Source organism: Neopelma chrysocephalum, unplaced genomic scaffold, assembly GCF_003984885.1.
Source record: "Neopelma chrysocephalum unplaced genomic scaffold, ASM398488v2 Primary Assembly neopelma1_25, whole genome shotgun sequence".
In the NCBI taxonomy this organism is placed as follows: Eukaryota; Metazoa; Chordata; class Aves; order Passeriformes; family Pipridae; genus Neopelma; species Neopelma chrysocephalum.
Genome location: NW_020897694.1, coordinates 24906648 through 25050826, shown reverse-complemented (window position 1 = coordinate 25050826; position 144179 = coordinate 24906648). Strand labels below are relative to the sequence as shown.

At 37.1% G+C, this 144179-nt stretch overlaps 3 protein-coding genes across 7 annotated transcripts in view; 1 reads left to right on the top strand and 2 right to left on the bottom strand.

The window, feature by feature from the left end:
• The window catches only part of HS6ST3 (heparan sulfate 6-O-sulfotransferase 3), a 307286-nt gene extending 300818 nt beyond the window's left edge, over positions 1-6468 (bottom strand). The window contains exon 1 of the mRNA XM_027674654.1: positions 5685-6468. Within this exon, the coding sequence (XP_027530455.1) occupies positions 5685-6217 (533 nt within the window). The 5' untranslated portion in view covers positions 6218-6468. The remainder of the gene's footprint in view (positions 1-5684) is intronic.
• Positions 6469-23753: 17285 nt separating this feature from the next.
• On the top strand, positions 23754-107151 carry UGGT2 (UDP-glucose glycoprotein glucosyltransferase 2). Of its 4 annotated transcripts, XM_027674648.1 has the most exons (39): positions 23754-23955; positions 25888-25970; positions 33535-33665; positions 34780-34892; positions 39150-39324; positions 41300-41396; positions 42452-42533; positions 44605-44705; positions 47649-47748; positions 51497-51557; positions 55351-55442; positions 56969-57119; positions 58086-58205; positions 60650-60735; positions 64274-64409; positions 65968-66099; positions 67462-67626; positions 68073-68196; positions 68280-68378; positions 70449-70543; positions 73037-73243; positions 74497-74628; positions 76575-76702; positions 78193-78288; positions 80003-80105; positions 84761-84840; positions 86191-86380; positions 87258-87416; positions 88547-88632; positions 92803-92887; positions 94519-94601; positions 97899-97997; positions 98645-98729; positions 99187-99369; positions 100604-100764; positions 101059-101173; positions 104136-104252; positions 105286-105430; positions 106322-107151. In XM_027674648.1, exons 1-39 carry the CDS (start codon positions 23792-23794, stop codon positions 106342-106344), a joined length of 4584 nt encoding a protein of 1527 aa, XP_027530449.1. In that variant the 5' UTR covers positions 23754-23791; the 3' UTR covers positions 106345-107151. The 4 variants fall into 4 exon arrangements, with proteins under 4 accessions (XP_027530449.1, XP_027530450.1, XP_027530452.1 ...); XM_027674649.1 differs by lacking the exons at positions 104136-104252; positions 105286-105430; positions 106322-107151 and adding an exon at positions 101516-101986; XM_027674650.1 differs by lacking the exons at positions 23754-23955; positions 25888-25970; positions 33535-33665; positions 34780-34892; positions 39150-39324 and adding an exon at positions 39394-40440.
• A 3655-nt stretch (positions 107152-110806) lies between these two features.
• DNAJC3 (DnaJ heat shock protein family (Hsp40) member C3) lies at positions 110807-143486 on the bottom strand. 2 transcript variants are annotated; one of them, XM_027674652.1, is made up of 12 exons: positions 143336-143486; positions 137435-137545; positions 134401-134525; positions 133213-133287; positions 124124-124276; positions 122631-122812; positions 120806-120925; positions 118965-119070; positions 118741-118861; positions 114765-114897; positions 113832-113980; positions 110807-113395 (listed from the first exon to the last, which is right to left on the bottom strand). In XM_027674652.1, the coding sequence occupies exons 1-12, from the start codon at positions 143415-143417 to the stop codon at positions 113238-113240; spliced, it is 1515 nt and encodes a 504-aa protein (XP_027530453.1). In that variant the 5' UTR covers positions 143418-143486; the 3' UTR covers positions 110807-113237. The 2 variants fall into 2 exon arrangements, with proteins under 2 accessions (XP_027530453.1, XP_027530454.1); XM_027674653.1 differs by lacking the exon at positions 143336-143486 and adding an exon at positions 142773-142800.
• Positions 143487-144179: the final 693 nt, after the last annotated feature.

Sequence of the window (144179 nt, the reverse complement as noted above, 5' to 3'; positions counted from 1 at the left end):
GAAAGCAATTCTGAGAGATATATTAAACAAAAAGTTTATTTCAAAGGGATTTCATTCTATTCAATGTTTGCATCAACAATGTGGATGCTGAATACAAAACACATTTATTAAATATGCAAATGATGAAAATCTAGGAAGGACAAAAAAATTAAATCAATTTTGCAAATTAAAGGCATTGACAGAAGACGAATGAAATCCATTGGGCAATGGAAATACAAGTAGTAGTCTTTAAAGAAAATTAATAATGTCTAAATCCCAAGCTGACGGTCAATGTCAGGCAGTTACAAAATGGCAAACATCAGTGAAGTGTACAGGCACAAACACAACTTTAAGAATAAGCAAATAATCTTTTTTGGTCCACTTGGTACTGTACTCCCAACGGAGCATCAGTTTTCAAGAAAACAACTGACACAAACCCAAAGAGGAGGAACACAAAGAATGGCCTATGATATAGAGTGAACTGAATTTGGTTACTATTTAAGCAGGGAAGGTTGAAAGGGGATTTCCTAAGAACCAAAGTTTCAAGTAGGCTACTGAAGAGAAAAGGAGATCGATTTGTTCCCAGTTTCTCAAAAGAGAGAAGATGCAATGGGTTTAAAATTGAAGTTAACAAGATTCACACTGAGCACTTGAGGGAAGCAACACCACTTTCCAGTTGTAAGGACAATGAAACCATTGAGCAGATTACCACTGTTCTTTTAAAGCATCCTGCACTAGAGACAGTTAAGGAAGAAAAAATCCCCACATTTAGTAGCAGGACCATAGGAAATTGTTTAATCCTTGTTGTTCCTTATATTAATAAAAATAAATTCTATAGAGTTTACTGGTTCCAACATTCATTTCATTAGAAGATACTAAGGTAAAGTAGAGAATTTGTGCTTTTTTCAATTTAAACATTTATGACATTTTATTCTCTTCTCCCCACTACCTTCAGCCTAATCCTAATTTTCAATTAGCACTCTTACATTTTTGTGATGATCATAGTTATCACAGCTGCAAAGATTAGAGTCCATCTTATGCTTTGTTATTGCCAGAGGTTTAAAAATACTCAATAGTCAAATAAAGGACTGCATAAGAAGAAAAAGGAATCCTACTGACAGTTTCTATTCAACTCTCTTCATTCCATAACTCATGGGTTTACTGTTGATTTACACTTCCACAGAATAATGGAGTACACAGTAAGTTAAACAGACACGAGGAAATGGAGAGTATAATGGAAGCAAATTAATGAAAATCAATAGTTTTGAAGACTAAACTGCATTGACAATAAAGCTTATGGGGTTTACACAATTTGAGTGATTTCTCTGTTTCATATCAGAAAATTAGACAACACTTTCAATACAGTGTTCTTTCAAGTGTTTAAAAGATTGCCTTCCTAGTTTAATCAAACTTGTAATAAATAATAATGAATAATTATTAATTATATTGCAGGTACATCAGCAAGGGAGAAAATGTGCCTTGATCAGGACTCCTCTCAATCCCTCATACATAGATCAGAGAGGCAAAGCAAGCCCTACCTCACACACCAAGTTTTACCAGGTAACCTAACAGAGGCAGACAATCAGTTCGGACAATGTCTCTGCAATATTAGATGTGGAACTCTTCTCATCTAGTTTTAGACATCAAGTCCAAATTCACAATTTTAGTCTTTCCTTGCTGTCAGTGAATGGAAGAACTGCCCCTCCAGAAGACAGGTCTCAGATATGTCTTAGACCCTCCAAAGAACTGCCTCCATAATTCTGTTCCTCCCCACTGTCTACAGAGGCAGCCTAATGTCACTCACTCAGAATTGACACCAACTCTTCCCTGGCATCCCAGGTTAGACATCTTAACAACATTTCTGTTCCCTTTCTTTCCTCAAGCAATGCTGGCTAAGACTCCACAGTCTCAGCTTCTCGGCACCGCTGAAGGAAAGACAAGTTCCGGAGGTTGAGCTGAACACAAGAATCACCAACTTCAGTGACTTCCAGAGAGGGGAGGGCAAAGCAAATACACAATAGACTGTTTTTCAAAAATAGGGGGGAAAAAAACCCAAAAACCAAAATGGATTCCATGCCAGTCTCAGTTACTTTCTGCTCTAACAGCCTTTCTGTTAAATGGCAAGGGGCAGGGAGGGGATGGACTATGCCACTGATGCAAGAACTTCCATATGGACGCAACTGCATCTACATGGGAAAAGTCCCACTGCTTTGATAATACTAATTATTTGCAATGTTGATCTAAAAACTACACTAAAAAAAATTAATTTAAAACTGCATCAGCTGCATATCCTTCTCAATATCATCACTATCCAGATAGCAACTTTCATAAAAGTGAAAGCTACACATTAGTATGAAAAACTAATAGCCTGACCCTATAAACACTTAAGCAGGTATTTCAGCAGAACATCTAACATGCTGAAAATGAAAACATATGCAAATCTTTGAAGAAGTAAAGTCTACGGTCGTTGTTTTGGTTTGGTAATTTTTTGAAGTAATGTCATTCAAAAGAATTACTTTGCTTTTAAACAAAAAAGATAGTTCTACAACTTCACAATAGCATTCAATACATTGACAACAGCCAACTTTTCATATTGAAGTGCCTAAGCTGGGACAAGTCACACCATACCATTAAGTCACACAAAAAGTCGATGCTGGCACATGGGCTTAGAGAAGTTCAAATTTTTGGGGCACAGCAGCAGTTTCTGCCCCATGTTCCTGCTTGGGTCCTGAGACTTCAACATTAGCAACAGGAAAAACTAAGACAAATTCTTTTCAAAAGCCTAATGAGATTTAAGAAGTAAACACCTTTAAACACACTGTTCATGAAAGACAAGGACCCAGGGTGAGGAGAGGTTGTGCTTCACATGTCTTCCTGGACCTTAAGGACCATTATCCACTCCCTCCTTTCCCTACCAGCTAGCCCCTTCCCCCATGAATTCTATTATAGTTTTCTCATGAAATCTTCTGAAGACCTGTGTTAAAAGGTAGGAATTAATCTAACTTATAATATTACTAGCCACCTCAGAAACAAATTTTCAGAATGAGGACATATACACTAGAAATTTCCTATTCCCTCTATGTAATGAAAGACAGACCACATACACAGAGATCTGAAAGAACAGATTATAATAACACTTGCTATGTGGAGAAACAAACAAAGTTCTAAAATACACTTAATATCTTCACTGCATCAAATACATGGCACAAAAAAAATCAAACATATTGGTATCAAATTGATAAAACGATTTGTCCCACTAGCCACAAATAAAAACCATTTTCAGGTATTTAACCAATTTAGCCTAATCTTCTGACACTATAGCTGGAAGGCAGAGGAGAAAAGTTGAGCTATTCAAGGAAGTGTAATGTCTCAAATACATTCAGAAGCTTTAAAGAATGACTTAAAAATAATCAGTATGCTTTATGTTAGACTCATATGCTAGTTTCTTGCCTATTTTAGGCATACAGTCTCCTCAATTCACCATTCAGACATTAAAAAAAGACTTAGATGCATGCCTCTAATAGTACAACAAAGTAGTTTGGGCTTGATTCCAACTTCACCAGAAGCAAAGACATTCACAGCAAAGACAATCCATACTTCAGGGCTATTTGATTCCTTTTACGGCTCCTTGAAAAGCTGAATTCAAGCTGCATGATCATCATGAGGAAACAAAGGGGAAATTGTAAAGGCGTTTGCCTAGTATTGGATATATTACAGGAATAAACAAGTATTAGAATGATGAAACAAATTATTATTCAGAGCACTTTCCTCACATAAGTAAAGACAAATCAAGAAGTGCAATGTTACACTAACCAAATCATTCACTAACTAAACAAACTAAACAAAAAACAGTAACCAAAAAAAATTAAGAAAACACTATTCACCTACAGTGGCGAAGTATCACTACATGTCTTTCTTAAATCAAAATAATTACTAACTATCCCCTGAATAACTAGTATGACCTGCTATGTAGTTCAACTCTAACTTTTAAATTTACTTAATACAGCCATGTTTTTATTTAATAGTACTGAAACCACTACTCTGATTTTAGTGCCCGCGTGTAATCTTTGCAATTGAATTCAGCACTCAATTGTTTACCTACTAATATTTGTCACGAGAGAGAAAAAGTGGACTTTAGTGACAGATTATGTGTTTTCAAGCATTTTTACAAGCATTACTCTTCCTCCCCCCCCGTTTACATTACAAGTTTCCTGAATATTCCTTTAAGCCATACAGCTACCAACAAGTTATTTTGTCCTTAAAGGCATTCACAGCATTTCTCTTCCATTAGCACACAAATACATACAACTTCATCTTCAGCTAAATTTTTCTCCCATAAAATTGTATGAATTACCTTAACAGTATTATGCAAGTACAGTCCAAGTCCACAACTATCCACAATAAATTCAAATTATCCTGACTGGAGTCTTTCCAAATGTGACTAGCTTTGCGGTATGGGAGGGCCCTTGATATTCACATCAAATAATCTTCAAATTTTTCAACAACAACAATAATCAACTCTACTGTCTCCATGAATAAGCCCTGTGAAAATGTGTCCACGTATTTCATGGACTGTACATGTATTTAAATTACAAGATACAAAACACAATGTGTGAGCTGTTCTACTGAAGATTTAAAGTTAGTGGACTTGTAAAATCAAGATGAATACTAAAATGAAAGAACATAAGGTACCTTCTTATTTCTTAAAAAAGTATTTTTCCTATATTTTCCTAAATATTTTATAGATGTTGAAGTTGCAATTATTAAAGTGCAGAGATTTAAGAGCAAATTCAGCTCATAACTCCTTAATACACATGTTCAAAATCTATCATACTAATAAAGACAGGATCTAATACTAGCCTGAAAAATCTGATTGAATGGCAAATAAATCAGAACAAAGACCAAAACTTACTGAATCACCTAGAGCTCTCTCTTATCTAGAAGAATCACCCATCTGAAGTTTTTCCACGTTTAAAACAGACAAGACCTTTCACAAGACTCAACAAAAACAATATAATATGGAGAGAGGTAGCATGCACACAAAATTCCGGTTTTTACTGCCTTCAGATCATCTAAGGGAACTAACAGTGAGATTTTTGCTAGGACTGCGTTCCCCGCACAGAGCCTGGCACACATGGTCTCCTTACTTTGAGCTTGCCCGTATTGCAAGCGGTCAGTACACCGCAGGAAAGAGAGAACCAGCCTATCTACCAACAAGAAACACGAGAGAAAGAAGAATTTAAGGGCTTCTGGATACTTCAAACTACCCTAGTTACATGATTCAGCAGCTGCAACGGTCTATCAGATTCTGCAGAGGCACGCTACTTACTGCAGAAGAGTATAGCGTTTTGTTTAAAACAACTTTCTAAAGAACAAATAGATAGGAGAAACTTGCAGGAAAATGAGAGGAGTTTTTCTTTCGCTGATCTGTACAACAGGCAGATGCACGCGCGCTACGTGGAATCCGCACAAATCTGAGGCGAAGCGACAGCACGACAGGTAACACAGGGCAACAACTCAAACCCCAAACTATAACCTCCGTCAAAACATAAGCCTTCGTCTCCCCACGGTTTGCTTCTGAATGACGAAGGCGGCGGACAATTCTCGCCCAACAAGCGGGGAGCCGGACCCGCTGACAGAGCACCTTCCCAGGGCACTGGGAAAGGCGGGATGTGATTTCGAGTACCTGGAAATCGGACACTGACCTGAGGGTGCGGTTACCGGCGCATCCGCGGCGCTCCATAGCGGCGGGCACGCAGCTGGTGAGCTCGGTCCAGTCGGCGTGCAGCCCGCAGCTCCAGCCGGTGGAGAAGCGGGAGAAGAGCCAGGTGTCCTTGTCGCCGCCCGGGCGGTGGCAGGCGCACTTCTTCTGCCCGGCCCGGCAGTAGCAGGGCTGTTCCAGGTGGATGTTGCGCACCAGGTGCCGCCCGAAGGTGGTGCCTCCCGTCTTCTGGATGTGGAGGAAGACGATCACGTCGCGGCCCCGCATATCGAACCGCACCCGCCGGCACAGCTCTCCCCGTGCGAACGGGAACTTGGCCGCCAGTCGTGGCAGCGCCGCCGCCTCCTCCTCCTCCTCCCGCTCCGCCGGGCCCCCCCCGCGGCGGGCGGCCGAGGCCGCCGGGCGGCGGGGGCAGGCGGCACCGGGGCAGGCGGGCGACACGTACTGGTAGACGATGAGCAGGAAGAGCAGCGCCAGCAGCGGCGGCAGCAGCCACCTGTTGGAGCGCTCGTCCATGGCGGGTCGCGGGGACGGCGCGACGTCGGCTCAGGCGCTGCCGGGCGCTGCCGGGGCGGCCGCCCCGCTCGGATCCCGCAGCCGAGGGGCGCCCGGCTCCCTCCCGGACGGCATGGTCCTGCCGGGCGGCCGCGGCTCGCCCCGCTCAGCCCAGCGCGGCGCGCCGCATCCCGCCCGAGGCGGCCATCACGCGCCCGCTCCCCGTGGGGGGAGGGAGGGGGCGAAGGCGCCGAGCGCCGTTCCCCGGGACGTGCTGCCGACTGCAGCGGCGAGAGCAGCAGCTCCCAACACCAATGCCGCTCTGCCGGCAACTCTGCAGCCCAAACACACCGCTCGGCTCCCGGCGGGGCGCGCCCCGCCCCCGCCCGCCGGCCAATCGGAGCATAGCCGGCCGCCACAACGGCCAATGGGCGGGCGCAGCACGCCGGCCCTGCCGCCAATGAGCGCGGGCGGCGCGTGCGGCGGAGGCGGTGGGAGTCGCTCTTCGCGCCCTTCCAGGTGCCGGACGGGACCGGCCGCGCGTGGGTGGGCGGGGAGAGGCGGGGCAGCCAATTAGGCGCCGGGGGCGGAGCGAAAGGCAGCCAATGGGATGGACCGGCGGCGCCTCCAGGTGAGCGAGGCTCTATTAAATCCCTTCGCGTCCTGTTGTTTTTTCTCAGCGAAAGGGTATCTTGTACGGTTCGCGGTTTCAAGCCTGCGTTTATAACCCCGACTGGTTCACACAAGCAGGTCGGACCACCCCGCAGGCTAACTAATTAATTGCAGATTATAACTGATCCATCTTGTTTCTGGTTCTTGCGGTCTTCAGAGCACGAAATCGCAAGTGCTGAACTGACTTTGGAGAAAACTTTTATCTCCCCGAGGCACTAATATTGGCTGGCCAACAGCTGTTCTGTTAACATTTCACAAGTCCGTTTTTCAATCCCTTTCGCATATTTACAACAATCCACTGCCTGAAACTGTGCTGCTTTCCCTATCGAAAACTATTTTTTTGAATGTCTATTCAAATCTTTAGCTCGCAGGTCCCACTTAGCTGAGTTTTGCCAAGAAAAACTCACTGTTTTGCCTGCAATGAGTTCTCCATAATTTTTAAAAGTCTATTACAACCACTTCATAACCAAAACCAAGCCTCGTACAGCTCCTCGATTATAATATTTTAATATGCAAAGCATTTTGTGTTAGAACTGATTGCACATCTCGGTTATTTAATTACAGAATGCCTTATTTACTGAGGGATTAATTAGATATCTGACAGTGCTAAAGCAATTTTTTGCTCCACTCTGAGGACAACTTCACCTCTGGAAGGCTAATAACAGAAGAGCAGCGCCTTCCCCTGGGACCATTTAACTTCAGAACTTATAAAAATAGACAAATTTATTTTAAGCTAAAGATTTTTATATGAAAAGCAAGAATACTTGTACTCTTGGAATGGAGTGTTGGCTTTCATTAAAGCTTGCCAGAAGTAATAGAAACTACCATAAAATTGTCTAAAACTTTAGTGTTGCAAGGTGTCCCCAAGAACAACAGCCTACGCTACCCAGCCTTCAAACAGACAAATATACCACACACACATGCACACTTCCAGTGCCACACAGCAGTGTTACAGTATTACGCTGGTAAAAGTCTAAGAATGGCATATTTTTGGGTCTTGCCAAAGCATGAAAAGAGATGATGCACTTCTATCTGCTGTGAAATTTTGTACAAAGAACACCATCTATCACCTGGTGAAATTCATCCTTGTACAGCCACACACCACAGTACTGGCAGCCCAGTCCCTTCATCCTTTGGAAGAAGAATGCCAAGTCTGGTGTCAAACCAACCTCTTCCGTCTTCTTCCTCTAATAACAAGAGGTGTGCACCCACTGACTCTTACCAAAGTATAAACCAGCAATTTTGCCTTGAAAAATTACCGTGTTCTTTGCCAGCACAAACAGCAGAGCACCTATCTTTTCTTTAGAGAGACCAGACTCTCTTCTCTGCTTTGACCACCACCATGCTCACTTGTTTTCAGACTCCGTGAGCCTCCCAAGTGTGGACTTAGTGAGGTTGCCTCTTAACCTCTCCCTTTTACTAGGTGACAGGAAGCCTGTCCCAGAGGAATTTAAATACTTATACATGTAAGATACAGTAGCATTTTGTTCTCACCTCAGCCTATTCATTACTTAACAAGCAATATGGGTAAATTCATATTTGAAATAAAACATGCTAAAAGATTGAGGTTGAATTATCTCTCATCATGCTTTTAGTAAGATACGGAAATGCTATTATAATTTAAGATTTTCTCAGATTGATGACACTGTACCTTCATCTCCATGAAAAGGAGCTCAAAGCTAAGGTTGCAAAACACAGAAATAATGAATTTCAGTTAAATTTTAAATTCTTTTTTATTTAAACTTAATACAGTTACTGATTCATGAAGACTGACAAAAAAAATTAATGGAAATGATGTAGAAGAGAAGTAAAAATATTTATAATGAGGTTTAGATGAAAAATTTTACTTTTAAAAAGCTCTCCTTTTTCTGAAACTAGCAAAAAATACTTGCAGTGCCACATGAATCAATGTGTTTATGCAGCTTTCAAAGACAGGCTTTTACTTAATGAATTTTATTGTCCTTAATGGCGGTCTGTGGACCATGATTTGTGTAGAGCCACAACCCAGAGAAGATCCAACCACCACCCAGGTCTTCCCAATTGCACACAGGGTGTGTAGTTACATCCCAAGTTATACTGAACGTGGTCCTAGTTTGGATAGCAGCTGGGGGTCTCGAGTGAACCTGGGTCTCATCATACTCATCAAAGGCTAAGTATCCCTACACAGAGAATGTAGTGTCTTCATTTGGTAGTAGTTTATATTCTCTTTGTAGAGGTCCACATTACTGCATAGGGCCCCGTTGTATTAGCACCAATAAACTAATGATACAGGTCATTTTAGAAACAGTCATGTTTCTGTAATTTTAATTGGAACACAACTGGATTCAAAATGAACACCTAAAAATTGTAAACACTGTTCAATACCAACATTTCCCCTTTCAAATATCACTCATCTATAAATCTCCAATGAGACTTTAATTACAAGAAAAATCCAAAGTCAGTTACCAGCTAGTTTTGAGATACTCTTGCAAAATGAATGTAGTTCCTGTAGATTTTCTGTGGATTTGGAGAGAGATTTTACAGGAGCATTTAAGGACAGGACAAGGGGAAATGGGTTCAAACTGAAAGAGACTAGGTTTAGATGGGATATGAGGCAGAAATTCTTTTCCGTGGTGGTGGTAAGGTACTGGAACAAGTTGCCCAGTTGTGGATGCCCCATTCCTGGAAGTGTTCCAGGCCAGGTTGGATGTGGCTCTGAGCAACCTGGTCTAGTGAAAGGTGTCTCTGGCCATGGCCAATGGGGTTAGAACTAGATGATCTTTAAAGTCCCATCCAACCCAGGCCATTCTATGATTATATTATTTAAAAATAGAACAATTACACATAAGACTTGAGATCCTTTTATTTCCAAGATAATAATTCTCCAAGATCCTATGCTGTCAGCAGATATCTCAGAGTTCACCAAGCATTCAAATAAAATAATTCTTAAACTACCTATTCTTCATGACAATTTCAGGCAGGATACCTTCACCTGTTAAAATTTACATACCAGCTCTACTGTCATTTCTACCAGAGACATGCTGACAAGTAAAAACGTGCATAGAAAATTAGTTTATAATTCCAACACAATATGTCCCTTCTTGTCATTTCCTAGGTAACACTCAATATATTTTCCAAGTTGCTAAAAACAAAAATTGGCATACTTACAATTTATTTTAAAGGATAATACAGTACTTGCTAGTCTGAAGCAATGGGTATGTGAAACAGTATCAGTGTTCAAGTTTCATCAAGGTTTGTACAAAATGCATGAGAAAGCAAATGATATTATGAAGCAAAGGTACAAAAGCATGATTTCATTTAGCAATTACCTGTCTGATAAGGTTAATATCTAATAGATCTGTTAATGTAAAATTAAAGTGACACCTACCTCACACTGGTTTCTTTAAATTATTTATCACTGCTTGACCTGAGCTGTTTCAATGCTTGTAGCCATTTAAGATTTCCAATAAACCAATTTTTCATTGTGCAGCAAGTCCCAGGTGTTTCTCTTGTCATGAGGATACAAATTGTTAAATTAATAAACGCACACTAACTGCAATCATCTCTCTGGGATTAATTTGTTTTAATGTTTAGAATATAAACCTCCGGTATTTGTTGTCGGATTAAATTTCAGTATGTGCACTTACCAAATCTTCATTTCAGTGGTACATTGAGGGCCGCATTCTTCCTCTTAAAACAGTTTATGCATCACACTGCCACCAGTCTTTCTTCTTGTAAATTGCATTTCATCATGAACCTTGTTACTTTTCACTTCTCTTGCTTGCCATTCTTTTTCTGAATGTAGTAATTTTATTAAACCTATGACCACCTTGAATTTCCTTTAATTATAACGCAGCCACTTTAGACAAAATATTGTCAGCCAATTTCTTGTATGTGCCAGTCCATGTGCAGGGACTTCTGCAAGTCACTCCTTACACCACATTGCTGCATGTTTTTCTTATGAGAGAAAGGATCAGCTATATTCTGCTTTGAATAGTCATAATTCTACCTGTGTAAGACAATGACCTTAGACAACTGGAACATCACAAATCACTTTCAACATTCTAGTATTTTTGTTTGTTCGTTTGTTTGTTTTTGTTTACAACCCTATAACTCCCCACAGAAATAATGCAATACCTTTCAATACCTTTCTTTAAGTTACAGTTGTTGGGAAGCTAGTTTCCCAAAAATGGAACATATCTGGAAACTTTGAGCTAGATCTTTTAGATCAATGCCAAAACAAGATATTTAAAGGTAGAGCTTCTTTCTACCATGTAAACTTGGTCATTTTTGCTCTTGCACCAGGGATCATTCCTGGGCTCTGCAATGTGGACATTTAGCAGAATAAAGAATGACAAAATGTTCTAACCGTGTTTGTGCATGTGCCAACTAGCATTCTCCCAAACAGCTCCTGGATGTAATTTGGGAGTCAAACCATTCCAGAAATCATTTCCAACCAGCACTCAGTGATGATGAAGATTACAGCTTCAGTGTAGGTCAGACCGTCATGCTATTTGGACTCAGTACCCAAGGCAGTTCCTAGACATGTTTAGTTTACTAATGTAGACACTACCACTGAGTATTTGCAGGTTTCAACTTAAGTAAGAAAAATTTATGTTCCCTCTCTTGCCTTTTGTACTGTGGCATAACCAAGCTACATTACAAAACTCAGGTTGAAGTTACAGTGTGTTAGCAAAAAAAATCACTGCCATGTAGGGCTGCATATGGGCTTACTGGAGTCCACTGCCTAGAGAATGGGGTGGCACTTGGGGAACCTTGCTGGTATCCAGCTATAATCAGAACTGTAGCAAGGATGATGCGAGGCATGACCAGCACCTGCAAATTAGCCAAACAGCCTCTAGCTGCTGTTGCCATTCAAAAGATGTGTGTGGCTTCACGATATAGCCAGATATAGTTGGTGAGTGTGAAGATACTGTGAGTGAAGTTAGAAATATTCCAATTAAAGGATGCAATATCAAGTGGCTGGCAGCAAATGCTGGTCCTGCACAAAGGGAGAAAGTATAAAGTCTGAAATGCAGGGTGGGGTTTTTTTGTAATCCCTAAACATAGGGTGTTTGTGTATGCTCTCTACAACTAGAATCTGCAACAAGACCAGAGGAAAGCATTTCACAGGACATAGCAAATCGCTCTCTAATTTCTGCTCTCTGCACAGAAGAACTTAGATATACTTAGACACGTTCCTTCCAGCTCTCAGCCTCCTGAATCCTGCAATATTTATGATGCAAAGTCTGGAACATAGAGAAAGTTTTGTGGACTTATTACAGATCAAAGCCATGTCACCTGCACCACATCCACATTTAGTTTTTCACATCTGGGTACTAGAAGAGATGCCTCAGACTGCAAATCATGTGAAGGATATTGTTACAGTATTTTTCACATGGCATTTCGGTTTTCCTAGTAAAGAACAGTCTAACAGCATGTGATAAACTCCATGTTTGAAGGTAAAGTTGTCAAAGTCAATGCCCAAGTTCCCATATTGCAGCTTCCTCCTAAGAATTGACTCTGATCAGAGAGATCAATGCACAGAGAGATCTGGCTCCTCTGAAATTGATACATGCTTCCTTCTGTCTAGCAAAAACTAACAAATATCCCTATCAGTATTCCCACCAAGACCCCAATACTACTCATATAGCAACGTATAGGAATTGCAAGACTGTGTAACACTGCCACCTGCTGATAAGTGTCACAGAAGTATTTTCTTATGCCTAGTGTCACACAAAAACATTTTGCTTTCTTTTGGGTGGTCTTAATCTGTAAGTCCCCATCAAACATAACTTATCTCACTATCACTTTATCTTGAGCACCTCTGCTTGTGTCTAGAAGTCAAGTTACTAAACTTTTCAAAGTTGTGCAGGTCGTATCTTGTCTTTTTCCTTCAGGACAGACATTTAGATATGCCTTGGACAGTCTATCTTGATACAAATCCTCATCACAACTTTATATAAAGTTTAGAAACTTTAGTGTCTCCTGAGAAATAAATATGAAGTAATATTAGAAATTATCCGCTAGGCCTCCTCCCTCTTTTTTTTTAATCTTTTCAGTCTTTAGGATGGGATGTAAAAATAATTTAAAAAAAACCCAAAAACACACAAACAAACCAACGAAGAAAAGAAAAAGCCCCAATAGCAACGACAGAATCTTCCAAAAAGTTGCCCTCTCCAAAATGGAAAAAATATTATTTCTATTGTACATGATTTCAGATTCTTTCATCTGATCTCTGTGGGATACAGGTGAAAAATGAAGAAAAAGCATTGCAAATGGCAAATCAGGCTCCACTTCTAGAACCCCTATCTGGCTTTCACAGCTGTCTGCAAGTCTGAACCTTTCTTTTATAACTGACCTCCACCTCCTTACTGAAAATCACAGCAAGTTGAGAACCGTTATCGCTTTCTGGCTTGCCACTATTTCTTACTAGACCTTTCCTGGATTCATTTCAGCAAGTCAACCTGGATACTTTGAATTCAAGAACTGCACTTTTTTATGTGCTGCTATGGGAGTTTTTAGAACACTTCAGCCCCTTTCTTCGGGGATTTTTCTTAACTCTTTCATATTTACCTAACTATAAGCTTCTATAAGCACCTAAAGGCATATAATCAGTGGTTCTTCCCTAATGTACAGCCATACAAAGACTTAATATTGTCTTTTTGTGTATTTATAATATATAGGAATGGTATTATTTATTCTTTAAATTATTCTACCAAGATCAGTGAAATACTGGTCCTGTCATCAGATAAAAGTCCAGCTGGACTTCTGGAAAATGCTGAGAGGAATTCAAGTTTAATGATGAAGGGATGTAAGTTATTTTATAGCTGGGGCAGCAGCAGAATACTCCTATTATCTCAAATCTGGCCAACCTACAAAAGTCACAGCACAGAGAAGTCACCAGTACTGTAGTTATGTATGTAGTATGAGTACATGTTAGGTAATCATACCAAGTTTGAAGTCTCGGTCTGAGACATCCATCTCCAGCACTAATTTATCCTATTATCTTGGATTAAAGGAACTATAATTACCATGAGAACTGGGAATTTTAACCTGTAACAGCAAACTGTGGCACCAAATGTCAAGATACAAATAGTTCCCCTAACCCTCAGCTGAGGGAAGCATCTGTTGGCCTTGCAGTCTGTCTGCAACAAATCAGTGACTAGGAAAGAAATATGAGAAGGAAGAAAAATTGTTCAACACTGTGACAGGTTTGAGATGAATAAACTGTAAATTCAGAGAGAGAGTTGAGGTGAAGATTGCTTGAGTGTTTGTTCAGATTAAGAATGGGCAAAAAATAAGGGAATAATTCTCTGGCTGGCAGAAAAAGGAGATCAAAATACAGATTGGTCAAAGCAGTTTGTTTGACCAATGGGTCTAAGGGCACCTGAAGTTAACGTGGTTTAGTGAGGAGAAGCATGTACCTACAAACTACCAACACTGTATGTCATCTTGTGGCAAAAGAAAAGCTGAAATAGAATGAGAATTGCACTGGTAAGAGAAGACATAGATGGTGCACAGCAGTGTAGTCACATTGTGGCTTGCAGACCAGTAATGGTGAGTGAAATATCAGAATTTGATCTGTAAAACAAATAGCAGCCCTGCACACTCATTTGTGCTTATGTGAAAGCATAACTGGGAATTAATATATTATAAAATATTTGAGTTGATGTTTATGATAATAACATAAAAATCCATATGCTGTAAATGTATTTTATTTGAATCCAAATGTTTTTAGCATAATTATCATTGTCTCTCCCACCTGCTAAGAAATAGAACCCCAAGTTTATAGCAAAATTGTGGGGAAAATAGGAGCTTACACTTTCTTTTGGAAGGAAGACTCTTAGAAAGACCCTTTCAGAAAAGTTTGCTGGGGCCTTCAGCAGGCAGGATCTCACTTTTCATTCTTTAGTATCAGAGTAAACCTATCATTTAACCTTAATGGTTTCAGAAAGCCTAAATTTATCAGCCTAATATAATTTAGTAAATTGTTTATGATAACTGTCAGTTATCAAAATTATAGTATGAATAGCAGTTAACAAATGTGAATAACCAGTACCAGCAGTGTATTTCTGATTTAACTTAATTTAATCTAGGAAACCACGATCAAAGAATAATGGAAAACCAAAATGAAGCCAAGGTTTCCAGACAGAAACCTATCTTTATTACAAACTAAAAGATAAACATAATTTTCCCTTAGTTTGAGATGTTAATTCTATGTGGTTATCATATATATACACACACTATATATGTATACACAATACCTCTGTATAATCTTAGAAGTTAGACAAATATCTGTCTAGATGCATGACCATTTTGTTTTAGCAATGAAGATATTCAAAAGAGGATGCATCGAGATAGAATGCACATAGTATTAATTCTTTTGCCTTCTTTTTTTTTCTTTTTTTTTCTGTGTACTCAGTGTCCCATAGTCTGGAACTGCACATTGGTCCTTCAGCAGCACTAGGGTGGGGTGAAAAAGCCCATCCCACTGCCCTTACCTCACCACTGCAGTAAGCCTGCAGGGCTGGGAATCCCTCTACCAGAAGAAGGATATACGAAATAGCATTAGCAGAAGGTAGCTCTTTAGGGGTTAAACGATTTACTTTCCTTTAATAACCCTTCATTTTTGCCCTCAAAGTTTATCTACATTAAAATATTCTAAATGTAGTGTGTTTCTGTAAGTCTAATTATATGCGGCATGCGAAAACATATTTGATAATCACATTGCTAATTATGTGCAATCACTTCAACACACAGGTGCACAGCTCCAGAAATATGCATATTTAAATCTCTTAATATATACATATAAACCACAAATTTGCAGTTATTTAAGTGTTTGGTGGCCCCTTATTTCCCTGGGACTGTACTTCCTTTGACTTTTGAGTGGTCAGTGCCATTTGAACCAAAGAAACATGCTGTGCTATTACAAACCTGGAATTTAATTTATCTGTGTACATTCCAGTGCTTAAAAACTGTAATTCCTGTCTTTTCTATGGTGTATGAACATTTTAAAGTACACATTTTATCATGTCTTCGTGGATACAGCATGCTGACTTCAAAGATACGGAAATCATAATTCTTAATTTTTTTCTGGGAGCTTTAATTCTCACAGTGTTCCTATAGTATATATTTGCCTGGAATATCATGTATATGTGCATGTGAATGTGTGTTTTCCAGATTAGATTTAACTTCAGGGACTTTCTTAATGTTTTAATAACAGAAGGTCATAAAAGACTTGAGTAATAAATTAATTTTCATTATATTTGTAAGAGCTTGTGGCTGCACTTTTTGCTTCTCTTTCATTTACATGTAACTGTTGTTTTTTACACTGATTTTTAAAGCTGCTTTCCAAAAATGGATTGTAATTAACTTTGTGTATAAGTCATAAAAATTGAAAATTTTATATAGTCAGATTAACTGAAAAGGACATAAACTATTAATATGCATAATTTAAAAGTAATACTCCTATGTTGCCTCTAAAGATATTCAGCATAAATCACTGGAAGAATAGCTTTAGATTATTTTTCCATAAGTATTCTTTTTCACATTTGGGAAATGAGCTGAAATGACCCCTGACAGGTGAGAAACCTATCTAGTAGTTTGCTTCTAACATTCCCAAAAGGAGAGATGGATAGAAGAGACACAGCAAAATCTGAAAAGCAGCATTGGAATTTGTCCCACTGGAAACAAATCCATTGTACTTCACACAATAAAGCAGCACGGCTTATTCTGTTTTGCTGTAGCTACACAAATCTTTAGTTAAAATAAATTACACTTAAGAGTCACAGAATAGTTGTTTAGGAAATTACTCATACCAACCACCATAACAGCATTCCACTAGCTTTTTGCTGAATCAGTAAGCCAAAAAGAGATTCTTCTATAAAGTCCTTCTTATAAATAGCACTACAGCTGAAGCTAGGTGCCCCCAAAGAGGGACCTCGCACAAAGAAATCACTGAGCAATTATACCCTTACAACTTAAGTTCCCCACCCCATCAGTTGTATCCCTGCAACTGATTGCACCAGTAGTAATATTAGGGTAACAGTGGGCAAAACCTGAAACACAGGAAATTCCATCTGAATATGAGGAAAAACTTCTTTACTTTGACAGTGACAGAAGAGTGGAACTGGCTGCCCAGAGGGGTTGTAGAATCTCCTTCTCTGGAGGTACACAAAACCTGCCTAGATGTGATCCTGTACAACCTGCTCTAGGTGAACCTGCTTTAGCAGGGGTTTGGACTAGATGATCTCTAGAAGTCCCTTCCAACTCCACGATTCTGTGATTCTGACTGGAGTCTTCCTGTTCTTCATTGGGTCCCTTCACTGTCTCTAGGCGAGACGTTTTCTCTTCTTTTCTCTAAGATTGCAGCTTCTGATGATGATTGTACTTCCCCCGTCTTCTGGTTTGAAATGGCTCTGGGGCCTTCCTTTACTTGACCAGGTAAAAGTTCAACATATCTAGGTGAAAGTTCACAGCTTGCAGCCTACAGCTTCAGCAAATTAAGCTAGTAACACCAAGGAAGTTATGCTAAGCAACTTCTATGCAAATAGCATACCAAATTGCACAACACAGTTTAGGTTGGGCAAGTGGACCAGAGGGCTTCTTATTCTACTTGTGCATAAAGCAGGATCGGCTTTAAAGTTACCTCAGGTTGCTTAGCACCTTTTCCAGTCAAGAGTCACAGGATCATAAAAGACAGGGTGTAATCCTAAGTGTCACCTCTCTCTGAAATTAGAACGGCACAATGCAGAGGGCTTTGGAAAGTCATCTGGTGAGATGCTGGAACAGGTTGGCCAGAGAGGTGGTGGATGCCCCATCACTGGAAACATTCAAAGTTTGTTTGGACAGGGATCTGAGCAACCTGATCTACTGGAAGGTGTCCCTGCCCATGGCAGGGGAGATTGGACTAGATGATTTTCAGTGGTCCCTTCCAACCCAAATTACTCTGTGATTCTATGATCCTTTTAAGAAGCGCATTATAGTTTTCATTCCTGCATTAGAGGTGCACTAGCAAGACATTCAGTGGGAAATGAGCAATAAACATAAGATTTCTCCTGCTGGGTGCTCAGCCACAAACAGACTTTGAGCCAGCTGGTCCTGGCACCCGGGCTTCTGATGTGACCCAAATGCTGCTCCGCGCAGAACCTGGAACAGAGGGTTACTGAAGAACTTACCTCTTCAGGAGCTCATGCTTCCTTGCAAGTCAGTGGTTTCTTGGTCCTGCCAAGTCTCTACTTCCTCCTGAGGCAGGAGCTGCTATGTCAAATAGCCCTGCCTCCCAGCATATGCTGTCACTGGAGAACCCTGGATGGTGAGGTCTGCATCCTGCACAGGTGAAAATACGACTGAAATTCTGAACCAGTTTACAAAGGATAGAAGAGTTTCTTCAAAGAAAAACTGCACTTGGCTTTATGGAGACAGTCTGCAGTCCTCACTTCTGTCAAAAGTTACTTGGTTAAGTGCACATTCAGGACCCACTGGCTAATTTTCCAACCTACTTTTTTTTAGGCATTCTGGAAAGCATTCAGAACTCGGCTCACTGATCTGACTAAAAAGGAAAAATCACTGATATACTTCATTGTACAGGTATTTAATATTTTCCACCTTGCATGTAGCAGTAGCACCTTTTGATTCTTACATGATAGGCTTACAAATCGAATCCTACCACCGTGTTCTGGGAAATATTGTATTTCCTCTGTGAATACACCTCTACCTTCACACTGAAGTCTTTTTTGATGCTTTTGGGGCACTATGTGGCCAGAATTGTTCTGAGGCACTTCATTGCACATATAAGCTTATGAACTAATGTAAAAATACACAACTTTGTACTTTTTGTTTATAAATTTTCTATCTCATGAAGTAATAATCTCCCAAGCATTCGCATGTGACAAACCTTGCTTAAAATACAAGTATGTGGTTGTTACTTGAATCATCAACAATGGTGATTTAATAGCCCTATAGTATATTTCAGACTATTTTTTGTATCACTGGTGTATCACCTGTGTTCCTCTCACTGAGCACATAGACAAATTCACAAGTTACAATTAGGGAAAGAAAGGAAAATATTCTTTTTTTTTCAACACCTGAAAACTTCACAGGGTGCTGTAAGTAAGAGGATAACTATGAGCTCACGCCAGTTAACAACCAGGATTGTTAGTTGGCATCAGAAGTGCCAACTCATTAGTACATGATGAACTTGAATCGGTAATAGTAAGCTAAGATTTAGCTTAGGCAAACTCAGAAAAACCTGCAATCTTAAAGATAAGCCCTATTTTTATCTACTGGTACAGTTAGTTGCTCAGATTTGGCAAGGTAGGAGCCAGTACAATCCATAAATCAATACAACCACGCTGTCTTGTTGGCACAGCGGGGCAGTGGCATTGCTTATGAACTTGAGCTGGTGTATCCAAATAGAGCTGCATTCCCCATTACAGCCACATTTTACTGTTGCCCACTACACAGTACAGATAGGCCCAGAGTTTCATAGGAAGTTTGTTGACCTGGCCCAGGAAGTATATTCTTTTAGATTTCTGAGGTGGATCATCTTAAATAAGAAGCTGTAATTCCTGTGTTTATTTTACAAAGCTTCAGTTGCTTTTCTTTGTTGCTTCAGTTGCTTTTCTTTTTTTCAGTAAAAGTTGGAAAGAGAAGCATCCTGGGAGGAGGATGTCACTGCAGCTGTATGTGTGGGCATAGCAAAGCAGCATAAATTCTGATTGCTAGAAAGTTGCCACAGCAGGTTCTGTGAGCTGTTGAAACTAGGCTTATGTTACTTCCACATCAAATTTTCTTTCACTGGCTCGTCCCTCTAAATAAAAATGAAAAGTTAACAGACTATGAAACATATTTTGCATTGTTTATTCCAAAATACCTCTATCTTGAGATATGCTAATCAAATAACCATGGCTGGTCTTTAATGGAATGGACAAAAAGTGATGCAGTATGGCATCCTTAATCTCTTCAGGGAAACACCTCAAATGCCTGTCATAGGAGTGACATTGACAGGTTCTGAAGAGATTGGCCTCCAATCTCACAGCAAGATAAAAGAGTGCCAGCAGTCACTGCTCAGGAGGCCGTCAATTAATAACCGGGTAACAGGTATATATTTTGACTAATATTTGACATTTACATTACCTCCAAGTTAGAGAGAAAGGGAGCCTTTCACCTCAAAAATTGTTTTCAACCTGTTAAAAAAAAAAAGTTTTATTTTCAGCTAACTGCATATGCTGATGAAGCTCAACTTATTTTCACTTATTGCTACTATTTCTATTAAATAGACATAGTTCACTGTGACTTATACTATAAAACATTTGCATCTTACCGAGAAACATTCATTAATCACTCTCTCTATTCACACTGAAACAGCTATGATAATCAATTCCTATTTGCACAGCTGTGATATGAATAATGTTAAAATTTTACTGTAATTGTTCTTCTGCTGAAAAATGGTTTCAGAGAACTCAGGGGTTTTTTCACATATATATATGGAATGTATGTACAAGAATGGCCAAGTATTATTTGGAATACTTAATTACATACAATTCTGCTGTTGAAACAAAGATTAAGTCTGCTCTCTATCTTCTATGTTTGCATACTGCTTCACAGATTAATATCTGCCTTTGTCAAATACACAGAAACAGATTTGTGGCTCTTTGTGGCTAGAATGTAGCTAAGGTACCACAGCAAAGGGAAAATGGATAAATATGCAAAAGCTTTTATAAGGAATGTAATGTTCTGTTACAACACTGTATTTCTTTCCGAGGAGCAATCCAAACTGCATCTTAAGCAATGGATCAGGTTGCCTAGAAAGGTTGCGCAGGTGCCAGCCTTGGATTTCTTCCAAGACTTGACTGGACCTCAGAGCTGACCATGGTCTGAGTAGGAGGCTGGACTAGAGACCTCCTAAGACTTCCAACTTCATTTCACCTATCTATGATCATAAATTTTAGGCACCTAATAGAACAATAATCCTAAATGCAAGAGAGAGATCTCAGCAGAGAGATTCTTTTCGTCTAACAGAGATCTCCGAATTTAAGCAGAAAGGATCTTTTCTCAAGAGAACTACTGGACTAGCTGTTTTCTTCAGTTCACCACAAACTAATGATATGACCTTTGATTCAGAGCTACCACTTTGTCTTGCCACTGAACTCAAAGATTCAGTATTTCCATAGCCAGTGCCAACAGATTTTATTTGTCTTCTTGTATGGCAAATTATAAATTGTCACAGATCAAGATGAAACAAGTGCAAGCTGTTAGGAGTTCACATTTAAACAACAATAGCAGCCTCTTCAATATCAATATAAACCAAAATGTAACAGAGCAACTTTATATAGAAAAGCAATTGATAGATGAGGGTAAGGTAGGTGCATCCATCATCACATTGTATTGCATGGAGTTATGAAAAATGCATGGCAAATGTATATACATGGTGAACGTGCTTAGTACATTTCAGTTTTGGCTGAAGAAAAAGCAAAAAAGCAACATGTCAGTAATTCTTTAACTATAGAAGGATTGATAGGGCTGGAATGTTTTTTGGTAGGTGGCCAATATAAACCAGCTATGGCCCATTCTGTGCAGAACAAGTGTAGCGTGAGTTCTACTGAGTCTATCAAATGCATTTTGAACTTTTCTAGGGAGTGGTGGAAATGTGTTTTATCAGTTCTTCGCATGTGGTTTTACTTTCTATGGGTGCAAGAGTTTGGCCACGTACACGGGTTATTAGCACAGAAACACAAGGGGCCCAAACTTATTCATCTATACAGCACTCCGGCTACGCCATTCCTGTTAGCAGCAGCAGCAACTTCTGAATCATCAATATGAAACAAAAAAAGCTGCTTTTACAGTTTACCACAACCTTTCTTTGTATAAAAGGTGCTGGATTTTGTTATTTCTAATGGCCTTGCATATGAACTCCTGTGGTTTTCATTATTTCTGCAGAGGTGTATGAAGGGTGCACTGCCAGTGTTAGGTCAGGTTTACTTAAATCAACCTATTTAGATTAAAGTTGGCATAACTGATATGTCACAGTGGTATGTGAAAGTTACCTGAGGCCTTATAAGAGCACAAATTTGTGAGAGCAGATCAACCACAAAGGCCCCAGACTGAACTTACATATGAATGACCCTTGGGGATGTATTTTTCATATTTTTGCATTACAAACACCCAGAAACATGTTAAGTACACACATCTTGCTAGGGCAGAGCTTTATACCTTTGAGATGAGCACTAACAAAACAAACTATACAATCCACAGCCTGCTCCCTCAAGTTGTGCCCTCACTGGCTCCCACAATCCACACAGCACAGCTTTAAGCAGTCAGGAGAGGACTGTGTGCAAAACAAAGTTTATGCAGCAGTAAGATGTTCCAGGTTTCAGCTTCAAGTTTCATGACTCATGTTATGGAAAAGGCAATACCTCGTATTTTTAATACAGCTGGAGGATTCTTCCTCCAGTAAACAACTATTGAGAGCTGCTCTGTATTCAAATCCCACAACACAGCTCCAGAAGCATCAGCCTCTTTTAGCTCTACTATGCAGCTGGGGAAAAACTGAGGAAGTGTAGCAGCTTTTTTGAGGAAATGGATTTAGCTACTGAGATTTCAGACACAGATAAAGAAATTGAAGACTATGAGCCTGAACACTGTTAGGTAGATGGTAGAGGCATGGTTCCTGTGAAGCTCGTGTTTATTGAGGAAAAAAACATGCAGTCAGGAAACAGAACACATTTCAAAATAGAGGTCAGTTTGGAAAACTTTTAGGGGGCAAAAATTAGGTACTTCCCCCTCATTGGAACAACTATATGATGAATATATGTATTATGTATGAAGTTGCTCACACTTGCTAAGATCTTGATTACCATTTTTGCATCATCTGGAGTACAGTGTCCAGTTCTGGGTTCCTCAGTACAAGAGAGTCAAGAAGCTAATGGAGAGGGTCCAGCAGAGAGCCACAAAGATGATTAGGGGTGTGGAGCATCTCTCTTACAAGAGACTGAGAGCTGGGCATGTTCAGCCTGGAGAAGACTGAGAGGGGATCTTATAAATGCATATACAAATCTCAAAGGCAGCTGCCAAGCTGATAGTGCCAGACTCTTTTCAGTGGTGCCCACCAACAGGACAAGGAGCAATGCCCATAAACTAAAACACAAGAAGCTCCACCTCAAAATGAGGAGGAACTTCTTTACATTGAGGGTGGCAGAGCACTGGAACAGGTTTCCCACCGAGGTCGTGGACTCTCCCTCTCTGGTGACATTCAAAACCCACCTGGATGCATTCCGGGTTAACCTTCTCTAGGGGACTCTGCCTTTGCGGGGGGTTGGACTAGATGATCTTCAGAGGTCCCTTCTAACCCCGTCAATTCAGTGATTCTGTGATTTGTTTTCAGCCTAGTGAAGGCTGAGGGAGAGTAGCCCTTTGGGACCCAGTCCAGGCAGCAGTACTAGGAGGTTTGGGGAGCACCAGGGCAGGCGGCTGCTGTTCCGCGGACAACACGGCCGTGTCCCTCCTCAGCTGCCTGCAGCCACCGCCGCTGTACCCCACGGTGCATACCGCAGTCAAACCTAAGTGCAACCCTCGCGAAGACCACACTTCCGTAAAACAACCCGAAAACTAAGGAAATAAGAACACTGCCGCGGGAACGGGTCGACAACAGCGTCCACCTCAGGGCGGGGGGAGGTAACGCTGCTCCCGCGCTTGCGCCCCCTCTCCGGCCCCGCCGAGCACTGCCCGCGCGCCACCCCCAGCGCCGCGTGTCACCGCGCCGGCCTGGGCAGCCCCGTTATCTATCGCCGTCAGCCGCTGATTGGCCTCGGGGCTGACCAATGGTCCAACAGCGAGGGCGCAGCGCAGCCGGTAGGAGCGCGGCACGGCCGTGTGGGCGGGGCGGAGGCGAGGGCTGTGTGGGACTTTGCTGTGGGCGCCGCTGAGTGGTTGCTGCTCTTCATGGCGGGCCGGGCGCTGTTGCTGCCGCTGCCGCTCTTGCTCCTGCTCGCCTTGTTGTGCGCCCGGCCGACTCTCTGCGGCACCGCTCCAGCCTCCTCCTCACAGCCCGTGACCGCTCGGCTGGCGGCGAAGTGGCCGGCGACCCCGCTGCTGCTGGAGGCGAGGTGCGTGCAGCCTCCTCCTCCTTCTCCTCCTCTTCCTCCCAGCTGCGGTTCCTGCCCCGGCCGTCTCCTGGGGGGCAGGACGAGGGAGGGACCCCGTTTTCCCTTCGCTGAGCGGGAAGGCCGGCTGTCAGAGGGGGATGGCCGCGTTTCTCCCAGTCGGAGGAGAGTACTCCTTGGGTGTAAGGCTGAACTGTTTTCTCCCCTCGTAAAACAGTGTGGATGGTGCGGGCAGAGTCCCACGCTTTGAGTGCGCTGTGCAAGCGGCCTCGTATTTAGCCTGCTCAGACGTTTTGCAGGTCTTTAGGTTGAGGAGATGTAATGAGCCAATCTACACAATCCCTGTCTTCCACTGAGTAACAGGATCTCTTCCATCTCACCCTAAGTAGCTTTTACACATTCATTAAATGATTTTAAAGGTACTGTGAACATGTGAAGCTGTAGTAGAAAAACATTTTTTTTTTAAAAAGGGTATTGTTAACTTGCAATAATAGTTTCAGCCTGGAGAAGAGAAGGGTTCGGGGTGAACTAATTGTGGCCTTCCAGTACCTGAAGGGAGCCTACAGGAAAGATGGAGAGGGAGTTTTTAGAAGTTGACACAACAAGGGATAATGAATTCAAACTGAAAGAAGATGTGTTTAGATTATATAGAAGCGAGGAGTTCTTTACTGTGAGGCATTGAAACAGGTTGTCCAGAGAGGTTGTGGATGCTCCATCCTTGGAAGTGTTCAAGGCCAGGCTGGATGGGGCTTTGAGCAACCTGGTCTAGCAGAAGGTGTTCTTGCCCACGGCAGCAGGGCTGGAACTAGATGATCTTTAAGGTCCCTTCCAAACCCAAATCGTTCTGTGATTCACAATAGGAAGTGAAAATGTTTTCCAGTCTTATGTGTTTGAGACTTCCCTGCCTGTTTGCCTTAAATTTGTTTTGGTTTTTAACTTATTTGCTGCTGTTCAGAGAACTCCCATAAAAGGGAGAACTGCAAGCTTCTGTAATCAAAGGAGAGGCAAACTTCCAAAGTAAAGATTAGAAAACAATTCAGTCATGCTAGCAAGTGGAAGTTTTTGGCAGACATAAGCAGAGGGAAAATAAGCAACTGATGTTACCTTAAGGAAAAAAACTTAAAAGGCATTAACAGTAAATTGTAGAATCACAGAATGGTTTGGGTTGGAAGGGACCTTTAGATAAAGATCATGTAGTTCCAGCCTCCCCGCCATGGGCAGGAACACCTTTCACTAAACCAGGTTGCTCAAAGCCCTGTCCAACCTGGCCTTAAGTACTTCCAGGAACGGGGCATCCACAGCTTCTCTGGGTAACTTGTTCCAGTGCCTTACCACCCTAAGAATAAAGAATTTCTTCCATATATCCCACCTAAATTTCACCTCTTTCCGTTTGAAATTAAAAAATGAAAGAATGGTGTTTGGAATAGAGCAAACTTTATCTTTTATGCTTTGTAAGAATTAAGCCATTTCAGAAATTGACGATCTCCCCTGCATAGCAAAGTAGACATTGCCATTGATGAAAGCCTGTAATGTAATGAAAAACTATAACCTGACAGAGTGTGTGTTCTTATTTGTGTATTTAGCCACTATTAAATAAAGTTTGCATAGTGAATTGATTTTATTTATAACTGTATATTAGAATAACTTTGGAAAAATAAAGTGAAAATTTTGGGGGTTTTCTGTATCAAGAGACTAGTCTGCCTGTTTTACAGCTCTCATTGTTGACTTTGGATGGTAGTACTTTGTTCAAAATCTCTTTTAACCAAAGTACACCTCTGTTCAGTGTTTTATGCTACAGAGATGTTAGAAGGTCATTGAATATGTAACACTTGTTTACTGCTGGATATTTATTATTTTAAACAACTGAAGGTTTTTACTGTGTTACATCTTTGGACAAAGTCAACCTATAGACAGTTCATTTTTATTTTTAAACAGTGAATTCATTGCAGAAGACGGTAATGAGAAGTTTTGGCAGTTCTTGGAAACTGTACGGGAATTAACAGTTTATAAGCAAGGAGGTAAGTTAAACAACATGCTAGTTTTTAATACATTATCTTGCACTGTATTTAATTTTGAGACAGAACACACTAACTGGTTCCAGGCAGGTCAAGCCTAACGCTTCCATTATTGCTTATTAGATAGTTTTCTTTCAGAGAGTTGTAGCATATCCTTGAGAGCAATACTTGTAGAGAAGTTTAAAAAAAAAAACAAACCACAAGATAAACTAAACTGCTCTTACAATATGGAACAGAAGTGTAAAGATTAAAGATACCTATCTGAGTATGTGACTCAGCAAGAGCTTATAGGATATTGAGAATTCCTGTTTTCTCTAAGGTGGATGCTTGTAGGGGAGAGAATCCCACAAATAACTGAAGGAAAAGATTAAAAGAGTTACCAGAAAAAGTGCAACATTTGTAGATGGTATAGAGACTTTTCTACCATCAATACGGGTGTTTTAGAATACAGTTTTATCACTGACAAAATAGGATTAAAAATACCTTGCATGATTAGACAAATGAATATTGTTTGAAATTTGGAGAGAAGAACGAAGCATAAAAGAAGCATAAAAAACCATCCAAGAAGATACCTTGGAAAGCGATTTACTAGAAATGTCCATGGTAATGAAAAATCGAGAAACCTAGCGGTGGCTTTACCCCAGGTTGGTCAGTATTAGACCTGCTTGGTAGGTCAACAGATGAACAAGGTGAAAAAAGTGTCAAAACAAGATAAGGCTGCTTCAGAATAGTACAACAATTCAAGCATGAGTGTGAGGACCTAACATCACCTGTGGAAGAGACTTCAGGGAAATTGAGTGTTAAATCAGTAGTCAAAAGCTAACAAATTGTAGAAATATCATGTAGAAAATGGCAGTGAGAAATGAAGGTACATGAAAAATGCTGTATAGGGGAGAGAGAACTTGAGAAACAATGTGTTTCAGCAATTGTGACCGACTGAATAAAAGTTAAAAAGTTTGTGATATCAATGTGAAAATGGTCTTTGAGTGCTCAGCACTGGGAGAAGTTGAGAAGCTGAAAGAAAAGGCTGTGTCATTAGGGGGGGTCTTTACAGGCTGGAGAGAGAGGAGAACAGAAACATCGGGAAATTCAGCAAAGGCACTTTACAGACTCAGCAACAGTGTAATCTTGGCACTTACTCTCAAAAAGCAGTTTCTTTGAGAAACAGACCTGGGGATCCTTGTAAACAGCTGCATTATGTTCTTATGCCTGAGAAGACTAACTACATGCCAGGCTGCAGCAGCAAGAGTGTAGCCTGCAGGTCAAGGAAAATGACCACTGTATGTGGCACTTGTAAATTACAAACTATGTCTGGAGTACTGGGCCCAGGTTGGGGCTCCCCTTTAAAAGTCAAGAGTTCAGTATTGGAGCAAGTATAGGAGTGGATCCCCGCAAGGGTTAGGGAGCTGGAGCAGACTTCTGAGAAAAGGCTGAGAGAACTGGGTTTTATTGAACCTGAGAAAGAGAACAGTAAGGAGAGACCTCATATCTCCAGCTTTCTAATAGAATTGTATAGAGAAGATAGAACTAAGGGTTTAGTATGAAGAAAAAGCAAAGGGCACAAGTTGCAACATGAAATTTGGCAGAAAATATTTCTGCCATGGGGTTGAGTAGGCACTGGAACAGCCTGCCCCAGGAGGCTGCAGAATCTACATTCTTGGAGGTACTCAAAACTCTGCTGCATTAGGCCTTGAACAGCCTAATCAAGCCTTGAATTAGATCTCTAAGTAACAGTTTGGATGAGGTGACCTCCAGAAATCTCTTTTGACTTGAATTATTCTTTTTTTTTTTCTATGAGTGGTTTAGATGCAGTTATTGCTTTGAGACAAGACTGCTGTATTAGAAGATCTGTCAGAGTTTTTTTTATCAGCCATCTCTTTTCTGCTTGCTTGGACACACTTCCCAAGGAATTTGAAATTTTAGTGGTGTTTATTGTTCGTGACACAGGTGTCTCTTGAAATCAGCTGTTAATTAAATACCTACTTCACCTGGATAAACTGTGATTAAGAATAAATAAATTACCAATAGGATGATCTCCATGACCAGTCATGCCAGTGAAGTGTTAGATGCTGGTAGTGGGGAACCTTGAGATGTACTAAAATATTACTTTAATTAAGCATATTGAGGAATTGATGTGTATATTTATCATTATGGCCAACACACATCTGTGTTGATAATGCAGAAAAATTGGAAGTTCTGGCACCCAGTGACTTTCTTAAAAGTCAGTTTGTAGTTGGAGTAGTCTTATATAAGCAAACCAATGCTCTTCATGAACAGGATGTGAAGGAAATATTCAGTTTTAGAGGAAAGCAAAGTGGTTACTTAATGACTAAATCACATCAATATTGATTCTTCCAACTTAAGACTGTCTTACTGAAGTCAACATGCAGAGTGTAAAGTGGAAATAATATGAGCATTATATGTATCCAGCAGTAGTGAAGTCATTTTTAGTAGGGAATTCTACATGTTTACAGTATGTTTACAATAAAATGGTCAGCTTGAGTGAAGAATCTGGTACTGCAATACTGGAGTGGCACAGTTACTGAGAGATGTGTAGTGGTTCACCTCTGAGGAGATGTTCTCTATATGGTATGGAATGGGTTCTGTCTTAGCTGTTGCATGTCAGGACACATTGACGTAGGGGGATGTTCATGATGCGTTAAAACTGATGTAACAACAGCTACCTGAGCAGATAAAAGGATCTGGCTTAAAAAGGGTTGGTTGGCCTGATGGCCTTTTCAGTTCTTCTCTGGGTGATACCAAGACCAGATAGGATGAATAAGCAGGAAATAAAACGTTTTTTTTAAATAGAAACATTTTCATAAAAGGTGAAGAGTTACTATATTTGAAGCTGAAAATCTGGGTTTATAGAAGAATTGGATGATAGATTTGTATCCCAGCATACTGTTGAATTTTAGAAGAGTCATGAAGTATTGAAGCTAAAAGGCAACTTCAAAAACTGAATATGGTGGCTTTTTTCTTTTAAATAATTCCTTGGATGATTTTCAGTCTGCTCTTTTTATCAGTTCTCAGAACTTATGGTTTTAAATTTAGAATAATCAAATGAACATCTGTTGTTAATTTGTTCATTTAAAATATTCAGCCTCAGCAAATTAGGTCTGTTAATGGTCTCTTTAGCTATCATATATGTAGCAATGTAAAGGATTTGGTAGGAATTACATACGTGGAATTTGGTAAAGCATTTAGTCTGGTGATGCATTTGGTGATTTTAACATTTTTTTTTAATATGAACTCGAATCAACTCGGGCATCATTTTGATTATACCCTATGGAAAACATCACTAACGAAAGTTAGTGATGGGATACACTGTATTAAATTAGAGTGAGTCTTCAGGTAGCATGGACAGCTTGTTTATGTCCTTTTAATATGCAACATAGTTTCTGCCAGGCTTGTGAAATACTTGAATATGCAGACGGTGGTATTTTGGGCTGCAGGTATGTTGTAAAGAAATCAAAGCTGCAAAAATTTCATATTAAAACCAGCAGTTACAAAACACTAAATGTGGCATTTTAAACTTGCTGCTGCTTTTATATCTCTAAACATTAATTTATGAACACAGAGTGAAGGTAAGTAGCCAGTTCCCTGCCGACTAATTATCACTTGAGTGTTTACTGTTTTCCCAAGTGCTTTATATATTGAATTTTCAGCATAAATATATATTACAAACCAAAACAAAACCAACAAACAAACATATTTTCTCTAGGGAAACTGTTTCTCTGAAAAAAATGTAGCAGTATATTACACATAAACAACAGTCCTGCAAATTATTTGTTGTAATCTAGAAGACTACACGTTATTCACATATCACTAAATCAGATAAATATTTTTATGTGCATATCAACCTTAAAGATTCTAGAGGAATCATTTTCACAAGCATAGCACTTCTATACTAATCATGCAATAAAACTAAGTATTTAGAATGTCATAGAGATTTGACTGGCCAGTGATTGCCTGAACTGCCATTACCTGGCATCTCTAATTCCCTAGCTGATCTATGGATACAGATATACATATCTATGCAGCTGGAACAACCACCATACTTCTATCCATCAAAATAATGATCCCAGCATACTGTGGTTTTTCTGATTGAAAAACCACAGTAGGTGGTTTTAGGTTTACTCTGTCTACCTCCTGTGCCTCAGTAGTTTGAATTCTCATATGGGTCACCAGCATATTCTGCCTAATTTTGTGCTGTGTGTGCATGAGGTCTGAGGAGCTGTGGTATAAACTTTTCCTTTCCTTTTGGTACTGCCCTGGTTGTCTGTTTTAAATTATTATTAACTTACTTGTGATGAAATATACTGCTGTAGATTGTGGATAGTAATATTCAACATTTAAATGTGAGTCTGCTTAGCTAGCTATTCAGTTTTTGCTGTAGTCAACTAATCAATTTGGCTACAAGAGTTGAGAGAGCTATTCAGATGACAAATTAAGGCATCTCTAGAGTGAGCTAAATAGCTTTTGAGGTTTTGTTGGCTTTATGTCTCGTGGCTGGAATGAAATTTTACAGATACGTAGCTCATACATGTGCATTCGGATGTCTGAAGTCTGGAGTTGTATCCTGTTAATGTGTTCTCATTTATTTTTAAATCCATTTTGTTAATGATTTATTGGTAATACGCTAAGATGCAAGATTTTGTAACCAAAAAAATCTGGTACTTTGTGATTCCCTGTAACAGCCTAAGTGTCTTCCACTCTTTGGCATAGAGTACAATGTTAAAAGGAGCTTGGAGGGCAAGTAATGATCAAGTTTCAAGGATCCAATACTATGTGAAAATAATTTGCAAAACTGAAACCACAGTTCTCATTAACTGAGATTGGCTCAGTTGGTTAGAGCATGGTACTAACAACATCAAGATCAGGGTTCAATCTCTGTATGGGCCATTCACTTAAGAGGTGGACTCAATGATCCGTGTGAGTCCCTTCCTACTCAGAATATTCTGTGTGATTCTGTGTATGTAATAAACTTTAAAAATTGTTTTTGCATTATGTGGATCATGTAGCGTTTCATGTGCTTTAATTTATCTTGCTGAGGTTTGAAGTACAGTTGTATTCTGGATGAAGCCAGCAGCATTAATAGAAGTTGAAGTAGTAGGAGTGGATGCATGATCTGATAAATGTATCCTTGTCAATGTTATACAATCATTTTTGAAGGCACATAACTATCTTTTTTTTTTTTTACTTATTAAAATCATTATGATAATCATCTTCCAGAAAAAAAAAGCTGTTTTAAATACAGCAGTGAAAGCACAGCTGGAATTTGTAAGCCAAAGAATTTAAAGGCTAGGTAAAAATATTTTATTGAAGAGGTATCTTTAGAATTGTGTATTTAATAGCTCTTCATTGTCTTCAGTAGGATGTTATTTGGGGCTGAGTGGAAAGGCAAAAATTTTGGATTTCATTTTTATTTTTGTGGAGATAATTTGAAGAAAATTTGAAAATATAGTTATTGAAAAAACGTTTCAATCTGGAAGGATTTGCCCCTTCCAAATTTTTACATTCATTGTTTTGAACTCATGAAGCCAAATTTATCTCATTTAGAATCAAAGAATCATTAAGGTTGGAGAAGGCCTCCAAGATCGAGTCCAACCTTTGACCGATCACCACTCTGCCAACTCAACCATAACACCAAGTGCCACGTCCATTTATTTCTTGAACACCTTCAGGGATGGTGACTCTACCACCTTCCTGGGCAGCTCATTCCAGTGCTTCACCACCCAGTGAAGAAATTCTTCCTGATGTCCAGCATGAATCTCCCCTGGCATAGCTTGAGGCCATTTCCTTTTGTCTTGTTGCTGGTTGCCTGGGAGAAGAGGCCAACCCCACCTGGCTGCATCCTCCTTTCACGTAGTTGTAGAGAGCGATAAGGTCATCCCTGAGCCTCCTTTTCTCCAGGCTAAACAGCCCAACTCCACCAACTGGTCCTCATGGGACATGCACTCTAGAGCCTTCACCAGCTTTGTTGCCATTTGAGTTCTGCCAGGGCTACGTGTAGGTATAGAAAACATAGAAGAGATGGGTTTTTCATCCTTTGAATTTAATGTAAGACAGTAATAATCATATGTCATGGTTTAACTCCAGGCAGCAACAAAGTACCACATGCCTGCTCTCTGTGTCCCTTCAGTGGGACAAGGAAGAAAGGTAAAACCTGTGGGTTGAGATAAGAACAGTTTAATAATAGAAATAAAGTAAAATATAATAATAATAATAGGAAAAGGAGAAAGAGGAACAAAACTTGTGACAAGTGATGCACAATATAGTTGCTCACCACCCGCTAACCTATGTCCAGCCCATCCCTGAGCAAGGATCATGGCTCCTGGCCAACTCCCCTCAGTTTATAAACGGAACATGACATTTTATGGTATGGAATAGCCCTTTGGGCAGCTAGGGTCAGCCTCTCCTGGCCATGCCCACTTCTGACTTCTTGTGCACCTCCTCGCTGGCAGAGCATGGGAAACTGAAAAGTCCTTGAGTAGGGTAAGCACTACTTGGCCACAACTAAAACATTAGTGTGTTAATCTCATATTGAATCCAAAACACAGCCCTGTACCAGCTACTAGGAAGAAAATTAACTCTATCCCAGCTGAAACCAGGACATCATATAAAATTTATGGGAAGGAGCTTTCTTGAAATGCAGATTATATACTTTTATAATCTTAGATTTTTTTTTTCCTAGTGAATTACAGCAAACTTAGCCTTTCTAAATAATGAGTTTTAGGAAGAAGGAGGCAGAAAGGAGATACTAGAGGCTTTAGAGCAAAAGAATATTTTTTGACAACCACAACAGGGTTGTAAAAGGAAAACTAGAGGATAGGAGGTACTTAGTTATGAAAATTGAATATGCCTCTAGAATGAGAAATGACGGCTAATTTTTTCCAACCAATGTTCTGTATTATCACTTCTGTCGTTCCCGGACACCATCCACCTACCTTCTTTAAACTTAGAGTCCTGATCTTGTCCTTGAAAACACAAGGTATGCAGGGAGAGGGGAAGTACTTTACCTGTTACATCCATTCTCACACTCTTGTTTATCACGTATTTTTAGGAGAGAAACAGATTATGTGAGAGTAGCCCAAAGAACGACACTTTTAGATTTTTATTTATGTAAGTTGCATTGTTGAAGTGTTTCAAGGCCAAATGCGAGGAAATTATTTGTAAAATAATGCTGGTTGAAAGTAAGTAACCTTGAATATTTTTGTTAAAAGGGTGGCATAATCTTGACAAACAGAAATGAAGGAATAAACTCTATTCAGGGCTTTCCATATGGGTCTCCGAAGAGACATTATTGTATTGAATGGATTTATATATTGCTGAAAATATTTGAGATATTAACTAGTGCTATTGAGCTCTCTTTTCTTCTATTTGTGCTGTACTAGACCTTTAGATTGGTAGTAAAGTAAGCAATTATCAGTGGACAACATTCAAGATTTTTGAACTGCCAAGCAGTGCTAGCATTAATGTTTGCCTATTATGTAGCGTGGGTAGATATACCACATCATTTGTGGCTAAATACTAAAAGTTTGTCTTCTTTTTTTTTCTTCAACAGATTCAGAGTATTCCTATTACAATTTAATCTTGAAAAAAGCAGGACAATTTTTATCCAATTTGCAAATCAATCTGTTGAAGTTTGCACTTTCCATACGGGCTTATTCTCCAACTGTTCAGATGTTTCAGCAGGTGACTGTATTATCTGATATATTTGATATATGATTAAATGTAGTATTTTGGTTACAGAGTAGAGAATGTTCATTGTTACAGTTCAATAAAATATATGCCAATATTATTTAGAATCAAACATGGTCCATTCATAGAGGTGGTGTTTTATAAGCTGGTTATAATGACAGGAATAAATGTTGATGTTCAATTGTATTGATAGAATTACTTACAGGGTAGAATTTTTTGCAGTTGATCACTTTATAAAACTCGAGTTGTGGGGATTTTTTGCATTACTTTAAATAATCCTACAGGAATTCAGATATACCCAAATTAGGACATTTCCTGTAGCTTCAAGTAATTTGTTATGTAGTGGATTTCTCATCTCTTGTGATTTTTGTATTTGAAAAGTTGAAAAATAGGGTAAATAAGTACCTGCTTTATTAACAAAAGAGTGGGAGGACATAAATTCACTCTGCTTCTAAGCCTACAACTGCTCCTCCTCCTTTCAGCAATACCATCTTCATGATAAAGTAAGAAATCTATTTTTCTGAAAGGTAATAAGCTATAATAAAGTTAGGGGGTTTTGCAAGTGTTCTTTAGAGGAATATCATAATCTCAGATTCATGTCTTTTCACTTTTATCTTGCAGTGTGTGAATCTGGATTCATTGACATGCAGTCATATGATTCCCACTTTACATAGCCGAATAGAGTTAAAAAAAAAAAACGGGGTGAGAAGGAGATTGACATCAATTGTTTGGGATTTATTGGTTTAGAAGTTTAATCTTTGTACATTAACATGATTGCTGATAGCGACTAAAATTAAAAATGTCTCAGAGTGCAGGCTGTGATCTCAGCCAGTGGAGGAGATTCCTCAGCCCTGTCTTTACAGAACATAAATGGACTTGTATTTTCTGGAGTATGACTCTATTTGATAGACTACATCTCACAAAGGTTATAAGGTCTTAATCTTCTAATATTTTTCTTTTTTTTTTTTTACATGTACCCAATTTTGAATGGGCTTAATTGGAAACACAACTTAATGGCAGCTGTTGAGTTATTTTAATCAAAGGGATGTGAGTTAAAGTTGAAGTGCAATCAAAGTGTTCTGGTTGAGTGTAATTGTTGAAATATTAGATTGCAGCTGATGAACCTCCACCAGAAGGCTGCAGTGCATTTGTGGTTATCCATGAGAAGCACACCTGTAAGACTAATGAAATAAAAAAGCTGCTGAAGAAGGCTACTAAGAGGTAAATGTAATGATTTGTTTTAAGAGGAAAAATAGATTCCTAAAGAGGAAAATGTATTATTGCATGTAAAGTTGTAGTACTTTGAAATTTTATGTTCTTCTTGCTTGGTAATGCCAAGCTCATAAAGCCCAGTTTACTAGATCTTTAAAGTCATACCCTTTTAAAGTATATGTTATTTTAAAAGACTTACTTTTGATTTTGAAATACTTTAAACACTTCCTGTTAAGAGAATTCATCAATTATGAATTGAAGTAGGGTTTTAAAATAAAATCATAGAACTTTGCTCATCTAATCACATGGATAATTTTGTATTTCTTCGGGTTTTTTTGGTTTTTTTATATGGAATAGTCAAGTTTAAGTTACTGTGTACTTACTGTACAAACTTACAGTTTCATGTGTCTGAGACAGTACTCTGCTGACAGACCTTTCTATGTAGTCAGTGCCACTACACTTGAGGTTTTCTAGATTGCAAGGGCTTGGCACAGGAGTGGAAGAGAAGTCTGCCTCAGCTGGCATAACCTTTCCTCACCTTGTGCGAGACTTTGCACTTATCAAGCCTTTCTGGAGTCTTTGTCCTGTGGTAACTAGCATCAGCCCAGAATTAATTTGGACTGTGAACTAAAATACGCAGAACCTATCAAAATAACAGTAACAAAATAATGAAAGCATAATATTTAATCTCTGTTTAAAAAAAAAAGTATTAATTTGTGTTTTTTCAAGACCTGTGTATAACTTTTTTTTCTTTGAGGTTTTTTTTTTTCCGGCAGTGGCCAAGGTCACCATAATATACATAGTGCCCATACCCTCAGCCACTTCACGGAGATACACAGAGCTGAAAGATGATTTAGTAGGGTATATTTCTTGGATTTTGCTTTCTGTCAAATATAAATTTTGGGGAAAAAACCTGAAAACCTGTAAACTTGTCTCTTTGGGGTTAGTTGCTTCTGAGAACAATTTTATCTTCACCATTTGTGATTTATGGTGTATTCTAAGTCCATTGATTCAATTACAACATACTAAATCATTGTCTTTTACTTATTCAATAGCCAGGGTTTTTGCAAAAGCAGTTAATTGTCTATTTTACAATGTCCCATTTTTAACTATTATGGTCTACTAACAAATGTCTCTTACTTTCTTAGATAAAAGCCACAATATAGTACAAATGTGGTCATACATTAAAGCATCGTAAGACCTTAACATTTTATTACAGTGTCTGAATATAGTCATCTTTTAAAGCAGTTAACTGGATTCAACACATTCTCCATTCTGAAGATACTGTTTCCAAATTTACAAGATTCTGGAAAAATCACAGTACTAAACAATAGAATCCTGAATTATTCAGACGTGAGAGAGTAAGACTTCTAGAAATCAGTAACTTTAAGAATGTGCAACAAAATTGAAGTTTTTTCTGTTTGATTGGTCTTGTATTTTTGGTATTTTTGCATGCACCAGTCACATTACACCCTTTAGAGTTGCAGGGACAAAATCTTGGTAAATTTCATCTCCTCTCCACCCCAAAAGTAGTTGTGTCATTCAAATATTTAGAGTTCCTGGAGCTAGACTTTGAGAAAAACACGTTCACCTTCACATGTTCAGGTAATCGTTTCCACTATTATTTCCATTTGTACTCTGCTTAGCAGGTGCTTTTCACTAATGCAGGACCTGTTTAGCCTAGGTGATAGAGATAAGGCTGTGCTCCTGTTCTTTCTTTTCTGTATGGTGAACAAATGATATATGGGACAGTGTGCCATCTTGCTGTTGGTTCCTCTAAGCCAGTCATTCTTTTTATCTGTTGTCCTGTATGAAAAGAGATCATTATGATTTATTGATTTCTTTGTATTTCAAACTAATTTCTGTTGTGTTTCATTTTCTGTCTTCTGTCTGTCATGACTCTTTTACTTAAGCCAGGCGAGTTTAAGCTATGCTTTCAGTTGTGTCCTAAAGTTCATATTTGGATGAGGACACTAGAAATATTCTAATTTGATATTGATATATCAATATCCAATTATATATTGGATTGATAGCTTCAAATCTCTCTGGAAGAGAAAGAAGAGGCTGCAGCATAGTTTTGTGTGGATCCATCAGCTCAACCCAAGATTCAGGAAGTTTCAGGCTCTTTGTATCCAGGAGAGCCCAAATATTCTGCCTGTCAAAGTCAGGGTTTTGCCTCACACAGTCCTTTATGCAGCAGCTACTGTGATTTTGCCTGTTACACTTTAAGCTGTGTTGCAATGGACTGCTTGGCTCTAATAGGGAATATTTTGTGTGAAGGTGCAGTGGGCTGCTCAAGGGCTCTGTCACAGGACGTGGTTAAATGCTTGGGATTGCTTATCTTGCAAACTGTCTAAAACACAATACTAAGACCACTGGGGATGTTGCTGCTAAGAGAAGCAGCATTAATTGGAGTCACATTTTGTTCAAAACAGTCAGTGCCTTAGGTTTGTCAGTACATGCATCTGCTGTCTGCTATCATGTTCCTTCTGCATCCCTTTCTGGCAACTGTCTAGACAAGCATATAGTTGCCTGTACTATCCTAGTGACTGATTAGCAAGTGCTGAACTCCACATCCATGTGATTTTTTTTATCTTTTTTTTTTGTCAGCCCAGCTGTTCTTCCTTGCCTTTCAGGCAGCCTTCTTATGAGAATCTCTTATGGCAGGAAATTAATTAGCTTTCAGTTCTAAGAGCAAGAGAATCAATTCCTTCACTCTACTATTCAGTGTTGAAGAGAAGCAGAGAACAGAGGCTTATCTTGGATTTACAAGGGCTGAACACTTTAATTCTCCTATCCAAGGTCATTAGGGTAGCTCTATGCAGTGTTATTTCACTGCAGCACTTAATTTTTTAATGAAGCATGTTCATTAGCATATGAAACACTTTATTTGAGTCTGTCAGTGTTCAAGAAGGTCATGGCAGCACTTGGTAACCACCTTTGTTAAGGTGGTTAAGGCTAGTTAAGAAAAGTGAAACTCCCTTGTTTAGGTTTTCCACTCTTAAAAGTGACTGTGACAGTTCTTGTCTCTGTGGATATGAGAAGGAAGTTGCACAAGCCACATCCTGTATATAATGCTTTCACTGGGGCAGATCTGGGTCAGTTCTTGAACAGAGCTTACTCATTCAGGAGTTTTTCAGACTCCCAGGGGACACCTGCTTGGTCAGCCTTGTCCAGTGATAGCAGTGGCAAAGCTTGCCTGACATTTCTGTGACACATGGCCACACACACCAAAGTTAATTCTCAAACTAGGCCCCTCCTTTTATTTCTGCCTTACAAATGAAGTCTGTAGTTTCATACCTACCGAACTTAGATAGGACGTTGATGTTAAGGCCCTGAGTAACCTGATACAAATTGTCCCTGCTTTGAGTGAGAGTTTGCATCAGATTACCTCCAAAGGTCCTTTGTAGTGTATGTTATTCTGTGATTCTTACATTGAAGATATTCCTAAGCTTTGCATCGCAGAAACTGGTGTGTATGGAGTTCTGCTCACACCTTTCTAGTATGACTCTTCAGTGAGTGTCTACTACACACATTTATTGTGTTTTGGATTAAAGTTTCATAACTTTCAAATGTGGCTGTGCAAAGGCTTTGAAAAGAAATGTGCTCATCCATAATTACCACCTTGAGTATATTGCTCAGTGATATCCTCTGTTACTTCTCCATCTTTCCCAGGTTTTATTCAAAAGATGTTTTTAATCATCTAAGAAATCATTGCAGTATAACTTTTCTAGTCATGGTTTTCAGTGAGGAGGGTAGGGAGGCCGTCAAAATTTGCAAAATTAGCTAAATGAAGAGAGCTTGATGGTGTTAAAGTAGTATAACCCCAGTTAGTTTCCATGTGTGTTAGCAGCTTTCTCAAATGTCACAGAATATCCCTCTGCTACTCTGTTACTCACTGATTGCTCTGTACATTTCTAATAGATGTAATGAATCATTCAAATTAAAAGATTCAAGCTGTTACTGATTGTTGCACGAAATCTCCAAGTGCTATGCTTTTCATTTGCTTTGTGTGGTAATTTGATAAAATATATTAAAATTATTTATAATTGATGCTGACTTTTCAGTTTATTATACTTTAATTTGTGAATTTGGTGTTCTAGGTTCATCTGTGAGCAATCATGATTATTTTGTGATGATTTTAACATGGCTCGTATGCTTTTAGCATATAAGCCTTCACTAGTTTTTTCAATTATGAAGTAGTAAAATTGCCACTGTTTTAATTTATTTTCTATGTAATATCACAATTATTTTTTTTAAAACCAGACCCAGGCCATATCTTTTTAAAGGAGATCATAAATTCCCAACTGTCAAAGAGGATGGCCCAGTGGTTGTTCTGTATGCAGAAATGGGTACAAAAGACTTTGTCAAATTCCACAAGATTTTATCTGAGAAGGCACAAAAGGAGGAAATTATTTATGTTCTCCGACATTATGTTCAGGTATGTAATTCAAATCAGCAATGTTTCAGTAAACTGTTAGTATTCTGTCTTTGTTTTGCTTGCTTTTTGACAAAACACATTTTCTGCATTTATTCTTGCATTTACCTAATCATGTGCAATATATGCTCTAATTTTAAAACTTTCTAGGTGAAGTGATTCACTTAATACAAATTTTGAAGCTGGGAAAGCATGATAATATTATCTAATCTTGCATGCAAGCACTATTTGCATCACTGATTGATCTTGAAATACCTCTTTTTTGGTTATATGTCTGGATTTAGTACACCATAGAAAGATCTTGGGTGAATTTTGGTATAGCAGACTGAACATTATAATAATAAGAACTAGAAAAACGGAAAGCAGAATAGAAAATCAAGTTGAAACATTATTAATTATACTTATGTTTTTATAAATGCTCAATATGATCTCATATATTCATTGTAGTACAGCAGCGTGGGCTATCACGGTCAGTGTCATTGACTAGTTTTTTCGATGTTTGCATTTTACAGTGTCAGTATTTGAAACATAATGTTTCTGAATTCTTTCCTTAACTTACTCTTCTCCCTAAAACAAAGCAAGAAAAATACCAGTACATGAAACTGTATTGTCCCCAGTTTTGGTTTTGGAAGGCTTTTGTAATTTGTATTCAAAGAACAGCTCTTAAATAGTGTGACAAATATGAGAATAATCTGATGAAGTGAGAGCTTGCTGTGATTCATGTAGACTAGACATTTCAGGGAGATGACATACGTAGTTTGTGGATGACTTTGAATTGTTTGCTCATAGTAATGAAATAGAGAATTTGAGGATGCCAGTCTTGAATTCTCAGTTGTGTGGGTTATAGTTTTTGCTGAACTTTATGTTCTTTTATGCTCTTTTATTTCAATTAAATGCCTACTTGCATATTAAATGTCTCATTGCTCTGCCTGGCTTATGCACCATGGTCCCCCCAAAAGTGTGTTGTCTTCCTGCCTGCACTTTTTCTCTCTTCAGATCTCTGTCCCCTTTTCTTTCTTCCTTACAACCTCCATTTTTATTCTTTGGTTCCCACTGAGACGGATCCTCCCTCCTTTTTTACATTAAATGCCAGAAGAGGGAGCATTGAGTACAGAAGAGGTACGGTCTCTCTGCTGTCTTTTTTTTTTTTGCCAGTATCACCTAGACTACTTACAGAGTGCAGTGCTCTCTCTGCACTGAGATTTGCTTAGAGGATGGACAGAGAAAACCCCCAGCCCTGCTGGGTTTTCACTTGTGGGTTGGAGGATTCTCAGTACAGAACGATTCTTAGAAATTGCAAGCTAAAGCTGAAAGGCTTTCAAGAAATTGCTGCTGTGCATGTGCAAATTGCATTTTGGAAAGGGCATTGCCATTTGGGGCAAATTAGGGCACATTTTCAGATACAAATATTCTCTGTGTAATTACAGTATTGAATTTCAAACTTCCACTTCCCAGTTAGAAGTACTTGTTTGTTTCTAACAAAGTGGCAACTTGATTTTAGCAGTGATACTCTAATGCGTTGTCTTAATCTGCCTTGCAGAAAGTGATTAACTGTTTTCTCAAAACTTTTTAAAATAATAAGTCTGATGCAAAAATAGAGAATTTCTTCCTAACATGCCGAAGGTCTGGCAACATTAGAAAGAAATGAATAACAGTTTTAAATGTGAGTTGTGAAGTATCAATAATTGTATGCGGTGCTGTGAGCTCTGCCTGTTCTAGTCCTTCTTGAGTATTACGTGAAGTGACTACAATTTTGACAAAGCCTTTCTGTGATCTGCAGGAGGTAAAAGAGATTGTCATATTCTGTTACAGGCCTTCTCAGTGGACTGTCAGTATGCCTTGTACTTTGAATTGAAAGATGAATTTAAGTAATGTCTATCATAAAATTTTAAAGTTACAGTATTATATATTGTTAATCTCCTATGAATACCTTTTTAACTTATATTTTTTCTTCTGTTAAAATAATATTGTCAAGCAGAAACCAGGTTCCAGGAAAATGTATTTATCTGGATATAGTGTGGAACTTGCAATAAAGAGTACAGAATATAGAGCAGTAGATGACACGCAGGTTAAAGGTATGTGCTTTTTTAATTTATTGATATCTCATTGGAGATACGATTGAAATGTGTTAGAATCTTCGGTTTGTACAATCTTTCATCATTAATGTTTTGAAGGTTATGCTTAATTTCTTTTTACAGAAGAAAATCTCAGATATTAGGAACTAAGACATCAAAATACATGAGAACATTTGTAAAGATCTGTGCTTAGGATACAGTTTATTATCTAACCTGTAATTGTTGTTTTCTCTGGATCTTCAAAACATAACCCAGTCTTCTTTCAGTGAGTTAAAATTGTTTAATGTTTCTCCTTCAATTACTTCATATTTGTTGACATCTCTCATATGCTGGTGACTACAGTATCTACCCATTAGTGTTTCAGGGGTGAGGGGTTTTTTTTTCTGAATTTATGTGGAAATATTTTCACAATCTTCTGAGGAAAGATGTGATGTGTCATAGCATTGGGAGCAGTGTATATTACAATGTGTTGAAATGAGGCATTTATCACAGAAAGTCGTAGCTATAGCATGTTGATACAGAGAAATTGCTTTGCATGGACATTTACAAGATATAAGGAAAGTTAACTCTCTTTGGTGAGACAAAGGTTTAAAAACCTTTGAGTCATGTAAAAAAATAGTTTAACTTTTTAAAGGTAAAGAAACTGATCTCTGACTTATATCGAATTCTAGCTGGAGATTCACGTGCTTAAAAGTCATCAGGCTTTTCAAGCATAAATTTGGTAGTAGTTGGCTGGTAAGAGTTATATCTTATCACTTAATAAAACTGAGAAATGGCTGTTTTGGGAAGCAAGCTGTTTAACTATATGAATTTCATTTATATAAAAAATGTTACCATTGGACTAATTATATTTAAAAATTAATTTAGATGTTGTGAAGTTCTGTAAAGTAATTAATTCTGATGCCAAAATGTGTAAATATAAATCTAATTAAGATTACATCTGAGAATGACAACTTTCTGATTGTGTGTTTCTGTTAACTGCTTTATAATTCATAAGAACATAACAGAACAGTAACTTTCTTGGCTTATGTTGTCTACATGTGCTATGTGTTCAGGAGCAAATGAGACAAAAGAAGAGGAAGATGAGGAAGAGGAAGAGGAAAGTGATGTCCAAGGATTTCTCTTTGGCAAATTAAAGTGAGTTGATACAAGTTTTAACTAAATGTCTGCATTTTTTTCTGGAACCTGAACCAATTTTTTAATATTTTATTTTAATAGAAGACATGAGATTTATGTTGGAAATTTTTTTATTGGGTGAAAATTCTGATTTTTTTTTTTTGAGCATGTCTTCTGAATGTAAATATGCAACTGTTGCTTATTCTGTGAATTCCAATTTATTCCTTGTAATTTTCTAATTCTCTGTGAACCTATACAGTAAACTTTTTAAAATAAAAAAAATCTGTCTGGATAGCAGTCACAAAAACTTAGAACACCATGTTTTCATATTGGTAAGATACTTAGAATCAAAATGTTGGTTTTTAAAATGCAAGTAGTAGCACAATAAACACAAATCCATGTGCTGTAGCTACATAAGGTCTTTTTAAGAAGGATAGTAGTTAATTTCATAGGAGTGATATTTCTTGGAAGATGTGCTTATTATAGATATCTTATTGTGGAGTTTGTGAATTTCTGTTCTGTTCCAGCAGGAACTCTTATCTCCAAGTTGCAATCTGTTAGATTAAATTGAATGTTACCCTATTGAGGGCTCCTTCCAGTCGTCAGTTGCAGATACATGTCATGGTTTCAGTCGTCCAAAGTGCTTCCCTTTTCCTGTAACAGATCCATGCAGGGAATCATGAATTGTTTTTAATTAAGGAAAAACACCAAGACTGTGGGTCTTCTCTTGTGTCATTCTGTCTCTTACCACTGAAAGCAAAAAGTAAACTTGTTTGTAGATAATTGTCACTAAGCTGTGAGTCTCAGAGTTCAGAGCGTCTAATTCTGTCTAATTTTTTGAGAGCCCATCCCCTTTCCTGCCTTTTTTAAAGTAAACAGATTGAGTTAGAAGTACATCTAGATCTGCAGGCTCCCTTGTTTCACTTGGATATTAGAGATCTTCCACAGCAGGTCATACCAAATGGTTATGTCATATCTTTATCTGAGCTTTTTTCTTCTTGGATTCTGATAGGTTTAGCTATACTTAGTTTCTTATGTTGCACTGTGCCTGGTTTGTGAAGCTGTCAGATAATTCTTCAGACTTTTTGACATTGTCTCTAGACTCTTTTTTTTTTTCTTCTCGGTTTCATACAGGAGGTGAAATAGATATTTTAGTCTTTAAATTGTCCCTCAGGTATACCCATGCCAAACGTTATAGTTTTCTCAGCTGTGAAATAGTTATGAATGGAAGCAGAAGACATAAAGTCTTTAGAAATCTAATGGAGATTGTTCAAGGATATCTTGTAGCAGGCTGAAGTGTTTGCCCTCAGAACTTCTTTATGCTACCCTATTATCTTTTCAAAACAAAGAGCTAAGCTTTTGGGTACTGTGCTCTTCTTCAGGTCAGACTAGTGATTTGTGTGCTCAGTAGCTTGATTTTGTCAGCGATGTGCATTTATAACAGATATTCTCAACATTGTCTTGCCTTTATCCTTTTTAAGTAATGCCACAAACTCTGCATACAGTTACAGTCGATCTATAGTACATTTAATATACAGTTAAGTATACCTTATGCTATAATAAACAAACTACACAGTTACCTGTATTGTGTGTTGATACTGTTTAATCTTTGAGTTCATTTATTCCATCAGAATTTATGTGGCAGGTTTTGAGGCAGATCACTACCAAACAGTTGAACTCCTTGTATTTAGTAAGAATTTCCTCACAGAGAGGGTTGTTAGGCATTGGGAAAAGCTGCCTGGAGAAGTGGTTGTCTCCATCCCTGGGTAGATGTGGCACTGAGGAACATGGTTTAATAGTGGACTTGGCAGGGCTGGGTTAATGATCAGACTTGACGCTCTGATGATCTTAGAGGTCTGTTCCAACCTAAATGATTCTACTCTAAGACTCTAATTAACTGATTTTTAGTCCTCAGTAATCACCTTTTCTTACCACAAATCTTTTTTTTTTTTTTAAGAATGAATTCAAGTTTTCATTCTTGGTTGTTACCCTAAAGATACAGTATTAACTGTGAGCAATATTGTGGGTAAAAGCGAACATTGATGGATGTAATTGATTCTGCCTTTGTTAAAAGGAAAATGTTTTATTGTAGACAGATATATCCTGATCTGAAAAATAACCTGAAAAAGTTTAAAAAACATCTAATTGAAACTACTAACAACATGGAACCACTGAAGGTTTGGGAGCTACAGGGTATGTATTGTATTTTTTTCTGAACTAACGCAATACTCTATTTAATTTTCCTTTGTTATGTTGATGTATTAACTTTACAATAAAAGCATCTTTTAAAAAGAGACGCAGTTTCATAAAAAGGCTGTATTACATTAAGTATTTAAAAGGCACGTGTTGGTATCTTCTGTGCTAGAAAATAAAGAAACATTGAAGTAATTTTATAAGATAGAGAAGTAATTTTATAAGATGCCTGTTTTTTTCCTGGTGTGTAATCTCGGGTATTATATTTAGTTTCGGATTTTTTTTTAGAGGTCAGGCAAAAGGTATGACTCTTGTGTCAGGATGAAATACATGTTAAAGACAGGCTGTTTAATTCATAAATTCTAACTTTTATCAGTGTACTGGAGTTCACATTGATACATATTTTAATGTAACATCAAATGGAAGAACATGCTTTTAAAAGCTTTCCTGAAGAAAAGGAGAACAAATCAACAAATCTGTATAAGTTGATATCTAGACAGCTTCTGTGTTGATGGCCTGCAGGACATCCAGTAGCTTGAATGAAATTATAAACCACTCTAATACAGGTCCTTAAAATGTCATGACACTTAAGTTTAGGCAACAAAATTTTTCCTGTTACATTCTTCAGTTTCAGAGGGCAACCTGATCAAAAATGATTTGCCTTCATACTACTACAGTGAAGGAGGCTGAGCTTTAGTTTCTTTTTAGGACCCTGGTGTTATGGAGCTTGCTAGCAGCGTCCAGTCTGATATTAGGTATTTGTGATAATTGTATTTCACTTGCAGTCTTCTATGTGTGAACTTCAACTACTGGATTTATCTTTGTCCAAAATGAAGAACAATTGAAAAACACTGCTTTTAAGTTCTCCTGAGAAACTTACTTTGCAAGTAAATAGAAACTACTCTTTTTGACTATTTAATTTTGTTTACATTATTGAATACCACTCAATTGATGTTAAAGCAGAAGCAGCTTTGAAACTTCGATCCCTTTAACAGACACATTCAAAAGCTAGTACAAGGTCCTTATTTAGTGGTGGTCTTTTCTGTGGTGTCATGGTTGTATAAATAAAACATGAAATTGGTGCTAAACCCCAAGCAACGAGTTCTTAGTGTTGAAAGTAGTTAAGCTTTGTGATGCTGTTTGTTTAGTTGTAGTGGCTGTTATTCAGGGTCTTCTTAGACAGGGGGTCTCCAGCCCCCAATTTTTATGGTGCACTTGTTTTGATACTCTTACTGCTGACATGACAGGGTGCTTTCTTTAGTTCATTCTTAATGACTAATTATACTGGCTGAATTAATGGCTCAGCTTCTCTCTGATTTCCTTTAATTAGCTTCCAAGTAAAAATTTAACTAAATTTAAGCAAAACTACTTCAGCTATAGGGCATATTTCTATTTATAAATGAACCTAAACATCATTCAAGAGTTGTCTTTCAAGAGCTTTTATATTTTAGATAAGTAATTAGTAAGTACATTTTCCCCAAGGTGCCTTACACTGCACTCTCAGCTGTGTCAAGGTGCTGCAAGGGTAGGTCGGTAAGTGACAGCCCCGACCAGAGATAACCAAGAATGTAAAAAGACATCAGTTGGCCTCAGTTTGAATATTCATACTCAAGCTGTTCAGCATAAAATGGAATTCACTAACAATTTGTGAAGGATTTTAAGCACGTGCTCTGAAGTTCACAGCAGGTAAGACATCGCTATCTGTAGTAACAGCAGCAACTGGGTGTTGCTTCACCTGATGACAAGTTATGTGCCTGTTGAAAGGGATCTGAAATGTACTTTTTAAAAGAGCATTCTCTTTTTATACTTTTTTTTTATAAGTATTAAGAAATACTAAGTTAACATTCCACCTCTCACCTTTCTTTGCAGCCAAGGTATACTTCATCAGGCTAAACTAAGAGTGTATGTTATTTGCTTTCCTTCAGCCTTCTTTTTTTTTTTTAAATTCCTAATTAATTTGAAAAGTTGGTGCAAAGTTTTAGTAGGCAGCATCCTCAATTATTTTCTGCCCAGCACTTTTTACGATATGTGTCATCAGCTTTCCTCAAACTCAATAATCCAAGGCTTTCAGTTTCTGCTCAGGTGTCTTAACTAGCAAATTATGAGGAAGAAGCATCATTGCCCTCAGGTAGTTAAGCAGACTGTATCCAAGATACATGGAAACACGTAGTATATTATTGTCTTACTTCGTTGGTACCACATTGGATTTTCCCTATTCTTACGTGCCAAAATTTGCCACGCTCAAGTTAGACGCCAGAGACAGCTAACTGAATTCCATCATTGTTTTTTTAGTGGATAGACAAATGAATTTTAAACTGTTCTGAAATCTGAAAATTTACTTCATTCTGAGAAAAAGCATAGAGACAAAAATGAAATCTCTTTAAAAATTGTGCTGGACACTTAGGAGAACCTGATATTTGACAGATTGACCTTTCTTTCACGAGTCTCCATTTTCTTTCTGTGAAATTGCTGTTAGTTTTGAAAACTGTACAGTTCACGTGCTCAATGCAACCTTCTATGTTAAATATATCTGTTCTCTGAAAATCTTGTTAAGTCCTGGAGCTGGAAAAATCTTACTCTTTACTGCAGTTCTGATTTTCTGTGGGTTGGTTTGTATCTAGATTTGAGTGTGAGATACCCTTGTGATAATACCATAAAACTAAGTGATGAATGGTCTGGGTTTTTTTAATTTAGAAATTATGCGTACAATGTATATGTTCAAGAAAGTTAAGCAGAATTCTGTAGAAAATCCTGAATTTAGTATTACAACTTTCAAGTGACCATCTTTTCAACCTTAATAATGTTACTTCTTGTTGAATCATTGATTGAAACATAAAATATGTTAATAGTGAGTGTGTATCTAGAACAGTTTTCTGATTGTAGGCAGTAATGATTGAGAGTGATATTTCCAGTGATCTTGTTTTTTATTTCCCCCTATGCCAGATCTTAGTTTTCAAGCAGCCGCTCGAATTATGTCTACCCCTGTTTATGATGCTTTAAAGGTAATGAAAGACATTGCTCAGAACTTCCCAATAAGAGCCAGGTATGATACTTAAACTTGTTTTTCAAAAACTGTTTTCATGGTTGCATTTGAATTTAATGACAGTAATCCAAATCCTGCAGTCAGATATTCATGTATGACAGCTTGCTGGATAGATCCAGGCAATTTAATTGAGTAGAAGATGACTCCAGGGAGAGTTCATGATTGATCTCTTAAATGTTTCCTATCTGATGCAGGAGATGCCATGAAGACATGCTAATTCTTCAGGCACTTATGGTTGAATGCGTAGTCCTTACAGATTTTACTGGATTGATATTTTCTCGGGTGGAGACTTCTGTTGAATAATTTGCAGATTCTAGTCACAGTAGGAAGAGGCAACATTGTATTAATAAATTTCAGGGGAGATCCACACACATTAGTTCTAAGCACAACATTGCTGTGGAGATTGGGCTCTGGCTACTGTATGTTAGCGTTCTTACTGGGGAAGATCTGTCTTCCATAAGAGGTTACTTAATAGAAGATCAAGATAAATAAATGGATGTGGCCTTAATATTGTCTGTCCTAATATTAAAAATTGCTCTTCCTGTAAGCCAATTTTATTATAATTGAGAAATACTTTTCTTCATACTTAATAAGTTCTTCATGTAATCCTATCAGCAATATTTGCTTGAATACTGAATTAAATGTGATGCTAAATAGGGTTCTTAACTCAGAGTGCTTTCATATTTTACCACTCTTGTTTAATTATCACAGTGTTTCATTGTCACCCCTGATTGTCCCCTAGAGAAAATCTACACTGTAATGGAAAAGCTACCATTGTAACATCTTATTTCAAGGAAGCAAAATGCCTTTTAAAATGCTTGAAGCATAATTATTATGAAATAGTATGATATAAGTTTACATTCAGATTATCAATCAGAAAATTCAGCTTTCCAGTAGATAGTGGAAGTGTACATAATGTTGAACTTCAAGGCAAGTTCTGTTCTTTAAAGGACAGGAAAAAGTCATTTTGAAGTATGCTAGGTGACATTTAAATAATTGATTTAAAAAGTCATTAAATTGTTACACGACAGGAGTTGGAGTGTATTTGTGGCATTAGAGAGCACAATTTACCTACTCTTCAAACATTTTATGGGTAAAAGTATGAGAAGACTTTAAAATTATTAAAAGAGGAATCATAGTTTCTGTCCTGTATCATGTATTCTAACATGCTAATCTAACATGTTATTTTTAATGTGAGATTACAGATATTTAAGTAATTTAAATTTAGTAGGCCTGCATTGACAACAAACTTAAATCCAAGGGGCATTGTGTAAAAACAGTGCACAGAATAGATTTCATTAATAAAGTAATCATACTTAACTTGATGAGTCAAAAGTACTAATTTGGAAAAATAAAAGCTAGAATAAACAGGACATGAAGACATATTGTTTAATCACTTTAGATAGATAACTGATCATTGTATTAATAGTATTTTAAGATTGTTTCAGTTTCAGACAGTTTACATATGAAAACAACCATTTCTAATTTTGTAAATTATGCTTTGAAAAGCCTGTATAAAAATTTTAGAACTGTAGTTATGAAAATAAAAATTAAATATGATGTGTTCCTTAAAAATGGAGGAGTCTCTTAGACCATAAAAAAATTAATGTACCATTCCTCTGAAAGTTTCTCTCTAATTTACAGCCTGCATTTTGTGTCTCAGTATTTCCAGCTGAAAAGGTTAGTCTGAGGTAGATTTTACAAAATGTCATTAGATGTAGACAGTGTAACAACTGATATATGTCATGGCGACATTTTGATAATTCATTTTATAGGGTATTTTTATCTTTGTTTTGTTGTATACTTTTCATATTATTGCATTCTTAAAGAACAGATAATGAAGTATTATAATATTCTGTTACTTGCTATTTATTAATCATTCATGAATGTTAACATTATGACCATGTGAAAGGTTTCCTTTTTTCCTTCAGTACTTAGTACTATATAGCTACATGCTTGTCCAGGTAAGAACAAAGATGCATAAAATTATATGATAGAGAATATTGCAACTTTAAGGTCATATTAGAACATTTCTACATCATGTAGAAAGATAAATAGTATCCATTTACTTGCTAGAAGTAGAAAAACCTGCATAAAAACTTTGTGAAGCTCTGAACAAATCGAACAAATGACAGAATTCAGAATGAACAGATGTCTTTCACAGGTACTTTTGTTACCTCAGATTCGTAGGGTGTTCTTTTCCAGGACCAGCCATCACACTCTCTCTGTAAAATCGTGCTAGAATCCTGCATTATCAACTGCCATGCATAGACAAGGAGCTATTTAATAATTCCTGAGAATATTGCTTTCCTCTTACCAAAACTATCAGTAAAGCTGATAGGTATTTTTCTTTCTTGCTAAGATTGGACCAGTTTTGTATTCTCTTTTCCAACTTTTTATTTTTTTCACAGTCATGTTTTATTTTTCTGCCTAACTACTCACAGTAGGAGCCATTTGGAAATGGTTGTCCTTTTTCTCTGTGCATTTTTTTATCAACTGTGTGTGCAGAATGAAGCATCACTTCTTAGAGCTACAGGACCTACTATTTATGTTGAGTTCAGCATGATAAAAATCAGCTGGTTTTGTTTTCCCTAAAGTGTGTTTAGTTCAGGACTCTCTAAAACCAAGCTTGGAAATCATATTATTTGCTCCTAACAAGTAGTGTCTCTGATTGTCTGGAAAGCTTGAATAATTGTTTAAAATAAACTGATTTTATGTCTTACTTCTGACATATTGTGAGCAATGTGGAGTATACTAGCAAGATCTATTCTGAATCAGTTTCTCTGGGGAGGAGGTGAGGATTTATATTATTAAATAACTACTTTATTATCCATAAGTATTGAAGTTGGCTTCATATAGGAGCATTCTCAGTTTGCTTGGTTAACTTTCAGGTTTAAGACAATTCCAGTTTTTCTTGAAGCCCCATACAATTTGCTAAAACATGTGCAACCTTGTTTTGAAAAAAATGCTTGTATAGGCAACTAGCATATTTTTTTTTGCATTTATCAGGACAGTCAGGTTTAGGTTTTCTTAAAATATGGAGAGATTAATTTGCCTCTGGAAGTATTTTAAGATAGCCTGACATACAATACATTGTGGTAGAGGAAGATAAAATAGTCTTCCAGAACATTCAGAGGTAAAAAAGACAAATCAATGCATTATCTTTGAAAGACAGAATGACTAAGGAAATTAAAATTTTGACTGTCTGTGAATGCTTAACATTTTCAAGGGTCTCAATCAGTGAATCTCTTTTTTAAGTCTCACCTAACTTTAAGTGGTCATTCTTTACATGTTTTCCTTGCCTTTGTCCAGACAAATCCTTGGCTGTCTGTGCCATAATGTTGAGTAGCAACTTAAAATATACAAATATGGGTTATATTTAGGTAATAATTTAGATGACCAAGCAGATTACTTTTTGTATGCATGCTATTTTCCAGCAAAAAAAAAAAAAATTACAAGAGAAAAGATTGAGAGTGGTAAAAAATATGTTGATTATATTACTTCAACAAAACCTAATCTGAATTTGAAACCTGGATTTGCTAGAGTAACATAGAACAATATTTAGTTTGAAAATACAAAATTTATGACACTGCATTACTCCTCTTTTTAAGACTTAATTACAGCATTCTTCAATTACAGATGATTTGTTAAAATGCATTGGATGTTTTATTAAAATACCTATTTCACATTATTTAATGGTTTTTTGAAAATGTGGTGGTTGAGTGATACAAATATTTTATTTTAACAGATCACTGACAAGGGTGACCATAGACAAGGAAATGAGAAATGAAATAGAAGAAAATCAGAAGGTTTGGTTTTATTTCTTCAAGTAGACATTTGAGTTGCTATCATATTGCTGCTTTTGGAGATTTTTATTAGTGTAGCAACTTTCACATGGTTGCTATCGGAGAAGAAGAGTTAATTGGTCTAAAAATCTGTTACTAGATAGGTAACATTTAAATACCCAATTCAAATAGTTTACTTTCTGCTGTTCGTGTCACTTTTTCCCGTCTCTTTTTTGGCTTTATAGAACTAGGCATGGCCAAACAATTTTCACAGAGTGTTGTGCTGAGTCACAAATTGTGTGCTGTGAAAGCAAAATAGGTATCAGTTAATTTTTCTAGAGCTTTGTTGCTGAATCTAGGCCTGCTGCTTATATTATGGTCAGCACATGCTAGGTTTGAGCTTTCCACACTCCAGAATCCACACTCTCAGAATCACACATGCAACTATTCTGCAAAGTGTGTCAAACATCATATATGGTAGATGGTGGTTTTATTTTTGTCCTTGAGTCACTGCATCTTTTGTTCCTTGTGTCACATGAGGAGCCCCTTTTCCTGTGATTTTGACTGATCTGAGATTTATCCTGAGATGCCACTTTGTGTTTGTTGAGTTCATGATGTCTCTTGTATTCTGTGTTCGGAGGTTGGGCTTTTTCTTTCAAGTTGAGTATTATAGCTAAATAACCATGCTTTTAGGACCGGTCACGTGAAATGGCATCCATAGCACTGCCCTTGTCCTGATCTTCAGAACATGTATTTTTGTATGGTGTTAAGATTGACCAACCACTGTATTACTTCTTACTTATGGCACTCCTGTACTTCTGCAACATTTTCATGTATCATATTGCCTTGTATCCATTCAGGTCTTTTCCTCTTGCCTTACCAAGGCTAGTATCTCCAGGGGAATGCCTTTCCAGTTTGTTCCAACCTTCCGAAACAGGGAAAGTGAACAATGTGCCTGTTGCACTGGTGCAGCCTTCTCATAAAGAGCTTATCATCTTTATTGTAGTAAAACTATCACATAAATGTGTTAGAGCTCTCCACTATGCAAAACTAATTTAAGGCTTTCCAGTGTCTTGAGTATTACCTGCCCAGATAGTTACAGGATCGAGTGTTAAATCCTTGTAAATGGTTAAGCAAACAATTGTGGAGGCCTTTTTCTGTCCCTTGGTGATTGCACTTGGGGCTGGTATATGGAGAAGATATTTCATGTATTTCAGCATTTCGACGCCTTGACCTCTTCAGCTTTCTAGTGTGCAGAGTGGATGTTTGATTCTTGGGTTTTCACAGAGGTCTTATAGTAGACTCAACATTATGCAGGCCTCTTGTTTCTTGCACTAGGGAGAAGTCCTGTAGTTTTTGCTCAAGGGAGAAAAGCCATATCTGCACTTCGCTTCATTGCTTTCTTTATACAGCTGAGATACACATTTTCCTTTGTCTCCTTATTGTTAGGGTTGTAGTCAGGATAAAGCAAAAGCTCTGATGATGGTAGTTCCTCCAGAGTATGAGTGTTGGTATCAGGACTTTTCTTGTTTCTTGATGAAGTCTTTACAATGACTTTCTTAAATTGAACCTCTGTTAACACAAAAATCAAAACTAACTACTTAATCAAAAACTACTCCTCCACCCTAAAATGCAAAAAAAAAAAAAAGTAAAGGTCTACCATGAATTAAAGTGGTAATTAGTAAGCATAAGGATTCGGAAAAGTCCTTAAGATTTGGATTGAAATGAAGTATGGATTTAGGCAAAACTATATATATATATATATAAGCTGTTATGACAATGAAGATGTAGTCAATGGACATGAAAAAATTTAACTTGTTCAATGTTTCTTTTATGGGGCGCAGCTGAGTTGCCTAAGCCTGAATTTCTGGTGTCATTTGAGATGCTACAGGTTATCTGAGATAGCCACACAGGTCTGGCATATGTGCCCACTGGGACATCCATTCCCTTCTGCCTCACCTGTATTTTCCAGTCCAAAGATATCTTTCCCTGAAACAAATTACATTTGATATCTTTGTGGCTGGTCAGCTGAATCACTCATATGATTCCACGACTGTATTAACTACATTAAGAGGATTTTATGCACCTATCACACGGAGTTTGAATTTCCTACTGCATCCTTCATGTAGTCTGAAGGCTACAGGCCTTTTGACAGCTAAAAACTAAAATCTGTTGAATAAAAGTAGAGAAACTTCCTGAACACTGCTGCTTGAGCACAATAAATTGGAATGTGCGTTCTTGAACTGCAGTACATCCATCTAGCAGCAGGAGAGATATGATCCCATGCTGTGTGTAACTGGATGATTCCCTCTCAAGATAATGAAAGTTGAATAGGAAATGCAACGGGAGGAAATAAAGGTATTGTAAGTTAAAAGACATTTGATGATTTAGGTGTAATGAATTGATACATAACCAAGAAATAGACAAAGAACTGCTACAGAGAAAAGAAAAAAATAAAATCTCATTAAACACAACTCACAACTTCCAATGCAATAATTTGCTGACAGTTTAGCAAGAAAATACTATATGACTATTATCAACCTTAAATTCTGGTATGGACTGCCTAAATACTCCATCCATCAATGTTTTTATGGCAAATTGGATGCACTTCTGAACAATCAAATGCCTAGCATCAAAATTGTATCATGAGTCTCACCTCTGATTTATCAATGTCTATAAGTATCTGAAGGGAGGGTGTCAAGAGGATGGTGCCAAGCAATAGGACAAGAGGAAACTGATGCACAGGAAGTTCCACCTAAATATGATTAAGAACTTCTTTACTGTGTGGGTGACCATGCAGTGGAACATATTGTCCAGAGAAGTTGTGGAGTCTCCCTCACTGGAGATATTCAAGAACCATCTTGATGCAATCCTATGCCATGTGCTGCTCTACCATGAATCTGCTTGAGCAGGGATGTTGGACCAGACGACCTCCTCTGTGGTCCCTTCCAACTTGACACATTCTGTGATTCAGCTCAGATCTTTTTCTACTGCAGTACTGAAGAATTTGACAAACTTTTAACTCCCATTTCAATACCCAGTGAATGTTAATTTTTTCATTATTCTTGCATTCATTTTAGTTAGTGTTTTTATGGCCTGCATCAGGCAGTTACAGTCTTTATCAGTATCTATGTATACATGAGTGTCTGGGCTTATGACAGTAAGCTTTCAGTAGTGATAAGAGATCTCATGTCCTAAATGCTGATTTTAGTGCTTCAGTGAGAGGGTTGTTCTAGCTGATCTCACAAGATCTGTGCAAGAGCCCTGAAGGATGCTGGTAAGACTGCTGGAGACTATAATCATCTTTATATTTATTGTTCACTGCTTGAGTCCGGTGGCATTGAGAGGGATTGCTCTGTGGTCAGAGCACTTCATAGCACAATGCTGTTATAAAACCTTAGTCCATGTTGGATTTGTTAAGTACAGGAAATTTTTCATAAACTTACAAGACCTATTTCTGTATGTGTATTTTTACTTTCTGTTGGCAAACACTGAGAATGTATCTTTTTCTCTGCCTTGTACAGGTAGGGACACTGTAGGTTGTTTTGGGGGGAACTACCAACTATTTTCATTTGTATTTGTACAAAATGTACTAAATAGCACTCATAAAAGTATGTTGTGAATATTTTTTCCAACACTCAGATACAAGAAGGAATTGCGTGGAAGAGAATTGATGTGTATATTTTGCAGAATTTCTTTAGTGTTTTTATAGATATTTGATATAGATACATAGATATATGTGTGTGTATGTATTTATATATGTGTGTTTGTGGTTGACATATACCTAAATAAGTAAGCAGTACTTTTTACTTTTTAGCATTTTCATGAAACACTTGGAATTCAACCTGGAGAAGCACATTTATTTCTAAATGGCCTTCCTATTGACTTGGATTTTCATGATCCTTTTAGGTAAGATGGTACATCTTGTTTGAAGATTACAGAATTACTAATAATATTGGAGAAGTTGTGCTCATGGTGATAATCTCATCTGTTGCGTTTTGGGGGCCAGGATGTCCTCCAGTAGAGAGAACACTGGTTTACAGTGGTTTTGCCTTGAATATGAACATTGTATAAGTAGTTGAAAACAGCATTTTCTCTTGGAATGTTTTTTCTAATTCACTTAAAATTTTACAACTTTCCATGTAAAATTAATTTGGAAATGGAAGGAATCCAATCAGTAGCTGTAAAAAGGTGGGGAAAGTGCTTTTGACAGTAAATTAAATGTTTTCATATCCCCGTTTCTTAAAAATTAAAAACAAAAAATTGCAGGCATTAAATTTAGATATCCAACACCTTGGGTTACTTTAGATATGCTTGTGACTCTCTATCTGGCCACCTTTTATAATAACTTCTGTTAATGCAAAGGTAGTATGCTTTTTGGTATAAGAAATCTTTTTCTAGTTTGTGCAATTATAGTATAATTATTTTGGGTGTGACTTGCCTCTTTTATTCAAGCACTCAAGCCACAAGCATCTTCTGTTGCATTCTTCTCTGTTGTCAAGGACAACGAACAGAACTATTTCAAGATTGTCTTTGGTGGCCTGCAAAACTAGTAAATCTACTGATTAGTCACAGTCTATAATTATTTATTTTCAATTTTTAACTCAAAATGTCTTATTTTCTTTTCCATAAAGATTCTTAAACTTTCTTGGGCTTAGTATTTATGCTTGCAATTTTACCTATGTTTTTTTGTCAGCCAGAGTTTTAAGATGGAGTGACTTGCATCTTTTGTGATAATGATGTGTTTTTTAATGATAGTGCTAGGTTTAATTTCAACATATTTTAGAAGAAACCTTTAAGAATAGAGAAAACTCAAAATGAAGCAGGATAGAAATGAAGGCAGTTGTAAAATCTTGCAAGCTGTGTTCTACAGTGGAGTACTTCAGGGTTTGTTTCCTTCTCAGATTTGAACTATCAGATGGTAACAGGTGTTCTAGAGTTCCACTGGGTTTTCTGGGAAACTTTAGAGGTGTGGCTGTGTTTCCTCCATGCTGTTTTCGGGGTTCTGCAATGACGCAGACTTAGAGCTCATCTGTGTCTCCATCATGTGCTGCCTGCTTCTCTGCCTACTTGCAAAGCTTCCTCTTAGGATACCCCAGCTTGGGTTTCTGTCTCAGCCAGGACAGTCCAGCAAGAAACCTTGCACTCTGCTGTCCTGCCATGTCTTACTAAAGATGGATAAAATTGCTTCATATACAATAAATGTGAATCAACAAAAGAGTTGTATTATCTCTTGTAATTCTGTTTTGAAGTAAGTTAGAGATGTACAATTAGGGTGTTGTTAACTGATACATTTTTTAAATAGTCTGTGGGAGAATACAGAAAGAAAAATATTTCTAAGACTGTTAATATGAGGATTATTTTTGGTATGAAAAATAGTTTTTATGTTATGACAAAAGTTCTGTGTAGACATGTATTTTATCTTCCTGAAAAAGTATCTTAGAGACTCTTAAACTGGAAGGAAAAGTGATGCATGGCCTTCATGAACTTGGAATCAAAGAGGAGATCCTGAGTAAATTTATGAGGTTGCATATACATCCTACAGATAATAGTTATGCACTAGATATTCGTCACTCTTCGATAGTAGTAAGTAATTTTAAAATTATTTATTTAAATATTACATATTTGATAATTCCATGTATGAGATAGTTTATCTTTTTTGGTAGTGTAATTGAAATACTAGTCCTAAGACTATATTTTTGAGGATGATATTCCTTCAATATATTTTAGGAGTAATTTCCTCTAGCTTATACCTTATTAAAATTTTAAGAAAAATGTATCTGAGAGTAGTCGCACACTTACAGCAATAGAATTTGACTTTACAGCAATTAAGCTAGCCACATAATACTATGTGGTATCATCCTATTATGCAAGACTTCTAAGTGTAGTTTACAAGTATGATAAGTGAATTGTGGACCACATAAATATTTTGTTTCTAACTGACCAATGACTGAGCTTTTTACTCTTTTTCAAAATATATGCAGGTTTCATTATAAAGGTTATATACCAGTGAAAAAGGCACTAAAATAAAATTATTTTTACCTGTAAGAGCCATATTTTACTCTTCTGCTTGCCAAGGCTTGCACAGAAAGGACTAGAAGAACAAATTGGCCACATATGGATTGGTTATTTTGGTATATCCAAAGTGCTGTTACTGCATGTTATAGATAAATACTGTATTTGGATTACAAGATGGTTATGCTGTGTTACACACATCTATGTGATATGTTATTATGATGTTTGTATTGTGAAAGTAGTTTCCACACTTGAAAAAAATGATTTTATTCACATCCTTATGCACAGTACAAATTGTCCTTTTTCCTTTTCCATCCATTAATAGTTTCATGTGTACTGCAAATGAAAACAGTTTGATTGGAGAAAAAAAAGGAGATTAATTTTAGAAGCTGCTTTCTGTTACTATTTAAAAAAAAAAGGGAAGATGTTTTATTCTTTGCAGTCTTTCCATGTGTTTTAAAATATTATTATTTATGCCCGTGTATTTTACTCAGTGTTCAGTGTGTGTTTTTTAAGTGACTGCCTTTTTTGTTTCAGTGGATTAATAATATAGAACAAGATCACAGCTATAGCACATGGCCTGAAAGCTATCAGGAACTGCTAAGACCCACACTTCCTGGAGTTCTGCAGCAGATAAGACGCAATTTACATAATTTGGTAAGTTTGGAGAACTTAATATTTTTGCATAGTGTATCTATTAATATGTGGACAGACAGTTTATTTAAAAAATACACATGCTGGATTTATTGTTAAGATTTGTTTTCTATGTGGATCTGCTAATAATAGTGAAGAGTGCTTTGTCTAGTGAGTCATATGTGGTTATTGTTTGATTTCCAGAAGTGGACTTGGGCACGGTTTTGTCAGGAGTTTTTGTGTTCCTTTCCATGTTACACATAGATAATTCACTAATATCGAAGAATTTTTTCATAGTACACTGCTGAGGGAACTGCCCTTGTTTTAGAGATGGTGAGCTGAGGTACAAAAAGATTTATGTTTTAAAGGATACCAATTATGAGTGTCGTGTAGCCTAATTTTTCCTCTGCATATAGCATTCTGTATCCCTTAGTGAGTTAAGGAAGCAGCTATTGCTGATTTAAATTAAAATTTAAATTATAAAAGGTAATTGTATGAACTATAGAATCATAAAATGGTTTAGGTTGGAAAGGACCATTAAAGGTTATCTACTCCAACGCTCCTGCAGTGACATCTTCAACAAGATTCAACAAGGTTGCTCAGAACCTCATCCAATCTGTCCTTTACCAGTTTAAATGGTGGTCCCTCCACAGCTTCTCTGGGCGACCAGTTCCCCTGTGACACCTTTGGTACCTCACCACCCTCATTTCTTCATATTCAATATAAATCTGCCCTCTTTTAGTTCAAAACTGTTACCTCTTGTGCTGTCGCTACAGTGTCGCTACAGTGTCACTACTACTGGTAAAAAGCCTCTCTCCATTTTTCTTATAAGTCTCCCTGTATTCATAGGAGAGGTTCTACAGCACTGTTTTTGTGGCCCTCCTTTGGACCTGCTCCAACAGGTCAATGTCTTTCCCATACTGAGGGCCCCAGAGCTGGATACTCCAGGTGAGGTCTCACCAGAGTGGAGCAGAGGGGCAGAATCCCCTCCTTTGACCTGCTGGCCATGTTTCTTTTGATGCAGCCCAGGATAAAATTTGCTTTCTGGGCTGCAAGCACACACTGCCAGCTCATCCACCAGCACCTGCAAGTCCTTCTCTGCAGGGCTGTTGTCAATACCTTCATCCCTCAGCCTGCATTGATAAACTGGGAGTTGCCCCAACCCAGGTGCAGCACTTGGCCTTGCTGAACCTCTCGAGATTCCCATGGGCACACTTCTTGAGCTTGTTCAGGTCCCTCTGGATGGCAGCCCGTCCTTCAGGTGTGTCAACTGCACCACTCAGCTTGGTGTCATCTGCAGATTTGCTGAGGCTGCACTTAGTCCCTTGGTCTGTGTCACTAATGAAGATATTGAGTAACACTGGTCACAATACAGACCAGATATTGAGCTGGATGCAACCATCCCGCCAATTTCTTACCCTCTGATTAGGCCATCCATCAGCTCTATCTCTCTCAAATTTAAAGAGAAGGATGTTGTGGGGAACCACGTCAAAGGCCTTAAAGAAGCCCAGGTTGATGACATCTGTAGCGCTTTGCTTATCCATTGATGCAGTTGTTTAAAGTGGCACTAAGTTCAGTATATAAAAAGACAATGAAATTACAAGCAATGTGTAATAAAAGATGTATGTTTCTAATGAAGCATAAGATGAGTGTAATATGAAGTAGATTGCATTATTTATTCAAAGTTAAATTTGTTAAATATAACAGCTGTATTATAGAAGTCTACAACATATCATTTAACTATAATCTGAGGGGGAGAGCAATCAAAATTTTGCAAGTTATACTGCTGCATTTCATCTGCTCTAGCAAATATGATAAATTCTAAGGGGAGTTTGCAGTGCAAAGCTGAATAAATAAGGTACAGATGTCATAATTAAATCTACATAAGGATAATCTATCTATGCAGATACATCCCACTTTTAGATTCTTTGCATGCCTGAAAGATCTAATTTTATATTCCAAGCTGCACTAAGTGAAAGAGTGACTACAAAAACATGAGAGACAGAAAGGAAGAATTTTTTCCCAAAACTCTATCTTTTAATTAAAGTTTTAAGCCAATACATTCTGTTTATTTATTTTTGTTTGGTTTTCACAACAGAAGAGAGTCAGTTAAAAGAACTAACGTAAAATAGTCATCATATCCTTTTTAAAATAAATATAAAGTTCATTAATATAAACAAAGTAATGGCACAGTCTTTCAAATGAGAAAAGCGGTATCACTTGGTTTGAAGTTCAATAAATGGTTAAATCCTGTTTTCAGCATTTGATTCAAATTCATTAATTCTAAAGTTATTTTCATTTATGCTCTTAATGTTTTCTTATAATGAATGCTCTAAAAAATTGAAAATAGTTGGGGCATACAGCTCCTTTGGAAATTAATATTCTAATCTTAGATTTTATACCTGAAAAAAAATAAAAGCAGACATGAAGAATGAATGTTGGCTGCATGGTATGTTTTCTCTTCTTAGGTGCTTTTTGTTGATCCTGTCCAAGAAGATACAGGTGATTATATGAAAGTGGCAGAGTTATTCTACCATTATAATGTACCACTTAGGTAAGGAAAACTGAAAATCTTGAGGAAGAGTCTTTAAATAAGGTTGCTTTCCATTTTTTCTTCTTCATCTTCTGTTTTGCTAGACAAAGATGTGAATTCAAATGAAGTCCAATGCAACCACATTCTAATAAGACACACTGGTTACCCACTTGTGTCAAGCTTACTCAGGTATTAAGTCTTCTTAAGCAAATAGATTGCAAGGGATAACGTACTTGACTGTGTGTAAAATGAACTGCAAAAGTCTGATAAAAATTTGTTTTGTCAAATAGTCCCACTGCATGCCCTTGTGAAGTTGCAACGTAATGAAAATATGCTGCAAGTAAAACATTTTGAGGGAATTTTTTTAATTCAGTTATTTCGATTGAGGTTGCTTTACTTAACTTTGGTTTTATATAAAAACTTTTAAGACTAAAGCAAGATTGTCCTCATCCAGTTTTGAATTTCTAAAAATTAGCTGTCTGGGTCTGAACTAGTTAGCATTTGAGATAAAGACACTTTTGGGGAACAGTCTGGTTAATCTGAGATGCCTACTTTTAAGAAAAAATGAATTGTTTCATTTTTATGAAAAATGAAACTGTTTATTTTCACAGCTTACAAATTAAGGGTATCCAAGGTTCAGCAAGATGAATTCCATGTTAAATATTTAAAATCTTCCTGTGAAATGTTTCTTTTTCCTCAATAAATTACACGGTTTTCCTTTTTCTTTAAAATTTTACTCTCTCTGATAATTGTTTTGTTTTTCTTAATGTTTTATTTTTCAATTACAAAAACATAATGCAAGACAGATATTAGTTATATGTGCATTTTGTCACTACCTGGGAGACAATACTCCTTCAGTCCTTGAGGAGAATATAGCCTAGAACATGATTTACCTTTTGTGATACATAATAACGTAAGAGTAGCTAAACTGGGTCAGGGTAAAGATCCATTTTGGTCAGTCTGTCTACAAGAAGCCACAAGGAATTGTCTTGGTATGTTAAAAAGAATAGTGGAACCAGGTTCTTTGCCTGAGTATTTTCCTGATATTCATGCATTTAGAGATCAAAGAATTCTAGACCCAGATGTAGTTTCTGGATGCTTAGCTATCCTCAGTGGGTTTCTGTTCCACAAACTCTTCTGGTTTTCCCTCAAATTCCTGTAAAGTTTTAGCACCTCCAGTATCCTTTTCCAGGTGTTTTCACAGTTGAACTATGTGACGTATGAAAAACTGCTTTATTTGTTTTGAGCCAGAGTTTCAGTAGCTTCATTTACTGACTCTGTACTCTTATAAATAGGAACCTAAGCAGTCTCTCCCTCTCTCTCTTGATTTTATAGGTGTCATGATTTTATAAACCTCTGCTATGTTCAACTGCACTCATTTAATTCCCTAGGTTACAAGTTATTCTTTTCCTGAAAGCTGTTCCAAAGTTTGTTTTATTTTCTGAATTGTCTCTCTCCAAACTTTCTTAGTGTTAATATATCTTCTCTGAGATGAGAGCAACAGCCATGTACACAGTATTCAAGATGCAGACAAGTCATGGGGTCTGTCTCATCATATGATACTTAGTTTTGCTGACTGTTCTTATGGCATCCAGGTGACATAAGTCTTTGGGAGAAGTTATTTCCAATAGCAATTCTCTCCAAAAATGGGAGAAGCAATTGGTTGTAGAACATGCTGCATCTTTATGCATTGATTATTATTTGTATCTTTTTAGAAAACTTGCTGTATTTCTTAATCCCTCTGTCCTGTGATCTGATACACACCTGATTGTCCTGAACACCTGTCTAAATGATTTTATACTGATAAGACAGATTTCATTTTAATGGTCTTAAAATATCTAATGTGAAGTGGCTATCCAAATGAAAAGCTGACTTCCTAAATCAACTTACTGATCGTAAATATGAAGGTCCACTGAAGCATGGACTCAGCCTTGCAGATGGTTGTGTTGTTGCAGTAGCTCCAATGTATCACGAGACCAGTAGGTGTCTCATGTTCTTGTAGCAGCTATGACAGAGCTGTATGCTTCGTGGAAACACTTGCAAGCTACACGGTGTTTTTATAGCAGGAGCCAGATTTGGTCTCTGATAGTCCTTTAGAAAGACTGTAATTCTCTTGTTTTGCCTTGCAATTTGCCTCTTTTCTATAGTTGGCATAAATTTCGATCTTTCAGCCAACTGCTGCATATGGGACATTATCCACTGCTGTCATATGTGTGGTCAGGAATAGGCAGCAGCTTATACAGCTGTAGTTCATAGATGGCTGTGGTTGTGTAAGCCATTTAGCACATTATTAGATGGTTTTTGTTGAAGGTTGGCAGCCAGAGACATCTCTACCTGTAGGTTGGCTATAAAGTAAATGTAGAGGAGGAAAAAATTGAATCGCTGCTTCCATAGAGATTTCTCATGGAGCAGCCTTTTGGTGGCCGGTTAGGTTTGTTTTGGGACGAGTGACAGCTAAAGGCAGAGGATTTTGCTGCAGATCTAGTATGTATAGCATTAGCTGCAGATGCTCAGGGTGGTTCAAGGATGTGTTCTGGAAAAATACATGCTGCCCCAGAGTGCAGCAAAGTTAATTGCAAAAAATCTCTATTTCTGATTCATAAAAGTATCTGGTTTTTACCATCTTCTTCCTCATTGCTCTCTCCCATTACACAAGCAGGTTGCATGTTAAAATGCTGGTGTTGCACTTCTAAGAAAATTCATTGATACCAGAGAGTGGAAGGCTTGGAAATGTTTAGAAGGGTTCTGATGGCTTTGGACTCACAAAATTTTGGGTGACTGGCAGAATCCATCTTCCTAGTCTTCATCTTTTAATGCAAACAATTATGTTCACAAATAGGCATATATTTCTTCTCTTCAGAATCCGTATGTTCTAGCCATGGATGTAGATGTGCTCTGTCACTTGGGACTCAGCAGAAGGATGTTTCTTGTCCTTTTCCTATATCATGTATGATGTGAAATGGACTGTAATGATCAGAATTCCTTTCCAATAGTGTAGTAGAGACCAGAAGGATCCTTATTCTTGGCAGGGAATATTAACTTCAAATATCTTCAGTTTTCTCTCTCCTGAGTGTTTAGTTTGGGAAAGACTTTGTGCTGTAGTCATTATGCCACTATTTGCAGTCTGTTTGACCAGATTGTCTCATTGCTCAAAGTCTTTGTTCCCCTGAGAAACAAGATCTTCACATCAGTGTCTTGGACTTTTAGGCTTTCTGGATGTTGTGGTTTTACCCCAGCCTGCAGTTAAAACCCCTCAGAGCCGCTGGGTCACTGCTCCTTGGTGAAATGGGGTAGAGTAAAAGTGAGAGAACATGTGGGTTGAGATAAAGACTAATAGGTAAAGCAAAACCCATGCACATGAACAAAGCAAAACAAGGAATTCATTCACCACTTCCCTTGGGCAGGCAGGTATTCAGCCATCTCTAGGTACAGGTTTTTCATCACTAAGTGTTGGGCAGATTACTTAAATGCAAACATCTTATTCTTCTGTGTTGGTATTAGAAGGTGTGTGAAGTGGATATTGTTTTAAGATGTATGATCTCTTTTTGTTTGTTTATAGAATTGGAATTGTTTTCATTTTAAATACAAAAGAAGAAATTGATGGAAATGAAGATGCTGGAATAGCTCTTTGGAGAAGTTTTAGTTACATTGCAGAGGAATATGACACCTTTCAGGCCTTTACCTCAATAATTAAGGTTAGTTCTTTCACAAGAAATCACCTTTTTTCTTCTTTTTTATTAAAATTTATTAATTTTTAATATAATTAGGATCTTGCTACCTTGTGATAACATGAGATGTATGCATTTACTTTATACAGAAATGTTAGAAACATGTGTAGCATTAATATTCTATTATTTGCAGAAATACTTTCCTTCCCCAGGAACCAACTTGCTCTTTCCATTTTACCAATCAACAGGCTGTCTTCTATAATATAAAAAAATAGATACATGCCTTGCAGCTTTTAGTATTTTCTTATGAAAAATTATTCTCTATTATTTGTGTTAATGCGATGGCCCTGTCTTTGTGTTCTGTATCTTCTGGAGTACAGGGATTTAAATGTCACTTTGGTAGTCCTGTCAGCTTTGAAAAACCCTTTGTTTTTCGCCAGTGTAGAAGGTGAAACAGAGTGAAATAATTTCTTTTTTTTTGATAACGCTTGAGCTGTTCATGATGTACAAAACATAGAAACGCTCCAGGCTTGCAGCTTAATGCTTGACACAGGCTTTCTTTGTGAGAGAATGCAGGTTCTTGTAAAGACAGGAGTTTCAGAGGTGAGAGATGAATGGAGGAAAATAAAGTGAGCAGTCCATGTAAAGGCTCCGCAGGTAAAAATTACATCAGAGAATATGGTATTAGTGCATAACATTTTTATTTAAATTTCTTTTCTATTTTTCTGTTTAGTGCCTTGAAACTGATGTCATGGATAAACTTAGAGAGCTTAAGATAAAAGAAATTGAAGTAACTAGGAATACCTTGGAAGAGAAATCCACAGATGTTAGGGAGCTGACATGCACGAGTGACAATTATCCATGACCAGAATCACAAAATATAATTTACAATGTGCTTTTTAAAATGTTGTATTCCTCTCTTTACTTTGTTTCATAATATAAAAAGGAGGGAATGATAAATATAATTAAAAGATCGCAAAAATATAATCAATAAAATACAAGTTTGAGATAGTCAGATCTATAGAGGAAAATGTATTGTTCCTCATTTGAAAAGAAGTGGATTGAATATTTTTCACTTCAAATTTCTATTGTATGTTTAATGAAAGTAATAAAATATTATTCTATGAAATGAAATAACATTTCTAAGGAAAAATTATTACTGTAGGAAAAAGTATCAGTGACTAATTTAGGCTTGGATTAATCCCATATAGATTCAGATAACTACCCATGATTAGGTAGTTTATTGAAAGAACTTAGATTGCTTCTCTAATTTGTGGAGAGAAATAACCTTTCACATTCAGCTCACGTAAGTGTATTTCCTTTGCCACTTCAGATTTAGACTAAAGGTATAATAATACATTAATCAGAACAGTGCCCTGATGTAAAATTGTGCATATGAGCAATGGTGGTAATTACTAAAGCAATATAAAAACTGCAACACAGCACTATAAAATTATAATGATACAAAATTTGCTAGAGCATTATAAAAAATTGAACTTTATTGTTTAAATACTTTTATTAATTTTATCAAGTTATGTTTGACAATTCACCACATTTTTTTTTCTTTCTGTTATAATTTTTACAGATGTACCATGAAGTGAGAGATGGAAGTGTTCTAACAGTAGATGATGTGAAAGATGTCCTTAGAAGTGAATACCCCAATGCTGATGTTCAGAGTATACTAGGTGTTCATTCTGAACATGATGAAGGGAGGAAGGTATGTTGAGAGCTAAGTGGTAAGAAATACTGCAGTGTACAACTTAATGCATTTGCTAAGATGAAGGATTGCTAAATGTTAAAGTAAGTAGATACAGCACCTTTGAGTCATTTTCTTCAGCCACCATTCAGTCATTAATGGAAATGCTGCAGGGGTTTCTGCATTACTACTCTCACTATGAAAATTTACTCTTGCCCGCTGCATTCAGGAGCACAAGTATTTTTTCTTAGTAGTCATGTCAAGGGGTCTCTCTCATGCTGTAGAAATTATATGTGTCTCTGACACCTATCTTCTAGGTGGATCATTGTTTTCTTTAATTGTGCCTTCTGGTTATAATATCCTTTGGGAAAGACAGCTATGGATTTTTATTTAAAGGCTGTAGAGACGACATTTTTATCTGTAATTGAGTAGACAGTTTTCTGCTAAAACATACATAAAATACCTTTTTCCTCTGTGTGTCCTCAGCCATGCTGTTCATACAATCTTGTGGTTTTGACTCCATTTAATTTATTTCCTTTTAAAATTTGTTATCTAATATGTATTATATTTCTTTAAAAAGATGTATTGGGGCAGCCAGAAAAAAGGGTGCTACATGCCTTACGCTGTTTATTCCTCACTGGAATGAAGTCTGGAGGCTTTGTGTGGAAGGGCAGTTTGAATCTGTCCTGGAAACAAATGGGTACAGTTAGGAGAAGAAAGTCTACACAGAGAATATTAAAGAAAGAAAAATAGTCAGCCACCAGGAAGAAATCCCCTGTACAAGCGGGGACAGTGAGACTGTGATGAAGACCAGGGAGGAGACAGTGGGATGACAGAAAGATGAACACATAGATATTGCAAGAAAACATGAAACGATGCAAAATATAAAAGGGGAGAGTTGCTTACAACACATCTTTATTTCTGTTTGTCTCACTGAATTTTCTGACTTTGAGGAAAAATCAGCTTGTTCTGATTTCTTATCAAATAAGACTTCACTTATGAATGTAAAAGCCTTTTCAAGTTTTTTTAGGGTACTTTGGGAAAAAAAACTTTGTCTCAGGGTTTTTCTCTAATGTTATTGCTTAATTTTTTTTCCTAAGAATGTTAAGCAAAATAAAAGAATATTTCTCAGCAAGATGATAAGCAAAAGTTAAACACCATATACAGAGCTATGATTTCCTTTGTCATTCTGTTTGAGAAATGAGTCCCATCTGTTCCTCTGTGCTTTCCAAACGCTTCTTGTTTTGTCCCTGCTACTCATGACAAGGTGTGACAGTGAAGAGCGCGTGGAGATTAGAGTTCATCCTCTCTTGGTATTAGTTTCATTTTTTGCAACAGTCAGCCACAGCCTGTTTAATCCTGTGATATTTCTGATGTGATCAGGCAGGAGCAACCTTTTATAAAAAGAGTGGCCTGGGCCCATTGCCTCAAGTGCTGTTTAATGGCGTGCCCTTTAATAGAGACGAGATGGATGTTGAAGAGTTAGAGACAGTTATTCTTCAGAGGATTATTGATGCCACCAAGTTCTTCCAGCGGGCAGTGTTCATGGTATGTTCAACATTCCTAAACGAAGGCAAGATGAAATATTTGACAGTAAATTGTTTGAGTCATGTTTATCTATTAAGTTTTTTATAATGAGATGGCTTGGAATTAATAATAGCACACCTGCAGTTACATTGTTACATTAATTTGTGGTCATGGTTTTGAAACAGTACATTTAAATTATTCAAGACTGAAGGATCAACTGAGCATATAGTAATTATATCGGTTTTTTCAACCAGAAACTGAGATTATACTGCAGTTGTTCATTGAAAAATGTGCATCTGATATTTTGAAATACTATCTGTCTGATATAATTTATGTGGTTTTGACTTGACATAGTTCATAATTTGGTGTATATAGAAGCTTTAAGCTCAGTTGAAAGACTGTACAAATACTTGGTCTTTGTCTTGAAACTATAAAAGTACACATTTAATTTTTTTCTCTTACTACAGGGTTTGGTAAATGATCACATGAATGCAATAGATTTTCTTATGGACCAGAACAACATAGTTTCCCGTATAAACCCCACTATTCTTGGAGCAGAAAGAAGATACATACCTTTCAGACCCACATCCGGTAACTACTTTTCTCAGATTGGCTGTTGTTATTATAACTTTTCTTTTTTTAATGTTTAACATGTTGCATTTTACATTTTGCAGTTCCATTTGATGTGGAAGACTTCTCTACTTTCTCCTTTTTGGACTCACAAGATAAAAGTGCTGTAATTTCAGACAACATGAAGTATTTAACAAAAAAGGGTATATTAGTTTCCTATATGGGTTATCTGTCTATCTGTATATGGGTATTACATTGTTGAATTGTTGAAGTTTGCCAGTAAAATATCCTGAATAAGTCAGTATCCCAAGGGTCACATGTAAACAACTACATTTTCTAATATCCTAGTACCTTCTTTAAGGAGCCAGATCACATCCTAATACTATAAGCATAAATTATAATTAACAGGATAGCTATTTTCAAATTTGTAGTTTTGAAATGGGATGGGTGTCATGGCTCGTTGTTTTTTGTTTCACAAACATGAAGTTTAAAAGCTTTGCAAGACTTTTCAGCTTTGGAAACAGACGCAGTTTTCAAACTAATATGATTTTACTTGAGAATGTTAGAGGATATTCAGTTTTTAAGTGACTCTTAGCCGCACCATTATCAAATGCAGAATATATAGTCTTTGTAATAGCTATACCAAAATTAGGCATTTCTGTAATTTCAGGAATAATTGATTATATATCTTGTTTATTAGCATAAGAATCTTCTTATTTTTCACCTAGTTAGATGGTTTAATTTTGCTATATGAAGCTTTGTCTTTTTGTAGAAAAGAAATAAAATATATTCTGATAAACTCTGTCAGGGGACGTTTAGGTTGGGTATTAGGAAGAAATTTTTTACAGAGAGAGTAATCAGGCATTGGAATGGGCTGCCCAGGGAAGTGGTGGATTCCCTGTCCCTGGAGGTTTTTAAGATGAGACTGGATGTGGCACTTAGTGTCATGGTCTAGTAACCATGGCAGTGTTGGATCAAGGGTTGGACTTGATGATCTCGGAGGTCTTTTCCAACCCAGTTGATTCTATGATATTATCACTCATTGATACATTTTATATTTATTAAAACTCAAATTTTTTTGTACATTTGAAGTATTTTTTAATGTAAACATTCTTATTGCATATGCAAGTACATTCCCTTGGAGTTAGAAGAAATTACAACAGAGGGGGCATGTTTCTGCGTGGAATTTTACCTTATTTACTTCTAGAAGGGAACAGTTAACAATTGCTCTTAACCAGTCCGTCAAGAGACAGAATAACCATGTTAACAAAGTGCTGTTCTTTCAGTGATTTTATATAGTATTTACAGAGTTTCTACTTATTCCGTTATCAGAAGTAAATGCCAAATACTTAAATTTCTTCAGAATAAAATTATTTGGCTCTATTTGATTCTGTGTCTTCAACCGTAGGGACATCCCAGCTTGCTGTCAAATCACTGACTTTCAGTTTTAGGCTTATTTGTAAGATTGAGATCTCTTGTGTAAAGCCCATAACCTTTAAGCTGGAATCTGTATTTCATATCTCTGTCCCCAGTGTGTTTCTCTAGACCACAGCAAGAGTTAATAATAACCTCTTCCTAGAATCTCACCAGAACCTTTGAAAATTTCTGTCTATATGTATTACCTTTTAGGGGATATATGATAGACCTGGGTAGACTGATATTCTTCAAGAGATAATTTTGCAGAATTTTTCACGTACCATTGCTCTTCTATGACAACTAAAGAACAGGAGACTGTAGAGCAGGAAAATAGGAAATTTTCTGCAAATACACTTATGCAGTAGTTTACTTTCTTTGGACTGTATTTATTATTATTCCCATTTTTGTCCAGAAGGTTTTTTTCAGCATTTGGTTGAAGGACTCTCCTGCCAGAGAAAGTGGTTAGCCCAGTTTATGCATTCTTGTAACTACTTAATTTTTCTCATTTCTGGCTATTTGAGCAGCCTCCATCCAATGTTCAGAAGTAACCTGGTAAAGTAGATCTTGTTAATTGGAGCTAGCTTATTATTTAGGGCCCTTTTGTTTCAGTGCTGCAACAATGGCTTGGCTCTTTTAGTGACTTTGTCCTATTAACATGGTAAATTACCTCCTAAGAATCTTATTTCAATTCAGAGAACAAAAGATTCTGATGTGGCAAAGATTAGTCTTGCAGTTGAAGTCAGCAGTCAAACATACACGTAAATTTTGAAATCTCAAACAGAATTAATTCATTATTCATTAGTTGTGAGAAGATTCTCCAGAAAGTAATGCAGGATTATTTTATCTTTAATTTTCAGATGAAGACGCAGTATATGCTGTTACTATCTGGATTATTGCTGATTTTGATAAGCCATCTGGTAGACGACTGCTTTCTAATGCCTTGAAAAGCCTGGTGAGTTTCTAGCAGGTTTTATGAAATTAATTATTATGAACATGTTCTTAACAACGCTCTGCACATTCAATAATTATACTGCTACATAAAGGTGTAACAACATTTTTTTTGTGGGTCAGGTGCATACTTGAGAGACTGTGCTTTTGTTTTGCCCAACTCTCCCCCAGAAATGATCATTTGATTGGTTCATGGGCTCATGACACAGGAGAGAAACTGTGACACTGTGTACTAAAGGGTGAATGTCTTCCCAGTTACAGACTTTCTCCCATCAGGTAGCCTAGCATGTGACCTGGGCCAAGAAATTTAGGATACTGCCTGTTGATGTGAGCCTTTATGCAGCGTTCTCCTGTTCTATGGCATAACTGTGGTCATGAAGCAACCATTTTTTCATATATTGTTTGTGTGCTTTGAAGACAGATTGATTTTTGTTTGTGTGTTTTTAATATGCTAGGAGGATCATCCACATTCATGAGTTTGCTTTTTTTTTTTAAGTTCTTCTGTATTAATAATAGGATTTAAAGTATAAACATCTAAAATACAAATATATAAATGTACTTTATAAAGTATAAATAACATGAATATAAATGACGAAAAACTCTCAGTTTGGGTCAGGTTAGGAGAGTGCTTTAACTGAAATTGGGAAAGCATCTACATTTTCCAATCAGGAATGAAATAGGAACCACCCTTAGGGAATTAGAAAATTGGTATCTTGCAGAAAGCATGTGATAACAAGTATGTGTTAGAGACAGGCTTTAAAAAACGTAAAGAGGAATATTCAGTACAAGTCCTTGTTACAGAAAAACATTTAATTTCTCTGACTGCTAGATCAGTGACCCAAGCTTGACATGTCTTCCATCTGTAGTTTTGTTTTCTGCCCACCACTTCAGCAGAGGAAAAATTCCATATTCCCAGCTAAGAGGTGAGAACTGCCTGGGCAAGTCCCTATGTGTTAGTAAGGAGAATTTAGGAAAAAAAAAACTATAAAAAAACCTCCTTCCAAATACGGTTTGTCAAATCTTCAATGCAACAGCAGTTTAATTGGTTATCTTTTTATATCAATCTAATTTATAGATTGATTCACATAAACCTCCTGTACTGCTTGGTCTAGTGATTTTTCAAGTGTCATGACAAAAAAAACAACCAGTATTTTTTTGAAGTCCATTGATTTGTATGGAGGTTCTCCTTTCTAGTCCCTTTTGTCTGTCAAATCAGGGTCTAGTAGAATTTCTGATAGTTGCAGAACTGGCACAGACACCTCTTGCTCATTACTTGCCATCAGCATTTGAAGAAAACATGCAAGAATCTGGGTGGGAAAGTGGCTGAAGGAAATTCACTTTTAACTATTCCAACTAATATATACTATTTTGAAAACTACAAATATATTTTTACTTCATTTGAAAAAAAAGCTAGAGATGTCTTAGCTGGAAGAGACCTTTAGAGTTTATCCAGTTCAGCCTCCCACTCAGAGTGGGATTGTTGCCTTTATTAGATCAAGTCAGCTGTAGGTGTGTCTGAAGGATTCCTGGAAATCTCCAAGGAGGCAACTCTGTCCCCTCTCTTTACAATATGCTCTGGTGTTGCACTGCCTTCCTAGTAAAGTTTTTTCTGCCAGGCCGAAATTTGTGACCATTACCCCTTGCTATACTCTGGTGCTACCAAGAAGGATTTGGCCCCAGTCATGTTTTTCATTCCCCTTCAGTAGCAGCTGGTTGCTATTACAGTTCCCTGTAGCCTCCTCTTTGCCAGACGGAGCAAGCCCAGATTCTTCAGTGCTTCCTCATAGTCTTCTGACCATCTTAAAAGCCCTTTGCTGAAGCCTCTCCACCATTTCAACGTCTTTTACTGCACTTGGGGGGGACCATAACTGTTTTAACAAAGTTTTTCTCAAGGGCTGCAATTTAAAGTTTGCTAAATGTTAGTGTGTTGAGTACTAGTGATTGCACTACTTATTTTTTTATTTCTTACTACAGTAAAGTCCATTTACCTTTTCTTCAGTTAGTGATGCTATTTGATCCTACCTTAGAATCCTCATGCTCTCTGGTAAAATTTGAGTGGCATCACTGACTTTAGCAGGTGAAAGATTTTGCTGCTTATTAAGGTTGAAGTGGTAAGTGGATAAATTTGCTTGCATTTATTTTATGCTTAGTTTAATAGTTTTTGAAAAACAGAAAAATGTCTACAAAACCAGTTCTGAAGTCTGCTAGACTTGTGTATGTCCTTTGTTAAAAATATGCTTCTGCAAAATGCTCAAAGGCAATTGTTCTATTAAAAAAACCCTTCTATTTAAAATATGTATTACAGAATAGGTAAATCCTTACTAATCATGTTTTAACTCCTAGTTGAAGTTATGAATTAGGCATTGAAGTATATTTTCTAAAGACAAATAGCTGCAAAAAATTAAATACTTAAGTTTATGTCACAGAGATATGAATACACTACATAACAGCAGATGGAACTGTAAATGTGCTTATTATTCTGTATTTTTCTTTGCAGAAAACAAGCAGTCATACACGAGTTGGGATTTTGAACAATCCTTCATCAAAAATAAAGGAATCTAACACAGCCATTGCAAGAGGAATTTTGACTGCTTTTCTAACACAAAATAACAGCAACTTAAAAAGTTTCCTGAGTAAACTCAGTAAGGAAGAGACAGCAAAATCCCTTGCTGCTGGAACTAAAATTACTAAATTCCTCATCCCTGTGAGTAGAAACTAAATTAGATTACTTTCTTTTTCATTTTACATTTATTTTATTGTAAGGGGGCATGGTTGAGAGTGACAGCGTGTGGCAAAATGTTACTAAGTTTATAACCCTTATACAGTTTCTGCTCAAGCAGATTTGGATTTTTGGCAACTTTTATGCAGTTGAAGAATAGAGAATTTATTTAAAGTCAAGGAAGAGTACTGAAAAATAGAAAGTATAGATACTGGATAATCGAAACCAAAATAATTTATTTTTTAATTGTTGATTTTTTTTTCTTGGTTCTCAGTTCAAATTACAATATTAATGTTTTTCAAGAATTAAGACTTCAGAAGTAACTTTTTACTACTGCTGTGGTTGTGAGCAATAATAGGCACAGACTGAAGTGCTTAACAAGCATTATACAGTTCTGGCCAACATTTTCTGCTGTGTTTTTATGCAAATTCATTGTTTTAAAATGCAAGTATTGCTGATTTCAAATTTCTCATGTAGAGTGGAGCTGAGTTATCAAATAACAGCTGCTAACTACTGGTTTTGTTTGAGAAGGAGATATAAATTGTCATCTTTTTAAATAGGAGGTGTTGCAAGACTAAGAGAACTCTCTGGCAACATACTGGAAAATTAATTAGTTGCTTTGAGTCATGCTTTTATTTCTTTAATAAATTTTGAAAGACAAAGGTAGCTAATCAAGCAGGCATGTTACTAATTTATTTGGTTTTATTTATTCTGATACATTAGTTGTATCTGAATGAATGTATTTGCTTGGTCTGCGTATTACTAGTGAAGAAATACATATCAGGAGAGTTTAATATAGCATGATAATTTTGACAGGTAAGGCACAGTGCCAGTGTAAGTTTTGACATTTTTTTCCTACTTTGAACATGGATTTGTTGCGTGTCTTATTGGATGATGTTGGCTTCCCCAAAACATATTCAAGTTGTATCCAGTGGCCACATGAATGACTGTTAGGTTTTTGGGGTATTATGGATTTTTTTGTACATCTTTTTCCTAAAAGTGAGAATATAGTTCACTTGTTAACAGAAAATGTTATTTTTCATGCAGAGTTACCCCAGGGTAAAAACAGCACCCTAGCTAATTGTGAGACCTTGGCTCCACAGCAACTGAAGTTGAGGTTGTTTTGCTTTGATTTCTCATTACCACATAACTTAGAGAAAATCTTTGATTACCTCATCTGTTACAAAATTTATTTTTGCTGAATCATTCCACTATCTTATGCTTTACCTTTGCTTCAGGGAATGGATGGCAATACTTTTGAGAAGAAGTACAACACTTTAGGACTGGATTTAATTAAAACCCACCAGATGTTCTGCCAGGAGGTTCTTAAACTGCTTCCTGGGCAAATGGCTGTTATGAGCAATGGCAGGGTAAGAAAGAAAGTAATTCATCTCTCAGTCTTCTTGTAGGAATTTTTTACTTCCTGGAACTTCAGTGTCAAGCTAAAGAAAATGCATTGTAATAATTTCCCAGTTATTCATCCTGTAGTTAGAGAATGGTACGAATGTTTGCCTTCGGGGTTTTTTAGTTTGTTTTACTCCTATTTTTTTCATCAGCTCTATTCCATTGAAGCTGCTATGTATGTATGTGATTCCCACAGCTATTTTAGAGTTAATCTGACAAAATTCTTAAAATAGTTTAATATCTGACTTATTATTTATGATATTTAAGAATAAATTTTGATCCTGAACTTACCTATATTATACCACATAAATAAATTAAATTACATTGACTAGGTTAGTATTTCAAGCTCCAAAACACCACATTTTTTATAAATATTAAGTTGTTTTATAGTCTTAATTCTTAATATTCAAATAAAAGTATAGTAATTTTTTTGTTTCTTATATGTGTATTCTGGAATCAATAGCCTTAATTACAGTGTGTCTGTAGGTGAACTGTTATTTAAAAAATACAATGTTGCATTCAATATTTAGTACTTGTTAAATGACAGTCAATATCTTACATTGTAAATAAAATCTATATAGACTACTCCTTTACTCTTTTCTATTTTCTGTTTATTGCTCCACCATTAGAAAGAAAGAGATACTATGTTGGCATCTCGTTGCTGGAACTTCTCTTTATACTGTGACTTTAGTTACTTTTGTGCATCCTAACTGCTTCTGAGATGCAACTGAAACACCTCTAAGAAACACACAGAAGGCTTTTCTGTTGATGAAGCACAAAAGAATTGTTGGCTTTTTTGGTGTCAACTCCCCCATAGCTAAATATGCAATATTATTTTATAAATTATTATTACTGTTTTCTATGCCTAAAAAGTTCAAATAATGTCATATTTTAAGTTTTGGGGAAATACGTTTCCTAAGAACACTTGGATAAATTTGATAATGTACATTCACCCGTCTGAAAGTGTGTTTTCACTTAAAAGATTACTTTAAAAAAAAGACATGGAATATCCTTCACTTCTATCCTAGCTATTTCAGCACTTTAGTTTTGTTTTCATGAGCAAATTTAATTTTTTTCTAGCTATAACTTCTACAAAATTAGCATGTTATTTTATAATCACACTGTGGTTTCATCTATCACATGCATCATTAATACTGATAAACAGTCAAAAGTGAAATAACTCCAGAGAGGTTACATAACCTCTCATTTTTAGGAAGCAGTTGAATTTTGGGAGAGAGGCGTTCAACACCAAACTTACATCATGACATTCTACATCCTGGGCACTGTGTAAGTTGACTTGGGTCCATTTAGCTTGGTGGACATTGAGTAGAAAATCCAAACAGCATCCTCAAAGCTATTTTCTAGAACTTCAAGGCACCTTCTTTTCCTTCAGACACCAAAATAACGTAGTAGTTCTGTATCTTGTCTCTTATTCTGCATTTCTTATCCTTTACCCTTTTCTTCCTTTCTGTACATTCTGCTTAGAATGGATAGAAAGCCTTGAGAAGTTAAGTTTGTGCTCACAGAATTAAACAACTAAGGAGTGTAGTAGACAGAGTAATTTGAGTTTAAATTTATGTACCTAACAGAACTTCTTCCTAAACTTAGAGTTGTTATTTCTAAGTAGTGTATTCCTTTACGAAGGGACGTATAATGAAAGATAGCATGGATATTTCGATTGCAGGTATTCTTTGTGATTGAAAATTAACTGTAATCACATAACTGTAAAAACCTAATTCTGTATGGTTACTATAAAGTTTAGTGTTTTATAGTTACTAATATTGAAGTGTATGGGGATGGGGGTTGCATATTGAATATTGTGCATTCATTTAAAATATTAATGTATTTTTACTTACAAATGGAACAGTATTGGGACATTCCACACTTAATAACATTTTTTTCTCTATCTAAGGTACTGGGTCCTTTAGATGAAAATGAATTCTATGCAGAAGACTTTGATTTGATAGAAAAGATAACATACAGTACCTCAGCGGAGAAGATTAAAGCTCTTGTCAAAGAGATGGGAAACAGTAGTAAAAGGTAAAATTCTCTTGCATTTTGAGGCTTTATGATGTACTGTCTTGTTTATAGCCTGTGACAAATTAATCATCTTTTTGCATGGGAAAATATGAACAAAGGTTCAAATATATAGTCATAGTACTCTTCATGCTATATATATACACCCTACATGCACTTAAAGTGTTTGTTGTTTGAATGCTGTATATTTGCTATCCTCTTACTTAGCATTTGAATACTTCTGTGCAGACAGGTTTGTCTGTCCTTCATTGCCTCGTTAGCGTTTCCGTCACAGACTTAGTATACTTATTTATTCCAGCCCTTGCCCTGTTTTCCAGAAGAAATTATACATCTGCTAAATTCTGTATCACCTTTATGCTAGACTGATTATGCTATTTAACATAGTTTTCCACTATATATATAAACTGTGTATTTTGGTTTTCAACTGCCTGTGTCATCCTGCTGGTGACAGCCTCTTTGTTACCTCATTGTTACAGCACAGAGCAGAATAAAAGAATAAAATCCTGTGTTACTCAAGAGAAGTGCACTCTTTTGTCATTGCACATATATGTGATGAGGTTAAGGCATAAGAGATCCCTGTGTGTCCAAAAATCACATCCTCTCCAAATCGCCTCATATCATGTGTGCAGCTCTGCTAAATTACTCCAAATACTTTCTCTATTTTCACTGTACTTCAAACCAAGAGTACAGCTAAGTGTAAACAACTCCTACTAGCTTTTGTTTACTTAAGAGTAATTGTAAAGAATAATAATGAGCTTGATAAAATACAGTGCATCTTAAACCCACAGTAATATCTGAGTAATAATATTTGAAGTCATAAAGTGCATTGTCTTTGGGAATTGTTAGGAAAGGAGCCTGTTGTAGAGGTGTGGGCAGATGTGGTGCCCTTACACCATGCTAGACAATATTCACACATGTAGAGATGAGTTCTAGACATCTTTTAGTCTAAGGATCCAGTTTGTGTACGAAGAAGAGAGCAAAATTATATTATTTTTATAATATCTATTGGCTTTCTAAGTCTGAGTATCATTTCTCTTATCTGGAAGGACTGGCACAACTGAAAGAATCACTACTAGAAAAACAAAATCAGCAAGAGTTAGATATCCAGGAGACAAGAAGTGAGAGGCAAAACATTCAGACAAATATTGTGACTTATTGACACTGAAAAAAAAAATAAGAAAAAGAAGGAATAAAGAGTTTATAAATGTCAGCAGATTGTAACATCGAAACTGTGTGGCTGAATTATAGTTCTGCATCAGTTAAAATTAAGAAGTGTGCAGTTCACAAGCTCTAAGGCTGTAGAGGTTCTTGGGCGTTGTCATGCTAAAGGTTTTAGTCCTCAGAGCTACAAATACTGAGGTGATAATTCCTTTAAAGAGTCCAGGTTTGGGATATGGGCTTCCTAAATACTATGCAGACAGACAGACATTAAAATATAAATATTTTACTCCTTTTCTAAAGAAAAAGAACTATATGTGCTTTATTTAATATAGTGGCAGTGATTTGGTTATGAAAATAGATGCCCTGCTGTCATCTTTGCCTAAAACAGAGACGAGACAAGATGCTGAATTACTTAAAGAGCAGCACAGGTAAGTTCTGTCTGTCCTGATAATGCATTTACAGTACTTTCATATAGAAATTAGAATGTACTGGTGACTACATGAGGTCTCTGGAAACTTGAGTAAGCATTCCAGTTTGGAAAGAAGTTGTTGGTTCTGTGTTTGTATGAACAACCTGTTCATCTGCCATAGCATAATGTGGTTTTACCTTTTTCTTAATAAATTAATTAGTAATGCCTAATGATTTTCCAACCTTATCCTTTGCTGAAAAAGGAGTGATTACAATTGATGTGAATAGGAGTGGTTGATTCAGAGTTAGAAAACTTGGAGTCAATATACTTACTAAGGTGTTAGAAGGAGTTCTGATTAGAACTAAAAGAAGTCTCCACTAAGTTTTCTTAATGTGGAAAACTAGCACAGCTTTTTGTGTCTGTGGATCTTGATTACTGTTGCCAAGACTGATATACACGTGCTTATACCTGGATAACAGTTTGTGGCTTAGCAGTGTCATTCTTGACCACAGCTAATACAACTAGATTACATTAAAATGCAAATTAATAGGTCTCATTGGCAGCTAATTAAGGAAAAGCGAACCCCCTGTCATCAGCCAGCAGATTTAGACCTGGGGAGCTCATATGTCTTTAGTGTCCTTACTTGTGTGTTGGCTCCTTGTGTTTGGAATCCTGCATTTAGAAAGTGAATATGCCCTGTCACCTTTTGTTGTTATTGTTGATGAATGAGACCTGAAGTACCAAGATAAACGTCTGTGAATCCTGTCCTCTCTGTAATGGGATACTAACAGTAGCTGGTTTTAAATTAAGCTTAGCTGGGGCAAGCTTATTGGAGCAGACAGGTACATTTTTAAAAGGCCATATGGTAACACAAGAACTGTGATCAAACTAAAGATTTTTGAAATGTTATTTTGGAATCTCTACTTGTTTTACTGGTAAAGGTGCTCCAGTGTGCTGTGCTTGGTGGGCTGTCCCTGTTGTTGAAAATAGGAGTAAAATCAGTAGTAGCCTGTTTTAAGAGGCTAACACCTTGGTCGAAGTTAGTTACTGACTAGTAGCAGTCAGTACTGTGCTGCTACCATACCTTTTGTGGAAAATAAATTCAGATAGTCCCTTTTGTGTGTTTACAGCACATTGGTTTTTTTCATTTTTAAAGTGAGGTTTACTAATATTTCCTTCCTGTCAATCTAGAGTACTTTAAATAACGTCTCCTTGACTTAGTCTAATCAAGTTTATCAAACTAAATTATTTTCTAGAATGCATAAAGCTAATCCATCCTGTCAAGTTTCACACTTCTCAGTTGCCATTTTTCCCACTTCTTGGTTCTTTTTTTTTTTTCCTAAATTGTAGCACTGCCAGCACTTGTCTCATCTGATGGTTCTAGATCTTGGTGAAGGAAACTGTAGATGAGTGACAAAAAGGCCATATTTTTCCAAGTTTTACTATGGTTTATTCTGTTAATTTTGTTGTGGGGAATGTATCTAATCAATAACCAGTATAGAACTACGTAGATCAATGCTAAATTTTTAATTTCTGTTCACATTTAGCTTTCCCTAGTGATATCACAGAGAGCAATCATGATTACTGCTTGAAATGAGGGAAGTGTCTTCTTGAATAGTAAAATCTGAAGTGCTTCTGATATTACAGATTCATGTCTAAAAATGCTTGTCATTTCCACAAATTCAGTTCAGAGTTTTCATTTTTAATTCATATTTTTGATACTTTTTTAACAGCGTAGTAAAAGTCGACCCCCAACAAAATGAACCATTCTATGATGTTATTGCTATTGTGGATCCATTGACAAGAGAAGCACAGAAGATCTCTCATTTATTGATTGTAAGATGGTGGTAATTTCTTTCAATTTACATATTTGTAGTTTAATTTTTACTAAACTTGTTCTAATTTTCATGTACAGTATAATAAAAGGCTAAACAAAATTTAGGGGTTTTTTTCTTTTAAATATGTGTTTAGTTATTTTAATTCATGTAAAAAAGTTGGGGGTGACCTAATTCATCATTGTGAGTACCTTATTTACAAGTAAAGTTCATGTGCCCCATGCACCAGTCCTCTTAAAAGTGAGTCCATAAGTGCTCTTTATAGTCAATAGAAGGAAAGGAGGAGATTGTCTACATAATACAGAGGAATAGAATCTCCCATCTCAAAATTTTAAGAGGCATATGCTTCATTCTATTAAACCAGATCACCTTAGTTTTCCAAGCTACCCAGTTGAGGGGGTCTAAATCTGACCTGTAATATCATCATAAGAAGATTGGACTATAAACCTTTCTGCTCTTGGAGGGATATTTCTCAGTTGATTAATGCTACCAAGTATTTCTAGATGGTCTTCCACTGTGTGTAGCTATTGATCTTCGAAAGAGAAATGGTCCTAAAAACATAGCTGCTGAAATGATTTTCTTTTTTCACCTACTGCAGAATATCACTGCCTCAGGTTCCTTTATAGTTTCCCATAAAAATGCAAATTTTGTCTTCACTTTATGGTCTGCTACAGTTCTGAAGCCTGTAACTTGATTTTTGGTGCATCCCATTTTATCTTCTTTTTTCTTCAGTAATTATGCAAGTTTTGTAAATTCTTACATTGCTTTTTCCCCTCCCCTTTTCATACCCTTTTTTGTCAAATGTTGAAGCATCCACTCTCTCTTCATATGTAATAGTGAAGCAAAGTAAAATGTTTTAAAAGATTCATGAAAATTCTGATATTTCAAGACACTGAAATGCTAGCTTTTCTCTAGAATGAGATCTTTCGTTTCACTATTCTCAGTTAAAATGAAAGCTTGTATTACCAAATGAAAATATTTGCATGTTGAAATTGACTGGAAACTCTCCATTTAGCCAGAAGTTCATATTAGGAGTATAAATCACGTTAAGAACCTTGCAGTTCAGACCAGAAGCCTTCATTCCTCCTGGCACAACAGGTTCCCTCATGCATGCCTGGGCAAATGACTCCCATGGTGAACCAAGCTGTTCAGCTATCCCAGATCCTACTTGATTCACAGGAGCTCTAGTTTTATTCAAGAAGCCAACCCTTAGGAGAGAATAATAAAATGCTGTTGAAAGTAAACAAACCAGAACTATTTTAATGTAGGTGACACTTTTTAATAATATTTTAAAAAAATTAAAAATAACCTGGAAATTGTATATTAAAAATATATATAATTATCTGGAAAGCCACCACATCCTGGTGTAGAGACAAAACAGGCGTACATATACAGCAAGCCCCAAATTCAAAGTTCTTAAATGGATGCCTTTCTGATTATCTTGCTGCATATATAGGTGACTTAAATACTGTAAACTTTAAGCACCTGGATGTATTTGTATTTAAAGGTTCCTCTTTTGAGTAACATAATTGGATTCGTGCCAAGTCTATTTTTTTGGTAACCATTCATTGTGCAAAATTTGTGTAGTAACTACCATGGCAAACACATGATCCTTGCCCAGTCTGCATTGAATATGTCCATGCCATGATTTTTTTTTTTCCCTGGTGAAACCAGGTTATATTACTTTGTGTCACTTTCTACAGAGAAATCTTTTGGTATTTTTTTTTTTTAATATCAATAAAAAGTTACTCAGATTAAGTGGAATTGAAATTGAGAAGGGTGTAAATAGGCATAGGTAAACTGTAATCTAAAATTTACTGCTTAGTCTGAGAATCTGGCAATTTAAGGATGGAGGCAAGGTATGAGTTAGATCATGAATGAGAGCTGAGTAAAGGCTTCTGTCTGTTTTTAAAATATATACTGAACTGTACCAGAAGAACTGCTCTGTATCCTCTACAGAGTGAGGCAGGTAGCACTCTCCATATAATGTGTGTTTTCCCTTTTTCAAAAGTTTTGTTACAGCCTTGAGCATCAAGTATTTCCAGATAAGGCACAGGCACTGTCTACAGTAAATATTTAAATACCTGCCATAACTTAACCATGATTGGACCCCATAAGTTCCTAGCAGAATATATGGAATGGCTAATTAGTCCTGAAGTTTGGAAGGTGATCTCTAAGGTGATGTGAAAAAAATAGAAATTCCTTCTGCTAAAATGGAGGACAAAATCAGAGTTGTGTTGGTTTTAACTCATGGTTCACCAAAAACAGCTGAAAAATTATTATACATACTCTTAGGATCGTCCGCCTTTTTTTTTTCTTGTTCCAGTAGGTGTCCAGTAATTTAAAAATGTGGAGAAAAAAATCAAACCTTTTCTTTTTTTCCTGTCACTTATCTTTTGCCTTTTTTCCTTTATTCATTCTATCCTCAGAGAGAAACTCTTATTCCATCCCTAAAGTAAAAGGAATCCTGGAAGGAGCCCTTTTGATAATATAGTCTGATTTCCTATATAACATGGGTCATGGGACTTCTTTTTATCAATTAGTATTTGAAGTAGAAATAATTTCTTAATCAATTCCCAATTTAAATATTATGAAGTAGTTGAGTGCAGATTGGAGCTTCTACTGAGCTTTTCCAGTTGAGTAAGTAACCTGACTTGGACTTGGCATTATGGATTTTCATTTAGATCCCTGCTGTAAGCATTCATCTTCTCATTATTTTGCCAGTTCTGTTGAAGATTCTATTATAAGAGTTTGTTTTCAGTGTAGATGCATTGTATTATGGTGACGTTCACAAACAATTCCACGTGATTGATTGAATAATCATGGTTTAGTGAGTTAATGCTCTTCAGATGAGTTGTGGTAACTTAAGTGTTTTGCAAAGTGACTACATATGCATAATAGATCTTGCTCTTAAATAATTTTCAGACCTAGTAAACTGAAATAATGCAGCCACTTTTTACAGTATGAAATGTTCTGTGAACTAAATTTACATGCTCTTCTTTGAATTTTCTGATTTAAAGTAAACAGACTGAACTCTTCATGTGTCCTATAAAAGAGGCTTTCCAATCTTATAACCATTTTCATGTGTTGACTTTAATGTCCTGGCTTTTGGTGTCCTCATAAGACCTAAATAAAAACCAAATTCAGTATTCCAGAAGTTGAATTGTTGAAAAACACAGAAATAATGCATTATTTTCTTATTTGTCATTTCCTATTTAAATTCCTTTGAAATGTTAATTAAGAATGGCATTATTCTTTTTGCTACTGTACTCAATGTCATGGTCAGCTGATGAATTAGGATGATACCTCAGCCTTTTGTAGGGTCATTTCATTCTACACACAACAGCCTATCAATGCAGGTTGCTGAAGTATCGTTCTTGCTAATGGGATGAGGGTTTTGTGTTGTTTGAAGGTGAAGTCCAATACATTTATATCATGATTTTTATTCTGAATTATAGATATTTGAGTCACTTGGACCTCTATTTTAATGGTCTTAAACTTCCGTCATGTAATACTTTCCCTTCTTATGCTTCCAGTGCTGTTGGGTTCCCGTTTCTTGCTTCTTCACTTGTTCCGTAGCCTTTATTTTTTGTTCAGTAGTTTTCCAGTGATGGTATTCAGGTGACACAAAGGAATGAGGAACTAGGAATAGAACAGGTCCCTAGGGCTATGTAAAGTTACAGCATTGTAGTAAAGAATGTGCGTAAGACATGGGTTGAACTGAGGAAAGAAAAAATACAGTTATAATAAAAGAGAAATTTAACAGTGACCATTGTCTTGCTTTGTTCGCAATTTATTTGCCCTTACAATTTTCGGTTTTAGCCTCAGTGGTATCAATATTTTAACTTAGCTTTTATATCTTATTGGCTATTCTAATAATATCCATAAATTTAGACACAGATGCTTTATACTTTCAGATAAGCACTCTGTATCAGAAACCACAGAAATGAAGATAACTTGATAAAGGTTTTTTTGGGTGCTTTAAATAAATTAATAACGTTAGCTTTAAACAAAACAGATTGCTCATTAAATTAAGAAAAAGCTATTGTCCTAATATTATGGTGCCTATGTAAAATCATCCAGAACATTAGTATTTTAGAAATAAACAGATGAAGAAACCTCATTGAATAGTTTAATACATTGTTAATGTATTGTTGACTTTTAAAATTAAGTAACTAAGTATTAAAATAATTCTCTGTATTCGGCAATTTTCTGTATACAACTATTTTAATGAGAGTGAAAGTAATTGTTTTAAGACAAGTTATTGAATAAAAGGTATGTGTTGTACTTAGAGAACTTCAAGTGTTTTAAAATCTTCTAGAAAACACAATGTAAGAAAGGTGATAATATAATTTACTCAAGTATTGGAAAATGGGGACAGCTGCTCTTCAAAAAACGGCATCACTAGGAGAAAACATTAACATTTTGACTATCAAGAATAGCATGTGCTAAATCATGCAGTTTTAGAAAGGTCATATCTTTATTTGGAATATCTGACAACATCCTTTAATAGACCGATATATTTAGAACGTTAAAAAATTTGAGATTTCTACTGAAACTTGGGAAATTACAGGATGTCGCAAGGATGACTTTGGCTTATTTTCAAGGTTTGGTGATTACCAAGAACCATTTCTTAAAGAGATTTTTTTTCTGTAGGTACTCAAGGACGTTATCAATATGAAACTCAGGTTATTTTTGAATTGCAAATCTAAGCTGTCAGAACTGCCACTGAAGAGGTAAGTAGTTTATAGCTTTTCTTCTATGATCTTGCTCAGTTTGGGAAAACAGCCTTAAGAGTGTATATTCCCTTAAAAAAAATACCATTTCACTGTGTTTCTGGATTCTTTTTTCGCTGAATGTTACCTTAGCAGTTTGCATTTGTTCTAAGAAAAATTTTTGTTCTGAGCATGAGATCACAGGGAAGTGATCCAGTCCATCAAATGCACCTCTTATAAACAGACCTCAGAGAAATCAGTGGAGAGTCTTTTATGCCTGTGAAAACTCGTAAAGGAAGATGGTCTGCCTAACTTGGTCCCTTCTTACAGCCCACTGTCTGTGTAATGAATTTTACAGATTCAATACACTTAATAATGAAATTCATCTGAATAAATGTACAGTCTGCATTTGAGATCTCACTATATTTCAGAAAGAATATTAGACCCTGAAAGTACTGCCATAAACTGAAGTTTCTTTCAATCCTCTGTAGAAAACAATTCACTAATTTAATGATAGACATTTACACTGAAATTAATTCCCCAGAAAGGATTCCTTTCCCTCTAGGAGAAATGTTTAAGCACAACCATTTCTTTGGCAGATATTTCACCTCTATTTTTAATACCTTTATTACTAATTCCCTATGAGAGAGGTAGATGGTAGTGCCTGCCCTTTAGCCAGTGGGCTGGAGAATTAATCACTTGCCCACAAAATGGAAGTCCTTAGTTTCTCTTCAGTTTGAGAGGAATTACTCATGTCTTACACTGCAAGAGTGTCTGAATCATCAGTCTTCTGAGTATCTTGTGTGAACATTGTCATGATAGCTTTTAAAGCTGGGCACTTTGCAGGTGTTAATGCCTGGCTCTTTTCCTGTGCTTGGGATAACTTTTAGCTGTGGAATAAATGGGGTAAAGAGCTGGAGAGGAATAGAGAGACCACTGCCTTTCTTCTGTTCTGTCTTTGCTTCTGCTAGTGTCAGGAGCAGTTCTGAAAGACTCTTTTCTTTTAATAAAGATTAGTCCCTCTGTTTAGTTCAGTGATACAGATTCTGAGAATAGGAGGCTGTTCACAGTCAAGATGTTCAGATGCACCTCTTGGGTATTCATCTTCACAGCCCTTAGAATGTTAGTGGAAAATATGCACTTCCACAGCAAAGAATTATCAAAAGCAAATAGATGTGCTCATCTACCAGCCCGTTTGAGTTCCTGTTGGTATTTTCTGATGGTATTCCAAAAGCATAGGGAACTACTGTGCTTCTAAACTTCATTAATTTGGTAAACATTCCCTATATTTTAAAGTATTTTAGAAGAACTTCATGTTTGGAACTTTGTACTTTAGTAAAAATATTTTTTCTAATGCTTCTTTTTCAACAGCTTCTATCGGTTTGTTCTGGAACCAGAATTAAGTTATGGAATTAACAAACACCTTCCTTCTGAACCTGTGGCAAAATTCCTGGAATTGCCAGAATCGCCTCTTTTGACTCTAAACATGATCACTCCAGAAAGCTGGTTGGTAGAGGCAGTAAACAGTTCCTGTGATCTCGATAACATTCATTTACAGGAGGTAAGTAATAGTTTGTAAACACTATAAAACTTGTGTTGGACCTTCTACTTCAAGAGGAAAATGGAAATACTGTGAGATTTTTTTTTTGTGTGTCTGTTCTCCAGAAATATTTTCTTTGGTAGTTGATTAGTCAGTATTTTACCATTTCTATTGTCATGGTCTTTTTTTCATTTTCTCTTACTTAGAAAAAGAAAAAGACAAGTCTTAAAAGAAAGCAATGAAAGAAAAAAATCAGAATGCAGAGTACAAGTCAAGGCAATTTACCTGCTATGTTAAGCTTTATGTTTAGAAAAATAAGTAAAGCAATTAAAGGATTCTTTATGGTAACTTCCTAGTTCTTTTTTATTTTTATATATATTTTTAGTAGTAATAGGATTAACCTAGGTAAATCTTCAAATAAACCTGAATATATGACTGTTCTTTAATGTAGGTTAAAATGTATTTCACCCTCGTTTAGTTTGCAGTTCTTTTAATTATTTTTTAATTATATTTTAATCCCGCATCTTCAAAGTCACTAGATTTGTTTTGGTCAGTAAGCTTATGCAAAATATTGAGGGTGTTTGATTGACCAAAACAGTGTATTTGGAAGGTGTATTGTGGAAATAAAAGTTGGGATTTACCTTACCAAAGCAGAGATGCCTCAACTTCCTCAACAGTCAGTGGAGAGAAGGTAGCTCCAGACAGTGATCCTTCCCCTTAATCTTGGATACCTGTTTTATAATTGAGTGAAGTTCCTTCTGGAAGGACCTTTCTGGGTTTTTTTGACTCTTGAATTAAGTTGGGGTAAATCCCATACAACATGTTTGTCACTGTAATATGTTGCTTTTTCCCACACGGTTAAATGACGTAATGTAATGATGAAATGTTCCTTCCATAGGTAAAAGGGGCGGTTATAGCAGAATATGAACTGGAATATATATTGCTTGAAGGGCATTGCTTTGATGTGACAACTGGACAACCTCCTCGAGGGTTACAGTTCACTTTGGGCACAAAGAATAATCCTGTCATGGTTGATACTATTGTGATGGCCAACCTCGTAAGTGTTAAGTACACGAATAGTCATTACAATTGCACATTCTGTGAGAATTGTTTATGAGCATCTTGTTCTTTAAATCCATTTCTCTGTGTTGCAAGCTTAGTAATGCTAAAAGTAACAGGGACATCCTGGAATTGAGACCATCTTTAATTTGCTGAACTTTCCTCCTGCTCCTCTTCTGATTTAGTATAGGTTTGGCTATGGCCTAATTTTAGGCTCTAACCCTGCCTAAACTGGGAGCCTAATTACCTTTAGTAGATGGTAGGAAGTAGTTCTGTTGCGATGGAGATTCCACTGACAAATGTAAGGTATGATTCACATTCTGGTTAAAATAACTAGTTTTGTTACACAATGATCCAGGCAAAAGAAGGCTCCTATTTTAGACCCTTCAGGTAAGCGCTTAGAGCCTGTATGGGACATATCCACACTTCAGAATTCCTCATCATGCAAAGTAATTATTTTTTGGTTTGGCAGTCTGTAGAGCAGAAGACCCTGTGATTTCTGAAGTGAAAGATTTGTTTCCTATTGGCTAAGGTAATTTGATAGGGAAGGATTTTGATGAATAAGACCTCTTACCTATCTACTGTTCTCTGTTCTTTGTAAGTACTATACCACAAGGAATAAAATGATTAATAAACTATGAATCTTTGATTTTTACACAAATACTGATATGGTTTCAACAGGAGATGATATTTGGCATGATGAAACTTTTAATGATTCCTCACATTTCAAAGCTTGCTCCACCTGACTTTCACACAGTGATACCTATTTGCAGTGTTCCTAAAATGGAAAGGAGCTGTGTTGACACAGAAAGTTGTTCAGGACAAAAATTTTAAGTTTCAAAGAAGGTTTTCAATTTAGGGTCCGTTCAGTAATTTATTTCTTTACTGCTCACTTACTTGCTGTCCTTGATGGATTTTTTTTGTATGCAAGTCAAATTCAGTTAGAAATGAATGGAGCACTAATAATAATAAAAACGTTATTATGGACATGCAGGAAAGGTGATAGTTGGTTGCATCACTGACACATTTCCTTTAGGGCTAGTATAAATGTTGGATAATTGATTTTTGTGTATGTAGATGGTTGAGTCTGAAATGCAGACAGAAGAAGTGCTTGTCTTTTTTTCATAGGGATATTTTCAGCTGAAAGCAAATCCAGGCGCTTGGACACTGAGGTTGCGTAAAGGAAGATCTGAAGAGATTTATCAGGTTTTTTCGTAAGTATTAATCCATCTTTTGGAAACACACTTATAAAAGTATCTGAAAGTGCAACATATTTGGAAAAGATCTGACAATACTGAAGGAAAATGAGCAAAAATAGCATTACAAAAAAGAACAAGACGCAAATGATGATTTGAAGTTTGTAAGAGATACTTTGTTTCCTGATAGTAAGTTGTTACTTGATGGCTTCATGTGTTTTTTTTGAAGGCATTTGAATATATTAATGCGTAATAAGCCTAAACTGCTCAGCTGGACTTGATGCAAGCAAGGTCTTTTACTATACAGTTGCACAGCTACCAGACACTTGATCTGTTAGTTCCATGCATGGTTAACATTATCATACAACTGTTCACACCGAATTCTGTAGAAATATCACTCATGGTTTTGTTGATTAATATTTTGACATTCCCAACATATTGAATATGTAATTCCAAGAATATGTCAAGTGGATTGTTGCTAGCGCTCCAGCAGTGTCTTTATCAGCTGGAGGAAGTACCAAAAATTTCCCTTTCATCATTTTTTTTCAGTCCCGAGAGTGCCTTTGAATGTAGACTTATTGATAGGAGGCATCTTTTTTTATATAGGATCATTATATTCATTTCTAGACTATTTTTCTTCAAGTAATTCTGAGTGTTTCTTAGTTGTCTAAGTCATCTAAGAATCATTGTGGTTTACACCTTCACCTTAAAATATAGAAGCACCCTTCAGTTCAAGACCCTGGCTGCATGTTGACTGCACCACATTTCCCTCTCTTGGGAGAAACCTCTGTATATGGAAAGAAAGTTGTACTCCTGTAACTGACATTTAGTTGGCATTTCTATGGCTTCTAAATCTGTAATTTCCATGGTTGATTTTCATATAAAGGAAGATATGCTAGTCGTCATTCCAACTATTCCTTGAAAGAATCATCTTTCTCATGTTTTATGTAACAGCATGGATCTGTAGCATATGGGGGCTTCCTCTTGAAGCTTTAGATCAAATCCCTTCTAGAGGAGCAATATTGTTTTATTTTATTTCAACTTCAGTTCTTCCTTCTTTTTTTCTTTTTTTCCCCTTATCTCTCTTTACCTTCAGTGTAATTCTGTGACCTGAAACAAGCCTATGTCCTATGAAATATTTCTTATTGGAGCTCAGGAATACATAGTTCCATTTGTTGTTATTCATCAGCTACTATTAAAAAAAATAAAAAACTCGATTAACCTCTTTATGGTTTTGAATATTTAGTTAATACATCAATTTCAGTGTTACAGGGAGAAATCTTAATGGAATGTTAGGTTCATTCTATTTGTTTAGAATTTTCTTTTTTTTTTTCCCCCCAGAAACCACTCACAATCTGTTGAAAAAGCAGAAAAGTATAGTCTCTTTACCCTAAGAAGTTCACTTAATCTCCACCCACTGTGGCTATATAATTTGTCTAATTTAGCATTCAATTCTTAAGATATAAAAAGTGATTTATATAAGATGGCATGGTTAAAAGAATAATGTAATGAGGTGTAGTTGAATTATAAAATTAAACAAAATGAAACAAAACCATTCTACGTTTTAGGCTGCATCAAGGGAAACTTAAATCATCTGCTGTTTTGTAAGATTACTGATTTTCCCTAAGAAGAAATACAAATGGGCTTAATTGAGCTCAGCTAAGTCAGGAAAACTAATACTTGATTAGGAATCTAAACAGTAGCATTTATTTCATTTAATTATTACATGCCATGTAATAATTACATGCTTAGGGTACAAATGCAAAAGTGTGTTTGGGAGGCCATACCAGGATCTTTGGTATTTCTTTTACAGGTATCAGTATTATTAGTATGAAATTGCTATCAGAACTCGGGGAACTATTTGATAGGATGGAATTTTGCCAAGAGGTATTGCAGTATATTTTCCATCCTTGTATATTAGTAATGTCCTCTCCTGTTGAAATGTGAGATGATCTGTTTTCTTTGAGGCACAGGCCCCTACATTATAATAGCAGCTTTAGGAGAAATACAGGAATTTGAAGTTACAGCACTTTCTACATCTCAATACTTATTTGCTTGTCCTGTAGTTGCATCTAATAGACATGCAAGTAATTTATTTTTACTTTCTGTAAATACACAACGTTTGAAAAAGCTGCCTCTGTTTTCTTGAACACTGCTTCTAACAAGGATCATTCAAATGAAAATTATTGTACCCAGCAATAGTCCGAGCACTGCTTATTATTGAAACTTTGATTCTGTGAAGTTGGTGGAAAAACAAGCAAGTATTACAAGAGAAGGCTGCAGAAAATAGTTTATATCTAAAGTTATATATACAATCCTGCTGAAGACTTCATTTTTTAAAACGGCAGGTAGATATAATTTATTAGACTTTGATGCAGACTGCATAGCTGAAAGTTATATCTTTTATAATTTGGCCAAGGAGTTTTTCTGTTTGTTTCTTTAAGGATCTCCATTTGTCGAACTTGAATGCTTTTGTTCCCCATATTGAAAATTATAATTTATATTATATTGATACTTATTTGTATTTATATTAAAAGCACCTAAGTGTTTTGAAACATTTTAAAGTTGTGACGTAAGTAGTTTGCTAGAGAAGTTTAGCTTTGTACAGCAATTATATAACAATAAAGTAGTTTTTGTTACATATGTTATAGTGCTGCCAGTATACGAGACATTTTGCTTGCATTTGAAAAGGTTGTTCATACTGACAGAAATTCATCAAACTGAGGGCTGTGCGGAGTGAAACAGTTGGCACTCGGTAAAGATGGAGCCCACAGTGAGGGATCCCCAAAAGAGATTTAGGGAGACAAAACAGTGTTTTTAAATTTACATCCAAACCAAACACTTTGAGAATATTGTAAACACTTTGTTGTAAACACTATGTAAACATCTTTTTCATCAGAGCTGCAGAGCTACCGACAGAATTCATAGCATAGAGATTCTGAGGTAACTGAGTGAATAAGAGAGAAAATTTTGGTTGTGTAAAAACTGAGGGCAAAAATGGGAACACTGGGCTGGCTGCTGCTATCAGCAGTTTGTGTTTGGATCTAGTTGTACTATTTTAATGCTTTTTAATGGCACAGTTTATTTAAAATGCAGATCTGTGCCTGTTGACTGCTTTAGGTCCCTGTGATAAGAAGATCATTGTTGACTGAGTGTGCATAAATGCAATATTTTAAAACTGTGAACATACAACTAAATCACAGTAAAAAAGTCAAGATAATCCTGAACATTGTTTTGTGCAAGAATAGGCCATTTCTATGAAACTAGGTGATCATAGGCAAATACAAAAATGTATTAAATAGAAAATTCATATAACTGTATAAAATCTTGTCATTTTTAGGTAAGGGGTATGAAAGAGATTGAAACAAGATTTAAATACTTCTGTTTTCTAGGGGGAAAAATGATGCCTAAGGGGTAGCAGATTACTTTTTTAAACCCCTTTTTTGTAGGCACAGCCTTAGCAAGAGGTAACCACATAGTATTGTTAAAAGACAGAAAAGATTGAAGGAAAAATATATGGGCTATTGAGGTAGAAAAGCTCGAAAAATTGAGAATTATGTTATTTTACTGTATCACAGAGTGACAGCAACATTTTTATACTTGTTACTTAGTGGACTGCAGTACAGTTTTGAGATGCCTGAATGGCTTTAAGCTGATGTTCAGTGGGGCATATGTTCATGAGGTGCTTGCACAACCATGTCTTTAGGGGTACAGTTTCAAAGCTAACCAGCTGAAAGCCAATCTTTACCATCTTAGCACTGTGATGAAGCTTTCCTTATACTTTTTAAAGCAGGTTTATTTTAGAAGTACATTTAATGCCATTGCACAGCAATTTCTAAGATATTTTCCATATTTGAAAAATAAATTTTAGTTTAGTGTTTGAATGTAATATATACCCGTTTAATACATAATAGCATATTCAGCTCCAAGTTGCTGCATTTTTTCATTGATTGATAAATTTCCCTGTGAAAATCCAGATTAAAAAGTGAGGGCTACCACTGTGGACAATGTCTAGTGATGCTTAAAACTCAGAAAGTTTATGATGTTAAAATACAGTTAGGTGAAACTGAAGAAATTTTGTTTCTATAAATAACAGCAATTCTAAACCTTATACTCTAATTAAACGCAAGTAACAATGCATGTTTTAATTAGACAGTACATTTGCATGGGTTCTTTTTCTCCTCACAGCCATGAAGGAACAGATTCTGTTGCTGACCTGGCAGACGTTATTGTGGTATTAAACAACTTCAGAAGCAAAATTATCAAAGTTCAAGTATGTATGCAGCGTTTCCTTATATGAAATGTGGCTTATGCTTACATGTCTTAGGCTATATTTAATTGAAAGGTGTATACTGAAATATATAATTTAGAATTTGTATAATTAAAGAGAAGGATGTGCAAATTAATGTAGTTAATTTGATCCAATCAGGTTATACTAATTGCATGGGAGATTGTTAAATAGCAGTTAAACATAGATAAGATTTATCTCATCTAGCTCAAGGTGTCCAAATATCTAGTCTAGATGACTTAAATTCCCTCTATGCATAGCAGAATGAGAGAGAGTCCAAAGGTCTACTAATCCCAGCTTATATATGTATTTAAACCAGCAACATGAGCACTTCTTGACACGTTCATTTCTCTCCAGTGACGGGAGAGGGATTTTTTATGAAGTCTAGATACCAAAGTGGAAGTTAAAATTAGGTGTATTGAATTTTACCCAAAGCTACCAAATTTGTGTAAGTGAAATTACATTACTTCCATTCTTAAAACTGCATCAAAAAGAGCTAATTAAGCATGAGTTATATTCAGGAGAAAGAGACTCATAGTATTATATGTTTTCCTCGATTTTGTAAATAACATTCTGTGTAGATTTCCTTGGTACATTGTATCATAATTTTAGACATTAAGAAGGAGAGTGAACAATGTAAATATAAGTACTAGAGGAATTTTTAAAACCGCAGACATGCGTCTCTTCCCCAGTCTTGTAACTGAAAGTTTCCAGAACCCAGAGAAAATGTGTAAAACTCTGGAACGTGATGAGCCTGCCTTTAAACCACAGAAAAAGGATAAAAGGGTGCCATTTGGGTTAAAATAAGAAAATTATTTGATGTGAGAGGTGGCACGTATTAAGCTTATAGCTAGAATATGTAAGGTCTGTCATTCAGTTGAACTGCAGAATCACTTCAGTGATGTGTAGGATGAGGCTTCAGGACCATTAGCTAAAAAGGCTCCTGATGTAGTGTGAACAGAAATCTGTAAGCATTGGCTTGACAGTATGATCATGTGAAATTAATATGATTAGAATTGAGTATATTCAGACATTGAGGGTTTTAGAAGCGATTTGGTTTTCAAAAGCAATTAGGTTTATTTTAATCAAGGAAATTAAAGCAGCAAATGAAATTGATTTGGAGACTTTATTATGCACCTGGATAAGACAGCAGAAATTGCTCAAGTTGTGTGGGAGAGCTTATGTTTCAGTGACAAATTTGTCACTTTCTCCTTGTGAAGGGCTTATGAGAATGACAATTTCCCTTCAGGTAAGTTCCACTGTGTGGTGCAACACCCTGCTACACTTCTGCCAGCTAATGGCTGGATCACAAACTCATGAGTGTAGAAAATGAGATAGAATTCCCCACACTTGTAGTTAGTGTTTGCATAAAGAAGTACAGAGGACTTGAACATGCTGTTTGATTTATTAATCACCATTTAATACAGCAAGTTCTGTACATAGTTTAAAAGTATGTAGTTCAATGCAGTTCAGTAAGTATTTTACTGAAGTAAATTGGTCCAGAGTTGGTCCAGCTCTAGCTTGTTAGTACAGCATAGTTAGATATCACAGTTGAAGTAGTAATTACTATCAACCAACTTCCTAAATTACACAAAGACATTTATTTTACTGACTAGGTACAGAAAAAGCCTGATAAAATGAATGAAGATCTCCTTACAGAAGGAACAGGAAAATATGGAAATCTGGAATCAGTTACAAGGTAATGCATAATTTGCTTCTAGTTTAACTGTTCCAGCACATGTTTATTATTACTCACAGCAAGTAAGTGTTTCTTACTTGATAGTGACACAAATATGTAAAAAGGCTATTCAAGGGATTTATAATAATAAATACAAGGAGGGGAAAGAAAAGCTACAATGTCTTGTACCTCTCCTTACTTCCTTTTTTAATCCTTTCTTTGCATTTCTAGTTCCTGTTCATTTCCTCCATTGTTTTTTTATTTTCTTGGAGTAGGGAATCAATCTCAGTTTTAAAATCCCAGCCAGTTGTGTGGTACTCAGATACATGAAAATAAACATCAAAAAGCAAGCTGATGGTGCTTGTCTGCTGCTAAACATTATTTATGAAATCTCAAGAAATGTTTTTATATGTCACTAAAATACCTTTTACTTTAAAGTCTGAGTTCTATAAGTAATTGCAATAAACATCTCAAGCTTTACATTTGGGGCTAATAACATGGTAGTATTTCTAATTTGCTGTTTTGAGCAAGACTCAGAAAAGATTTTCTTCCATTTTCAGTAGCTTTGGCAATGGTTCTCAGACACAGACTGTTAATGAAAATAAAGAGAAGGCATGGCAGTTCTACTTTATCTAGTAAAAAGTTGACCCCAGTTAATCCTCTAACACACGTCTCTTGGTAGATCCAAGACTGGGTTCTGTTTCAGCTTTATCATCTCTCATGGAAAGACCTCTTGTACCACAAGTACCTGGATATTATATTGAGTCTCTGTTGCTGATGTTATGTTTATCACCATTTATCCACAGAAGATTTTACTCGTACAGTATCACAGAATCATAGAATGGTATAGGTAGGAGGGAACCCTAAAGATCATCTAGTCCCAACCCCCCACCATGTGCAAGGACGTCTTACACTAGATCAGGTGGCTCAAGGACTTATCCAAAATGGCTTTGAACACTGCCAGGGTGGGGCATCCACAACCTCCCTGGGCAGCCTGTTGCAGGATCTCATCACCCTCACAGTAAAGAATTTCTTCCTAATATCTAACCTAAATTTCCCCTCTTTCAATTTATACCCATATTGACTAGATTCAGAAACCCTCCCAGACTACTATACTACAACTCTCAAAAATTTTTTCGTGAAGTCACAGGTCAAGGAAGTGGACCCACCTTTCTGCACAAAGGTGTCCCTTTTCAGAAGGATGTTAGATAAAAGAATTTTTCATCATGTTCAAGCTTCCCACTTCTAATTGGCTGCATCAAAAAATGTATGTGCGGTGATCAAAATCTTAGCTTCCTCTAAGAAGGTTACGAGGCCAGAGATCTCTCAATCTTTCAGGTCTTGCCTTTTACCACAGTTGGTCGGTTCATCAGTGTGCATCAGGCTCAGAGCTTAGCTAGGCAATTGAAGCCCCTCACTCAGTAAGTTTATTTCTTCTTCCCGTTGATTCAAAGTTGTGGCTCAAGGGCATGATGTGAGGCCTGCCATTTCTGTCAGCCTCTTGCTGTCTAGGAATTTCCTTCCTCTTTGTTATCCCAAAATGAAAAGAATATCACCAGCACATTACTCATTAGAGGAAATCACGTGTTCTCTGACATGGGACACATGCATACCATTGCCCAAGTCCTTTCATAACTGAGCAGCCCTTTCCCAATTGACTGCTTTTCCCATTGACCTTACAGGTCAGTCCAGCAGCTTGTTCAATTTGGAAGATCTCTGCTTTTTTTGTAGATCTTTTCATAATCAATATTTTCAAGATTCTTTTATGAAAACCTGATTTTATTTTTTTTCATATGATGGTTGCATTATAAAGAACTTGAGAGTCTTTTGGTCCTGCTGTCACTACGATAAGAAACAAGATAAGAAGTCAAGAAGAATGAAGACTGACTGCTTGGGACTGTGAACTGCAGTCTGTTTAGCCAGTGAAAGTTCGGTGCTAGTTGGGAGGTTGTCATCTTTAGAGATGCCATACAGTGCAGTCAGCGCTGCTCCACTGACTTTCTTCTGCATTTGCTATAGTCCTGAACTTGTACAACTGTGCTCTTACCATGGCTGAGTGAAAAGAATGTGAATAATCTTTCTCAAAAAGATCATTCACACGACTTACATTGCAGCCTTCTAGGATTTCAGCTTTATATTAGTGGAGTGATATGAACTCTTTTGAATATGTTGGAAATCTGAGACTTGTCTCATTTGTTCTTAAAGATTATGAGGGATACTTCTTTTTTACTTTCTAAAGGATACTTTAAAAAGGGATGTAACCAGAAGAAAAGTTAATAGGAGTGACTCATGCAATTTAAGTGTGTGAAGAATGACTCATCTCAAAAAAAAAAAAAAAAAGACTACTGACATGAATTTGCAACAATATCAAACCATACTGTAACGTATTTGGCTAAGGCAGCCTTTGCAGTTCTGAGATCAATGAAGCAGTGCTTGAGGAAGACTGCAGCCATTACGTCCTGACTGTGTGTGCTGGAAGGCATACATGTGAAAAACCAATCCTGGTAGACTTTGGTATTCAAAACGAGCACTAAATGCTGTGCAGCAGAAATAGAAAACCTCTGGACAATGTACCTGAAATATATAGGTTAGCTTATAGAGAGAGTAATTGGATTAATTTAAGGAAGAATTCAGCAAGTATTATGAAAACCACTCAGGAAATCCTATCATCACAGACCACTGAATGTTATGAGGGTATTCTGGTAAAGGCTGCTACTCCTCAGGCTTGCCATTTGCTGTTGGGATGGTAGTGAGTTAAATATGTGATTTGTTCTGGTGTGACCATCTTTGTATTATGTTCAGTCTGTATTTTAGGGAATATATTCAGCTCAACCACCTACGAGGGCTATGCAGGCATTCTTCACCTCAAGAATATGAATTCGTTGTTCTGATGTAGAATGCATGTGGATGAGGAATGGAAAATAACTGGGTTTTAATTTAAAAACTACCAGTTCTCAAGATGATATGGCTGCATGTATTTCTGATTATTTTTACTTTGATAAAATGTGGAGTTCTTGTCAAATTTGGGTTCTGTTTGATTGAAAATACTGGAGTCTGCAGTTGTGCCGTTGCTTGTCCTGAGTGACTCGGTATGAGATGTTGCTCCCAGAAGATTTTGGTATCATAGGCATGTGCAGTGGGAGTGTATTTGGTTACTATAGGATGAGTATTTCTTTTGTGTATTTTCTTACTTTTGATTCTTTATGAGCTTAGTGATAATTTAGTATGTTTTTTTCTGCTGAATATATAATTATATAATATATATGAATATATAATTATATAATATATAATTATATAATAATTCATAATAATTCTTAGATTTTCAGAAGAAATTCCAACAGAAGAGAAGGAAAAGAAAAGTGATATTCTTAACATTTTTTCTGTTGCTTCGGGCCATTTATATGAACGTTTTTTAAGGTAAGGAAAGGTAAAAGGGAAACAAGAATTTCTTCACAATACACTAAATTTTCATACTAGCACTAAGCAGCTTAAAGAAACTGATTTTTTAAACAAAATAAAATAATAAATTGTCAATACATAGGTTATATACAATGAGGACTAAATTACTCTTTGCTTAAGAACAAAGTGATTCAACATACAAATGTTCAAAAGTACCATTATTCTTTGAAGACAAAAAAACGTTCTCCTTATCTTTCATGTATGAAGTACAGCCTCTCTGTATAAAGATGTAACAGAAGTGACTTCATAATCTTGTATCTAGAATTGTATCTATTTGTCTTTAGTCCAAACTATGGGTTTACTATATGCACATATGGTTACATAAGTTAATATAAGGTATTAATCATTATTCTAATTTTGTCAGGCATTCTCTGAAAATTAAAAACTTGTTAATAGATCTACTTTTGAAATTGTTCCTTCTACTGTTGCTTAGCCAATGTGGATCAAATAAGTCCATCTCAAAACAGTGTTGAACACATGCTCTTTAAGGCTTTTAATTAGAAATAGATAGAAAATTCTGCTTAAGTTGGGTAAAAGAAAATTATACTTGTAATTTAATGACCTGTGTGTATTTGTTTGTTTATTATAGACTTATATTTCCACAGAATTATGATGCTTTCTGTCCTACATCATACAAAAACACCAGTTAAATTTTGGTTTCTGAAAAACTACCTCTCCCCTACATTTAAGGTAGGAGAAAAGTCTATCTTTTATTATTTTTTTTCTTTAAAATTTTAAATAATTTTTTTTAAATTACAATTGAATAATTATATAATTCAAATTAAATTTTCACAGTGGAAAATGCTCTCTGAGTGGATTAAATAGCTTTAAGTATTAATAGTTTTAAATATTAATAGTTTTAAAAGTGTTCTGTATAAGGTTCCTCTCTTGTGGAATGCAAAGCTCAGTGATAAATTGCAATAATTTATTCTCTTCTGCTAGTCTCCAAAAGCTTGCATAAAATGCTTTTACTACTGGTGTAGCTGAGGATACTGCTAAAACTAAAGAAACATTTCAGAGTAATAAACTGTGTAGTCAGTAAGGCCAATACAGCTACAACTGTTTTGCACCACTCACTCTTTTTCCTTTTGAGTCCTTCTGTGTCCCATATATGTGCACCTAATAGTTTTTTTTGTTTTTCTTCTAGGATGTTATTCCTCACATGGCTAAAAAGTATGGTTTCAACTATGAGTTAGTACAGTATAAGTGGCCCCGCTGGCTTTATCAACAGACAGAAAAACAGAGAATTATCTGGGGCTACAAAATTCTTTTCTTGGATGTTCTTTTCCCTTTGGCTGTGGATAAAATAATATTTGTCGATGCTGACCAGGTAAGAAAAAATAATGGTATATAAATGTATGAGGAATTCATATGGGCTTAAATTGATGCAGTCTCATCCCCTATGACCATTTATTCAGACATTGGTCTTGTAAGACTACTGCAGCTGTATGAACAGAACCAGTGGTGCTGCAGAATGTGAAATGCAGTAATTTCACTTGTCTTTAGTCATGTGGACATTGAGTCTCACTACTCTGAGTTGTCCTAAATTGTCTGTGGAGAGAGAAAGGCACCTGGAGAGGTGAGTGTGATCTGAAACTGTATTGGAGTGAATCAGTCTCTGGACTGATTGTGAGAGGACTTCTCCACTCTGCGAGGAGTCTGAGGGGATTAGTTTGGACCATTTGAACAATTTCGAGATGGCTGAAATTTGTCAAGATTAATCCTGTCTCTATTTTAAATTTGTATGCAGTCTTTCACTCAGGAATGAGTATTGTATAATATACTGAAAGACAAAATGCTGTCTCCAAGAGATGAGGCTTTGAAAAGTCTATCACAAGGTTGTTAAATATGTCAGGACAAGTATTAATGTATTTTGGTCCTTTTCCAAAGCTTGAGAATAAATTGAATTTAGGTGTAGTAATGCAAACTGCAACTTTCTGCAGTTTCATCTGGATACACCATCTGGTAACACTGGTTGTCTGTCCTCACTGCTGTAAGGATTTCTCTCTACACCCAAATAGCTAAAACTTTTTTTTACCACTGATAAATTAGATGGAGAAGGATTGAACAGTAAATAAAGGGCATTTGTAAAATGTCATTATAACCTATTTTTAAAAGTACTTTATCACTCGATACAAAGATTTTTCAAATGATGCAATAATTTTGGAATACCCAAGTTAGGTAACAAATAGGAAGGATTCTTTAAAAGGGACATGCTTGGTAGATTTTAAAAGTTATGCTTTTTCATTAAGGAATTTAGTCTTGGGCAACCAGAAACACTGGTCTGTGAATTAAAAAATATTGTGCCTGGTTTATTTAATTTACATATTAAATGTGTTACACAGATGACCATTGTTAATAAGATAATAAACACTTCTTTTTAACTTGAAGAATAATTTGGTAAATATCTTCCAGTGGAATATTTTATCTATACTCCGCTGTTGTAGTGTCTCAGGTTTTTTTTAATTAAAATAAAACTTTGTGAAACTTGCTGCAATACCTGCCCTCATATGCATACCTTAGAAACAGTATTAAATTGTAGAAATAAATATATTCTTATTTAGATTGTGAGAAGTGACCTGAAAGAACTCAGAGATCTAGATCTAAATGGAGCTCCCTATGGATACACACCTTTCTGTGACAGCCGTAAGGAAATGGATGGGTACCGTTTCTGGAAATCAGGATACTGGGCATCACATCTTGGGAAAAGGAAATACCATATTAGGTAGGATAACATATTTTTGTGCAGTGTGTGCATTCAATTGAAATCTGGGTCTTGATATTGATCACTGAGGCTTTCAAAACCAATTGCCCTCCAGTCATTCTCAGCAAGAGATGAATAAGGCATGAATTCTGATGACATATTGATTTCACTTTTCTGCTGTAGCTTTAGCCACTTAATTAAGAAAAATATTCCTTCAGGATGGGAACATGTTTTAGTTTCTTGTTACTTTTATTAATATTATCAAAAAGAAGGTGAAACTCCACAACTTAATTCTTTTTTTTTTAAACTTTTTAGTGCCTTATATGTTGTGGATCTGAAGACGTTCAGAAAGATTGCAGCTGGAGACAGACTTCGGGGCCAGTACCAGGCTCTTAGTCAAGATCCAAACAGTCTGTCAAATCTAGATCAGGTATATATGGCTTTAAGCAATTTGTGGTTTATTTTCTTTATCTTTCTCAAATTGCATGGAATTGTTGTGTAGCTCAACATGTATGTTATATAATTCCAAAACTATTTGCCATTTACTGCTGTTGTAGCACATTTTCAGGTGTGCATGTGAGCACAGTTCAGAAAACTGAACACTAAATGATTATTGTTTTAAATAATTGTTTAATATGAAAAAAATGAGGAAAAAACATAGAGAACTGTTCACCTTTATTCTGATAATGGTAATTATATTCTTATTTGGCAAGAGCTTTTTCCTTTTTCTTCTTTTTTTTCATCAATGTAAATTTTATTTTCTTTTGGTAAGCTAACTGCAAAGGCACTCTGGTTGCTGTACATTGTCACCCTGTGCTGGCTGTAGTCTTTTATTTATATAATTCCAACAATTTTTAAACTCAAATGAGGTACATCAGGGTGCAGTCACAAGCATGTAAGTGGATCCCATGTAAACATAACGTACTTAAATTTATTACTTTTTTCCTGTAGTAGAGGTTATTTAAATTGATAGAAGATGGATAGTAAACAGCTCATCACATTTCTGCCTGAGTCAATAATATTTCTTATTTATGTCTCACTTTGGGTGAACTTCAGAAGGCTTCATAAGTGAGATTGTCCCTGCTTTATTTGTTTTCCTTGTGGAATTCCTAAAGCACAAAAGGTTTTTACCTGCCTACAGCAGCAAAGGGATCCCACGGTAGCAAAGCCCACATCTCTCAGTGCCTGCCTTCCACCCCCCTGCTCTGCAAGCAAATTTCTCTCTCTTACATAAGGACATTATTGCCACTTGCTTTTTTTTTTTCCAGAAATAAAAGTAAAAATTGAAAATAGCAGTTCTTATAATACTGGACAAAGAAAAGTGGAAATACAGCTACACTAAAAACTCAGAGTAGACTGGACACAGGGAGTTGGAGCAGCCTTTAGCTGTAATTGTTAAGAGCAAAAGACTGACATAACAGCAACACCCATATTTCACTTCTCTTTTTCTGGACAATGGAATGAATTGGTGTCCCTGTATCACACTTAGTCCTGATGGGATATAGCTGTATGTTCTCCAAACATAGTCATATCCATATGTGCAAGTTGTCTTTCACAAAGACCTTTAAAGATTCAGAAGCTGGTACGGGGTACATTCCACTATAATGCTGATTTTCAGAAATAGTAATGAGATTTATCTAATGTTCTCAAAATGTTAAACATGTGTCTCTTTCTATTTTAAGATACTTATATTTTCAATACATGGTGGCATATATCTCTTATAATAACAACTCTTGGATCAAATAAAAAGCCACTTAAGGAGCAGATGTTGAGGTAGCTAAATCTTGGCAGAAAGGAATTGGAATTACTTGGAAAAATATTTCAAAGTAATATTTTCGTACTAATCTGGTTTCTGACTGTATTGATAGGAACTACTTTCTGTCTTAATTGCTAATACTTACACAAAATACAGCAATATTCCTAGAAATACAAACCACGGTGCAATGTATTTGAGTCCTGGAGAGTTTTCATCTACTGATAAGGATGCACTGTGATTTTTTTATTACTATTTTTATTTTAAATACCTGACTGGAGTGCTCACTGCTTTTCTCAAAGAAGAAGCAATCTCAGCTCTTTGCTAATCTGCCAGCACTGCTGCCTTCATGGGTGGTAGTTAAGGTTATGCTAATATAAACCACAAAAGAGAAGTAGATGGAAGGGAAAATTGTGATTTTAAATGCCAAGGAGAGTGAGTATAAAACTCCTAGGGAGAAAAATTACACATCATAAAAAATAGACTTCCAATACAGTAATTTTGTTTAGATTTTTTTTTTAATTCATTCTTTTCTTCTGTTTACTTTAAATCCTGGCACTAGCAGCTGACTTTCTGCTGCATGTAACAATTTGTAAATTCACAACTCAGGAATTGTAGTAACTCAGGAATTGTGATTTCATTTACAAAGTCAAAGAGGCACAACAGAAAACTAGTCTCTCTTCTTTTGAAATTGAGATGGTGATAAACCATTTTTTAATCTTCCAAAAATTTGTAGAATTTAAGTTTTTCAAAAATTAAAGCATTTCACTGTTTAATGTCTTGGCTCTCAATATACTTACATTTGAATGTCTATATTTGAAATAAATTATGTCTTTCATAATGCAGCAATATGTGCTGTTTTATTCTGTCACATTTAGCAACATGAATTGGCAAAATAAGATGTGACTAATACTTATCACATTACTGACATTTATTTTAAAATATAATGTAGGGGTTGCACATGTGAGGGAGTTCACAAATGGATCTGCCAATTACACCTATTATTTTTAACTATGGCCAGTGAATGACTGCCTGAGGTTTTTCTGATTTGTAAATGCTGCTCCCTACATTCAGCAAGATCTTCATTTGGAGTTTTCTTGGTGAGAGTACCTGACTGTATAATACAGGTTAAAAAAAAGTAAAGGAAGGAAGGTAGCCAGAATAGCAGTTTAATAGCTTTTCCTTCTCACACTCATGTTTCTGGAATCCATTTTCCTAGAAGTCGTCTAAATTTAGAGTAGTGGTGTAATCCTGCATTATATGGTTTTTGAGGGATTTTTTTTTCAAATTTAAGGAATGGGGAGATGGTTTAAGTTTTGCTCTTTAGTAGTATTTATAGTATGACATGCAGTATCTGAACCACGCGTATCAGACAGAAGTATTGTTATGTCAAGCTAAGGAAAGACAGATGTAAGTACAAGAAAAAAATTGCTTAGTAAATGAGAGGTGGAATTGGCATCAAAATGAGCATGACTAAGTTTTGAATCTACTTGAAAAAGAACTAGGTGAGCACTAAGAAGGAAATGTAAGAAGAAGAAAATGTAAGGGTAAAAGGCAAAGATTCTACTTTTAAGCAGCTGCATGATAACCAGTTACATTACGTTCAGTGCTAATTTATGATTTTACAAAATTCATACAGGATCTTCCCAATAATATGATTCATCAAGTAGCCATTAAGTCTCTCCCTCAGGAGTGGCTTTGGTGTGAAACCTGGTGTGATGATGAGTCGAAGAAAAAGGCTAAAACAATAGACTTGGTGAGTTGATCCTGACTTGAATTAGTTTTATAGATTAACAATTTTGCTGTGATTTCTGTGGCTTTTGAGATAAATATATGTCATGTCATGAAGGCAGCCTTGACAGAAGGCACTGGAACACTCAGTCCTTTTCCTCTCCTGCTTGCTCTGTACCAAATTTCTTACATTAAAGCTGAAAACTGTACCAAAAAATTGTGTTGCTGTCTCTTAACTGGACAAGATTGAGGCTTTTCACGCCCATACATTTATTTTCTTAATAATTTTCCCATACTCAGCCTGGTTTCTAGAGCTGTGATGAAGTACTGTTAGCTCTCTGGGCATTGTGTGCTGCTGTTGCACTCCCTACATAGAAGGTTCCTCCAGAACTCAATGATTATAGGACTTAATATTGTTATGGTTTCTTTGTCTATTTCATCACTATAAACAGGAGATAAAGCAAAGCTTAAAAAGTGTAATGCTCAGGGGATTATCCATGTCTAGAAAGAAGAAAGCATCTTTCTTTGGGAATAGAAACAGAGAGAGAAAATCTTCCTCTCTCATTATTAAACCCCATCCCACTCTCTTTCAGTCCCCATTATCATGTATCACTTGATACTGAGATTTCCATTTATATTATTTTATGGAAGTAGTCAATACATTTTTCTAGACAACACTAGAGGAAGCATCACAAATGTAATAAAAAAACCTTTATCAGATTCAGCCTCAGTGTGCCAATGTATATCTTATATCTCCCCATGTAACTTTGTCTAAATCTTAGTAGTCTTGTCCTAGCCATCTCTGTGCTATACATATAGTCAGGAGCAGGGGGAAAAAGTAAAGTATTTGCAATTATATGTTGTGAGTTATTTGAATTATTTGAACAGGATTTATTTACAATTTTAGTGTAATTTTTTTAATAATAATGTCCAAGTAACTGACCTTGCATGTTTCAATGACATTGCAAATGCTGACAAAATTATTTGAGCTAAGTTCTCTGAGGAGATGTTATTTTCACATTTGCTTTGTTTACATCTAATATGTTTTAAACTTTCAGTGCAACAATCCCCAAACCAAAGAACCAAAATTAGAGGCTGCTGCCCGGATAGTTCCTGAATGGGTTGACTACGACTCTGAGATACGAAAGTTAATACAGCAAATAGAAAAAGAGAAGAAAAATCTAACATCGTTATTTCAAAAGGGTAATTTACATGCATATTCATCTGTTAGCTTTTAAAAATTAAATATTAATATAGTTGAAATTAAGATTGCAGTCAGTAAGCACAAATCTTTTATTTATGTAATTTTCCCTGTTCTTAGAGAAATTGTGTGGGTTTTTATGGTTGTGTGATGCTTCTTTACATAAGAGTTACACTGAGAGGATAAAATCTTTTGTTTCACGCCAGAACCTAAGAGAAGGTTTCGTGGTGTCCTGTTCTTGGACCTCAAACACAACCATCACACATCATTTGAGGCACAAATATTAAATAAAGCACATTAGCTTAGACCTCACTTAGATAACCTAAAGCTCATGTCTGTTAAGCAGTAGGTAACTCAGCCTCTATTAAGTTGTCTCCAGGCTCATGTATGCAGAGCCTTTTTGCACCGGACTAAATTGTGGTTTAGGCTACAAATAGAGTTTGGCTTATTTTTTTAGTAGTGTGTTTTAAACTGAGTTTGTTAATAAGCATGAGAAAAAATCCAAACAACCAACAACAAAAACACCAAAAAAACCCACAAAAAACCCAAACAAACAAACACACTTATAGAACTTCTAATAAGACTTCTTGGAGTAATGTGAAACAAAGCAAAAGAACAAGATTATCTCAGCCCTTAAGGTTGAAGAAAAAACTTAGCAGATGTATATTTAAAAGTCTTGAGTCAAGGCACAAATTCACTTTTCCTTATAAAGAATTCTTAGTGGTTTTTATTCTTCATGAAAGCTTATGCTCAACTTTTAGCAATTCTCCAAAAAGGAAGTTCATGTTGCATGACTGACTGGCAGCAAATGGAAAGTAAAGGGCTTTCTTCACATTTTACAGAACTGTCTTTATCTAACTCATTTTTATGATTTCTTTTTCTCTTTGTTACAGGTCTTAAACATGATGAACTTTAGCACAGCCCGTGAACAACAATGGTGACAACTCAATAGTCTTCTGGAAAAGACTGAAGGGGAGTTACAAATGTTACATTGGCACTATTTGCAACATTCTTTAATGTTAAGTCAAATATTTTATAACTTATAGTGTTATTTAAAATATTTTGAATGCAATACAAAACTGAGAAATCCACAGGTACTTGGGGTTTTGGCTTTTTTTTACCCAGTGTGGAGTTTGGTTTTCTTTTCCTTCTTTAAAGTATGGTTTACCCAGAGGATTTTAAAATATGAAGAAAGAGGTGTTCAACTTCTCAAAGATACGTTGTCAGTCTGGGGCAGGACATACACATTAAATATGTACATGAAAACTGGTTTGTGCATATTACATGCATTAAGTTTATGTATTAAAGTATCAAGAATTTTTTTTATATATCTATAGTTTTGTCCCTGGAGAAATGCTGTGGTCACAAGAAAGAATCTCAGTGTAGCAAAGATAAGACGTAAAAAATAACTTCAGTAATTTGGACCACACAAAGTTAAGTCAACTTGGAAGCTAAAAACAAGGAATGACATTTTTCATTTATTGTGCAGGATTGCTGCACTCTTACAAATTTTAAAAACTAAGTTTTGATTCTTAGGCTCCTTTTGGTCACTTAAATAGTGTGTCATAAAATTACATTATGACTTTGGTTAAGATAGTTTTCCAACCAGCACACGTTGCATCAGAAGGTCAGTACCTGAAAGCTGTTTCTACTTGGTTTTGATTATCATCATCCTGTTTAAAACTGAAAATAAAATAATAAAATATGTGAGTATTTTTGATTATCAGTGGTGTTTCCTGTAATTTTAAAAGTCTGTACTCACAAAACCATTGCTTTAGTGGGCTACTGACATTTTGATCCCACAAAAATTGCAGGGAAAAGTTCTTGCAATACACATATTTGAAAAGGAGGAATTTATGGCTTAAACTGAAATCTAGTGCCTTAAATACATACTCTGTTGTTTAGGCTGTGCTGGTTTCAAAACTGGACTGGATGAGACCACAAATTCTTATAAGAACAACTTAATGTAGTCTTTCAGTCTAAATGCTCAAAATTACGAAAGACAAGGTAATTTGCACTAAGTGGGTGAATCTACAGTGAGTTGCATAGTATTTCCATACCAGCAAATAACTGAATAAACAATAAGAGAAATGAAGCCTATTTTGTATGTACTGTCATTGTCCTCAGATGTTGGTTGTTTACAATGGAAGAGCAAGTATTTAAAATTATGCCTTGCTGGTATTATTCAATTCCTATTAGTAAGAACATGAGATATACAGATTTTTTTTTTACAGCTTTTTATATTTTTTGTTGTTTTACCTTTATGCATTTTGAACAGTTTTAACATGTTACATACATTTTTTTAAAATATCTTTTGTAGGATTTTCTTTGTACGAAGCACCCAGTGGAGCATTTCCTGTGTGACTCGCTAGCAGTAGTCAGTAAACTCTCATGTCAGTTCCCTTTAACTGTCCCATTTCAGTGCAGTATCTGTTTTGTTATGCTTGTTCTCTAACATAATTACTTCAGGATATCAGCCAGCAAGTCAAACATACTGAAACATAAACTTGGTATTTTTATACCATATAGATGGACTTAAAATTTACCTAGCAGATGCATATGCACCATTACTATAAATTCCATGCATAAGAAGGAAATAACTGATACTCCATATTAGAGAAAAAAAAACATTATTCAACTGCTTGCTGCATAATTTTTTTTTTCGCTTTTTTTTTGAAGCCCATACTTCTATCCTGATGCCTTACTCTGCAGCAGCATTTCACATCCCTCTGCCTGGGTCTCTCATGCTTGAAGTGTACATTGGAAAGCTTGTTTTAAGCCGGAAGTTAATGGGTTTTTATCTGTAAGAAACCTTAGTTCTCTTATGAGTATCTGTGTGGGAAATTTCTGTTATGCAATATAAAAAGTGGATAGTTTATGCACTGATTTTGTGTTCAGGTTTTCTGTAGCATCCTGTTCTTTTTTTAATAGGATCACTTCTACAGGCTTTAAAAAAGGAAATAGCTCTTTAAATACTATTTCCTTGAGATTACTTAAGTGATTAGAATATAATTTTTAGAAATGCAATTTGCTGGAGGTATTTTCGAAGATGTAAAAGGTTTCATGCAATTTCCCGCAGTGTTTTATATATTTGTAAAAAAATTTTTACAATATTTTTTTTCTGCATAATACTACTTTCAAAGAAAGCTCTTTTTTTGAGATATACATTGGTTTATAGAACAAGAAGGGTCCCACCAATATATCCACTACTTGTTAAAGATCTCTTTAAAGCAACACTTTGAGTCATTAGCATATATTTTTAATACCAAACCCACGTATTGTATATGTTGTACAAAATATTAAAAGGTGCCACTGGAGAAAAAAAATTATTTTCTGTTCTCCATTTTTGTATTATACAATAAATAATTAAATACTTTGTTAGTAGATCCAAAGCAAAAAAATTGCAGCAAGTCCTTAAATGCCTTTAATCTACAGAAAGTGTTTTTGCAGGGAAGCAACAGCAACTAGGAACCTGCTGCAGGGCGAGAACTTACTTAAGAGAGGCAGACCGAGCTTATTTGTTGTTCCCAAGCTACATGCTCTGCCCTAGGGGCGGTAAGAAAACACATCCTGGATTAGTGGAGTGTGGCCACATGGTTTGAATTAGTAAATAAGCAAAGTAATATTTGAACTATTCAAATGAAGAGTTTTTACAATTTATATTCATATTGCTATTATAGTGTCTTTTCTAAGTCTTAATCTTCTTGATATCAGCTTGTAAGTTTAGCAGAAAATGAATGAACCAGACATTAGTGCACTGCTGCTGATGAGCCAGAGCTTTAGTATTGAAAATATTTCTCATTAAGGTTCCTTTTACCCTTTTCCCTGAATCAGGTACTTGCCTTTACACTGAGACATTGCAGAATTACAGAACCATAGGATACCAGATTGGAAGGGACCTCCAGGATTATCTGGTCCAGCCTTCCTTGGCAAAAGCACAGTCCAGAGAAGATGGCCCAGCACTCTGTCAGGAAAAGCTTCATGTCTAACCACGTCCCTGGGGAGATTATTCCAAAGGCTGGTTGTTCTCACTGTGAAACTGGCGTTCAATAGGGTTTTTACAATTGCAGTAGTTGACTTCTAAACATTCAAGTTTCTCTTACCACAGAATGTGACTCCTACCCTCTCTTCTCCCCTGCCTGCTGGCACTCCGGCAGCCTTGTACTGCATTTCTGCACAGCTCTAACTCCAAACCCAGAGAGCAGGATGAGCAAAGAAGGGCAGACAAATACACAGCAGTGCTTTCTTGTCATCATAAATATCTTTATTGTGAAAAATACCATAAAATAATTCCCACAGTTCTAGAAAAAAACAGTTCTTGCTTTTTAGATTCATGATTTCATAAAAAGACATTTTATAATTTGAAACATTGATAAATCTCTGGCTAGCTTTACTTATCCTTCTTATAACATAAAACTGCTACTTAGAGATTTGCTGAGGGAAAAAAAAATTATTCTGCCATTTATGTTATGATTTTATGGATAAAAGTGTGTATTACAGAGCAAACAAACAATACCTTACAATAAGGCACTTTTAAATACAACTAACCTGCTATACTATCCTGGCTAGTTTCTGCCAAAGCTCCTATAAATCACAGCCCTAAACAGAAGAATAATTCTTGTTCCAAACATTAGTCTGAAAACTGAAATGATAACAAGCTTTATGGTTTTTTTTTTTAAAAGTTTAAGCTGACACATTTTCTGCATATGTCACAAGTTTGAGCACTTCAGTTTGTAGTTCACTTTGAATCTGTTTTAACACTGATCATCAGTACATCAGTATTAAACATGTACCAAGTATAATATGCCCCCCCCCTTCATTTTAAAACAAGTTGGAAACAGGTTTATTAAAACTGAAAGAATTCAACAGAGGAAGTTTGCATCTACATACAGGCCAGTTATGGTAACGATGCTTCATGCACATCTCAGGGTTGACAAACTAGCAAGACATTTATTCCAATGTTCAGTTATTGAACATTATTGCACTACAGACATCCACTAATAAATAAAAAGGCGAGTTCAGCTTCCTTGCACGTCGCCTGCACCATTAACACTCAGCGTGTTACCAGTGCTTCATTTTCCAAAGTCACATCAGGAAATGCATCACCGTATCTGGAGAGCCTTGCAATGTAAATGGTTTCTTTTTAACAAACTTCGTCTTTCTGTGCTTCCAGAAGTACCTCAAAGCCCTTAGGAATAGCGCTGGGGTGGTAACACTTCTTGTAAACAGCTGCTACTCAATACTAGTAAAGCTTTGTTCTCCACTGTCATTTTTTGCCTTTGTTTCCAAGAACCTCTCTTTCATGGAACAAATCTATGAACAGCATTCAGGTACTAATCATCTTCCTTCTATTGACTACATGCAACCCTTTTTTTTTCTTAAAATGTAATTTTCCCTTTCCCATTCATTCTCAAAATGCACATGGTCCTTTTTGGTTCCTGAATGCTCCCAGCGTACACCAGAACTGTCCTGCTGCCCCAGAGAAACAAACCTGTGCTGCTCCAACATCAGTGCCCTGTTTGAAGAATTTACTCATGAGGGACCATCTTATTCCTTCCCTAGAAGAAAAAAAGAAGTAAGCCCCAGGAAACACTTCTCGCAGCTCTGGCTTTTAAAACAGAGAAGGGAGAGGGATGAGGGAGGAAAAAAAAAAGGAACATGGGCAGTTTTTGGAAAGAAGACATTCCTATCACTTCCCCAGCACACAAACACAGCTGTCTGTGGTCTTTGTTGTGACTCTGCAGCCCAACCACACTCCTTTATGTACAAAATGTGACATATTGCTTACACAGCTCATTCAATACTCATTTAAAAACAGCCCCTTCTGTAGTGAACGAGCCAATACAGAAGGGTTTGTACAGAGTGATGGCTCATGCACACACACACACACACACACACACACACACACACACACACACACACAGCAACCACCCGGAACCACCCTGCCCACAACAGGCATGGCTGGGTTGAGCTCCCCCTCAGGGGCTGACAAGAGTCACAGGGGAACACACGAGAGCCACCTGCCCAGAGCTACCTGCCCATCCTTTATGTACTCCAGCAACAAGCAGATGCACAGAGGCCGATTCCACGGGGGTAACAGGTTATTCACTGTGCAGCGAGTTCCTGTGTCTGAGTCCCCGAGAGTCACGCCAGCCTGGAGTGCTCTGAACCGTGTCCTGAGCATCTGCTACAGAGCTTAAGCACAAAACTTTCCAACAGGTCAAAGGCACAAGTTGAACTTCTAGGAAGTCATTCAACTTGGGAAACATCCGACACTGGGGTTTCGTAGGCTGCTGGGGTGGTTTTGAACCAAAAACTGTTAGAAATCACTACACTGCTCCTCAGCTTGAAGATAAATTTCTGCTGAACACATGGCTGTGCAATTATGTTCATGAAGTACTTGGGCAGGAGCCAAGGGTTATGCTCCAACAGCAACTTCGACTATAGTAAGATAAAATGCACTTTCAGACTGCAGGCCTTATTTGCCTATTTCATTTGTTTTATTGCGGCTGCTTATGCTTTCAAATGCCACAAGTTGAAGTGAGAGAAGGTTCCTATCAACTGATTATTGTTTTCCAGTTAAAATGCAATCAACACTGATGAACCGTAATTCTTGCGTTCTAAGAAAATGGCTGCTGATGAAACTCATCAGCAACTATGACAGACTCAGTTACAGAACAGAGGACTCCTCACAGCTATAGCCCTGGAAACACTGTACATCACACTCTCACAGTTCCATCAACCACACCAAACCAATTTTAACTATGTGCATATAGAAAAAAATAAACTAGACTTTTGGCTAGTGGGAAGTTAGTCCCTCTTTTTGCACACATTTGTTTCTGCAGTACCGTGGCTGTTACAAGAAACACAAAATTACTTCAATTTCCCATAGTATTAATTCCCTGTTGCACCACCCAACAGAAATGAAGTTGTATTACAGGAGTCAATATCACATTCCTGCAGTCTGCAGTACACTCACCTCAACCTTAGTTCTGAGTTTATGTACAGAACTAACAAATTGCTGCATGGTCAGGGAAATGTCACATCAAATTTTCTGCTCAAATCTCAAGCAGGTATTTTTTTAAAGTGCAAACTACTCAAGAATCATACCCAAATAAACACCACAAATGACATTCAGAAAAAAAAGTGTGGGGTTTTTTTTTAGTTTCATAGTTGACAATTACCACCAAGGAAATCACCCCAATCCATTTCAGGTTAATGAGCAAAGCAAGCAGACATTTTCAAATACAATTACTCCCAAGCACTCTTTTTCCAGAGCGATTGTTGGGACTCGTTCAGCACACAGGCTCTTCTCCCACCTATGGCACTGCTGACACCAACACAGCAGGTGGTCACAGGGTTTCCTCTTAAGAGATGGATTGTTCTGCTGAGCATGACCAACAGTTTGTTAATGTGGAGACTACTGTATCTACCCCTTGCCTTGTTTATTAGGCCCCGATCCAGAAAATATTTACATGCATTTTTATCTTTAAGCATATACTTGAGTCCTAAATTTAAGCGTTGTCCTAAGTAGCATCTTATTGTTTTTTCCATCCATGGGAATAAACATGTCCTGCATATCCACAACAAATACAAAGGCAGTACAACTCCCCTCCCCCCACCCAGTGTGAGCCTGTCAAGCAAACCCACAGAATACCAAAAGAAAGACAGACCTTCCTTCTAGTGTAGTAAGACTCTGGGTTAAGGACAACATTAGAAATTAAGATTTTGGGTCTTGAACTGAGAGACTTTTTATTTTTCAATGAATTGAGTAAAAAACAGCAGCAGCCACCAGAAACAGTCTTGGCTCTAACTGAAGTGAAATTTGAATGTAAATGGTCCTCCTCCAGAACCAAAAGGGTTGAATCCTTGCCACGTGTTCCAGTTCCTGTGGAAAGGGTTGCTGCCACCCTGCTGACTCTCTGCATCCAGTGGGTCCTCTCCTGCATCAAACTTCCGTCTCATTTCTGGAGGAAAGAATGCCAAGATGGAATTATGGCACAATAATAACAGGGCTTCCCTGGAATACTTCAGGTGCTGTTATAATCTAAATGCAATTTGCAATAGCACTCGAGGCAGGAGACACCCATATCCTTGAAGTAAGCACATCCAGACTTACTCAATCCTAGAAATCTCTGCAAGATGATATCCCAAAAAGAGATCTTTGAAATAATAATTTTTGACTTTTAACAAAAATCACTGAAACACTGAAATAAGTAATTCCAGGTTTACATCTGACTTCATATGACATACTAGATGCAAGTATTAGTGCACTACTTTCTCAAGAGGGATAAGGGGAGAAAGGGAAAGAGGAAAGCTGTAATGCCTGTTATGATTTACACTTGCTGTGTTTTTAACTTCCTGTAAAAAAGTAATTAAAAAGTGAAGTCACTGCATCATTACCTGGGTCAGTGAGGACTTCTTTAGCAGCTGCTATATCAATAAATTTTTTCTCTGCTTTCTTCTTTTCTTCCTCACTCTGGAAGTTATCAGGATGCCACTGGGATGCCAGCTTTCTGTAAGCTTTTATGATTTCTTGCTTTCGAGCATTTCTGGATGGATAAAATTATAACTAACTTAATTCTCTAAATCACATGTCACACTAGTGAATCTACAGGTTAATTTTAAACACTGAGACAGTAATTAAGGGCATCAGGAAAATTATGAGGTGCTAGTTAACCTTCTGCAAATGGCACTGAAGATTCTTTATGCAAAACGAAGCAGGTTTCAACTTTAAACAAAGATTACTCACTCTTTTATTTCACCACCCATTAACTTTCCTTGGAAAGATGCTACTGCCAGATACTATGCAGAACAGAGTTCCCAGTCTGAAGAATTTGCAATCATAACAAAAAGCAGAGGTCAAATTAGTTCACGATTGGAAGGATGACCAATACTAGTTCAGAACTGGACATTTGTTTGCTCCTCATTAGAAAGGAAGTTGTTGGTTTCTCAAGGTTAATGGCAGAAGTATTTTTGATACCTTTCAGTTAGTCCTTCCAAACTCTTCCAATCTATCACACTATCTGCCACAATTTTATTTTTTATTGCTTTCAGTAATTCTTGCCAGTCCTCATTTCTTTCCCAATTCGTTCACCTACTAAGAATTTCCTGCCAAATTATTTATTTCCCCTCTCACCAATGCCGGTTTTCCATTCCTTCCAAAGGAATTGTAAATAGATGCTATTTACAAGTTGAACACTACTAAGTTAGTACAACAGAAAAGTGAAGGTAGCAAGATAAAGGAACAGCAGAACAAATTCAAGTGATCAGTCCTATCTGCGCTGGTTTAAATAACCAACTTTCACATTATCATCTCTGGAATTAATATCTCACCTTTTTACTCCCAGGATTTTATAGTAATCCCTCTTCTGTGATTGCTTCAGCATTCTCTGGGCACGTTCTAGCCCCTCCCGAATCTGCTGGTCATTCTCACTGTTGGCTTGAGCAGTCTCATAGTCTTTAATAGCTTTTATAAAAAAAGTGAATGAAAGAAGATTACACAACTCTACAAACTTCAATTTAAAGAACTCAACCACTCCACAAAATTGAAGCTTTGCTATTACCATATATAAACAGCAAAACTTTCATTTCAACTTGACATGTTTGGGTTTTTCTCCCTGAATTAGAAAACCTTGGAGTAGAGGAAATTCACTTTCACATATAAATTAGGTAATTTTCTTTCTTTAGGTTCATTACACTGGTGGGAAATGCGGGAGAAGGGAGGTTACCAGACTCTGGTCACAACACTCTCTTGATGTTGCAACAGGCACAGGAATAACATAACAAGTATCTAGGCCTGGGAGGAGGAAAAAGAGACCAAGAAGCAAGATTCAGCAACTAGTTTGTGAAGAACCCACTGTACGATGTTAGTCCCACACTGCTGTTCAACTGAAGGATGCATTACCCAGAGTCTTTAAGTTAATATTCATTCTTCTCCCCCAGTCTGCACTCTATGAACGTGACAGAAAGTCTCTTCTCTTTAATGACAATAAAGACAAATTTCAGACTACCAGTAAGTTCATACTGTTAGTGAAAGGCAAATATTGGCTTTTTACGCCTCTGCATACATAATACGCAGACAGTTATATTTTAAGGGGTTTTTTTTTCCCTAAAGGCATACTCTCACTCTATTTCAAGAGTTGCATTTCTCAGGAACGAAAGCAAGAGAGATGCTGTAATGTAATTTGTAAAACATTCAAGGTCTACACTATTTTTTTAAAGTAAACTCTATTATTATTGTAAGTGGTAACTGAATGCTTAAGACACCAAGTTTATATATTCTTTGATATCAAAATTTATCAAGGGAAGTAACTATCTAAGTCTTTAATGAGACTGCTCTTCTTTCGCTGTTATAATCCTCAAGGTCTCATTTGCAGATTCCAATCTCCCAGATTTCTCAAGGTAGATAAAGTAATTGCATCAGATTATTTCCAAGCAGATGCTATTTCTCAGCAGGTGTTACATTTGTTTTTCACTGTTTCTGAGCAAGACAGCAGGAAGTGCTGATAAATTTGTACTACCCAGACATATGATACCACTGCAATCTTGTTTCAGTTATTGGAAAAAAAAAATTCCAAAAGGTATTGCCAGTGCCCCAATAATTTCATAGGCTATTACAAGCCAAACAAAATTTCTATTCGTTTTCTCATCACTAGACACTCATTTGCTGCGTGAACAAAGAATTTTGGCTTCTGCTGATATTTTTAATAATTTGTCCAGTCATTAAAAAACAAAAACAAAAATCCTAAGAGTGTGAACTAATGTGTGCGCCCAATATGTGGTGTCAAAAGCGATAAAAATAATGAAAATGCAGGGATTTCATTATGCTGCTTTACTGCTCCAATAATTTTAAGCACCAGTGTACTTAATCTGCTTTACGTGGTACTGGAAGGTCCCACCACAACGTCCTGCCAAATGCAGATCAGATTGCTCAGCTTCACTGAGCGCCACATCATCGACAGCATGCACCACTGTGGGAAAACAACCTGCTTCAGGGATCAACTATTTGCCATGACAGTATTAAATTTCTCTTCTTTTTTTTAAATCAACTTCCTTATTTAAAGACTGCAAGCATTAAGCACATGGGAAAAGTAAGTTTTTCAGTGCTGCACACTGCAGAGGAAAAGCACCCAGCAAGTACATTTTACACTTTCACACTCCAGTGTAGGAATTTTCCTCTTTCAGAGAGCTAATTGCTCTTCTCACTTGAGCAGTGAGGGTTGGAAGCAGGTGGAGCAGGATGGCAGCTTCCTGATGACAAGAAGTTCGATATGAAACTAGGAGACTTATTACTAATTCACAGTATGTCAAGTGAGATATATTAATCAATTCTTTTGAGCCACTATTTCTAAAAGCACTAGTACCTCCAAACCAACAGAAGAGTCACTGCTGCTGCTTACTGGCCTGCTATTCCAGAAAGCATCCTTTCTTCTTTTCATCCTGTTCCACAATATAAAAGGAACAACTAGTTTCCAGTGTCACTTTCAATTTAAATACTTCAGTCAAATCTAACTCTCCTTCTTCCAATACAAGAGTCTTCACAACCTCTCAAAAGGTAATCACACCATAACTCTAGACAATTTGCTGGCTTTGGAATCTTGCCTGCATTTTTAAAAGAGACCGAGATCAATTCTGCATGTGCATTAATGGCCAATTTCCTATCAAACACGAGTAACTGCAGACAACCTACACCCATGCCAAGACTGTTGGAGAAGTAAAAGAACCAGTTACACTCTTACTGAAACCTCTAAAGTAGTGGGGGGGGGAAGGAAAAATAAAAAAATAAATTAAAAAATTAAAAATTAAAAGAAAAAAAGAAAAAAATTAGGATGTCTTGATCAATTTTGAAACGGCAAGGCAGCGTTTTTTCCTTCAACAAAACTTGTGCTTTAGACAGATAGACTTCTGTACTTATGAGGTATGCCAGAAAGGGAGTCATTACACATCTGTTGCTGCAGACAAGCCCTGGATCTCATACGATTATAAAGTAATTAAAACCATTTGATTAACTCAGCTATACATACCAAAGTGCATCTTGAACATTTAGCAATAATCGCCTTCAAAGTTCTGAATTACAAGTACTTTGAAATTTCCTATCTTTAACAGGAAAATAGCTGCCTCTAGCTTGAAAATTTTTTGAGGGAAGAAAAAGAATCAGTTTGCCCTTTTAAATATGAGATTACAATTTTAATTGCTCTACTGTTCTCTCTAGCAAAGAAAAATCAGTGATCATTTTACAGCAGTTAAAACTGAAGGATAAATGAAGACACCTTCAGGCAGACTAACGTTAATGGGCTGTAATACTGTTGATGGAAGCTCTGCTGGAAGGCAGAGCGTAACTACAATCACCTCACTACTGTCAAGGGCAGGAGGAAGGCACCGGACATGCTAAAGAACAGGGATCTGACAAAGCACAGTTCCACTCTAGCATGGTTGTTCACTTGGAATGAGGCTAGGCCAAGCTCAGCAGGCACCAGCTCTCCCAGATCCCAGGTATGTCCTCTCTCTGTTTCCTTATATCCTATAATATGGAGGCATTTGCTCCAGCACAAGACCAAGCTGGCTCCCTGCATTTATGCAGAACTTCGTTATAAAACTTTTCTTTCCTCTAATTTGCAAGAGTTGAGTCAGCACTCCTGGAGGTTTTTAAAAGACATGTATATGTGGCACTAGGGAACATGGTGCAGTGGTGGACTTGGCAGTGCTGGGTTACCGGACTTGATAATCCTAGAAGTTGTTTCTATGACTCTGTGTAATAGTATGCATTTAACAAAAACTCTGTATGGAAAATGCAGCCTCAGGAATAGAGTCAGTTTACTGCTTTCAGCAGCAGCACAGAGATCCACAGAGGTGAAGCAATGGCCATTAACTTCCTCTGCCCTCAACACATGCCAGGGAATAGAACAGTATTATTTTCATGCTGCCTTCTCAAGACATTAAAATTGCGGTCCTAAAAAGGATTTACATCAACCGAACTATAATTACCTTTTACCTCTAAACACATTTGTCTGACATTGCTGATTATATAAAACATGTTTAAGTAAATTAAGCTGTACAGTCTCACAAAACATCCTGAACATAGTCCACTATTGTAAAGACAACTATGCCATAGATAATAAAAGTGCATTCAGCTTACACTAATCAAGACAAAATTACCACTAGATATTTTTGTAAATCTGCAACTACCAGTGCTAATTAAGGATGACAACATAGTGTAGAATCAAAGTGCATGTTAAAAAAAAGCCTCTGAAACAGTGAGTGCATTTTAAATGTCCACAAAAAAGTATGTGTCAACTGCATACAACTGTACCTTCTTCATACAGGTCTTCCAGCAAATAAGCTTCTGCTCTGTCTTTCAGAGCATTCACGTTGGTTGGTTCCAGTTGCAGAACTTCTGTACAAAGTTTTATGGCTTCTGTAGCCTGCTGATTCTAGAGAGAAGAAAGTAAAACAAAATTCACGTAGTTTTGGGGGGGTTTGCTTGCTGTTTGTTTGTCTCAAAGAAATTTACAGAGGGAGAATAAGCAGAATTACCTTTGATAAGCAGTGACAGATTCTTTCTTTGGCACGAGTAGCATAAACTGGGACTTCTGGCTCAGTTTTCATTACAGATTCATATTTACTGATAGCATCTTCATACCTGTTTAAATCATAAAGCAAAATATCATGAAATGTGATCACTATCTCAGGGTGTTGCAATTTATTTACAAATCTTGAAATTCACAGATTTTCACATCCTCCTAGCAATGTACCTTAACTTTAATAGCCTTAAAGGTGAGGTGTGAGACAATAGTATGAAGAAAACTTGCAGCCATTTCAAGAATTACATCCCCATTCCCTTTTCTGTGCTATGAGACAGAAGAGCTGGCACCAGCCCTGGCAGGCTTTTGCAGAAGACAGTAACTACCATCCCTCACCATGCACAGACAACAGTCTCTAGATGTGCCTCCTGTCCAACATGCCACTCTACACTTAAAAATAAGCATCTCCCTCTCCAATATCTGAGATGGACCAAGTCTGGAGTCTTACTGCAAGCACTGTACTATCTGCACAGTACAAAAGGTACCACCTATTCCATAGCTACAAAAAAGCTCTTTATGCCAGCTTGAATTAGGCGTTGTTTTCTCCTTTTCTTCTCCACAAGTCACAAAGTAAATTTTTTTTTTGCTGCGAAGGTCTCAAAGATGCTAAAGTTGCATGGTTTGAGCAAGAAATGGATTAGAACATTTACCTAAAAAAGCAAGGGAGCAATTGAACCCATGGGTTGCTATACAAGCTAGAGAAATTCAAGCTCTCAGAAGACTCCCTGAAACAGTGCTGATACCAGATTAAGTGAAGAGAGTCCAAACAGACTGACAGCTTAATCAAATTGGCTTCAGTTGTGCTTATTCACATTCCTGATGTATTTCATTTTAAAACACCACCTTGACAATGTCTAATGATTTGTGAGAGCTCCTTACAGTTGGATGTCATGCGCTTGAGAACATGTAAAACTGAAGTAAAGCAAGAAGTAGAAGAATACAGAGGCATGAAAAAAAAAGCCCATCAGTCAGATCCATTTTTGCTATCAAGGCACTGCAAAGTTATTAGGGGGTTTTAGTCTAGAGATGTGGACCTTTAATCACAGAATAGCTGAGATTGGAAGGGACTTCTGGAAGTCATCTGGTCCAACCCCACTGCTCACACAGGGCCACCTACAGGAGGCTGCCCAGGAGTGTCCAAACAGTTTTTTAATAACTCCAAAATGGGGAGACTCTACAAACTCCCTGGGCAACCCGCACAACTGCAAATGAGGGGGTAGTAAAAAGCATTTCACCATGTTCAAAGGGAATTTCTTGTTTCAGTTTGCACCCATTGGCCTGATTCTGATACAGGGCATTACTGATCAGAGCCTGGCTCTGCCCTCTTTGCACCCTCCCTTCAGGTATTTTGATGAGATCACCCTGTAGCAGAGAAGGCTCAAACAGTCCCAGCCACCTCAGCCTTTCCTTGCAGTCCCTCCATCATTTTAGTGGGATTCTGTTGGACTTCATCAGTAGTTTCATCTCTCTGGCACTCCAGGTGTGGCCTCACCAGTTCTGAGTAATAATATATGAGAGCTGAAAACTATTATCCCTATCTTGGTCTTACTACCTGCTGCAGAAAGATGTTAAGTATGCAAAGAGAAGACAGTGGCATCGGAAGGAATCAGAACAGGATTGTCGCTATGCGAGTCAATATTTATTTTAATTGTAATTTGAGAGCTGTGCTCAGTTATCCACTTCAACTGACAGATGCAAAAAGCATCACTTAATCAGCTCCTCAATCAATAAGTTGGTGCCTCCGTAGTAGTTTTTTTTTCCTTTTTTTTTTTTAATATAGGAGTGAATACTTACCTGCCTTCTCTGATGAATTCCTCTGCTGACTCAATCTGCTTATTGAGTTTCTTTACTTGCTTATAGAGAGAGAAACACTGCTTATGATCTTGGTCCAGTTTCAGACACTCCCGGACTTCACTTTTCACAGGGAGGTAAGGAGAAGGTAAAAAAAAATAAAATACATCACCACATATTATGAAATTTTAACTAGAGACACAATGCAACATATACAAGCTGTCCACAACAACAGCTGACTTCTTTACACAATCTCTCTCCTCACCCAAAAAATTACTTTAAAGTGAGACACCAACAAAAAGTCTTCCAGAACATAAAGGGTTATTTGTCTGGTTTAGGTTTTAATTATTCTGTGTTGCCAAATATGCAAAAGATTAAGTGTTACATGTGATACATGGAATCCCAGCCAAGCCTGAGCCTGACTTTTCGTTGTGAAGACTGCTCTTTAATAAGACTCTGATTAGGGCAGACACCTCTCCAAATTGTCAAATATTTAAAAAAAAGTACAGTCATCACATCATGGCACAACCACGGTGTTATTTTCAGAAAGAGATCACAAAATCTGATTTTGTTCCTAAGGATAGACAAAAAAATCTCAGTATTTGAAAATCACTAAGCCTGTAAAGGTAAGAGAAAGAAACTAAGATAAGGCCAAGGCCAAGAGTAAGCATCCAGCGAGTCCAGGAGCTACTGAACTCTTAGTATATCTTATGATGCAAAAAAAAATAAAGGTATTAGATAAGAATGAAGGAACTCTTCATTAATATCCCTTCATTCTGTTTCCATTACGTTCTTCAACAGTGTTCTTAACTGTACTTTTAAAAATCAAAAATCTATTCTTGAAATCACTATGCAAAGTGATGTCCAGCTACCAAAACTCACCACAGAGGTGACCTATGAGCTCCCAAGATTAAGTATACTCTAGAAAGGGGATGTGTAATGCAAACCAATTGCCCAGCTATAAAACGAATTTTTGCCATTACAATCCATCACATGCAGTTTCCATCAACTAGCCAAGAAAAGAAAATCAGGCCTTTTCAGTTCTCTTCACCTCTTATTGAAGTAATTCTGTGGCAAAAACCATATTGGAAGAAGTCTGGAGATGAAGGTAGCACATCTGAGATTATGATTGGCACAGAAACCACTCCTGTGCAAACAGGAGGATTACACCATCTGTCCAGCCAGGCACAGAGTAAAAACCTAACAGTTCAGATTGGGCAAGGGCAGTTATCTGCCAGATTGACAAGGGACATATGGGAGTAAGACCTTAAACGTAACTCAATATGAATAAAAGGGTAGGACATTATCAAAAAGTCATCCAAAATGCTGGACACTGTCTGCAGGAATGAAAGATCAACAGCTCAGGACCCCTGGCTCTTCATAGCTGGGTGTTCCTGTATTTTTTATTTTTTCTTAAGCCTGTAACCTTAATGCATACGTTTTTTGTTTGCATTGTAAACTTCACTTGAATAGAGGTTCAAGGTTAAAAAAAAAGGCTCCACCAAAGCAAGTTTAGAGCAGCACTTCTGTCTAGGATGGAGAAATACAATGAAGACAGTACTTGCAAGCAACTCCAGTGGACATGCACTCTGGCTTCTACTTTAGCAAAGAAGATGCCTGGAACCATCGATGGCTGGTCTGCCAAGCATAAACATGGTGTCTTCACTGCCTGTTCTTAGCTTCTAGAAAGGAGCTTCCTTTATCAGATCCAGACCACAGCTGCTACTACATTCAAAACTCATACAACATAGATATTTCATGGTTTATCATGACCTATATAATTTCATTTTCTGTCAATTATAATTATTACAGCAAATAGTAAAATTACCTGAGTGATAATTCATGGTCCCCCAGCTGATAATATATTCTGCTGATTTTATAGAAGGCTTCAGTATTATCATTCTTTAATTTGGCAGCAGCTTTCAAGTCACTAATAGCTTTGCTTGGTTCCCCTTCCTTTATATAACACTCTGCTCGAAGTTCCCGTAGTTCTGCATCCCAAACACAAACCTTAAGAAATCAAAATTAAAGCTTGGTTTTGGTCCATAACACTTCATTTCTCTTGCTCCCCAAAACAAAAATCCCATTTAATTTCACTTTGCCAACTGCAATAGCATAAGGTTCAAGTTGCATGCAGAGATCAAGAAATTAGCATCTCTGCTTCCAGTTGGATGCTGTGATGCACCTGCCCAAATAGAAAACAAAGGCCTGCAAATTTTGTAAATGATTCAATGAGCTCATGCAGAGAGATGAATTAAATCTACTGGCACTACTTAAACTAGGACAGACTGTTGAGCCTCCAGGAAAGGATATCAGAATCATAAATTATTATATCTTCCCAAAAGAAAAGAGGTAATGAACAGCAAGGACCAAGCTGTCAGTTCTCCTCTAGGAAGAAGCCCATGGGTAAGATACAGCTCCACAAAATTTGACCTTAGTGTTTGGATTTTAAAAATATAGAAAGGTAATAATGTAACAATAGGGAAAAAATAATTACTCAAAAGGAACTGCCCACCAAAATTTGGTTTAGAGAACTAATTCTGTGTCTTATCAGTTGTTTGTAAACTATCACTTCAGGAGGAGGCTTTTCTGCTTTTCCCCATTCCCCACCCATAGACAAACTCCCACACTTTAGCAGTTTCTTCACCAAAAGCTCCAATGTTTTAAATTCCAAGTTAACAATGCTAATTTGTATGTGAAGAGTCATAGCAGTTAACTGTTTTTTAATGTATATTTCTATATGACACACAAAATGTCCACACCACTGAGTTATTTACACATACACTATCAGACTACCTATACTAATACATTCAACAAATACAGATACCTAAAGAACAAGTTGAAAATTGAGCTAGCTATATACATTTTTAACTTTGTGGGGGGATTCGATCTTTTGTTACTTTATTTTCTCAAGACAAAAAACTGTCAGAATATTGGCAATGAAAACCCAGACAAAAAAACCTACACCTCCTGTGTTTGGCAAAACTTCGTTGATTTCAGAACAAATTTTTTCCCAGTTTCCCCAAACACCAAACTGTGGGAAAATAGGAAAGTATAACTAATAAAGCTATCTATAACAGAAGTTTGGCTGAAGTTGTATCTTTAACCCAAACTACAAAACTATTATTTTGACTTTTTTTGCAGCTAGTGCTCAGCCTTCTCCACTCCCAAACTTCCTTATGGAGTCACAGTGGTCAGCAAAACTAAACCAGCTACACCAAGTGTTTTCACATCAGTGAAGAAGCTATTAAACAAAAACACACAGATGTCAGACAGAAGCTCTTACTTTCCTTTCTCAGGACAATTTCACTTAACACTTACTGCCAAGATTTCATCAAGAAGAGAAATAGCAGCTTCATAATCCTCTTGCCGGTAAGCAGATAGTGCTTGTGAATGCAGGCGCTGCAGCTCATCAGATTTTGTCAGCTGAGTCTGGGCTTCTTTTTCCTCATTATTGCTAGGATTGGATTTGAGCTGCAAATATTAAGAGAGAGATTGAAATGCTTGTTCAAGGATCTCTTTGTCCCATTAACAGTCATATCATGGAGAACTGACTAAAGTTGCAAATAAAGCAAATTAGTTTCAAAATTCCACTGGAAGTGTTTCTACCTCTAAACTTCAGAAAAAAGGAAGACATTCTGAGCTCCAATACAAGATGTCCTAAGTTAGAGAAATCCAATTCCTCCCCCTCACCATGCTTGATCATTTACCACTGGACACATCATACGCAACAGTCACTGCCCCTTCATCACCTGCTGAAGTCGAGGACCTCTCAATTGTAGCCTAATTCACCTCTCTGCAGACAGGTACTAAACACTGGATTCCTCAGCATCAGCAGACAGTGTAATCACACGGCATAAATTGCATCTCTCACTTTAAGCACAAAACATATTTATAAATTCATGACAGAAATAAATGAAACATGTCTCAGATAGTATTACTGTAAAGCTATGTTTCTTGACATTTTCCCCCCAAAGAGTGGCTACAGCAGCAAGTTAAGAGGCTACAGCTGGAAGAAAGGCTCAGCTGGGATCAGCTGGGTGTTTATGCACCTTTTGTCTAGCTTTAAACAAGTCTAACATTTTGTCTACAAGGACTCTCATTTCTCAAACCCCTCTCTCTGAGCAAGTAGAAGGGATTATATGGTATTTGTCTTCATTTGTTTAAACAGCTTTATATTTTCAAAGAAAAAAAAAACCAACAATCTCACAGGCAACTTTGGTGTCACCCAGGAAGATAAATATGGACCAGAAGGAATCTCAGCCATTCCCTTTGCAAAGCCAGGAAGTAATTTGTAGGATTAGTGTAGCTTGACTAAAGCACTGCTTCATACTTGTTGCTGATCAGAACGACTTCCAAAGTTTTAAAAGGGACAAATCAGCATGACTTCATTTTTTTGTTGTTTGTTTTAAACTCAAAACTTGCACTATATTGCATTCTATACACAGAATGTTGACTAAAGTCACTGAGTCCTCAAGGACATCCAGTACTTTTTTCTTTCCTCACTTATCTCAAAGTGGCCTCTTCCCTTTTTTTCACCAGTAAGTTCTTGAAACACTCGTATTTTGTGCTTATGTCTCTAATGTAATTCAACTTCAGCCCTCAGAAGTCCTTTAATGTAACTTCCCCTGGTTCTAACATTTAAGTATATGAAAGGAAAGAGCCTAAATGCAACATCAAAAGCATGCACAGCTCAAACATTTTGTCTTCAATTCTTCATTTTAAGTCTTTTTGAACCTTAGGTAGTTGATTTTTGCCAGGTAAAATGAAACAAGTTGTACTTAGACCCAAAAGTTCTCCTTTATTCCCTACTGTCCTTCAGCAAGAGAAGATGAATTTCATCAGAGAGTTTTCTACTTCGTAGGTTGATTCCTAACATAAGTCTCAAAGAGGCTTTTCTTCTGGTTAGCACTCTGCTTATAAATCCTTGATGCTATGCATCCACTTTCACTCCAAAATCTAGAGGTTGTAGTAGAGGCAAATTTCTGCACCTGTAATTTTAAAAGTACCAAGTCTACAAAATTCTCTGAAGTTGTGAGCTCTTCAGTTCCAGCTGACTTGTTTGATTTCTCCCTCAATTTCTCAGCATTTTCTTCTTAAAAATTAAGAGTTTTTGCTACGGACGAGCTTTACACTTCCATTTAAACCTATCTCACAATAACACTGCACATCTTAGACACACATCTTGTAATTTATTTGGAGAAAAGGTCAGTGGAATATGAAAAGCAATGTTACAATTATGCAGACAAGTAATAGTAATAAAGACCATTTGAGTGAAACATCCTAGATAATTCTAGGTAGTACAAAATGTCTAGTTAACAAAGAAAGGAAAATTTTTCAGGCTATCATTCAAACTAAAGCCATCAAGCATTCGTGTCTTTCTGCACTATGATCAGAGGGCTGTCACATCACTACCAACAATGAATCACATTTCAATCTCCTTTTTCTGTGAAACAGTAAGTTTGGGGGTAACAACTCAGAACAACTGCTTGCACTAAGTGTGCTAGATGCCCAAGAAAGGAGTAAAGTATTGAGAAAACTCTTCAGATGAATTTAATACAGGTCTAAGGCAAACCTAACACTCCTCTGCATGCTTCACCAGCAGCCTGAGAGCACAAAGCCAGGGGCTGTGCTCTGCTCAGTTCTGCAGGACAAGCACACTGCTACCACTGAGCATGTTCTCAGCACAGTATCCTTTGCTCTCTTTGAGGTTTACTATGTTTAGATTACAACACTAAAGTAGTTGCTGTTTAACCTGCAGCAACAAGAACTAGCCATGTGTTAACATCAGCTTTCGTTCTCTCTACTCCCCCCGCCAACCCTGTCCCTAATTCCTTTACAGAAAACAAAGTACATAGGAACGGCTTTGTTACTGTAAGTAATTGTCTATCACAGATTTACTACTATATGTGCTGCTTTATTTTATAGCCTTACCTCAGTACAGGGGAGAAACAAACCCTGGCGTAAGCAAAACCCCACTTTCCCCCCTTCAAGTAAGCAAGACTGAAGGTAAGAAAATCATCATCCTCACTCAATTTATCAAGTTGAGTGTTAACAGCATTTGCATGTGTTTTTCTCTGTTACTCTCAGTGATGAAGTTAGCTTCTTCCAGAATTTTCCCTCAAGGATTGACTCAAAATTTTGCAACATTACCTTGCTGTACCCAGGACAGTAGGAAAAGGTATTAGAAGTTCAGTTCATGAAACCCAGCATTTCTTTTTTTTTTTTTTTGCAAGATCATTATCCTTTTGCGCAATCCTCTCTAAGGATCATTTCTACTCCAAGTAGACAGTCTTGCACTTGCAGTTAAATATCAAGTATTTAAAAGTTTTCTGATAGGAAAATCATTTTAAAAAGCTAAACAATTCATGCTGGTTGGTTTTCAAGAAGCAACATAACACCCCCACCACACCAAACCTGCCATCCCTTATTGTATTTCACAAGTCCATCATGACCTTTCTAACTACCCAGAGGTTACACCAGCACACACAAGGCAACATGAAAAACACAACGCAGCACTACTTCAGAAAAATGCTGTTAATAGAAGGACATTGACATAGCCAAACCAGTATATCAGCAGTGACAAAACACTGAAGCAAGACCAATGCTAAACTACCCAGGATCCATCTGCATTTTGCGTGTTGGATGCTGCTATCCTGAAAATGCCATATGCCTGTTTGAATTAATTAGTATATCACAATGTGTTGCACATGCATGTATCTTACCACTATGCTTTCTGGATCGGCAATATGCTTTTTATTTAACAAGGCTTTCCAGCACTGCCTGTTAGCATGCTAAAAAAAGGATCCCCAAACACAGAACACTTAAACCGGAAATCACTTGGAACAAGTAACTGCTGCCTATGAAGTTTGCTAAGAACCCTTTGCTTCAGGATGTTTTTTTCAGAAGCCTGGGGAAAAGTTACAAAACATGGCTAAGCAAATTCAATGGTTTACCATAACATCTCCTGCTTTCCACCTATGTAGTCCTACAACTTCCTTTGCAATGGCCCATTAATGATACAGGGAAAAGCTGGAGACTTTGTACAAGAACTCTAATGAAGAAGAGTTACAACCACTTTGAGGGGAAAAAAACCAAAACCATAACCTCAAAACCCATACTCTCGAAGAGCACAGATTAAAGATATACAGGCAGTTCATCTACAGCATTTGAATATCTTTCTTATAAACATACTGTCAACTCAAAAAACTTCAATACTGTTGTTTGAAAAAAAAATTATTTTTACAACTCCCAAATGTTACAGACACACTGTTTCTATACCTTGCTTACAGGGGTCCAATGCCACTAACACAGACATATCTCTACACTTCTAAAGCTGTTTTATGTTCTTGCTTTTCAAACCCAAATACACAGACCATGAAATCAATTAATGTTGTGAAAAACATTCCGAGGGGAACTGAAGGAATCTCCATGGTTTGTATCTAAGATCAAGACATCACACACTCACAGAGCACAAAGGAAAGCCCTGCGCTAATAACATATTAAGTAACACAGCTATAATGATAGACAGAAGAAAAAAAAAACGCAAGGAAATATTTAAATACCTTTTATTCTTTAACCAGGAAGATACAGATAATCACAGTACCACAGAGGGATAGATTTGGAAACATTTAATGTTTCTCTAACCACTTCGATGTGGTTAAGAGAGCTGCAAATACCCAACCCAAATTTGCCTAGCAATGTAATCAAATCAGGTTACCTTACAGTGCCCTAAGATGGTCTCTCCCACCTACATCCAAAACGGTATTATTACACATACCAACCAACCATGGAAAACAATTGTCCAGTGTATTTTGCAAGAGCCAAGGGCTTCTCTAGACTAGAATGCAATTTGCAGATGTACCGAGCTCAGTCACTTGGTCTTGGCTGACATCTAGTGGAGCTGGAAGATGTGCCTTCAGTTTCCAGCTCTGAAGTGATTGTTCTTCCAAGGCAGACAGAATTGCTTATTTAGGACACCTCAATTTACAGTATTTATTGCAAGAAACTGCAACTACGAATGTTACAGTCAGTCTTAACAAAGACTAGAATTTAAAAGATATGACAACTTAGTCCTTCCCACACTTTCCAATAGACTAGACAGAAGTTCTATTCTACCTTTGTCCATTCTACAGAATTCAGCAACTCAAATGCTTGTCATTTTCTCTAGAACACAAGCAGAGACACAGACAACACATAGGGCTGCCAGGATTTGCATCGCTTTTGTCACCTTTCCAGAAGGCCTTCCATCAACCAAAGCATGCCAATATTCCTTTTATTTTCAGTAAAAATCACATTTTTACAGATGAACTAAACATTCCAGGGCTTTCATTGCTTGACATGACTGCTAATGTGCCCACAGATCTGTCCTATTGACTTCTATTACTCAGAAACTACTAACTAAACCAGAAGGAACTTGATATTAAAGCATATGAACACTCAACAAAGTTATAGTAGAGAAACAAATACTATTTATGCAGCATGCGCACAGCTTTCTAAAAATCACTGAAGAAGTTCTACTTAATCCTTTTTTCATGTGGGAAACCTGGTCTGTGTAAAGAATTCCATCAGCTTGGTGCATTTGTTGGGCAAAAGGAGAGGTTTTTAGAAATGCAGTACTGCTTAATATGAGAAGGCATGTCTGAATCACACCCTCTATCCAAACCTCATTATTAAATTCAGCCAACAGAAAGGACAGAGTAGGGGATAAAAAAGACAATCTAAAAATAACGCATGAAGGCTGGAGTCTCAAGCGGCTCTGCTCCCAAAAAGGAATACTGCATCCTTTCCAGTTAGGCATTCCCACTGCCTGCTCTCACACTGGCACTGCATCGCAAGACAGCCAGTACTGACATAACACAGAGGGCAGGAGTATACAGAGAAACCACTCTGCTTAGCAATCATTTAAGTTTAAAGAAGTTTAGGGTGCTGACCATGAAACTTTTTCCACATACTATGAAACTTTATAGAAAGCATTTGAGGATGTGATTTTTTTTTCTTTTCACTAGCATAGTTTTACTATTACATGTAAAGAATAGTTGTGATGATTTTTTTTAAGCTCTACACAAAACCACTGGTCCTACAAGCTGGGAAAGTTTACCTGTCATCCTCCCCTCCATTTAGATGGGCTGAATGTTTCTTGTTTTTTCTCTCCCTCAAAAATGACTGCATCTCCTAAACTGCTGAGATCCCTTTTAAGAAGCGTAACTCAAAGAGAAGGGATGGGAAGAAAAAAAAGCTTTTCAGAGTCTCCACTGGGATTCGACAGACTTCTGGAATATGCTAGGAGAAAACAGCATTTTAAGGATGGCTCATTATATCAGTCACCTTGCAGCTTTGGTAGGCACAGAAAGCAACACTGGGACACTTACTCTTAGTGCAAGCATCCTACAGGGAACTACAAACCATATCACTCCCACACGTCTGTCCTTGAGTAGTCCAAGTAAAATTAGTCTTCTTAGATTCCACACTCTGACCCGGTTTCTCCAATTCAAGAGTGGGGAATATTTTAAAATCTGATCTACTATTCCCTTTAAATCAACACCTGATCCAAACAATCTCTTGTGTGAAATCACATAAGAGATAACACATCCACTATCATTCAAGGGCATACAATCTACTTCAAAGGTGGATGGCATTACCAGGAGAAAGCCCATCCCATCTACACAACTATTGCCTCAGGAAAGAAAAATTAGAACCGAAGGTAAAAACTCTCACATTTAACATCTTGCAGTTCTTTTCTGTAAGCATATGACATTCTCAGGACCACCTATTCTGGGTGACATCCTGAAACCCTATACAGTACAGAAAGCAGGTTGTTTTCCTTCAAATTAAGCCTTCCCTTTCAGTGAGGAGAATGGATAGGGTAAAAGATTGTTTCAGTTTTTAAATACATCATTTCCACCCCATCTTTCCATGACACTCAATTTCTGCAAGCTCAAACATATGACCAGGCTGCTGCATTCCTACTGACTTACACTGACTGCAGATTTAGACCCCATGCACTACTAATGTGGGATGGCCCAAGTACACCTCCAATTTACCTCCAGATTTGGACACCAAAGTTTGCTGATGAGCTATATGCTCACCCAGAATGAGAGCATTCTAGTTAGCTGATAACCAGCCAAAGTGAGAGGCTAGAAGGCTGTTCAGATCCTGACCTACATTTACTCAGTTAAGAAGCAGAATCATACACTGCATGCTCTGTTCACATGTAAAACACACTATTTTAGGTGGCCAAGTCTACAACTAAACTCTAGCCTGAGATCCTACTGGCATTTTTTTGCATCATATCTTTTAGTAGCAGATGGAACTTTCATTTCAAGGTACAACTTACTCCTTTCAGCTTTTGACCACTGACTTAAAATAAGACCCCTATTGCTCTGGGTAGAAAAGAGAGGGTCTGGATTCAAGTCTTGAAATCAAGCTATTCAATACCGAACACCTTCTTCCTTCTCTCCTCCCCTCTCATCTACAAAAAACAAAACCCAAAGGACCACAGAACATTGATACACTTCACAGCATTGTGATTTCCTCTCCTCTTGAGATTAAATGCAATTTCATATTTATATGGAAACATACTGACAGAGTATACTAGGTATTTTAGAGATGCAGAGAACTGGTAGAATAAGCAGTCTGACTATCTAAAAAATTTAGAAGAAAACAAGGGAAACCTTTCAAAGAAATAGGTATTCTTCTTAAAAGATTCTTCTTAAAAAGGTATGTAGCGTAATTTAATCTCCTCCTCATATGAATAAATTAAACTATTACAAATGATTACTTTAATATTGGCTCATTTTTCTTGAATATACTGTACTTAACTGAGAATTGTGTTCTTCAAAAGAGATCACTTGCCAGTTCTCTAAGTACACGGGCAATATTGTTCACAGAACAAAGGAAGCTGGAAGTAAGATTTAGAACTGATATGGTATCTTCTTAAGCCAGCTTCTGAGAAGAAACTCTGTTCCTCTTCAGATTTAAAGCCTGAGGACTGAAATTATTTGACTGACCAAAGGCAGCAATCTAAATTTTTGCAGCTGGTTTGGCAAAAGGGAAAGATACTTGGCAGTTGACTGGAGAAACAATTCCACACGCAGCATTAAGCAATATTTCACAGAACAGGAACTGCAAAGAGATACGCACACAAATTCACAATCCACACTGACATCACACAATTGCTACTGCAGCAACTGTGTCCTCAGTTACTCAGAGCTGAACGATGCTCTCCCACGTTTGCAATCAGCAGGGCTGCACTGCTATCAGACTACACACTCCTAAGAAACTTACAGGGGAAGCAGCAGCAGCTGGAGGAGCCACTGCTACATAAATTTCAGAATATGCTACTGCAGCTCTGTTACAAACACAGACCACCTCGTGCAAGAGCCACTCCTCCCAACTGTCCTGTAGAGCATACGGGATAACCACTCCGGTTTTGTCATCCACGCTCACTAATAGGATTTCCATTAAACATCTGCAACACACAACTACTTTCTCCATCACACTCTTCAAGGAAAGCTAACATGATGGCACTAGTTACACCTACAAATTCTATTTATTTTGGCATAAGAGACAGCTGTTCAAACTAGAAACTCTTGAAGAATAAGCAAGAATAAGAATGAATCTTATTTATACTCATATTGACATGAATTTTGTGCAATAGAGAGGAAATCAAGTTTCACATTCTCTAAGGACCTTTCTTCTGGGCTTAGATCAGTTTACTTTTGCAGTGTAGGGCTAAAAACACCCATCAAAACAATAAACAGTCCAAGTGAATTTTAGGTGGGTAATATCCAACTGTGTGTATGGAAACTTTGGGCACTTCCTGATCATGGAGAGAAAGTATCGTCAACACATTCATGAAAGATGGAGAACTCCTCTGCAGATCAGAAGCCAGACAGAAGCATGTCACTGAAATTCACTGATTTAACAGTTCAGTGACTAAATTAAAAGCCCACAATTCTTCTGCAATCAGCAAAAAGAGATAGGAACCTTTAAAGGTTGATCCATGTGATTTCCCTAGTGATTTCCCAGGGAGATGACAATATAGTGATGTAAACCAGAGTTCAATTACGTACTTCAAGTCCCATATCACTTATTTCTTTATGAATTAAGATTACTCCCTAGTACAGCTGTCATCAAGCAGAGATCATGAAGAGTCAGGTACACCCAAAGAAGACTTTTCAAGGTGCTACATTGTTTCAGGCAACACTTGATTTCATCCTCATCACTATACTGCAACTTTATTGGTCATTTATTCATACCAGGTAGCTTAGCTACTGCTTGAAAGAGCAGGAAAGACAAATTCAGGCATGCATACTATATACCATAGAGCATCAGAGTTGAGATGTGACCTTGGCTCAAAACCCAACCTTGAAAGCAATGATGTCGTTCAACTTAGGTTTTCAACTTACCACGTTTTTAAAGTCATCCTCTGCTTCATCAAATTTTCCTTGCTTAAGCAGTAAGTGTCCTCTCTGTAATCTTGCCTGAAATAAAACATCAGATAATTTCTTTTGATTTACAAACAGGAATTCAGCAAAGTATGAATACAAGTTTGAAAGCATGAAACTTCAGTTTCCTTTAGCAGGAAAAAAGAAGTTTGATTTTAGTACAGCTAACAAGCTGAAATAGAGATCACAACACCCATTCTTTGTCTTCTACATTTAACAATGTTCTTATAAGGCCTCTTTAATGGTAAAGTATTGTTCTGCACCAAAGCAATACTTTGGTTTTGAGGGACAAAAAGCAGCCACAGTTTTTACGAGCACCTGCAACTCATGGAAAGAACTCATTTGAAGAGTTGCACAAACAAAAGTGAATGTTGACCTTACATCACTTTCCTGATAATAACTGCTTACAGATTAAGAAAATAGCATAAATAATAAACAATAAATAATTACCACATTTAATTCTTTCACTAAACTCAGAATAATAGAAACAATGTGAAAAGACAAGTTATTTATTTATAAGGCTTTGATTTATGATAGAATGTTTTCTTACAACAATGAATTCAACATTGGCTTCTTCATTGTAAACTATACAGGACATGCCATTGCCCATGGAAAAGATAGAGAGAATCAGATGGAGAGGACTCCAGCATCACTCTCCAAGTAGTGAGGCAGCCTCCATATACAGTATGCACAAGTGAGAAAGGGGTAAGGAAATCAGAACCTGCAACAATCCCATAGGAAGGCAGTGAGATTAGGACAGTTCCTGTGGAGAAGAGATGTCTCAAATCAAATGCTGATTAAGACAGAAAAAAAAGAGAAATCTGTGTGCTCTCTTCTCCCTGCCCCAGATGGCACAGCCTTGGTGACAAAGAGAAGAATAACCACAAGTGAGAAAAGGGAAGTGTTTATCATAAATCCATGAAGAACATGTACTTAATAAAACTACTAGTTGTTCAAATAACTGGCTACACTGTACTCAGTATAGTTGCAAATTAAAGCACATACACCACTATTATTTTATCCTATTTAAAGCCTTCAGAGTGTATTCTCTATTCCTGTTGAGCAAAATCTGACAAAAAAACCCAACCTTCTTTGAAGTAAGTTTTTTTTTTTTAGACTTGAACAATCTTCAATTCCAGTAATACTTACTGATGTGAAATCCTGCTTTAATTCAACCACTTTACTTAAATCACGAATTGCAGCTTTAGATTTGCCCATGGCTAAGTACACTGTGGCTCTTCTGTAATAAGCAATGTAGTTATCAGAGTCTCCTTCTGCAAATGAACAAACAATAATCAGAATACTATCTTAAAGCAACTGAAACCTCATGTACAGCAGAAATGTAATGACTAAAAATATATTAACTTACTTTTAAGCCACTGGAAACAATGGTATTTATTAAGACACAGCATTTGTATCATTATCCAAGCAGTATTTTCTATGCAGTTTGATAATGTAACAATAAAGATTACAGAAACACAGTAAATGCCACATAATTAAGAGCACTGGAGGTTAAATATGTACATGTTCTTTAGCTTTGCACAGAGCAGCCACTACATACTAACCCTTTACCTCCAGCTGTAGGCCTACATGTGAAAGCATGTTAATTCATCATTTTCCAGCCCAGTCCCTGATCACCAATAGGATGCAAGAAAATAATCCCAAAATGACAAGTACGTTAGTCCAATGCCATCACAGACAAACTCTTTACATCATCCACTGAAATAGCAGCAACTTCTTTCTTGAATAATAAAATGGGCACCAACACCCCCTCTCATCAGCAGACAAATGCATATGCGTTATCAAAGCCTAAAGGCTAACTTCAGGGCCCATACACTCTATGTTGTCTTCTGGCCAAAATTCCAAGATCCAGCAATTTTAACATACACCTGTACAGGAGGCAAACCTCAGTCTCTGAAACCAAGAACAATTTTCTTAACATTCTTCTCTATGCAAGTATTTCAAACAAACAGGTAACAGTTACTGTAGGCTCTCAAGGAAAAGTAACTTAAACCACCCAACCAACTATATGCAGTAAAAGACAGGAAACGTTTTACTGTGCTATTAAAAACATAATAATCAATCCAGAATTTGTGGACAAGAACATCCATATGAAGCACTTTTCTTCCTCATCTCATCTGAGGTTAAGTTGAATTTTCAAATAAACACAAGAAATATCAATGCCAAAAATCATATGGTTAGCAACTGAGTTTCAAAGCTGGCCATCTCCACTACCAAACCACTAGTTCAGTTCTCACTGGAAAAGATATCTGCACTCTTGCTCTACAATGTCTTGGCCGTGGAAATGCTAATCTCCAGGGTTCAAGTTTAATAACTCCCATGCTGCATGTCACCTTGTCAGGATTACAGGCATCAAATAAATTCAAATGTTACTACCTTTAAAAAAAAAGGAAGTATTAAGTTCTACGACATACACCTCTGTAGGCTACAACTACAAATCAACAACTGAAATTAAGGAACTTTATTAATACACAAAGGATGAAAGATAGGAAAGAGCCAACAGAGAAAAGCACCAGATAGTCAGATAGTTTTGCCTCAGTACCCCAGTTACAGCAATGAACAGCAATTGACACCCAGAGAGAAGTTATAAGCCACTAACTTGATGGGATTAAAGAAAGAGTTGAAAATTCAACTGAAGAGAGATAATATGGAGAGTAGCTTTCTTCTATTTTAGATGTTTGCAAAAAACAAAAACAGGCTGGCTGAGGCAAGAAAAAAAGATCTATTTACCTCACAGTCTGCAATGCTGTAGTACAGCCAAAAAAGAATTCACGCCTCCTCTACAAGCACAGTTGGCAAATCATGCTTAAAATCTTTTTAAAGAGGCAAAACACAAAGAAGTAGTAGTCTGATGAAAATTAGGCAATCAGGCTCAAATTAGCATCCAACTAAGAATCCCATCAAGGTCACAACTGAAGTGGTTACACCATAGTTCTACGAGCTGCTCAAGCACAGCTGGCAAAGCAGAGGGTTTCACTCATGCAGGCACCTCACTGCGCATCCCACCTCATACCACTGCTGCCGCTGCACCACCACCAGCAACTGCACAGCCATAGCCTGAACTGGACTTCTCACCAATTCCAAGTTAAATCTTCCCAACCAATAGTAAAGGAGTAAGTAAATCACGCTGTAACGCAGATCCCACAGAAATGCTTTGGCAACAACACACAAACAAAAGGAGTAACAGAATGCCTCTTGGTGGGATGGGGAGCTTCCACAACACAGAAAAAAAGGAAGTTGACCCCTCCGCTCCCTTATACAAAGGAAGTTGATCTTGGAGAACGCAAAGAAAATATTTCTGATATTTCATTTACATCTCACTACTGGACCAAGGCATAAATAGAAAAGTATCAACGGTATGACCCATCAATGTATAACATCTTAGCAACGTTCTTTTAACGGAGGAAACTATGCACTTGTACACATTATAACAAAGTCCAATAGCTTTAAAAAAAAACCACCATGCAATTAAGAAATTGTGGTGTTAATGGACTCTGCTCTTTACTGGTGCTGTCTCTGTGCTTCAATTAAAGGAATTTAATTGTGTTAAAATTCTTAAAACCAAACATTTAACTCCTCAATTTGTTGAAAAGGCAGAACACCAAACAAGAACTAACTCACTGGTCAAGTACGATGGAGGGAAAATTTTGCTCTACACTACACAGTCAGTATCTCAAACTTGTAGCACCAGTTTCACTGAGGTATCACACACTTCAAGATTTAATTAAGAAAAAATAAAAAGGGAGAAAGACTATTCTAAACATTAATTTTTCTACAGCCCTGGATAGAAGTCAGCCTTTCAAAGACATACTTTTAAAAATGTCATAAATATAAAACCTCATATTGATGGCATTAGACACTCAGGGAATACCTCATTAAAAGATATCAGAATCAATTATAATTCCTTTCATACAGCTCACTTGCAGAACAGCAGTGATTTAGTGTTTATGTATGATGTAGTTAATTTAAGTTTTCTTTTATCAAAACCAAAGGATAAATATTCTACTGTATCTCTGTTGGCTCCTGTTCAAACTGCTGCATAAGGGTACCCCAATTTCTATGACTCATGGAATGCAGTTTGTGAGAAAGCAGGATACTTAATGAAGAAAAAAACCCACCCAAAGGTATTTCAGTGCAAGAGTCATTTCCCTGAGATACATACCTATGGCTGCATGAAAGTGAGATAAAGCATCTGCTAGCTGTCCTGCAGCCAATAATTTCTTTCCCATTTCAAGTTGTTTTTCTACTTCTGCATTTATTCCACACTCAGCTCCTTAAAGAAAAACAAAAAGATCAAGGTTTGGAACGACCAGTTTGATTATACCAAACAAATACAGTGATAAAACATCTAACAACATGTTATTGAAATAGAGGCAGAAGTCACATCTTCCTGTACTTTCGATGATCTGAGAGCTCTTTTCCAAACTAATTGATTCTGCGGTTCTGTAAAGCAACCTGCAGCCTAATAAGCTCATAGCATGTCCAAATAAGGATGTGTCAAACTAGATAAAACATCATAAAGCACCACATTGTGACAAGTCACCAAAGATGCATTTCTACTCCTGTCTATACATTCAGTAATACACTTTTGCACACCAAGATTTTTACATCAACTACAAATACAGTTTGACCAACTACATTTCTGTGTGGGCTTTCAACTTCAGAGGAACCTGGAAAAGTACTTATAACAACACACACACAGAGCAAATATACAAAGGCTAAGTTAAATTTCATGACCCTGATGTTAAATCAGTACTTAACTGAGAACTGTTAGCTACTTAGAGACCGGCTTCTCATCTATTGCACTTTTGTCTCATCTTCATAGTTCGCACTTCCAGAGAGAAGTTTTGACAAAAATAATTAAAAATTCTCACTCCTTTTTCGTTTAACCAGTAGCATGAAAACCATACTAAAGCAGTAATTCTTTGAAGTGCCAGTTTCAGTTTAAAGCTAATAAACTGCTGCTGCTCAACCAACAGCGAAAGACTACTGTTGAGAAGAAATGAGCAGCTGAGTGCAGGTCCATGCTGTACATACATCAATTCATCAACAGGTTTTTCATTGGTCCTGCTTCCAGCAGTCTTCAGATGAGGGCAGAATTTCACTACAAATTACCTACCAGCTTGTGACTATTAAAACTTTCACAGTGCGAGTAGTATCCTTTTCCTAAGAAGATACCCCATGCCTAAATTTAAGCAAGGGAATACACTGGAATGCCGAATAAGCATATTACATTAAAAAACAGTGACTTATAATTTATTTCACTCAGGTTTTGTATTGAGCTAATTCAGATAGGCATTTGAATTAATTTTAAATATGAAAATGCAGTCACACTTGAAAGTTGTTTCTCACAGGTTGAATAAAAGTATTATACTACACTGATATCCAAACTTCTCACACTGAAAGGTAATTAAACAACAAAGTATTTGTAATGAAAAAACAGTAATTTCTGATCACCAAGTCATCAAGATTTTAGACCCAGGAGTTCACAACACCTGGGATCTTAATTTAATTTTCTTTCCTACTCCTTAATACAGTTTCATGATTCCTTTAATTCCATAAGAAAATCATGGAGCTGTCTATAATAAAGTGAATAAAATACCCCACATATCCACTAGACAAAGCTTTATCTGCTAAGAGATTGATAATAATTCAGCAAACCGGATTCAAGGGCTTCAGATAAATTGTTTTAGAACAATGACAGCAAACAAATTCCTTTTTTTAATGAATGGAAACTGCTTTATGAAATAAGCCCCAAATTTCCAGTGAATACTTTTTTGTTTAAGTAGATGACATTAAAATAACAATTATTTATCATATAGACAATTTGAGGATCTTATTAAATGACATATTTAAATTAAATTCTAGGTATGTATAGCTCTGAATACAATACAAATAGCTCCACTGATAATGGACAGTAATTTTTTTTTCACACACAGTATCTATTTCCAGGAAGTTTTTATATGAACATCCAATTTTTAGAAAAAAAGGACATTCTGCCTTGCCCATTTTGCTGCTTCTCTAGCTTCGATCATCAAAAATCCAGTGTCCTCTAAAATGACAAAAGCAAGCATTGGAGAAAAAAATCAACATAACAAAAAAAATTCAAAACAGTTTCAAGCATGTGAAGGAGTGTACTTGTTTCCCATTTAGTCACACCAGGATAGCTCCAAGAATACATTTTCCCACAATAAGCTGCACCTACACAATTTGGTATCTTTCAAACACATTATGTTCAGTACAGTTTGACAGTTACATAATCCTTTAGGCAGGAGAGACGTCTTTTTCTGTGAGAATACTGAGGACGATTATTAAAGAAATGGGACGGGTGACCATAGTGGCAAACAAGTAAACAATAAAAGCAGGAGCAACACAAATAAAGAAGGCAAATTGTGAAGGACTGTAGGTTCCCTGCAGAACAAGACTAATTATACTGGACATACATTAAACCTTGGCACTGCAAATAGTTGAACATCATAAACTTGTGAATCTCCAGAAGCAACCTGTACCATCAGCCTAATCATGATGAAAAGCGATATTTACTGTAACTACTCAGGAACACTGTACACTGACCTGACAGTTGGGCTGTTTATTCACAGAAATCTATTGCTTATTCGTTGTCTGGCTGTAGGCAAACAACTGCTCTAACTAAACCAGCCCACAGTAGACATCTGAAAATTGATAACATAAGCACAGGAGTCCAAGGACTCAGATTCTGTGCAACTATTTGGGTACCTATTCACTGTCTGGTCTAGGAATGAGCCTAAAACCTAAAGTTCAGCCAGAGCAAAAAAAACCAAACCCACCCCACAGAGCTTTTTCCAACAGATACACAGCCATTGGTGAGCTGGATATCAAAGGCCCAGCTGAAGAAGCTCTGTATGCTCCAGCAAGAAACTAAATTTACACAACAGATATGCAAGCATAATATTTATTTTTAAAACTTCCAAATATTTTAATTTGAATATGATTTCTAAAGCCTGACTAATTGTTATCTATTAACCTAGGGCCTCAGACGACCACACATAGGAGTCCCAGCTGTCAAATCAAGTCAGATATTCTGGATAAATTCAGGGTCTGTAGTCCTGGTACTGCTGCAAGAGTGAAAGAGTCAAAAAAAAAACCAAAAAACAACCACAAACACCAAAACACCCAATCAAACACAAAACCCCAAACTAATCCCAGATAATTGGTACTGGCCCTGACAACTCACGGGACAACAGTCAGAAGGCCCAGGGAAGATAAGAAGGTGCAGGTAACCTGTTTTTCCAGTTAAATGCACTCACTTCAAACAAATTGTAACTTCCTGGTAAGATTTCTGTTTTATTAGAATAATTGGTGCTAATATGTAGGTACCTAAGTATACAAACTTCAACCATATCCTCATATAATTGGTCACATACACAGTGTAAAAAACTCAAGAAAGCCCTGCAACCCGAGAACAGTTTCAAGATGTTACATTTATCTACACACTCCTCTTTTCCCTCCTCCATAAAATTTCCACCTTTTTTTTAAAATCTTGTTCCTAAGCTGAGTAACAAGACTATGAAAATAAATAGAATTAATTCCTACTCTGTAACAGAAAGAGTTGTTTAACGGCAAAGAAGAAGCACATATGTCACTAATCTTAACTACACTCATCTAAACCTTTTTTTCTTACATAGAGGAGTTTAATGATTGTCTTATCTTGTCTTTTGCAAAGTTTTTTGATCAGAATGACCCTGTGTTTAGCACAACCGGTCTTAAGTTCGCTGTTATTTTTAAACAGGTTTAGGTTTTAATTTATGTATGTCTGCAAGCATGGTTTTCAAGCACAACACTGAACAAAGTAAGATATGGACAAGCAACCACAGTTTCAGAAGCAATACTTCTGAGGTTCACAAGGAGCCTCAGAGTATCCAGTTGAGCCACTGTAACTTCCACCCTTCAAGTTTTTATTCCTTCTGTTTGCAAAGCAAGTTGGTAAATATAGCTGAGAGTGGCAAACAAAAAGCCCCGCCTTCAAGTAGCCTTTGCTATTTGGAGTGAGTTAAAAAAAAAAGCTCCCAAACTCAGGGCTGAAACACACGGTGGGGGGAGGAAAAGAAACACTTGATGCTTGTGGTCCGACAGTAACGAACTGAGCTCTATATACTCAGAGCCCATTTATTCTTCCCCATATTACGTTTCCTTTCTTCTACTGCCAGGAAGGAGAGGGTGAAAATGAACAACACTCTTCTGTCCTCCTCAGCAGCCTCTTTTTGTTGTGATTAGTGTGGACAAACAGCCACGAAGAATGGATCTTCCCAAGAGAGGATCTGCATCAAATCCAGCACAAGTCCGGGTATTTGAACAGGTGGAACTTAGGGAGTACAGCAGCAACCTGTCACAATCACCAAGTATTCAAAAACCTTTTTGGTGCATTTTCCAGTCAGATATAAATAGACATAATTGTAACATACAAAGTTAATACAGAATGATTCTTCCACAGATTCATGAATCAGATGACACAAAGCAGACTTCTATTATAAAGACATTAAGATACAAATTTAGATGTGAATATGAACTCATCTTTGAGCTTAAAGATGAGTAATATTGGGGGGGGAATCTAGATACTTAAATAATGTAAGCCCCTCTCCCTTAAGTTCTCTAACTATACATTCTGGGAAAATGAACTCATGAACTAAGAGGGTAGTTTAGTAAATAAGATCCAGAATCACCACTTCTCATTCTGTTACTGAAGTCTACATCTTTATTAACTGAAGTTACGAAAATGTCCCCTAAATTAGGCAATGTGATTTTATAAGTCCAAATAGCCATTAAACCACATACTTGAAATAGGCTGGCAACTCTAAAGAAAAGAATCCTAGCAAGAGCACCACTGTCAAAATCTGAGGGGGAAAAGTATATTTTGATGAAAGTTATTGTTTGTCTTCTAACACCACTAGAATCCATATTAAAAAAAGGCAATTTGACACCACAGTATGTAGTCTTATAACACAGAATATCTTTGCCACAGTATGTTCCTGTTGCCACCCGGTCAGCTGAACTATTCTTTAACTTGGTGTATCAAATGAATTTTTAATGTTCGTCTAAATCAGTCTTCAGCCCACAGACTTATTCTGACTATTGACACCTTCGGTTCCACTTCATCTGCCACTGCCAGTTAAAGAACGTCCCTCAGGTGAAACTCTGACAACAAACACTAGTGTATAACCGAGTCAGAAATTTAACAGAAGCCTGTGAATAAATTCTGGCTACACAGGTGTTGCTGACAGTGTACTCTGAAAGTAAACAACCCGCACGAAGTGCAGATAAGCTGAACCTCAAATACTAATGGTGAGAGGGGGAAAAAAAATAAAGGAACAACAGAAACCATAACAACAAAACACAATCAGGAACAAATGCAACACAACTGTCAGAAGCCTCAGCGCATCTGTACGTGTGGCACTAATACCGTCTGTGGCCGAGGAGGGCCACTGGAAAAACCTCTGAACTTGGGAACTACACGAAATCCACACCGGAGTGAGACATTCACGGACAGCACGGAACGGCCGATGCTGTCCCTCAGCTGCACCCGAAGACACCACGGCATCCCGAGGGCTCACAGTGGCTGTCGGTAGCTTCACCCCATCCATCAGCAATCCCGGGAAAGCGAAGCGAACACACACACTGAGCCACGTCAAGCCGCACCACTAGAACTCTGATTAACCCCAGCAGCTCACCGGCAGCGGCGGTGCCCTCATTACCCACCCTCCGCCACCGCCCCGACTGATGAGGTGGCAGTGCTGTACCTCCCCCCTCACACCCTTTCCCTAAATACTTCCCCGTCCCACGGCCGGAGGGGTGTGTGTGCCCCGCCGCCATGGCGGACACCGCACGGCCCGACTGAGAGCCTGGCAGGAGGAGCGGAGGCAGGACAAGCAGCCCCCAGCTGGCACAGCCGCGGGCCGAGCCGCGGCCTGTCCCAGGCCCGGCGGGCCGCGGGCGGAGGGGCGGCACAGTCCCCGGAGCCACACACGGCCCCCGGGTCGGGCCGAGGCTCCCCACGCCGCCCCCTCAGCGACTCCCGCCCGGCGCTCACCCTGGTACTGCAGGTCGAGGAGCACGAGCAGGAAGGGCAGCGCGGAGCCCAGCCGCCCGGCGGAGGCGCCGGGGGACACCATCTCCTCCCGCTCGGCCGCCGCCCGGTCCCGACAGTGGCGGCTCCGGGCCCGGCCCGACCGACCGCCGGCTGCGCCTCCAGCGGGGAGGGTCGTGGGCGACGCTGATTGGCCGCGCCGCGCGTGCCCGCCCCTGCCTTAGGCCCGCCGCCGGACGTGAGGGAACTGCGCGAGCGCGCCCGGCCCCGCCGCGCCGGCCCCGCCCGGGCGCCGTGCCCGGAGCAAAGATGGCGGTGCCCGCTCTAAAGATGGCGGCTTCGGCGCAGCCCACGGCGACGTGCCGTGAGCAGAGATGGCGGCGGCGCCGCCCCAGGCCGCCCGCAGAGAGGGACACCCGGTCACAGTGTGCTCATCTGCCTCTGCATTTCATCTCCTGTCTCTTTGCCCACCCGCGCCCTGCCGATGCTGACATCTCGAAAGTCAGAAACAGTTAACAATTTGCTCGGAGAGTTATGGAGAATGAGAAGGAGATTACGAAACAGTCTTGCCTTATCACAGAATTTCCTGAGTTGGAAGGGACTCACAAGGACCATAGAGTCCAACTTCTGCCCCACACAGGACCATCCCCAAGAGTCACACCACGTGCCCGAGAGTATTGTCCGAATGCTTCATGAACTCTGTCAGGCTTGGTGCTGTGACCACTTCCCTGGAGAGCCTATTCCAGTGCCCAACCACCTTCTGGGGGAAGAATCTTTTCCTAATATTCAAGCTAAACCTCCCCTGACACAACTTCAGGCCATTCCCTCACTCTCAGAGAAGAGATCA

What these genes read in the sequence shown, in the direction of transcription:
- UGGT2 (XM_027674648.1), top strand. Translation starts at nt 23,792, where the DNA reads ATGGCGGGCCGGGCGCTGTTGCTGCCGCTGCCGCTCTTGCTCCTGCTC. An exon ending in TTTCTCTTTGGCAAATTAAA is followed by an intron (nt 42,534 to 44,604) that starts GTGAGTTGATAC and finishes GTTTTATTGTAG; the next exon opens with ACAGATATATCCTGATCTGA. An exon ending in AACTTCCCAATAAGAGCCAG is followed by an intron (nt 47,749 to 51,496) that starts GTATGATACTTA and finishes TTATTTTAACAG; the next exon opens with ATCACTGACAAGGGTGACCA.
- DNAJC3 (XM_027674652.1), bottom strand. Translation starts at nt 143,417, where the DNA reads ATGGTGTCCCCCGGCGCCTCCGCCGGGCGGCTGGGCTCCGCGCTGCCC. An exon ending in TCTGTCACTGCTTATCAAAG is followed by an intron (nt 118,862 to 118,964) that starts GTAATTCTGCTT and finishes TCTTCTCTCTAG; the next exon opens with AATCAGCAGGCTACAGAAGC. An exon ending in GGAAGACCTGTATGAAGAAG is followed by an intron (nt 114,898 to 118,740) that starts GTACAGTTGTAT and finishes TTTTTATAAAAG; the next exon opens with CTATTAAAGACTATGAGACT.